Raw genomic sequence first — 142,098 nt, 5'->3', positions numbered from 1 at the left:
AATTGACTTTGATTTGAATGAGAGAGGGCTGTGAAAGGTCACCAGCCTCACTTTCTCCTCCAGAGCTATCTGGGTTCAGTGGCCAGACATTCATCAGGATGACTGGAGATGGAGTCTACCTGCCAAGACAAACCCAGGAACTATATGAATACATTTACAAAACACTTTTCACACAAATACAACTGTAAAAATATCAATTGCTCATGGGTAGGCTGAACCAATATAATAAAAATGACAATTCTACCTAAATTAACTTACTTGTTCAGTGCCATATCAAACTACCAAAAATTATTTTATAGAGCTAGAAAAAATAATAACAAAATTCATCTGGAAGAACAAAAGCTCAAGAATATCAAGGGAATTCATGAAAAAAATGTGAAGGAAGGTAGCCTAGCCATATCAGATCTCAAACTATATTATAAAGTAGCAATCATCAAAACTGTCTGGTATTGGCTAAGAAATAGAGTGGTGAGTCAGTGGAATAGGTTAAGTACACAAGACACAGTAGTAAATGACCACAGCAATCTAGTGTTTGATAAACTGAAAGACCCTAGCTATTTTTTAAAATGTTTTATTAATTTATTTTGATTTATCAACAATCACTTCTATAAGCTTTTGAGTTTTAGATTTTTCTTCCCCTACTTCCCCAAGACAGCACACAAAAAGAGCTGCCATAAATATTTTTGTATATATGGGTCCTTTTCCCATTTTTATGATCTCTTTGAAGACCCCAGCTTTTGGGAGAAAAACCACAAAAACCAAAAAACATTATGGCAAAAACTAGGTATAGACCAACATCTTACACTGTATACCAAGGCAAGGTCAAAATGGGTACATGATTTAGACATACAGGGTGAGACCATAAGGAAATCAGAAGAGCAAGGAACAGTTTACCTGTCAGATATATGGAGAAGGCAACATTATTAGATTTTAAAATGGATAATTTTGTTTATATTAAATTAAAAAGATTTTACATAAACAAAACCAATACAATCAAGATTAGAAAGAAAGCAGAAAGCTAGGAAACAATTTTTATAGTAAATGTCTCCAGTAAAGTCCTCATTTCTCAAACATATAGAGAACTGAGTTAAATTTATAAGAATATAAGTCATTCCCCAACTGATAAATGGTCAAGGGATATGAACAGGCAGTTTTCAGATAAAATCAAAGCTATTTATAGTCATAAAAAATGCACTAAATCACTATTGATTAGAGAAATGCAAATTAAAACAACTCTGAGGTACCACCTCATACCTATCAGATTGGTTGATATGACAGAAAAGGCAAATGATAAATGTTGGAGGGGATGTAGAAAAATTGGGAAACTAATACACTACTGGTGGAGCTGTGAACTATTTCAACCATGCTGGAGAGCAGTTTGAAACTATGCCAAAAGACAATCAAACTGTGCATACCCTTTGATCCAGCAATACTAGGTCTGCATCCCAAAGAGATTAAAAAAGGGGGGGGGGGATAGGACCCATTTATACAAAAGTATTTATAGCAGCTCCTTCTGTGGTGACACAGAATTGGAAATTGAGGGGATGCCCATCAGCTGGGGAATGGCTAAATATGTAATGGAATGTAATGGAATACTATTATGCTATAAAAAATGAAAAGCAGGATGCTTTCAGAAAAACCTGGAAAGACTTTCTTGAATTGATGCAAAATGGAGTGAGCAGAACAAGGAGAACAATGTACACAGTAACAGTTATACTGTAACGATGATCAACTGTGAATGATATAGCTGTTCTCAGCAATACAATGATCCAAAGCAATTCCAAGGGACTCGTGATGAAGAATGCAATCCACCTCCAAAGAAAGAACCAATGGACTCTGAATGCAGATTGAAGGATACTATTTTTCACTTTATATTTTTCATGGTTTTATTTCTTTTGGTCTCTGTCTTCTTTCACAACATGACTAATATGGAAATATGTTTTGCATGATTACACATGTATAACCTATATCAAATTGCTTACCATCTCAGGGACAGATGAGCTGAGGGAGGGAGGATCAAAATTTGGAACTTAAATTTTTATTTTAAAAATTTTTTTAACATGTGTTTTTAAAACTTTGGGTTATAAATTTTCTCCCTTCCTCCCTCCCCACCCACTCTCATTGAAAAGGCAAAAGCATCTCAATAGAGGTTATAGATGTAGATGTGTAGTCATGGAAAACACTTCCGTAGTCATGTTGTGAAAAACGAAGTATATTTCCCTTCATCCTATCCTACCCCCCCATTTATTCTACTCTCTCTTTTTACCCTGTCCCTGTCAGAAGTGTATGCTTCTGATTATCCCCTCCTCCAATCTCCCCTCCCCTCTATCAACCCCCTGCTCTCTTGTCCCCTTCTCCCCCTTATTTTCCTGTAGTGTAAGCTAGATTTCCATATCCCACTGTGTATGTTATTCCCTCCTTAAGCCAAATCCTATGAGAATAAGATTCACTCATTCTGTCTTACCTTCCCCCATTTCCCCTCCACTGTAAAAGCCTTTTCTTGTATGTTTCATGTGAGATAGTTTACCCCATTCTACTCCTTTTCTCCTTCTCCCAGTACAATCCTCTCTCACCCATTAATTTTAATTTTATTTTCCAGATATCACTCTTTCATCTTCAAGTGCCCTATATCGATCGATCTATCAATCTATCTATCCATACATACATACATACATACATACTTTTTTTTCCTCCAACTACCCTAATACTGACAAAAGTCTCATGAGTTACAAATATCATCTTTCCACGCAGGAATGTAAACAGTTCAACCTTGATAAGTCTCTTATGATTTCTCTTTCCTGTTTACCTCTTCCATGTTTCACTTGAGTTTTGTATTTGAAAGTCAAATTTTCTATTCAGTTCTGGTCTTTTCCTCAAGAATGCTTGAAAGTCCCCTATTTCACTGAATGACCATTTTTTACCCTGAAGGATTATCCTCAATTTTGCGGAATATCATACTCCCCCAGTCCCTTAATGTAGAAGCTGCTAAATCTTGTGTTATCCTGCTTGTGTTTCCACAATACTTGAATTATTTCTTTCTGGCTGCCTGAAATATTTTCTCCTTGACCTGGGAATTGTGGAATTTGGCTACAATATTCCTAGGAGTTTTCCTTTGGGGATCTCTTTCAGGAGGTGATTGGTAGATTTTTTTCAATTTCTATTTTGCCCTCTGGTTCTAAAATACCAGGGCAGTTTTCCTTGATAATTTCTTGAAAGATAATGTCTAGGCTCTTTTTTTGATCATGGCTTTCAGATAGTCCAATAATTTTTAAATTGTCTCTCCTGGATCTATTTTCCAGGTCAGTTGTTTTTCCAGTGAGATAGTTCACATTTTCTTCTATTTTTCCATTCTTTTGGATTAGTTTTACAGTGCCTTGATTTCTTGTAAAGTCTCTAGCTTCCAATTGCTCTATTCTAATTTTTAAGGAAGTATTTTCTTCAGTAAGCTTTTGGACTTGCTCTTCCATTTGGCCAATTTTGCTTTTTAGGGCATTCTTCTCATTGGCTTTTTGGACCTCTTTTGCCATTTGGGTTATGCTATTTTTTAAAGTGTTATTTTCTTCAGTATTTTTTGAGGTCTCCTTTAGCATCACTCTCAGTTTTTCCTCTACTTCTCTTACTTGCTTCTCAAAATCTTTTTTCAGCTCTTCCATGGCCTGGGACCAATTCATATTTTTCTTGGAGGCTTTGGATGTAGGAGCTTTGGCTTCGTTGTCTTCTGGTTGTATGTTTTGATCTTCTTTGTCACCAAAGTAAGATAATATAGTCTGACTCTTTTTGCGCTGCTTGCTTGTTCCCAGCCAATTACTTGACTTATAAACTCTTTGTTAAGGTAGGGTTTCTGTTTCCAGTGTGGAGAATGTACTGTCCCAAGCTTCAGGGGTTTTGTGCAGCTGTTTTCAGAGATACTTCTAGGGACCTGTAAATTTTCAGTTCTTCCAAGGTGGTATGATCAAGGGCAAGGTGTTTACTCCTTTCCTGGGCTGTGCTCTGGTCTGAGTGACCACAAGCACTCTTTTCTATCTTGGAACCGTGAGGAGGATTTCCTCTCTATAGCCAGTACAAGCTCCACCATGCCAGTGCTCCTCGTTGCCCCAGGACCACCACTCAGGACTGTGACCCAGATCCAAGCACGGGCAAAGCAATAAAATCCTGCACCAGCAGAGAGATCCCTGCAATCCCCTTCTAATCAGCCACCTGATTCCCCCTCAGTCTGTGGGCTGGAAACTCAGGAGGCAGCCACCGCTCTAGGGCCAACCTCAGGCACTGGAGCTGGCTTCTCTCTCTCACCGCAGAAACAGACTTTTCCCACTGACCTTCTAAGTTGTGTTTGGTGTTCATGGGATAAGAGTTCTGGAAACAGCCACAGCTGCCCACGATTCAGTCCTCTGAGGCCTGCTCCAGGCAGCCTGAGCACCCATGCTGAACTATGCTCCTCTACCAGCCCAGCGTGATAGACCTTTCTGATCAACCATCCAGGTTGTCTTGGGCTGGAAATTTGTTTCACTTTGTCTTTTTGTGGGTTTTGCTGTTTTAGAATTTGTTTAGAGCCATTTTTTATAGGGGTTTGGAGGAGAGCTCAAGCAAGTCACTGCTTTTATTCCACCATCTTGGCTCTACCGCCTTGGAACTTAAATTTTTAAAAAATTAATGCTAAAACTGTCTTTACGTGTAATTGGGAAAATATTTTTTAAAAGATCTGAAAAAAGACTCACGTGGTGCTGAGAAATAGATATACACGTAATAATAATAATAATAATATGTGTGTATTCTTTTGCTGTCTCATTTAGAAGACACTGTAAGTCTTTTAACTCTAGTTTCCCTAAAAATCTGTTAAGTTTCATACTTTCCCTTTTGTTTATCTTTGTTAGACTTACCCAAAACTAAGAGAGGGATAAGGAGGTCCCTGTCACTATTGTGTTACTGTTTCTGTCTTCTTGCAACTCAGATAATATGTCCTTTATAAATTTGAATGTGCAGGCATTTGGAGCATATGGGTTTGTTAATGATAGGTTCATTGTCTATTATTCCTTTTAGCATAATATAGTTTGCTTGTTTATCCCTTTTCATTTTTTAAATATTTGATTTTGCATGGATAGCATGATTGCAAAATTCCTGTTTTTGAGATTCACTTGATACAAAGTCAATTTTTTCCTATTCCCTCCATTTTGTTTTTCATGTCTTTGTTTTTTTAAATGTGTATCTTATAAGCAACAGCTTATATTTAAAAAAATCCAATCTGTCACACCTTTTCATTTTATTGGACTGTTTGATCCATTTGCATTTAAAGTTATGAATTAGGTTTTATATTTTCTTCCATCTCTAATTTTTTTTCAAGTTATTATTTCTCCTTCTTCTGCAAAAACAGTACATGTTCATCCAGTTACTTTACCTTAATCTTTTTTGAGGTAGCCCTGCTTCCACTGGCTCTCTTCCCCTTATCTCTAATCTTCTCTTATTTTTTGTTACCCCTTTCCCTTTGGGAGTTTGTTTATTAGTTCCTTTATATTTACTACTTTTATCTGTTGACATAATTCTTCTCCTTTTTTCCTCTGTTAGCCATGTAGATTTCTCCTTCCTCTCCTTCCTTTCAACTAGTTCTGTTCATTATAGACTATTATAGAATAGAATAGATCCATTACCCCTATCTGGCCTCTCTTTTCTCTGAATTCTTCATGTTTTGGATGAAAACCTCCAAGGTATCTATTCTAGATTCTTCCATTTAGGCAGTTTCTTCCATGATCTTGTGTTCCATGGATTCCCCTTTTCTGTTGTGCCTCACTCCCAGAACAATGCCAATTATTTCAGGTGTCAGAGAGGGCACTACTCCCTGGTACAGCTGCTCCCTCACCACACTACTGATCTATACCTTCCCCTGGTCACCTGTTTTCCCCATTTGCCTCAAAATCTCCTCCACCATTGTATGCCCTGATATCAGTTACCCTCCTTGCCCCAGTTCCAAACACCCTCCCTTCCAAAGCAGGGTGCTAGACTTTTCAAGCACAAAATCCCTCAGGCCACACTCAATGCAAGATCCCTATCTCCCTTCACAATCTCTCCTCATTCATAGGAGTACTTATTAATGCAACTCCCTCCCACCACCAAAGCAAAGCCTCCTTCTTTTCCTCCTTTTTTCAATCCTTTACCATTCCCCTGCTCACTCACTCCCAAGTATGTTTTTTTCTTTAAACACCACAGGGATCATCTTCCCCTCATTGCTAATCCTTGATTTGACCTTAGAACAACACACATTCTTCTCTCCCGAAGTACATAGCCTTTCATACTGTAATGTAGCCACACAAAAAAGCACAGATTCACCTGTATGCAGTCACCAGTTTCTGCCCATAAAGTCCCCGAGCCAGCTCTTTCTTCACTGTTACCCCCATCAAACTTCTGCCTTCTCCTGTCTTCTTGTGTACATTTATAAAGAAGTTTCTTATTCATCTCTTGCTGTCTCTCTCTTGTTGTGGCTATCCTGACCTAATGCATTTATTCATCCTCCCACATTTCTGTTGTTCGGGGTATTAAGAAGCAAATAATCTCTTTATTTCTGGTTTTTTTTTTTAAAGGCAACTGGGGTTAAGTGACTTGCCCAGGGCACACAGCTAGTAAGTGTCAAGTGTTTAGTCTGAGGCCGGATTTGAACTCAGGTCCTTGACTTCAGGGCCAGTGCTCTATCCACTGTGCCACCTAGCTGCCCCCTGGTTTTCTTTCTATGAACATTTCAAATACTTCTTTATCACTGAACATCCATCTTTTCTCATGTATGGTTAAGTTCACATTTGCCATTAGGTCACCCTGGGGTGCATCTTGAACTCCACGGCCATTTAGAATATACTATTATAATTCTTCCTAGGTTTTCTGGTGGGTGCGGAATGATCTTGCACTATATGAATTTCCTTTCCTATATACTAGAAAGTCTTTCTCCTGATCACTTGAAGAACTTCTTGTTTTCGAATTAAATTGATAAATTTGACCACTACTTAACCAATTCATGTCTTGAAGTTTGCAACCTTGGATTTTCTTCTGGAGGTGATCTGTGAATTCTTTCAAATAGTACTTCATTTACTACATTCAGATGCTCTGGGCAGTTCTCCTGTTATTTCTTGCATCATGGGGTTAGGCTTTTGATCCTGTTGTGTTCTTCTGGAAGACCTAACTATGATCCTTATGCTGTCTCTACACATCCTGTTTTTGAGATCAGTAGATTTTGCTTGCATGGTGGGCATATTTTCTTTAATGTTATCATCTTTTGCTTCTTTTCTAGATTGTCCTTCACTTTTGTAAATTTACTTTCCCAACCTACTGCTCTCTTCTGTTTCTTTGGTAAGATATGACATTATGGATTCTAGTTTTTCTATTCTGCCCATTGTTTTTGCTGTACTGGCCACAAATTCTGTTTTTATAATTTTTTTTTTTGCTTTTTAGGCAATTGGGGTTAAATGACTTGCCTAGTGTCACACAGCTAGTTAAGTGTCAAGTGTTTGGTCTGAGGCCGGATTTGAACTCAGGTCCTCCTGACTTCAGGGCCGGTGCTGTATCCACTGCACCAGCTAGCTGCCCGTTTTTATAATTCTCATATCTCTTTTGAACCACTCAGAAACAGTATGTTGTGGTCCTTTTCATCAAGAGTTGTATCATTTTCCTTTGTTTTGCAGTATCTATTCATAAATGCCTGAATTCATTTACTTTATCTAGAGGCCATATTTCCTTCTGCTGTTAACGTTTTACCTGATGATTTATTTATGTTCAAGATCTTTGAATTTTCTTCTTCCTGAGATCTTTGGTAATTTCTTTTATCCCCCCACTAGCTTCCCCTACACACTCTCTCTTCTCTAATTGTGGTTTCTGGGGGATGGGGGAGTGTAGATCTCAAAGATCTCAGCCTCCTCCTACACTGGAAAACTCATGGTTCACCAGCCTACATTTCTACTTCAAGTGACTTTTGAGTGATGAGAAGTGGCCCCACCTACATGCTGTGCTCTTTCCCTATGTCTTAGTGGAAAGCTGCAAAGACAACTCTTATATAAGGTGCTCTGTCTTGGTGTCCATTTCCACTCCCTCTGTTCCTTAGTTCTCAGGCCTAGCCACTGTGGAGCTACCAGCATTTTAGGTGTAGTCCAATAGCCCCAGCCATAGCTGAGAAGTTGCTAATCTGGGTCTTTTTTAATTTTTGTCAAAGGACCTCAGCCAGGTTGTAGAGGGTTTCCAACATACATCTGTGAGGAGAGTTCTAAAACTAATGGAAAAGATCTTGAAGTACTGAAAAAGATAAAGGAAAATCATGGGAATTGAATATTTGTATAGATTTTGCCAGGAGCTAGGAAATATTAATTTCTTACAATTAATGGAAGATTCTCTGGAGAGGCTATGCATACTTAAAGCTCCTCTCACCTTAGCATATACAAATGCTATTCTCTCTCCTCAAATTTTGTTATAGCACTATTAGGATTTTAATGTGGTTCAGTACTTGGCAGGGACATTGGAGTGGTTTGCTATTTCCTTCTCCAGCTTATTTTACAAATGAGGAAACAAGTTAAGTGACTTGCCCAGGGCCACCCTAGTGTGTGAGGCCAGATTTGAACTGAGGAAGATGAGTCTTCCTGACTCCAGGACCAGCAATCCATCTATTTCAGGACCTTATTAGGATCTCTACTTTTATTTAAAATCTCCCTCCCATCACACCTATGTAATATACATCTTAACTCACCTGTTAAGAGTTGTAAACACTTTGAACACAAGGATTGTGCCAATTTTTTTCAGATTTGAATCCATCAGGGCTGTTACAATGCCATGCACATAGCATTTAATCAACTCAGGAAAAGTTTAATTAAACTCAAGAGCTCTTCAACATTCCTGACAGGAAAAATAAACTTCTTCAACACTGCAGGGTGGTGACCAAATAAAATAATTTAGGAATTTCCTGAATTTGAGGGTCAGCTTTGTAATGGTTATCACTCTAGGGGGAAATCTCAGCCCTGACACTTACTAGCTGTATAACCTTCCTTTTTCCAAGTCTGTTTTCTCACCCATGAATAATATTTGCATTACGCTCTCTTAAGACTAGAGTGAGAAAAATAGTTTGTGAACCTAAAATGTTATCCAATCCAATAAACATTTACTGAGCACCGTGCTAAGCAGTGGGGAATACATCTAATAAAAAGAAAAATGAGTGAGGACAACTCACAGTAGATGCAAGTACCGAGCTGAGAGGCCAGTTTCTGCCCTCTATAAAGGAGGAGTTTGGTACTCCAACCTACGTTCGTCTAATCAGAGAACAGAGGCAGTGGAAGAAGGGGGTATCCATCTGGACTAGAGTTAGCAATGTGGTGGTGTTTAGAAGGAACGAGCTTATCCTGGGAGGGTCATCTTGTTTCCAGGTGCTGCAAACCAGGCATGGCAGCAGATGCAAGCCGAGCGAGCTGAAAGTCTAGTTTCCATCCTCTATAAAGGAAGGCACTGGGTGGAAATTAGCGCTCCATTTCTCGGCCCTTCAATCGGAATTGGTGTCCAAATGTAAGCTATGACAGTTATTTCCTTCTCTGGAATTACCTATTGCCGGTGCTAGTGGGCAAGGAAAGGTGAGTGAAAAATTTCCTGCTTACAGACTCTCCACCTCTCGATGCAGACTCACGCACAATAGCTCTTCTTTCCAGTTACTAAGCATTCCTTTGGTCCGACATTATTACTCTCGCGCCATTTATAGCTTTTGGGACGCGTCCAACCTTTGAGCCCAGGTTAGTTTCCCAAAGCCATTCCCTTTGGCCCCTCCCCCAGCACGTGACGCGCAGCAGCTAAGGGAGATGGGGAGGCGGGGGGAGGGGCAGATGGGGCGCCCCGGGCGGTGTCCGAGCTCCCGGTGGGCGTGGCCAACACAGGGAGGCGGGGGAAGGGGATTCCGGCGTGCGCGCCCACGAGAGCCCGCGCTGGAACCGCGGGTGGGCGTGGAGGGGGAGTCGTCGGGGAGGGAGTGGCGCCGCGGGAGCCGGCTGCCGCGAGGCCATGGAGAGGGGTCACGCGGGTCTGGGTCTGGGGTCGCGTGAGGGCTTGGCGCCGGAGGAGGAGCTCGAGCCCCCGGGAGCCGCCTGGAGCGGAGACAGCGGGAACGTGTCCCAGAGCCACAGCAGCGCGTCCGGGCTCTGGGAGGAGGAAGAGGAGGCGGCGGCGGCCGAGGAAGCTGGCGAGCGGGGCGGGCGGCGGCCCAGTCGGGACCGCGGAGTCTCTTGCGACGCCGTCGGCTCGGACCTGCCCCTGCTCCAGCGCGCGGCCGCCGGCTACGCCGCCTACCTGCTGCCGGCTGCCGGGGAGGGAGGCGGCCCCGAGGTGAGCGGGCCCGGGGAGAGAGTCTTTCTCTCTGGGCCTCCCCTCACATCCCGTCCCGGGCTGCCGCCGGACACTGCCCGCGGTCTGTGGGAAGGCCCTCAGCTAGGCTGCGGTCTGTGATCTACCGCGTTAGGGAGGGGCGGCGAGCCCGATTATCCGGCCCCGGATAACATAACCGAGCCTTCCACCTTCCAGCCCTCAGGACGAGTGCTTGCTCTGTGATTGGAAGCCGTACCTGTGGGGATCTGCATCCACAGGGTTTGGCACAGAATAGGCACTTCTGTTAATACCTTTTTGGTTGAGTCAAGTTCATTAATGTTCTTTCGGGGAGAGAGTTGTGTACATAAGTATATACAAGATCAATACAAGGTAGTCTGGGGTGGGTGACGAGATCTGTAAAGGCCTCATCGAGAAGTGGGTAGTTGAGCAGAGCTTTATAGACAAGTAGGCATTCCAAGAGGTGGGGTGAGGTGGAAAAAATAAACATTTTTAAGCGCCTATTATGTGCCAGGCACTGTGTCCCAAAAGTCCTGGTGCAGTTTCAAGCTGTTAAAAGCTTTAAATTGCTCGTATATTTCAGGCAAGGGGAGCAGCATGTGCAAAAGCTCAAAAATGCTAACAGGCAGGTCTGGTTCGTTGGACTTGAGTGCATGAAAGGAAATAACGTATGACAAGCCTGGCAATTTTGAACTACTTCCAATCTCACCTCCTCCGTTTATTCAAAGAGAGGAAGTACACTGTTAAGAGAGCCAATATGAAAAGCATTTCCATTTCTCAGTACTTCAGAGTGCCACCCATGACCCGGCAGAATTTTTAGAGCGACTAGGTCTCCTAATTAAATGTGGTGCTTTTTTTTTTTTTGACTAGGCAATGGGATTAAGTGAAATGTGCATTTCGAAACAGCACTTTAGTAAATAAGTAGGAGAGATGGAAGTGGGAAACTAAAATAAAAGAGGAAAGTGTCACAGGGACTACTAGTGCCTAGTTTTTAACAAGCTGTTTTTGAGTTTATGTACAATTTTATTTTATTGTATTGTTATGGGTAATAAGTTTATAATAAAATATTCCCCCAAAACAGACTTAATAACTAAAAGATGATTGTGCTATTCAGTTAAGCTGTTATGTTTTCCTTTAAATGTTAAGCTAGTCTTCCAATTAAGTACTTTGTAAAATGTTTATACCTTGAGACTGAGAACTGGGGAGGCAAATAGTGGGAGGAATACTGGATTTGGAGAGAGGGTAAGGCTTGAATCTGGACTCTTGTCACTTTATTACCTATGTGACTTTGAACAAGTTCCTTTCAGAGCTTCAGTTTACTATGAAAAATGAGGAAGACACAAGATGACACTTAAGTCGCTTGTCTCTATGATTCACTGAGCATTTTATGGATGTGTATGACTTTGGGACTTAATAGTTGTTGCTACAAAGTGAAGTTAACACTAAACTTTGAATTCTGCCCATTGATTTTTTTTACAAAATATATAAATGCTTGTCTTTGCCCAGATGATTCCCACGTATAGAGACTGAAGACTCAACATTCCTAAATTTACTTGATCCCTTATGAACAAATGCCGCTTGTCAAATCTAGTCAGCAGCTCAGTCAACATGTGTATAACAGAAATCATCACCCTTCCCCCCCCAAATCTCTGTCCTTCAGATTTTATGTCTGTTGAAATAAGATTTATACCATCAACCTCTCAATTTTGCAAAGTCTGTATATATATGTAAGGACACATTTTACATCTGTACCTTTCTCTCAGCTGGACTGTTGTCACAGTTTCCTAATCTTCCTGAGTTCTGAAGATCAAATGAGAACGAAAACCTACATAAAGCCAAAATGTTATATAGATATTAGCTCTCATTTCCAGACTCTCCCATCTCTAATCCATCTTCTATATAGCTGCCAGAATAATTTTTCCAAGGTCTGACCTCTTGCTACGTATGGAATGTATTGATCATAAAATTTGGAACTAGTAGGGAGTAGTTATGAAAGGCATATTGCTAGATTCAAGGGATAAAAAGGCAAATGTATAACAGTGTGTTGTTAGGCAATGTTAGGTAACAACAATATGTTGTTAGGTAACATATAACAATATGTTGTTAGGAAGGGGAAGGGAGGGAATAATAGAGTGGAAGAGACCCTGTAGATCATCTAGTCAACTCTTTCTTTTTGCAGATGAGGAAACCAGGGCCTAGGGAGATAGCAGTTTGCCCAGAATTATATAAGCAATGAATAGCCAGGATTTGAACTTCAAATCCATTCCTCTCTCTACTCAGTTGTTCTTAGTGAACCCAGTCTTTCTTAGAGTCATCTATTCCTAGATGCTCATAAATCAGCTCTTTAATAAAACTCTTGCTGAGGTTTAAGGTCATTTTTTTTGGTTCTGGATCCATAATTTCATCAGTGGAGGAAATTGCTTTCACCGTGGAGTATCAGCAATTCATCCATAACTTACGGTCTTAGAATTCCCATGAATACAAGGTCAAAATTACCTGCCTGTAATTTCTAGAATCTACTAGCTGTTTTTCCTCTCCTATTCATGATTTCTCAAAAGTTACTAACAGTGTTTTTGAGGCGATACCTTGATTCTTGGACTCCTCTAGTATGTAATTTCTTTGGGCCTGGATACTTAGCAAAGTTTGATCCGCTATCATCAGTCATAAGGATAATTTTCCCTTCCTACCATTTGCACTTAGGGTTCCCCCCCAACCCTTTACTAGAAACCCTGCAATAACTTCATTATTACCCATCTGTATCAGTTTCAGATCCTGAATTGTGGTTTTAAACTTGTCAGCTCACCTATCTCTGGTTAGTGCTATTTTGGGGCATCTTACATGTATTCTGCGATGGACTAGAATAGGCTGTGTAATACAGGTCCCCTTTCTTCATTACGCGTCATCACACCCTGCTTTCCACCTTTTGTGCCATGTTTTATTTGCTTTCAGTCTTTTTTAGGCCTTATCTTCTTTGTTGTTGAGTCATTTTTTCAGTTGTGTCCAAGTCTGTGTGACCCCATTTGGGGTTTTATTGGCAAATATGCTAAAGTGGTTTGCTATTTCCTTCTCCAGCCCATTTTACAGATGAGGAACTGAGGCAAACAGGGCTAAGTGACTTGCCCAGGGTCCCACAGCTAGAAAGTATCTGAGGCCAGATTTGAACTCAGAAAGATGAGTCTTCATGATTCCAAGCCCAGTGCTCCCTCTTACATGCATGCAATTTTCCCATGCTTAGAAAAAGACTCTTTTGTCCTCTGAAATATATCCTTTTTAAAGGCCACATCTTTTGTAAGTTTTCTCACTAAAGTAGAGTCCAGTTTGCCTAACAGCCAAGATAAATTTGTATCTACTTATAGCTGTATAGTGAATATCATCAACTAGGCATGCATCTTCTGACACCTCACCTAAGTATCCTTTCAGTTCTGTACAAGCTTGTGTTTTACTCCGTAGCCTCATTGTAGTATTGGTAATGGCCCAACATCAGTAGGCCAGTATGCTTGTAAGCAGAGAGAAAGAGTTTTTGGTCCTTAAAATTTTTGGAATCCTGAAAATCTACTCATTTACCATATCAGAAAGCAATACAATTTAATAAACTGAGAAACATATTAATCAAAAGTTTTGAAAATCAATAGAATGATTATTTTTGCTACTGCCTATATGAAATATAGAACTGGTTTTAATTTCATCAGCATAGTACCCATGATATACCTTAAGATCAGCGTGATGAATGTTCTTTTTTAATCACTTAAGGCACAGAGGGGTTGTGATCTGTCAATGAAAGGTGCTCCACATTAATGAAAGACATAAATTACTTGAAAGAGAGTAACATAGTATTAAAAAATCAGTGTAAATAAATTATGGAAAAATAAGTCATTTTCATTGTATATTCCATCCAGATAAAATCATTTGATGAGAAATTTGCTCCAAAAGTTTATTGATCCTTCAGTAAACTCATGTATGTCAATTGGAAACACATCACAGTTAAACATTCTATTTTTTTGTTACAGATAGAAGCTTTAGACAGGAGTCTTGAAGACCTACTAACTAGAGTTGATGAATTTGTTGGGATGCTAGATATGGTATGTTTTGGCAGAACTCATTTTGCTATTCTTTAAATGTTTAAAAATAAGCACTTGTAGTTAAACAATCATGATGCTCGCAATTTCATTCCATTTTTCAAGGCATTGCTTAGTTCTTTAAGTGCTCTGTTTTTAGTAAAGTTACCCTGTGTTTAATTGATATCTTTCCAGTGGAACATAAACTGCTATAGAGAGCAAGAATTGTCTCTGTTATCTTTGTATCACCAGGACCCAGTACAGTGCCTTACAAAGAGTGGGAAATTAAGCTTTTAAAATGGCATCAAGGAAATATATAAATGGAAAGGAACATGCAGGCCAACCATGTAATAAGAGCAAAGGATAGATAACAACCTGTGTGCTGGACTGGTACTTATATAACACGGAAGAGAAAAGTGTCAGTTCTCCATTTCCACCAGCACATTGGAAGTGTACTCCCTAAGAAGTGCTGCTGTGGTGTCACAGTACGAGGTGTATCGTTAGTGAGGAATGTCCGCACTAACAAAATCACAGATTAACTCAAATAATGGAAACTCAGCATACATATGCAGTCTAGTAATGGTGTTCATATTTTTCTCTAATTAGTATTCTTTATGGTAAAATAAAACCTATCATATATATTTTGTTTTAGATTCGAAGTGACTCCTCACAAGTAGTCAATGAAAGTGTACCTCATATTCACACCAAAGCCACTGAAATGAGCGAGATATATAGAAAGATTGACAAATTGGAGGTGGGTAGTGACTTTTAAAAGTACATATGATACATATTTGAAGGCGGCATCAACTTTCCAATGTTTTACTGATTTATAGGCTTGCATTTTATTGAAAGTTTATTTGTCTGTTTTGTTTTAAAAACTGCTTTTCGTTTATTTATCTTTATGTTGGTACAAACTTGGTCTCAGTTAAGACAACCAGTATATAGCATCAGTACACAACCAGTAATAATCAGTAAACATATTAAAACTTTGACCTATTGGTATAATGAATTATAATAAACTTGAAAGGGGCATTTCATTGTGCTTAGAAACATCACTATCCTAGGACTTATCAAAGATGTATGTTATTCCTACTCTAACAGCAGTTACTTTAAGACAATACTTATAACAAGCAGTATAGGCAGCATATTTATAATTTTAAAAAATGTGTATTGACTGAAAAGACCGGTGGGCAGTTTATAAAGAACAACATCCTAGAGATGTTTATGGTGGGAATAGCCAAATTTGGTGACTGCCTGAAAACAAATGGAAAATAAGATGGTTTTCTACTCTCAGAAAAAGTCATTGAGAAACAATGGGTTTAACTTTTACTAGGTTCTTTATGACATGGTGGCTAAGGGTTTAGAGATCCTAGAAAACAGTAAGATGGGGACAGAAAATAGTTTGGGGCTTAAAAAATATTGAAGATTGATTTTTCTTAATTGGTTAGGAGATAAAATCTCAAAAGCTATACAGTCAAAGTACAAACTCCGAAGTCATCAATACTAGTTTGATTTCACTTGTTTTATGGGTGACTGTTCTTTCTGGGATTTCATTAAAACTAATTTTTAGTAAGAGCCAGAGAAATGTATAGGTGAAATTAGGCGAGACAGGACCTCATTTTGTCATAAAAAAGGTTTTAGCTTTCAAAAATGTTTAACTTAAAATATGAATTAGATACCATAATAAATCAGTGCCACTTATTAAACTGTTCTACCTTTTCTTTTGTCATTCAACATAATATACGACATTTATGTAAATAAGATTGGCAGGCAGGAGAAATTTTGTATTCTTTCATGCAGGCTTATTACTTTCTAACATTTTTATCTTTTGCAGTCACCTGTAGGATTGGGCCACACATATATGATAATACTAAAAAGCCTTCTGGTTTTTTTTTCACATGTTTTTCCTTCCTACCTAGGCCTTTGTTAAAATGATTGGAAATTGTGTGACTAGAATGGAGGAGCAGGTGACAAAAGCAGAAGCAGAACTTGGGACATTCCCCAACACATTAAAGAAACTTTTGCACACAATTAATGTGCCATCCTTCCTTAATGTAAGTTATTAATTTGAGAAATTTGACTTTATTATATATAGTTTTTTTTACAGCCCACAGTAGATTAAATGTACTCAGGGAGCTTCCTTACCACTAGCTAGTTCCTTATGCCAATGAAATGCACTACTGTGAGTGGGAAGAAATTTTTAAAATTTAGAATTAAGTAACTGCGTTGCTTCTCTGGATGAAAAGAGAACATGTGAGAGATGTTTTAAGCTGTGGCAGATAATTTTTTTTAAAGCAAGACCAAAGATAAATCTGAAATTTGAAGAATAACAAACAATTGGAACAAAAGCTTTCTTTAAAAAAAGAGATCCTGTTAATTCTTTCTGTGATATGTATAATTTTTCTTTTTTACAATTGTTTCCAGAAGTCGTATTCTACAAAGCAACAACAAACAGTCTATGAACCTCCTATCCTTTTCAGGACAGAAGACTATTTTCCTTGTTGCAAAGAAGGACCTCAAGCATGATATCGCATAATACAACTACTTAGGAAAAGATTTATATCAAAGGAGAAGTTCTTATCTTGAAGAGATTATTATTATACATATCTACTATTTAGTGTATTTAAGGTTTTGTGTATATTCAACAAGCAGTATTTTAAAACAATATTTTTCATTTTGTGCAGAATGCATAGCTTCCCATGTGTTCCAATTCTAAACAAATCTCTTTAAATGGGGGTGTAAAATGAGTAAACATTTCCTTATAAGTATCAAAATTGCTACTTTCATATTTATACCATCCGTGTGTCAACAGTATTATCTTTTAAGACTTACCTTCACAGGGTCTTAAAGAAAAAACTACTGAAGCATTAAAAAGCATTATTTATTGACATTCTTAATGGCTGACACTCTTCCTATAGTTTATTTTTTTAATGAAATGTAAATTGACCTGAGTTAAGCTTTCTACATTTTGACTGTAAACTATGCAGGACAACTGACTTGTAATTAATTTTGAAAATTATATTGAAACAGCTATAATTTTTACTTTGTAAATGACTGTGTACACAGTTTCACTTATAATTTAAATTCAATTAAAACTGAAGACTTATCTACATAGATTTTCTCTTGAAGTGCTATTGAGCAAGAACATAGGAAACTGTTTTTATAGAAGTTTTATTTTATCTTGGATACAGATTTCCTTTTCCTCAATGGATAACAATAAAATTTAAGAACTTCCATAAAAGGTTGATGTGAAAAAAAATTACACAGTTTAACTCAGCTGATATTTTAGAAAAATCATATAATTCTTTCAAGTCAAAGGATCATAGAAACATTAGAAAATTAGAAAGGACCTTGGAAGTCTGGTCCCTCCAATGAAGAAACAATTGCACTGGGCTTCAAAGTGAAGTCACAAAACCAATTAGTGGAAGATTTTTATGAGTAGGAGAAAAAAACCTGTACTTTCCACCCTGAAGAATAGGCTTTGCATTCTTTTAAAAAAATTTTTTTTGGCTTTGCATTCTTAAAATAAGATTGAAGAGCTAGAAGAAACTAACTCCCTTATAGATAAGGAAACTGAAGCACAGCATTTTTGTGACTTGCTGAAGGCCTTACAAGTAGTAAGTAGCAGAATATTCTAACTCCAAAACCAGTGATATGCTATGTCATACCTTTTCAGTTTACTATCCTGTGATTACAAGATGGATCTCCTTTATAATAGCTAAGAGATGCAGTCCTTTCTGTATAATAGATGTCAGCTTCCATTTCAGAGCTTGTTCTACTTTTCAGTGAAGAGGACAAAGAGGTGAGTGGGTCGATTCTAGTAATTGCAAATGTAACTAGGATGTCTTTAGGACTTTATACTTTTCTAAGTAATTGTTACTGTTTGATACTTTGGCCACTATTCACTATGTCCTCATTTTGTCCTCAGTAAACTTTCTGGCAGTTTAATAAATAAATACATTAATTAATGAGAGCTTTCTATATTAACACAGCATGTTAAAGTTTGCAAAACATTTTGTACACATTGTCCCATTTGAGTCTTTACAAATGAACAGTTAAGTAACTTATCCAGGTTCAAGCAATTTACTCACAATGCTATTTTAGTACATATACGTATATGTCTGTGTGTGTGTGTGTATATGCAGGTTAGACCAGTTCTGGTCAGTGCAGAGTCCTATACCTGGGTTCAGAAAATCAGATGTTTAAGAACAGGTGGAGAAAAGATGGGGCTTACACAATATATCGCATGAAAGAGACCTGGAGGGTTTTAGTAAAAGCTTAGGGAATGAACACTGACCTAGAACCAGAAAAACAAATATATTAAGTTCCTCCACTAAAGTCTAACTTCAGTTTCTCACTGACAGTGCAGGTTTCAAGTAGTTCCTGTTGAGCTCTAAAGACTTCAAGTACACTCTAGAAATGAGTTGTTTTTTTCATCTGAAGACCAGCTAAGTTTGCAGAGGCTTGCCACCAAGTTGGCTAATCAGTAACAAAGGTCTATTAGCCAAAGCATCTCAAAAATTCTAACTCATACAAAGACATGTGAAGATGCCAGCTGCATCAGCAACCACTAGGAAACCAAGCCCACCCTACAATGCAGTTTTGACATGCGCCCTGCTATTGCCCAGCTCCTACCCTCTCCCCCAGCAAGAAAAACTATCCTCCAGGCCTAGACACCATGTTTCTCCCACATATCCTCCTACCACTCACCAAACTGGGGCTCAGCTTTGGCTTAAGCCGTTTCAGTTGTGTCAACTCTTCGTGACCCCTTTTGGGGTTTTCTTGGCAAAGAACTGGAGCAGTTTGCCACTTCCTTCAGTTCATTTTACAGGATGAGTAACTGAGGCAAACAGGGTTAAGTGACTTGCCCAGTGTCACACAGTAAGTGTCTGAGGCCAGATTTGAACTTGGGAAGATGTGTTCCTGACTTCAGGCCCAGCACTATCCACTGCAACTTTGCTTTGGCACTCCACCCTAAGGCTGAGCTATCACTAGTGAGTAAAATTTTACCTAACCCACTATATCTAGTCATGATTCACATGCCATTCAGCACAAGCATGCAGGATGGTATTGATTTGCTTTTTTTAAGGAAGGGGATGAGAGAGATTAAGAGGTTCATATATAATCCTCTTTGTATGGATAGATGTATTTGTCTATGGTGCTCAAAATTTAAAAAAAAAAACAAACAGAAACTCTTTAAAGGTAGGGACTACCTGACTCTTTTATTTGCTTCCTTAGGTCCCAGGGAGTATAGGCAATGTTTAAAGGCTGTCGATTCCCTCAGTGGGAATAATCATATCAATAAAAGCCATAAATACCTACAGTAAGATCATGAGTTGCACTGACAGAAACATGGTTTAGAACGAGATTGTACCCCCATTGTACTGTTCTGTCCAAAGCTAGACAAAATCTGGAGTATTTTGATATTTTGGACACTACATTTTAGGTAAGTCAGAGGCATATTTGGAATGGTAAGGGCACTAAAAAATGCCAGGCAAGAGATCATTTTATGTGTACAGAGTTCTTTCTACCTACCTACAAATCCTTCTTGATTACATCTAATATTCCTTCCACTATGCCATGTTGCCATAAGGATTGGTTGAAGGAACTTGGTTTAGGTGACAGAAGAGAACTTGTAGAGAATGTGACAACTATCTTTAAGTATTTAAATAAGGTTTCATGGGATAAGGGAGTTAAATGTATTCTTGCATTTTTGCCAGGGCCCCAAAGCACCAAGTTGTTTGAGAGGACTATTTGAGCTCAGAAGAAGGAAAACTTACCAGCTACTAAAAGCATAACAAGCTACCTTTCAGAAGTGCTGTGTCTCTATCAGGTCTTCAAGAGAAGGCTGGATGACTACTTGTTAGAGACTTTGTAGATAGGATTATTGGTCATGTATGAATGAGTTTAGGTGACAGATTTCTTTCCAATTCTTAAATTTTATTAGCCTTCCTTCATTATTTATTTGTAATTGTTTACTGGACACCACTAACCATTGTTTTGGGAGATATCTCATGATTTACTAGATGTAATACATTCAGAGAATAAACACTTCATGTGTCTGCAACTTTTTGTGGTGTCAGGAAACAATTTCTCATGGTCTTAGTGATTGGCATAGACTAGAATTAGTTCATCCAAGTCCAGTTGTTTTCATCTGATCAAACAGTGGATATCAAAGTGTTAAGTATTCCTTTCCTTCAAGTTTCTACAACTTTTATATTATCTGCCTCCCAAAAAAGAAAACAGAAAGTGCTTAGGTCATTTGAATTGAAGATTATTTTATGATTAAAATATCTGAAGTTCACTTGGTATAGTGGCTATTACAAGGGTTTAAGAAGTATTTTATTGTACAAAAATTGATCATAACTAGACCAGAACATATTTTTTGGACCATTCAAATAAAATAATGTCTGTAAAGTGCTTTACAAACCTTAAAGTACTATGCTTGCTATTCACTAATTTTTATCTTCTTTCAAGAAAATGTGCATTGCTAAACTCGAAACAATATTGCAAAAATGTTTAAGACTGAAACAGTAAATGTACCAGATAACTGAATTTATGAGGAAAAAAATATGTTCAAACCATCAATTAGTAATTAATGATAATTAAGAAACAGGTGAGTTGTACTTTTATACCAGCTGTGAAGAAAGGGATTAAGCGAATTATAATTTTCCAGCCCAAGAAAACTTAGAAGGTTGGCAGGAAAAGTCTGTTGCTGGGGTGAGAATGGAGCATAGTCCAGCAGGATGCTCTAGCACAGGCTGTGTCCCAGCAAGCCAGCAGCAGGCCGGGGCGGGGGAGGAGGGGGCGGGAGGAGAGGAGTGTGTGACTGAATCAGTAGCACTTTTCTTGAGCCCTCTGCCCACAGAGAGTAAGGGAGTCCGAAGATTACCACAGAGAATAAAGGAGTCAGAAGATTATAGAGGACCCTCTGCTGGCACTGGTGCAAGACGCTGCATTGCCTATATGCAGTTCTCAGTTGCAATCCCTAGTCCATTGTCCCAGGGCAAGAAAGAACAGCTACAGGGAACGGGGGTGGTTCTAGAGCAGAAAGAATGCTTATGGTTGCTCACAGACCACAGCACAGGCCAGAAGATAGTAAACACACCTCTCCTTAGATCATATCATCTTAAAAGAACTGAAAGCTTACAGATCCCCAGAACCATCTCTGAAAACAACAGCCAAAACAAAAACAAAAACAAACAAATCCAGACTAATTACGTGTGCCCTCTCCACCCAGGGAACAGAGACCAACTTTAACATCAAGTTAAAAGTCAAGAAATAGACTGGGGAAATGAGCCAAAAAACAAGAAGAACCTGACCATAGAAAATTACAATAGTGACAGAGTAATCACAGAGGTAGGAGAAAAATTGGGAAAAGAAAGGGTGATATAAGAAAGTCATGAAAAGAGTCAACAGCTTGGTAAAAAAGGCACAAAAAATACTAAAGAAAACAAGATCTTAAACAGAATAGGCTAAATGGCAAAAGGGCACAAAAACCTACCAAAGATAATTCCTTAAAAAAGCAGAATTAAAGATGGACAAAAATTCACTGAAGAAAAGAACTCCTTAAAAAGCAGAATTGGCCAAATGGAAAATGAGGTAAAAAATGTCACTAAAGAAAATCATTCTCAGGGCAGCTAGGTGGTGCAGTGGATACAGCACTGGCCCTGAAGTCAGGAGGACCTGAGTTCAAATCTGGCCTCAGACCAAACACTTGGCACTTACTAGCTGTGTGACCCTGGCAAGTCACTTAACCCCAATTGCCTAAAAAAAAAATCATTCTCTAAAAATTAGAATTGGGCAAATGGAAGCTAATGACTTCATGAGATATCAAGAAACAAACAAAATCAAAAGAATGAAAAAAAAATGTGGAATATCTCATTAGAAAAACAAACGACCTGGAAAATAGATCATGGAAAGAATTACTGGACTACCTGAAAGCCATGATTGATTGATTGATAAACAAACAAACAAACAAACAAATAAAGCCTACCTACCATGTTCCAAGAAATTATCAAGAAAAACTTCCCTGTTATTCTAGAAACAGGATAAAATAGAAACTGGAAGAATCACCAATCACCTCCTGAAAGAGACCTCCAAATGAAAAATCCCCAGGTTTTTTAGCCAAATTTCAGGGTTCCCAGGTCAATGAGAATATATTGCAAGCAGCCAAAAAGAAACAATTCAAACATCTTAGAGCCACAGTCAGGATTACACAAAATTTAGCTTAAGTTAAAGGAACAGAGGGCTTGGAATATAATATTTCAGAAGGCAAAGGAGTTAGGATAATAATCAAGGATCACCTACACAACAAAACTGAGTACAATCTTTCAAGGAAAAGAAAAGGATATTTAATAAAATAGAGGACTTTCAAGTATTCCTTAAGACAAGTGGAATAGAAAAATCTTTAAAATACAACTCTCAAGACAATCATAAAAAAGTAAACAGGAAAGAGAAATCATAAGGGATTCAAAAAGATTAAGTTGTTTATATTCCTACATGGGAAGATACTTGTAACTCTTAAGAACTCAGGGCAATCAGAAGCAGAATACATAGACAAAGAACACAGATGTGAGTTGACTATGATGGGATATTTTAAAAAAATGAAATTAAGGGGCAAGAAAGAGGGATGCACTGGGAGAAGGGGAGGGAGAGGCAGAATAGGGTAAATTATTTGACAAAGTGTAAAAGAGCTTTTACAGTAGAGGAGAAAATGGAGGGTTAGCAGATAATATTTGAACCTTATTCTCATTGAAATTAGCTCAAAAAGGGAATATATACTCATCTGGACATAAAAATGTATCTTATCCTACAGGGAAGTAAAAGAAAGGGGGGATAGAAGAAGTGGAGGGCTGATAGAAGGGATAGTGGATTGGGGAAAACAGAAGCAGAGGATAAATGGGGAAAAATAAGATGGAGGGAAATATCTAGTAATCACAACTGAAAAAGTTCTTACAGCAAGTTTCTCTTATAAAGGCCTCATTTCTCAAATATGTAGAGAACTGGGGGGAACACTGCATACAGTAACAGTAATGATAATCAACTGTGAATGACTTAGCTATTATCAACAATACAAAGAGACAATCCTAAAGGATTTGTGATGAAAAATGCTTCTCCTCCCTCATATATACTGTTTTCCTTTAAGTAAGCTAGTTCCTGGAGAGGAAACATTGTTTTTCATTTTATTTTAGGGTATTTGTATGCCCAGTGCTTAATACAATGCTTGGTATATATAAATGCTTAATAAATCCTTATTAGGTTTATTCTAATATTCTATCTTTACTCCAGTATTTATTCTAACCTGCCATTACCTTCTTGGATCCTGTCCTCCAAGATATTAACTAACCCTTATTTAGCTTTCTGTCACCTGCAAATTTGATAAGGCCATCTATACCATTCTTCAAGTACTTATGTCTTTTAGCATAAAACTAGAATCATAATACTAGAGCTGCATCTAGTCCAACCTCATTTTACAGGAAAATAAGCTGGGGTCCAAAGAAGTTGTAACATTTATTTATGGATAACTGCTTAGCAGGGCCTATACTTACTAATACTGAACCATTTTCACTGAATATAAGTTTTTAAAAAGTACAGTTCTTTCAAAGTACTTGAGTATTTTCTCCTAATTTTAGATAGTCCTTTCTGAATATGGTTTTGATGTAATCACAAAAAACAATGTTAGCTGACCATGCTTTTAAATATATGAAATCTAAAAATTGCTATCCTTGGTGCTAGACATATTGGTAACTCACTGCCCAAACACCAATGTTAATTCAGATTCATTGGGCAAACTATCTTTGAAATAAATTTGGGTTTTTCTTCTGGGCTAATTTTTACAAAACCTAATGAAAAATATAGTAATTCTGGCATAAAGTAAAAGCAATTTTATGAATGTAGCTTCCTACCTTCTTGCAGATGAAATTCACCAGCACTGTATACATTATAAAGTTAATTTTAAATCCAAGTATGTTAAATTTAAAGATGTGAATAAAAAATTAACTTATATTAGGGCTTTCTCTCCAGCAGCTGAACACTTTAAAAACTTCTATTCATTTCTATTTCTTCAACAATCTAAAGCTAAAATATTTTTAGAATTACTTTTGAAATGTAATATAACACAAATACTCTGATACATATCTTGTCTTATTTTGATATGTTCTCAAATACCTGATTTTGAGGAAATCTTTTTTTTAGATTCATTAATTTATTTTTAGTTTTCAACATTCACTTTCACAAGATTTTGAATTCCAAATTTTCTCCCCATCTCATCCCTCCCCCGGTCCCAAGAAAGCATGTGTTCTGAAGACCCTTTCCCCTAATCCGTCCTGTTCTATTCCCCCCCCATCCTCTTCCTCTTTCATTTCCCTGTAGAGCAGGATAGATTTCTATACCTCATAGCCTGTATATCTTATTCCCCAGTTGCATGTGAAAACAATTTTTAACACTTGTTTTTAAAACTTTGGGTTCCAAAGTTTCTCCCTCCCTCCCAACCCACCCTCATTGAGAAAGCAAGCAACTTGATACAGGTTATACTTGTGTAATCATGCAAAACACTTCCATAATAGTCATGTTGTGGAAAACTGTATTTCCCTTCATTCTATCCTATCATCCATTTATTCTATTCTCTCTTTTGACCCTGTCCCTCTTCAGAAATGTTTACTTCTGATTATCCCCTCCCCCAATCTGACTTCCCCTCTATCATCCCCCTGCTCTCTTATCCCCTTCCCCATTTTCCAGGAAATCTTTTGTAAGAGGTCCCAGATAATTATTTCACTGAGCAACTCTCGAGTCAAAATGTGTTATCTACTAACCAGCAACCAAAATTTCATGAGAGATTCACCATCACAGGTTATAACAGATAACATTATGCTTTAGCAAGACAAACTAGCTTGACCCTGAAATGAGAGATGTTGTCAAGGGCCCCCAGTTCTCTAAAGGGCTGACTATAACTTGTCCCACACTGATTCAAGAAGAGACCACTCTTGTTCCCAACCACAGGAATGACAAATCCATATCCTACTTGCTACTTGATGTTTTCTACATAATACCTAGTTTCTAGGTCATTGATACTGTCAGTAAACTATCCGTTAGTTTGTTCTATGGCTCTAATTAACTAATATGATGGATTATACAACTACCTTTAGATTGCTTACTTCCTTTTCACAATGGCTATTTAATACCACATAAAAACTTTATCAAATCATACATCAAGGTCATGACATTTTACAATTTGAAGAATGAAAAACATTTCTTTATTTTTAATAGGAAAATATGGAGCTTTAATTCAAAATAGACATTTTGAAAACAATTTATAAAAAAATTTTAAATGGGAAAAGTTCAGCAAGCTTTTTCTTTTAAGTTTACAACAGGAGAGTACATTAAGAATCACAATCCAATTACACAATTGCTTCAAAAGACGCAGTGTAAAGTTGCATGCAGTATTATCCCAAAAATATTATGTAGAAAGTTCCACTGAATAATAGGACCCAAGCTTTCCACAGAGCATTTTAACTCTTCCATCATATGTGTTTTAAGCTCTATTCCTTCAATATGGAGCAACAAGAAACAACATGTCTGTTTTCTTCCCCACCCCCCACCCCTGCCCAGATTTTGAACAATACAAGAGACTTAATGACTGGACTGGCTACTCTGTTACTAGATCCAGCTGATTTAAGTGATTTTAGATTTGTCAAAGATTCTAGCTGATAACCAAAGATCTTTTTATAACCAAAGTGTAACAGAATAAAGACCATATAATTAAACATCAGTACAATGAGATACTATAAACCAAACAGTTGTATCCTTCCATTTTTTCACTGTGAAGGAAATTCCATCACTCTGGTAAATTTTAATATACTAGCTGCTGATCGATAGCCATTAGGCCTAGTTTAATTCTACTAGATGCACTGAAAATCTCATGTAGTCAGCTTGTCACCACTACAGTGACCTGGATATTAATTAATAACCACCAAGTGGTAAAACATCTATATTCCTATTTCCTTATCTTGAAAAAACTTCCCTGTCCCTTTCTGGGCAGTTTCTGAGCAAATTAAGGGGGCAGGGAAAACTCTTCAGGTATTCCAAATTTCTCACTGATTAAAAGGCACTAAAAAGGTATTGCCTTATCTCTCTGCATGGAAAGTAATGTCAAAAAAGGAAAACCTGGATTGAAATGTATTTCTGCTATATAGAGAAGAGTACTGTTTTTAACATATCAACTATATACCACATACCAAATTTTGGATTTGGGCATATATTTCATAAACAAAACTTCTTGATTTCTGTAAAATATAAAAGAAAATAGCACATTCGAAAAATTGTAAATCAGCCACAGTACAAGCATCTATTTTACAAAGGAGAAATTAGCCGAAGTTAATGCAACACACCATCACGGTGCCACATGCATTACTGGATTTTTACTTACCACCACTTGTACTCCTGTCTCTTAAGAAAAAGTTTGCTGTACCATTCACCACTGAAAGAAAACTAGCTACTGGGATGAATGCAAAAATGGGAGAAAAAACAAAAGAAAACAAAAACAATGTGGTTTTGGTTTCTAAATATCTTAACACTACTGGGTAAACAAGCATGTATAAAACATAAGAGATTTAATTTACATGTAATTGGAAAAACAGAATGACCTCCACAAAACAAGAACTATTCATACCGTGTGCCCAGAAATAACTAGACCAGTGTAAGACCACTGTAATTCATGAGGTCATTACACTGTAACTGAAAATCTAAGTGCCCCCCTCCAAAAAAACCTCACTAAATTAAAAACTAGCCTTTTGATTGCTTCATATTTGTGATTTCTTAAACAGCTTTTTCTTTTATAAGGTTTGTGTTTCATACTCAAAGTGTAATCTGTGCTTAACATTTTTCAGTTCTGACATATCAAAGCCCAAAAGCACAGAAGGTTTGTAATTTTTTATTGCTCTTAGGCATGTATATCTTCTCTTCCCAAAAAATGATGCAACATCAATTTTCCACACCCAGAGAAGAGATGATAATAGTTCTATCTCTCTTTTGCTAGGATATGGTCTCTTATGGAAATAATCTTTAAGGAACTGCTTTTTCTCTTCATATGAACGGTCTTCATACTTCTGGGGATTTAGTGCTAGAACGTGAAGAGCATCATCATTTATTAGTGGACCTTCAGTCCTGCTTTCATTCTTTTGTTTTTTAGAAGGCACATTCACTGCTTTTTCAGAAACAGAAGTGATGTCATTATCTATGATAAGAGATTCTTCTTTATCCCTTTGGTCCTCTGCCCCAGAATAAAGATCAGGAAGTTTTCTTTTGACAGGAAAAACAGAATCATGTATATCCCCATTCACTAGTGGAAGTTCTTTTTCGCTAAGACCAGGCTGGATCTGAAGATCCGAACTACTAACTTTAGGAGCACTCCTGCATCTTAACAAATGCACAGTAATTGCAGTCATTGTCATTTTTCCAGTATATACCCCACAGCAATGGATGCACTTGAAAGCGGGAGACTTTAAAAATGTATGTACAGTTGGCATGACATGATGTCTTTCCTTTAAATGCATTTCATATGTTTCTGTGGTCACAAAGGTACCAAGGCAAAAGGGACAGGTACTGACTTGTTTTCCAGGATTGCTGTGGTCCTCAAGAGTCTGTGGCCTCACTTTAATATAGATTGGTACAAGTGTTTTGGAGTACATTCCAGCTAGTATTGCCAAATAGACTTCCCTTTCTCCAAGTTCTTCCTTTGGCAACATGGTAATGAAATCAATATGAGGAAATATTAAGTCACCATTGGCATCATTATCTAACTGGAAACCTCTGTTGCTATAATCCACAGATAATCTCTTCTTTCCAAGGTGAACAGTCCTATTATGATCTGAAAGACTTTTAATATTGTGGAAAGTGCATGGACAGAACAAGCACCCCAAACCATGCATTAATAAATGATGAATAAGTTCTTCCTCTGATATGAAACATTTACAAGAGAGACAGCGAAGAGTTTTCTCTTTCATCCATCTTAAAAATGGTGCACATGCTGCAAGTTTTTCAGGCTCAAGTTTTTCACTGGATCTTGATCCACCATGTTTATGAGCCACTTCCATGTGCACCTGGTAGACATTAGATGGAAAGAGTTCATTGCAAACTGGGCAGGTTTTCCACTGTTTAGCTTGTTTGAGATTGAGAGCCTGGCTTGTTTCTGGAGCAGATGAAGATGCCTGGACAATCATATTTTGAGAAGTGCTTACCACTACTGGAGGAGAGGGTGCACCAGCTGGGGAATGAGATACCTGTGTAGCTGCACTAGACTGCATAAGCTGAATCGGCATCTGTGGTGGTGTAACATTTGCCACACCACCAGGTGGTACAGGTAATGTAACTGAAACGGGTGCTAGCGTATATGTCGGTATCCCATTAACTTGTTTTCCTGTTGGTATTAGCTGTCTAAGGATAGAGCCTGCAGTTAGGAAAGTGGCATTTTGGGAGATACTTGGTCTGACTGGCTGATTTACAGGTAGAACACCTGGTGTAACTGGCTGATTAAGGTGGAGTACTCCAGGTCTCACTGCCTGGCCAACAGGAAGAACTCCTGACATAACAGACTGATTGAGCTGAAGAACCCCTGAAGGTACCGTCTGGCCCATGGGCAGAACACCTGATGGGACTGCTTGGCCCACAGGGAGTACCCCTGATGGGACTGTTTGGCCCATAGAGATCATCCCTGGTGGAACTGCTCGGATGACACCTGATGCAATGGGCTGATTAACAGGAAGCACATTAGGAGGAATGGGTCTATTTATAGGAAGAACTCCAGGTCCAACAGGTCTATTTATGGGTCCAACAGGTTGATTAAGGGGCAAAAGTCCTGGGTGAATATTTTGGTTTATAGGGAGAACCCCTGCTCCAACAGACTTATTGACAGATCCAACTGGTTGGTTTAAGGGAAGAACTGTAGGACTCACAGGCTGATTAAGTGGGAGGCCATGAGAAACAAAGACAGGCTGAGGAACAGATGCCTGAAGGGTAATATTATTCTGGCCCACTGGCAAAGGACTAGATACAAGAGTTACGTGTGACTGGGCAGGAGCAGGGGCATTATGGGTAAGGGTCCCAGAGGCACTTGAGGCCACAGTTACTGCCTGTGACTGTACCAGAGTTTGGTTTTGATTATTCTGTGGCAAGGCAAGCTGAATGCAAGTGGAAGCAGTAGCTGCTAGTGCTGGAGCACTGTTGCTAGTTAAAGGAGACATGGCCATATTTGCAGAAAGTTTAGGAGCAATGTGCATTTGCTTCAGAAGTCCTGTTTTCTTAATATGTTCTGAAATCACAGATCTGAGCCTATTTTCCAGATCTCTGTGTGTATCTGATGTCAAAATATGATACATTAAAGCATCCAGGCTGCTGGCACCTATGTTACATTTTTTACAATAGTACTTATCCAAGGATGGAATCGTACTGGCAGGTGAAGTGTTATCATTTTTCACTTGCTCAGTAATTTCATCAGTTCTCATACCAAAGTAGGAGGTAATCAAGTAATTAAAATGTGCTATTAGTACATGCTTCTTCATGCTGTAGTACAAAGTATTTGTAAAGTGACATTTTAAGCATGTGAAGTTTATCACATCACTCCTGGATGGTTTAGATTCAGCCAAAATATTCATGGTGTAATTCTGCATTTTTCGATGAGAAGAATGAAACATCCGAAAGTGTTTTTCCACGACTTTGGGCTGAGAGGCAAAAACACATTTTGAGCAAGGAACCACCAGCTCTTGGTCAATTTCATCTTCATGGTAACGATGCAAATGATTTTTCAATGAAGAAAGTAGCTTTGTTGAATACTTGCACAGGCTGCAACAGTATGGCTTTGTTCGATATCGCTATTAAAAAAAAAAGTAAAATGCTTTCAGTGAGGGTGAGAAACCTGTTAAAATGACCAGAGCTAACTGTTATAACCACAAATGCAAAGTCACTCAAAGAAGCTACTTCTCTAGTTAGAGCTTTAGAAGAAATTTTTAAAGTAAGGACCTCACTCCAATTTCACAAGACAAGTTTTTTCTTCTTTCCAAATAAACTGTATATATCCTGCATCTGATACCTACACTATATTAACTACTAATGAAGAAAAATAATTATAGCTTTTACATCCAGTTCTTTTAATTACAATGTTACTTCACAAAGTCCTACTCCAATGTCTCATCATGGCAGAGGTGACTCTGGGCTCTCAAAAGTCCATGTTGGCAGAACATAATCTCTGACAGGTTCTACCATGCTCAACAGTAAAATATGGTCGAGGACCACCCTAGCTAAGTACAGAGAAGCTTAACAGTAGCTTGAGTACTTAATGAATTTTGATCATTTCCATGGCAAGCCATGAAAAAATAAAAAATACAAAATGACCATCTAGCCTGTATGATGCATTTCTTTTTCTACTTGTGACTGTGAAAGAGTGGTGGAAAAGGGCAGAGGAAATGAACAATTACACTATCTAGAAGACCATATATAAATATCAACTTAAGGTTTTTTTGTACTGGAAATGTGAGATCCTTGTCCAATGATCAATGAGCAGATATATATAAATCGAATTATATCAATCATGACATCCTCTATCAATGAAACCAAAAGAAAAAATGTCAGAGAAATATGTAACCAGAAAAAATACCATTCATGTAGCAAGAGTAAACAGGCAACTGAGACAAATGATGTGTTCTGCTTATATATACAGTTCATGGACAGAACACAAGGAATGTCATTTTACTTCAAATTTAAACTGTTTCCATTATAATTTATTCAGTCTTTGATACAATAACAAAACCCCTCTGCAATTTTAAGCTGCATTAATAAAAGCATCATGACCAAAATGAAGATTATAATCCTGTTTGATTCTCCTTTGGCAAAAAGATTTTAAGAAGAACACACTGGAATCCTTCTAGAGAATGATGTCTAGGATGGTAAGGGGAATGGAAAAAAAAAAGTAGAGGTGAAACAAAAGCATTCCAGTATATGAAAAGCTGTTACATGGAGAGCTAAATGAAAGCAATGAAACCAAGGAAATAAGAGTGAAGACTTTCAGTTTTGTCCCAGAATCTCCACTAAGGGACCTGGAACATAACAGGCATTTAATAAAGATTTGTTGAATTGAATCAAGGAAGAGTTCTGCTAAAGAAGTTAAGTGACTTGCCCATGGTAACACAGCTAGTTAAGTGTCTGACACTATATCTGAATTCAGTTCTTCCTGACTTTGGACCCAGGGCTCTATCAACAGCACCACCTAGCTGCCTCAAAGAATGAAACAATTCCCACTCTAAAGGAACTTACAGTGTAATGGGGAGACAAGTACATATATGACTCTATATAAAATAAATATAAAGAGAATAAGAAATCAATACAAAGCAATTAGGGACAAGAAGGCATTAGGAACTGGGGGATTAGGAAAGGTTTTATGTAGAAGGTGTTACCTGATGTGTGTCTTGAAGGGAGAAAGGGATTCTGAGAAGAGAAAATGAGCAAAGAGTATATTCTGGCATAGCAAATAGCTTGTGAAAAGTGCCAAAGAAATGGGAGATGAAGTGTTGAGGAGCTGGTTTGGTTAGACTGTAGAATACAAGAAGGATGATAATAAACAACGAGGCAGGAAAAATGGATTGTGACCATATAAAACTAAAACTAAAAAAAAAAAAAAATTATAAAACTAAAGTTTAATATGCTAGGTAGTACAATGGAGAGCGTTGGATTTGGAATTCAGGAAGCCCTAAGTTCAAATCCTGCCTCAGACACTTATTAGGTCTGCTTTTGCTTGACCTTTGCTAAGTCACTTAAACCTCCTCTGATCCTCATTTGTAAACTGGGGATAGATATGGGTGTCATTTGCATTGAGATGATATTTAAACCTATGGGAGCTGAGAATACCATGAGAGTGTAAAGAGAAAATAGAAGAGGCCAGGACAAAGTTAAAGGATGTAATATGGATAACAAGACAGCAAAGGAGACTGAGTAGCTGTCAGAAAAGTAAGAAAAGGACCAAGAGAGATTGGTATCATGAAACATCAGAGGACAGTGTGGTCAACACTGTCAATGCAACAGAGAAATCAAATAGGATGAAGACTGAGAAAAGACCATTAGAATTGGCAAACAAGAGAATGTTGGTAGATCTGGAGAGAAGAGTTTCAATTGAGTGATATTTGAAAACCAGATTGCAACAGTTGAGAAATGAAAGCAAGGAAGTGGGGGCAATGAATATAGACAGCTTTTCTAGTACAGATGAGAAACAGAGCAGAGTACAGGATAACTTGAAGGTAATGTGCTCCTCAAAGAGCTGATGATGAGGAAGACTTAAGCTTACACGAACAAAGCAGGGAGTCAGTAATTGGGGAGAAGTTGAATATAACAACAGAAAGGTTAAATGATTGTGGGAGCAAGCTTTTGGAGAATAGAGAAAGGGATGATGGGATTGGCTTCAATAAAGAGTAGGACCCCAGCCCCCCACCCCCACCATTAGAGCTAAAGGGAAGGGAGGAAAGAATAAGAGATGATGGTGAGGATTTCTGAGATGAAGGGAGGAGGCAAAAAGGGGGCTCACAGGTAAGAGGCTAGGTCTTCAGGAAAAAGTTAAGGGAGGGCACAGGTCTGAAATATATTCTGAGGGAAGTAAAAAGGGGAATCAAAAGGATTACCTTCCTGCAATGATGGCCCAGCTGAAGTTGTTCAACATGAATTTATGGTGTACTTCCATGTGACTTCCTACAACAACACAGGAGCAGCAACAGAAGATAATGGTGGGACTAATTCAGGGCTGGGGTTTAGTATGGGTTAAGCATTGACAGCACAAGGGGGCAAGGGATTCAATAGTTAAGTTTTGGATTGCAGTTGGAAAGGGAAGAAAGTGAAGGAGAAAAGATAAATAGCTTGGACAAAGTGCTGAGCAGAAGGACTGAAGGTAACAATGAAAAGTGACAGGTTTAAAGGGGGTAAGACGAGAAATATGGAATGATAGCGCTTAAGGTAAAAGAGGGGAATGTCAGAATTTTTGATTAAGGAATCAATATATATGGGTAATGGTGAGATTGAGGGCATGACTATCCCTATGTAAAGAAGGTAATATGATTTAAGGAGATTAAGGAACTCAGAGATTAAGGAGTTGGAGGGAATATATCAACATGGATATTAAGTTCCCTACTGCAGGAAGAAGAGAAGACCATAATGAGCCAGTTATTGAACTACTTAAGATGGGAGGGAAAATGACCTGGGTAATATTAGAAATCAACTGATATGAGCTGAAAAGTAAATTTTGATACAGGAAATTTCAAGGGAGAAGAGGTTGTTGAAAAAAGGAAGCAAAAACTAATTCTGGAAACAAACAGCAGTGAGGAGACAGGTAGTATTCTAGGTCTACCTCTAGGAACAGTGAATGTGTGTTTGTGGGGTGGGATGAGGAATAGAGGGACAGACAAATTACATTTAGTTCTTCAGGTCTTAGTGAGCTCAAGTAAATGGAGCAAAATCAAGGTCCAGAATGAAGCAATGTTTGTTCACCATGAAATAAATTCCATAGGGTTCAGTGGTTAGAGGTGGGAAGAGTTCAAGCAGAACAAAGGAAGGGTAGGGTTGAGGAGAATGGGGGAGAAGAGTAAGTGATAGGGGCTTGGGATGGTCAGGAATTAAGTAATACAGAGACTGGCAAACAAAGCTGGTGACAATCTGTTAGCCATAAGGGCAGCAGCAACAGCAGATGAATAATAATACAATCTCCAAGGGATGTTGCCAGCAAGAGCCAAGAGCTAAGAGCCTTGGTTTTACCTCCTGCTCTTCCTTAGGACTGACTTGGGGAAGGAAGGAGGGAGAAAGGAATGAAGGCTGGGAAATGGAGGAATAACATCGCCAAGGTTATCTGATTAATGAAAAATACAGTGGAACTTACTACCCTTACTTATTCTAAAAATGACACTGCAAACCTAGCTTGCTTTAGCTTTGTTTTGCCTGCCCCAACACACTTGAGTTAGAAATAGACTTCTAGTGAAATTAAAATACCTATCTTTTCCAAGTGAAGTATTCCAGGGGTGGGGAACCTGTGGCCCCATGGTCCTCAAATGTGGCCCTTTGACTGAATCCAAACTTCACACAACAAATCCCCTTAATAAAAGAATTTGTTCTGTAAAACTTGGGACCCAGTCAAAAGGCCCACACCCGAGGATCTGGAAGGTCACAGGTTAAATCATTTATATCCCTCATTTTAAAAAATTTCAGAATGCACTCCTATTTTTCCAGTGACTTTCATAACAAAACTTGAGCTACATTCCCAAAGAACAAAACATCAACTGGAAAGTTTTAATACTGTTAAAGAATTATAGTCCTTATCTAGTCATTATAACATAATTTTGCATTGCACTACTTTCCTAAGGTCTCTAAGAGATTACTTGCTTTCAATGAGGCAAAAATTTTTCTCTTGTAATAAGATAATTTGAATGTTTATTATTTCCAAAATTGCTATCCTTATCCATTTGCCTACTAGGTATTTAAAACAAATCGTGTAAGACTATACCACATTTTGCCACTATAAAACAATGAAGTCCAGCCTGAAATTTCAGGTTAAAGAAGACTGACTTCCTTCACTTGATCAGTACTCAAAAATTTATACAGAACAACTATACAGTGCCTTTGGAGTTTCCAAAAGTCTTGGTGCAGTTCTAAGATTTAATAGCTTAATATCAGGGGAAGCCAGGTGGCACAGTGGATAAAGCTCCAGCCTTGGAGTCAGAAAGACCTGAGTTCAAATCCTGCCTCAGACACATGACACTTACTAGCTATGTGACCCTGAGCAAGTCACTTAACCCTGATTGCCTCACCAAAAGAAAAAAAAAGCTTAATATTAAAAACAAAAGCATTAAGAGCTTAGAACTGCATTAAGACTTTTGGAACTGTTTTGTGGGTATAGACTATATTTATTATCAAATGCCAAAAATATATAGTTTTTCTTTTTACTTTGGGAAAAACTTATTACCTCTTCATTCACCAACATTCATTCTGGATACATCTGGATACATCTTCAGAACTACAGATATATACTTATATCTAATTTTTGTTTTAAAAGAAAATTTTAAACTCAACTGTCTAATACATACCTTTCTTTTTCCTGAAGATTCCCAAGGGGAAACATCTCCCCATGACGTATTGTAAAAATATTTCTCTCCAGGGTCATAACCTTTAAGATCCTTTAAAATGGGAAAAGAAAAAAAGGTTAACTAAATTCAAAAACTGAGGAAATAAAATCATACAACTATCTCTGTTGTGATTATCCAAAAAATAGGCCTTAAACCTAGGTCTATAATATGAAGCACATGTAGTTTATTCATATAGAGGCTTTCAACTCAGCCTTATTCACACCTAAACATAATTTTTAAAAGCTTGAATATCTGCAACATTCAACCGCACTGAATTAGAAAGTTGGCAGTCGGGAGGAAGGGTATGAGAGTGTAGTAGATTCTAGAAACAGGTACAAAGACAACAAATAACTGTGAGTAGGGAAGAGGTAGAAAACTATTAAGAAGCAAGGAGAATAACTGAAAAAGCTCAACTGTCTAGGGCTACTTAGTGGAGAACAGTTCTACTTAACTCAAGAGCCCTTAAGAATGTGACACAAAGTTATATTAAAAATGACACTGAGTCATGAAAAAAAAGGATAAATATTCAGCATATTACTTAAAAACCGATAAAACACTGTAAAACCATTTCCAACAAAAATGACTGAAATGAGTATATTTTTAAAACTAAGAGGACAGCCATCAACTTGGGAATGGCTGAACTATGGTATATAAATGTAATGGAATACTATAGTACTGTAAGGAATGATGAAAGACACTGTGTTTCAGACAAACTTGGAAAGACCTATATGAAGTCATGCGGAGTGAAATGAATAGGAGCAGAGCAGGAAGACAATTTATATTATAAAATCAACATTGTATAAATGAAGAATTTTTAAAGACTTGAAAAACTGATCACCACATCAACCATAATTCCAGATGAACAATATGGGAATTTGTTTTGCCTTAACTATAATTCCTTATTACAATTACATGGGTGCCACATTCCTGAATAATACAATATAAATGAAGTGTTATATGTTGTATTGAAAATAAGGTGCAGCAGAAATAATGTTGGATCTGGAGTCAGATGACATGGGTTCAATTCAGGCTCTACCAAGAACATCAATAGTATAACCCCTGGGCACATCACTTCCTCTATCTGGGCTTAAGTTGTAAAATGAGACAACCATATCCCATTCTACATCTACTTATATTGTGTAGTCTGTGGTTGTGTTGTGGTTTGTCCTTTGTTTTCGAAGAGGACCATGACATCAGAAAGACAGGACGATGACGCTATAACTTGCAAGTGTATTGGATTTAAATGAGGGAGGGCTGTGCAAAGCACCAGCCTCACTTTCTCCTTCAGAGGCATCTGGGTCCAATGGCCAGATATAGATCAGGAAAACTGGAACTGGTCCAGCAGATCTACTTATGTGTTTAATGAAACAAAGCAGCACATCAAATGTTTTTTTAGACCAGAATTTCCTAACCTTTTTTGTCCAATGGATCTCTTTGGCAGCCTGCTGAAGCTAATGGATCCTTTTCAGAATGTTTTTCAACGTATAAGATAAAATGCATATGATTATAAAGAAAACCAATTATACTGAAATAGTTATCAAAAAAATATATTTTTTTTAAAAACCAAGTCCTCAGATCCCAAGTAAGAACCACTGTTCTAGACCCTTTAGGTTTGTTCCCCAAGGGGAACCCTCCAGAGTAACATTTTAATGATTAAAAAATTCTAGCTTTATTTTTGCCTAGGATGTATTAAATTAGATAGCTTCTGCCTTTATCATCATAAGAAATTAGATGTCCCATATTTAAAAAAAAATTTATCTTGTTTATTGATGTCTTTTGTTTTTATATCACATTCATTTCCAAATCTTCTGTCTATGTATGTATATATATATATATACACACATATATCTATATATACATCTTCCCCTACCTAGAAAGCCATACCTTTTAGTTAAAACAAAAGGGGGGGGGAGCATCAGTAAAACTAACCACATGTTGAGAGTGTCTGGGTGCCCGGTCTTTTCACACATTTTCCATGAAATTTCTAGGAATTATGATCTCATTTCAATTATGTCTATGTCTCAAAAATAATTGTTTTTATAGCCTATTAATAACAATTTCCATCGTAACCTCAAATAACATGTTAAAATATTTATATTCAAAACATAACAACTGTATACATAAAAGTATATGATTCATAAGAATAGCATCACAAGAAAAAGTTTTGATTTTGTAGCTGTACTTTAATTGACATATAAATAAAAGTCAAGATTCCCTCAAAATAATTAGTCTACTTTCCCTCAACCCACAACTTACAAGATTTTACTTTTTTCTATTTCTTATTTTAGGATTCTAATTTTTCACAAACTTTTTTACTGCTTTCATTACTTTTGGGTCAAGTCAACAGTAGATAAAAAATAATTCATTTCTAAACTACACCAGCTTTGTTATCGATAGCATTTGAACAACTACTAAGCACCAACATGAAAACTTAAACTGATCGCTATATTAATTTAGAGAAGAGTAAAGGTAGATATATGTGGACTATTAACATCATCACTCTCTCCTAGCATAACTCTAGCCATAGGATGGGAACTATGAAGGTCACAACCCAGATTTTAAAAATAGTTTCCAAACATACAAGAGCATAATAGGCTATTTTACCTTTATAATATATAGGTAGCTAAGTATTATTCACAGTATACTTTTTTAGTAACTTCCTAAAATACTGTGAAATTCAGGACTTCACAACTTGGAAATGATTCATGAGTGAAATCAAGATAACTGTTTACATAAGAAAGACAACAAAAACCAAAGACATTTACATTTTTATAAACTGTGGGTATTCAGACTTTATTTTGAGATAACCTGAGTAAACACCTTGAAATATACAATACAGCATAATACAACGTATTTAGAATATTTGTTCTGACTGTAAGATAAATAGACATGCTCTATAGATAAAACAGGTAGACAGAGTTCTCAATGCACAATAGGGATGAAGTGGATTTGAACTCCACCTCAGACACTTAGAAGTCTTCATCTATAAAATCCATATAAAATACCACCTGTAACATTCATGTACCACCCCAAAGGTGGTTCAAATGAGGTTAATGGAATGCTTCATATACCTTAAAAGTTCAATCTGCTCTGCCAACTTAAAATTTTGAGGGCCTAATATATATAAGCGACTATGTTAAGTGCTGGAGATTTAAAGAAAAACTCCTGTAAGAGGCTTATATTTTACTGGGGGTTGCAGGAAGAAGAGATATAAATCCACCCATACCCTGCTAAATATCTAGTTAGGAAGAACACTAACAACTTGAGAAGGTGGAGTTGGTAGAAATTCAGGAAAGGCTGCATAGATGAGGTGGCAACTGAGCTGAGCTCAGAAAAAAGCTAAGTATTTTAAGTGGGTTAGGTGAAAAGGTACATTCCAGGTGTTGGGGACAGCTTATGTAAAGGCAGGTGTGGGGGACAGTGCATTCCAGGTGTGGGGGATAGCTTATGTAAAGATGAGAAGACAGACTACCAACTATTTCTAGACATAATTCCTGCTGGAGAACTGAAAACAGACACCTTACTGATATCAATGACTACAACTGGCCACAACTCACCAAATAACTGTAGCGTACTGTACTGGTTATCCTGGGGCCTTCTCTTATATGGATAGGTTTGTTGTGCCAGTACAATATAATCCATGAAGACAGCACCAAAATAAACAGTCATGTGTTACTGTATGTCACCCACCTTCCCCACCCACTCCAGAAAGTCTGTGTATTGGACTATACTTGGTAGCCATCCCAGGAAGGTGTCACTCACCAGAAAGCTAAGTTTGTGATGACACATTCAATACTGCACATCCAACCAAGACAGAGGATTTTTCCAAGACTCCATCTCATTACTTTGGGGTATGTTTTAAAGCTACACACTTTACAACAGACATGAAAATAGATGCAATTAAGGACTTACGTTGTAAGCAACATGTTAGCCAGGAAAACAAGGATGAAAACCAAATGGTCCCTGCCCTCAAGAAACCAACATTCTTCTGGGTAGAATATAGGCTAACACATATGCAAACAAGAAAAGTTAAAATTTATGTAGCGCTTTGATGTTTGCAAAAGTACTTTACATATCCCATTTGACCCTCACAATAACCCTTTAAGATATGTGCTGTGGGCTCAGATTCTGTGGGCTCTAGATTTTTGATTATAAATCTAGCCAAATGCTCAGATTCTTAAAATCTAGCCAATTAATTAATTAATTAATGTTCAGACTCCTGAAGAGTCTGCCCAATACGACAGATGTTCTAATAAACCTTGTCTTTGGCTGAAAATATCTATATCTATCTATCTATCTATCTATCTATCTATCTATCTATCTATCTATATATGTGCTGTGATTAAGTCCATCCTACAGCTGAAAGCAAGGTACACAGAGGTTAAGTGACTTATCCAAAGTCCCATAGCTACCTGAAGCAGGGTTCAAATTCAGATACTCTTGACACCAAAGGAGTGCTCTATCCAGCTAAATGCTCATTTAACCTTTGTTTGAAGGCCTCTAATAAAGAACAATGCAAGATTCCTTGATAACTGAGGAAGTCTCAAAGCCACTGAAGAATATAAGAATCACTGATATAGGAATCAAATCCAGAATGCATAACCTACTAGAACTGTGAAAAAAGAAGTAGGTAATTGACACCAGCTTGCTTAATAACATAAGTGGAGTGCCAACAGCTTCCAACAAGTCAATCTTGTCAGCCATCCTTTGTTTACCAGCACCCACTGTGCCTCCCCGTAACAGTATCACTTCCTCAAGAAAAAGGCAAAGAACTGCTCACTGCTCAGTGCCTAGGCATATATGATAAGTAAGCCAAGGGAAAGGTAGTCACAGTAGTTAGAACACCCATATGGTTAGTTAACTTCTTAGAAAGGACTTAAAATTTTTTAAAATTTCCTAAACATTAATGAGAACTATAGCCTTCCTAATGCACTTACTAATAATTCTTACCTTCTGTAATCTAGGATTTGGCATAACTGGCACACCATACGTTTTAAATGTTAATAACTAGAAAAATAGGTCAACCTAAAAGTGGATTTCACTTCTGGCAAAAATGGCCTACAGAAATGGGGAATATAAAACTATCCTGCCCTACAGGAAAACTGAAGGGGAAGTGGATAAGAGAAGGGGGAGGAGAAATAGAAGGGAGGGCATACTAGGGGAAGGGGTGTTCAGAAAGCATGCCATCTTGGGGTGGGGGGAGGGACAAGATGGGGAGAAAATTTGGAACTCAAAGTCTTGTGGAAGTGAATGTTGAAAACCAAAAATAAAAATTAATAAGAAAAAATTTTTCTTTAAAAAAAAAAAAAGGCCTAGAATGGGCCTAACTCAGTCCAGTCCAGTCTTTCAAGCTGAGGAGGGAATGAATCGAAACATTTGTGTACCATATAACACAATAAAAAAAAATACACAATTACTAAAAGCAAATGCTGCTCTCCTCTACCCATAACATTTACTAAGGTAACAATGCTGGGTAAGAAAAGTGGGCCAGCAGTGGGAATTGCTTAATTCAAGAAATGTTAAGTCCCACAAAGGCTGGGTTTTATATTCCTAATCTTCCACTCCAAAACAATTCAGAGAATGGATTCCTTGTCTCCTTAAAAGGAACCATCACAGCTTACATATAAAAAAATGTTCCTACCACTAGTAATACAATATTGAAAGATTTCAGGCAAGCATAGCTTCCTGAGAAACCTCTACCAAGAATGAAGAATGCCATATGAAACAAAGATTCAACAAAATCAAAAGAAACAGCAATGAGCTTGTCCATTACACAAAGTGTACCACAAAATGGGTACTGAAGCCAGCATGATTTCCACTCAAGCCACTCCAGATATCTAGGACAAAAGTAGAGAACCTCCTCAAAGATATACACAGGAAACAAGGTCAAGGACAGAGCAGGCAGGTATGAGGGTACCTGAAGAAAAGGACTAAAGCAGAAGGATAAGGCAGTGTGAGGGGACTGGTCCCACCCTTTTCTTTTCAAGAGGAAGGAAAGCGAGGGGGAAAAAAAAGGAAAAAAAATTTTCAAAAGAATGGAAGGGAAAATGCTAATAATAACCACAAGCATGAATGTGATTGGGATGAACTCACCCATAAAACCAAAAAGGATAGGAGAATGGAATAGAAAGAAGAATCCAAAAACATCTCCCTACGTAGGTAGCTTGTCTAATGTAACCTCCCCAGTGAGAAAATGAAATGGATAAGAACTAAGACTGGAATCAAAAGGCCCTCCATAAATCAAAGAACCTCATGAATTCAGCCAACAGTATGTTGACAGAGGAATAAACAAATGTTTGAGTCCTAAAGGTTATTTATGGAAACAGGAGAGTTTATGATGTCAATCCAGGTCATTGCCACTACTGCCATAATCACAGATTATTCTTAAGGAGGCCTGGATACAGATGAATGCAGATATGCAATGAATTGATAGAAGCTGTATCACACACATTGCTGGTTACAAAAATTTAGCACTTTCCAAGTACCTATCAAAGTATAGCCTGGTCAGTTTTCTGAAGAAATCAAAGCTATCAATAATTATTTGGGGGAAAAAAAAAGCTCTACATCATTACAAGTTAGAGAACTGCAAATGTTAATTGAGGTACCACCTCCTGACCATTGGCTAACATAAAACAAAAGGAAAATTACAAATGCAGGAGGTGATGTGGAAAAACAGGTACACAAATGAATAGCTGCTAGAGTTGTGAACTGGTCCAACCATTCCAGAGAATAATTTGGAATTATGACCAAAGGGCTATAAAACTGTGCATATCCTTTGGCCCAGCAAAACCACTTCTGTACCCCTAAGAAATGAAATAAAAATATATAAATGAAAAAGACCCATGTGTACAAAAATACTTACTATAGCAGTCCTTTTTATGATGACAAAGAACCGGAAATTGAGGTGATTCCCATCAACTGGGGAATGATTGAACAAAGCAGTGGTATGTGACTGATGAAATACTATTGTGCTTTAAGAAATGAAGGGAATGAATAGCTAGGTGGCACAGTGGATAGAGCTCTGGTCTTTGAGTCAGGAGGACCTGAGTTTAAATCTGGTCTCAGACACTTGACACTTACTAGCTGTGTGACCCTGGGCAAGTCACTTAACCCTCACTGCTTCACCAAATAGCAAAAAAAAAAAGAACAATTAAAGAAAAATGAAATGAAGGGGATGGTTTTACAAAAACCTAGGAAGACTCATATGAACTGATGCAAAGTAAAGTGAGGAGAAGTAGGAAAACATCGTACACAATACAGTGATATTTAAAGAAAATGAATTATAAAAGACTTAGCTAGTCTTTGGAAAAAATTCCAAAGGTCTCATGAAGAAAAATGCTATCAACCTCCAGAGAGAGAGAAATGGACTCATATTTTTTTCCCCTTTATTTTTCATGTGTTTTTCTTCCCTCGTATCATGACTAACATGGAAATGTTTTGCATGACTTCTTATGTATAATGGGTGTTATATTTATTACCTTCTTAATGAGTGGAGGAAGAGAATTATAAAATGGCAAATAAAACCCAAAATACATGGCCTGATGTCCAGAATAATATAATCAATTCATCATCTTTCACAGACTGACACATAACAAATCCTTGTATTATAAATACAGACCCAAAATATCCTCAAGAAATCAACCAACAAACTATACTGGAATTAAACAACTGCCCACAATTGCCCAATAATAACACTGATACACATTTTTAAGATAAACATTTTTAAAACTCTTACCAAATCCTCAAGACTCCAAGTAGCATTTTTTCCCCCTCAAAAGATCAAGACCAGCAGGAGAAACCAAAATCATGGGGAAATAGGAAGAGGTATATATCATTCTTGTCATCCCGTCTGCTAATGAAGATGTACTAGGACATTAATTCAATTAGAACAAGCAATTATATTTTATCCATCTGTACAACAGTCTGCAAAACATTCAATATAAAAGAAAAGCAGGTGAACAATGTGTCTCAGGACCATTTCTATATAAACTTCACCGAATAAGATGAGAAAAATAACAAAATTAGAAAAGGTGAGAAAAAAGGTAAGTGTATGTAACTTGATCCTCACAACAAAGAGATCGGATGGGTGCTATTATTATATTTGTTTTATACAGAGAGAAGAAATAAATGCTTAGAGTCATGTTCCCATGGTCAAGCAATCAGTAAGTGTCAGAGGTAGTATCAACCCCCCTCCCCACCTCACCCCCACCTCCCCGCAGGCCCATACTCTTTCTCCATACACAGACCACATCAACAATAAAAACTTGTGCAAGAGAAAACAGTATAAAGGATGTCATCAGAGAAATGCTATGAATAGAAAAGAAACAGGATCCATCATGAATCAAAACCATGTTCTCAAATGGTATCCAGAATGTTAGGAGATCTAGAGAAAGGGCCCCACAAGATTTAAGGCAAAATACAGCAGTCTCACACAAGAAGATGACTGGGATGGGTTGTAATCTTCATGAGACGAAAGGTTTATCAAAGTGCATTTTTATGTACCTTTCCACACTATATATAAAAACAATATAATCCTCTACTAATGGATATTCTATTCCCTCCCACCCTCATTATCTTATTCTTGAAATTACCATGAGCTAAGAACTAACCCTTGTTGTTAATGGTGTCTTCCATCTCACTATCAATATATTTAAGGGGCAAGTCACTAAACTTCTTTGGGCCTCAATTACTCCATCTTTAAAATTAGGGTGTTGACCTCTGCAATATTTTCTATCAATAAGTTAACAAGCATTTACTAATCATTTACTATACTTAGCACTGTGCTAAGTATTAGAAAAAGCACAAACAGTCCTGCCCCTTTATGGGGGGACACAACATATACAAACCAGAACATACAACAAGTATGATTATACACACAATTGAGGAATTTTTTTTAGGAACTCAAAACTAGTTATCTTTATTCTGAGACCTTTATATAAGGTAAATTTAATTAATCTGTCAAGGATTATCAGATTTTTCAAACTATACTGAATTCTATCATAGATGTGTTTCAATAAAAGAAAAAAATCACATACTCTCCTACAACTTTGCTACGAGAAGTAGAACTACATAAAGTATAGCTGCATTCCAGGACAGAGCACAGAGAGGGGAGGTATCTTGGAGATTCTACTATCTTTTGGAAAGTTTAATGGTTCCAATCATTGGTGATCTTACCATAACTTTACACATTGTTTCCTCCCTTTAGTATAACGTAAACTTCTTGAAAATAGGGGATGTTTTGCTTTGTCTATGTACATTCAGTGCTTAGCAGTATATTACACATGGTAGGGGCTTCATAAAATGTTTGTTGGACTGGACAAAATAGATACAAGGAAAATATTTGTCACAATGCTTAAAAATCAGCCAGATTAACTATGTTAAAGTTCTATAGGGTTTACCAGAAAAAAATTAAATGTGATTAAGATATGCCTATAAATTGAAAATCTCAGTGGATATGTTTTAAATATTGAAATGTGGTTGTGGTATTGCAAAGCTCCTGTAGCATGACCAAATATTCAAAGTGTCTATATTATATACAAAATTATCTCATTCACTTAACAAAAGTTTATTCTATTACCTACTATAAGTAAATAAAACCCTATTAAAGATATATTAAGGTGAGGAAGACAAGATCATGCCCGGAAAAACCTTTCGGGGGGGGGAAGGGGATCTAGGCAATAGGGTTAAGTGACTTGCCCAGGGTCACACAGCTAGTAAGTGTCAAGTGTCTGAGGCCTCATTTGAAATCAGGTCCTCCTGAATCCAAGGCCAGTGCTCTCTATCCATCGTGCTACCTAGCTGCCCCACCTTACTATCTAATTTGAAAACAATATTTTCCACTCTGCTTCTGTCCCACTCCTCACTAGATTATATAATATCCATAAGTTCAGCTATATGAACAGCTGTGCATACTGTAACCTTTCTACCAACTTAATTATACATGTTAAGGACCTACTATATACGAGGTCCTGTGGAAGTACAGTTCTGGGAAATAAAAATATTAACTACAGTCCTTGCCTTCAAAGAGTATTTAATATGTCTAGGGAACACAAAACAGGGACACAAGTATCTATGAGAAATTAGAATTTGTAAAAAAGCACATTAGGTGTATAAAATTCTATATTATATTTAGGAGAGCTCACTTATGACTAGACCACAGATTTAGAATTGGAAGGGACTTAAAAGGTTATCTAATCCAACTTTCTCATTCTACATGACAAAGTTAAACGATTTACCCACTGCAACATAGGTAAATCACTTGAGCAGGGATTTCAACTCAAGGCCTTAAATTCCAAATCCAGTCATCTTTCCACTTTATCAAGATGCCTTCCACTTTTGGCATAAGAGACAGATTCATGGAAAAGATAACACTAAGCCAGATCTTAGAGGATAAAAAGATTTCAAAACAAGCAATTACAAATGCACATGAATACAGAAATATAAACACACATTCATTCATTCATTCATTACTATTCTGATAGAATGGAGACTGGGTTCTTGAAGAAGAAACAGAAAGACAATGAAAAGTCCAAGGGAAAGCTCTAGTTTCAATTTGGTTTTAGAGTGAAAAATTATGTAAAGGAATAGTGAAGAGATAAAGTTGGTAAAGGCACACTGAAGACAGAATCTAAGGAGGCTTTTGAAGTTAACAGTCATTAACAGAGGGCAATTATCATCACCCAGAAGACTGGCAGAGAAAAAAGGCAAGATAGAGATAAACAGATTCTGATGTGATCTGTGGTGAGAAAATAAGTAGTTTCTTCAGAAATAGTGACTACACTTATTGTCTGAATTGGAGCATTTGGCAGGAAGCTATTAATTACAGAAAACATACACCTGGGGCAAGTAGTGACCATTTAACACAGGAAAAGTCAGACAAGCCTCTCATTAGCTTCTGCTTAGAGGCAGGACATCTAACATTCTCCAAAAGAAAAACAGATGAGTCCTGATTTTTTGTTAACTCTAAGGTTGCCACAAGTCTATCAGCGATGATCAGAACATTTTGCGCGAGATTGAAACCACTTACCCAAATAAAAACTCAGAGGTTTCTCCAGGTAGAAAACAGAAGTTTTATTCTAGCAAATCTCATGTGAGAGTTGGGTATCACCTACTCAGGGAGGACTGGAGTAGGGAGGCAGGATCCAACCAGCAAACAAGCAGTTATATACCCTTAGACAAACAACTCTAAGAAACCCCCCCCCCCACACACACACACACTTGTTTACCTGAATCTCTTTATCCCCATTGGCTGAGGTAAGAGACAAACAACTTTACCCAGGAATTAAGAGATACATTTTACCAAAACAAGCTTGGAAGATAGCAGATTGCCTTATTTGGCAAAGATAAGGCTGGGGTAGTGGTTACAAAACAAGGGAGGGGGTGGGCAGCTGGTACAGGACTTTATTTCCCCCCAAACATAAGATTTACAGGAAAGTGAAACTTAGGCCCAGCTCATGCTAAAGCCTTACTATAGTTTTGGAGCATAGCTTCTATTTTATATGAGAAACTTTTAGTTGTCCTACACAATCTGTTATTTTCTTAGTTTGGATTCCACACATGCTAGAGCATTTCCAAGGCCTTGTTTAACATGATGATCACATGATGACCAATACAACAAGAAACCTAGAAAATATTTCTGGAGATTATGAAATTTTGAACAGGAAACTCAGAAGCTTGGTTAATGTTTTTCAGTCACTGCTAAGGCCTATAAATAAGTGCTTTCAAATTAAAGTGCAGGCATCCATAAAAGAACAATTAGTTAAGAAAAACTGCATAGGATTTGTATATACATAGAGCAGACCCGCACAACATGTGGCCCACGAAAGGAATTTGGGCAGCCTGTTAAAAATATGAAAGATGTAAAAGAAAGTTCATGATGCCGGATGAAATCTTTGAACCAATTATGGCCCATATTTGGATCCAAATGTCATTCATCGAGATAACATAGTACAGAAAAAAACAGAAGACTTGTTAAGCGCAATAGACACAATAACATTTCATAACTTCTCAGGTAAGCAGCCATTTTGACAACAGGCAAGCAGCTAATTCTCAGTAATATAAACAGAACCCAAGATTGTGCCAGTGACACATTTTGATAAGAGCCATAAGTGGGCTCTGCTTTAAAAATGTATTTTAAATGGTCTGGATAAGTCCCATGTAAAAAATATCAATGTTATACTGTGTGATTATACTATGGTTTCTCACTAAGCAGCATAAACTGGAAGCATGCTAAAAAAAAAAATGGGGACCACACTACCACAATTCCCTCTCAACCTGAGCCTGGTCCACAACCCTAAATGTTAAGTTGGATAAGTAGGATAAAAATAACCTCAAATGGTTTTATTAACTTCAACAGCAAGGTCATCTTGAACAGGGCGATCCACAAGCAAAAACTTACTATGTAACCTATCTATTAAGATGTGGGCATAAATGGAAGTGTCGGCCTGAAGTGATTCAAGAAATATAGTTGAGAAGCTTGGCTTAATTACAGAAATAATAGGTCTATACCTCTGAACACAAAGAAGCTACTTGAGTTTGTAATGTCAGAAATACCCAAGGAGCAAGGACAGCCAGGGTGGAATTTCACCTAGTAAATATCTGCGTTGTTACTAACTCACAGGGGCCAGGGCAAAAAACAAGATGTGCTGACAGATTTCAGAATTTCAACAATAGAAGTCAGAGCCAAAAAGGTAAGGAAAACACAACAGAGATGCAGGAAGAAATCTAACTAAGGGACATGTCCTGAAACTAAGGGTCTAGGGCCAGGTGGGAATATCTAGTAATGATTAAAACACTGTAGTAGATACAAAGTCCAAGTAATTTAATATACTGTAAAGGTATAAGCAGAAAAGGAAGAAATACTGCATAAGAAGTTAGGAAATCTGTATAACAAACCAGCAACAAGAAGTCAGAAACAGAACCGGTAGGCTAGAACCTAAACAAGGTGGTCACAACCTGGATCTGCGGTAAAAAATTAGGAAAGGGCAAAAATCTCAAAAGGGTCAGGTCAAACAGAAGGTCATAAAAGGGGTGAATTAAATAGAACAAGTAAATTTTTTATCAGAAAGTTCAGTTAAGTATATGGTCAAGAGACTAGGCAAATGGACAAGAACCAGGATATTCTACTCATTGAAGATCACAAAGTAAGGGTAACAAGACTTTCCTCTTAATTTAAAATGGTAATACCTAAAACAATAAGAAACAACACAATCTAAAAATAATGTGCATATACGTAAAAAAACAGCACTACCAAAGCATTGTCAATAGGACAACAAGCATTAAAGTACGAGGAACAATGAAAAAGCTCTGATACCATCCAGTGATGAGGTTAAATGATAACATTTTGGGCCTCAGTTTCCTCATCTATAAAATTAGGAAGTTGGATTAGATGAGGAAAAAAAGAGATTAAGTGTTTATTAAGTGCCTACTATGTGCCAGGCACTGTGGCAAATATCTCATTTCTTCTCCAATGTCCCTTCTAACTCTACTATGACTCAATAATCTAAAGAATCACAGATAATAAAGTAACACATGGTTAAATATTTTAAAGAAATAAGTTGATAAAATACAACACTCAATCCTATTAAAAACACTTGAAAGCACAGATATAAAGGGATTTTTCCTTAAAATGATAAGAAGCATCTCCCTAAAATCATCAACAAGCACTATGTAATGGGGATAAGCTAGAAACCTTCCCAAGAAGATCAAGAGTGAAACAAGAATGTCCACTGTCAACAATATTATTCAATGTTTTATTACAAATGCTAGTAAAAGAAAAATAAATAGAAGGAATCAGAATGGGCAATGAGGTGATAAAACTCTTTTTGTAGACGATATAGTGTAAGTAAGGTAGATTTTAGTGTGTGTAAGGATTTTGCTATTCCTTTTTAGATAATAGTTCCAGTATTCTAGATATTTTCCACGAATTATGGTTGAAAACAACTTCTACTGTGCAGTCACAGAAATAGGGGTGACATACTGTATACCTGCACTGTACTAGGTCATGACCATATTGCTAAAGTTAACCTGTGAGCTTAATGTTGGCAAGATGCCTTCTTTGGTGCCTTGTAAAGCAAGTGAGCACTGATTAGTAAATAGGAAATCCATTTTGGTGATTTGGGTAACGCATAAAGGAATGCATGTACCTGCCTTGATCGGCCCCCATCAAGGCTTGGGGGAAATCTGTGTTTGCCTCAACTGGCCCCCACTTCGGCTTAGGGGATGAAGAGTTGTTACCTGTGAAACACATATATAATGATATACTTGGAAAGTCCTAAAGATTCAACTAAAAAGTTTATGGGAACAATTTTAGCAAAGTAGCAGGATATAGAGGTGGAGCCAACATGGCACAGGAAAGGCAGCTGTGGTGGTTTCCAGACTTCTCAACCCACTAACGCCAAAGACAACTTAGAAGGTCAGTGGGAAAAGTCTGTTTCTGCAGTGAGAGAAAGAAGCAAGGAGGTTTCAGTTCCAGTCCTCAAGCTCACCATAGGGCGGCAGCTGCCTCCTTAGTTTCCAGCGCATGGACTGAGGGGGAATTGAGTGGCTGCTCAGAAGGAGATTGCAGGGATCTCTCTGCTGGTGCTGAGGCAAGAATCTCTTGCTTTTGCCTGTGCTTGGATCTGGGTCACAGTTCTGAGGGGTGGTCCTTGGCAAGAAGGAACACTGGCATTGGTAGAGCTTGTAGTGGCTGTGGAAAGCAAATCCTCCTCACAGTTCCAGGACAGAAAGGAGTGCTTGTGGTCACTAATAGACCAGAGCACAGGCCAGGAAAGGAGTAAACACCTCGCCCCTTATCATACCACCTTGGAAGAACTGAAAATTTACAGATCTCTAGAAGTATCTCTGAAAACAGCTGTACAAACCCCTGAAGCTTGAGAGAGTACATTCTCCACATTGGAAGCAGACCTCTACCTTAACAAAAAGTTTATAGCTCAAGTAATTGGCTGGGATCATGCCCAAACCCTGCAAAAAGAGTCAGACCATAGAATCTTTTTTTGGTAACAAAGAAGATCAAAACACACAACCAGAAGAAGACAACAAAGTCAAAGCTCCTACATCCAAAGCCTCCAAGAAAAATATGAATCAGTCCCAGGTGCTAGAAGAGCTCAAAAAGGATTTTGAGAAGCAAGTAAGAGAAACAGAGGAAAAACTGAGAAGAGAGATGAGAGTGATGCAACAAAATCATGAAAAACAAGCCAACAGCTTGCTAAAGGAAACCCAAAAAAATACTGAAGGAAATAACACCTTAAAAAATAGCCTAACCCAAATGGCAAAAGAAGTCCAAAAAGCCAATGAGGTGAAGAATTCTGTAAAAAGCAAAATTGGCCAAATGGAAAAGGAAGTCCAAAAGCTTACTGAAGAAAATACTTCCTTAAAAATTAGAATAGAGCAATTGGAAGACAGTGACTTTATGAGAAATCAAGACACTGTAAAACAAATCCAAAAGAATGAAAAATTAGAAAACAATGAGAAATATCTCATTGGAAAAACTGACCTGGAAAACAGGGTCCAGGAGAGACAATTTAAAAATTATTGGGCTATCTGAAAGCCATGATCAAAAAAAGAGCCTAGACATCATCTTTCAAGAAATTATCAAGGAAAACTGCCCTGACATTTTAGAACCAGAGGGCAAAATAGAAATTGAAAGAATCCCCCTATCTCCTCCTGAAAGAGATCCCCAAAAGAAAACTCCTAGGAATATTGTAGCCAAATTCCAGAGTTCCCAGGTCAAGGAGAAAATATTGCAAGCATCCAGAAAGAAACAATTCAAATATTGTGAAAACACAATCAGGATAACACAAGATTTACCAGTTTCTACATTAGGGGACTGCAGGGTATAGAATATAATATTCCGGAGGGCAAAGGAGACAGGATTACAACCAAGAATCACCTACCCTGCAAAACTGAGTATAATCCTTCAGGGGAAAAAATGGCTATTCAGTGAAATAAAGGACTTTCAAGCATTCTTGAGGAAAAGACCAGAACTGAATAGAAAATTTGACTTTCAAATACAAGACTCAAGTGAAACATGGAAGAGGTAAACAGGAAAGAGAAATCATAAGAGACTTACTAAGGTTGAACTGTTTACATTCCTACATGGAAAGAAGATATTTGTTAACTCATGAGACCTTTGTCAGTATTAGGTAGTTGGAGGAAAAAATTATATGTATATATATATATAAATATCAAGATAGAGGGCACAGGGTGAGTTGAAGATGAAGGGGGTGATATCTGGAGAATAAAATTAAGTGGTAGGAGGATTATACTGGGAGGAGAAAGGGGTAAATTATCTCACACAAAAAAAAGGCTCTTAGAGTGGAGGGGAAACAGATTTGGCTTAAGAAGGGAATAACATACACACTCAATTGGATATGGAAATCTATGTTACCCTACAGGAAAAGAGTAGGGGAAGGGGACAAGAGAGTAGGGAGATGATAGAGGAGAGGGCAGACTGGGAGAGGAGGTAATCAGAAATTAACACTTCTGAGGAGGGACAGAGTCAAAAGAAAGAATAGAATAAATGGGGGGGGCACGGCAGAATAGGATTAAGGGACATAGTTTTTCACACACAAAAAAACCAAATATTATTTGCAAAAAAAAAAAAATAAGGCATCATAGAAGAACTTTCATAGGGGATCAAATAAAAAACAATGATCCCTCATTCAAGCACACTGCTTTGTAGCTTTCACAGGATCATAGGATTTAGAGTCAGAAGGGAACACAGACTGATATTCACACTCAAGTCCTCTGCCCTTAAATCTAATGCTCTTTTTCATTATACTAAGATACCCCACCAGTAAGAGGTGTGGGTGTTTGCAACACATATATCCATCACAGGTTTGGGAGTCAGGAAACTATGGATCTAGACCAGGGTTCTTAACCTCTTTGGGTTGGAAACCCTTTGGCAGATGGTGAAACCTATGGACCCCTTCTCAGAATAATGCTGTTTGTTTTAGAATGATGTTTTTAAATTCACAAAGTAAAATTAATAAGATTACAAAGAAAATTAAAAAAACAAAAAACCCTGAAACTTGGGACAGTGTACCCTCCACCCTGGAAGCAAAGTCCAAATTTAACTAAAAGTTAAAAGTGACTAACAGGAATTCCACTTCTGGGAGCCAAAATGGCAGAGTAATAAGTAAGTCACTCTCACCTTCCCTTATTGACCTGAGAAAGTCCAGAAAATATCGACCCAGGAAAAACCCGGAGCCAGCAAAAAGATAGGATGCTACAGTCTTGTAGCCCAGGAAGCTTAGGGATTTATGAGAAAGGCTCCCTCTTGCTGTGGGGGAGGGGAAGCAGTACAAGACAGGAGGCATCCCAGCAAGCCAGTGGCAAGCCCCACCTCAGCATACTAGGGGGAGATCTTGAGACCCAGGTTGGTGGAGCAGGCAAGTGACAACACCAGGACTCCCAAAGCTCCAGGTTGACAGACATCTACCAGCAGTGAAAGAGCTCTGTGCAAGGCCCAGGTGAGCAGGAAAAGAAGCTTGGGCAAGTGTCCCCCCCCCCTTCCCTCCAGCAGGACAGCTGAATTTCCACATACACCCCCCCAAAAATCAAGAAACAGGCAAACACCATGCACAAAAAGCAGAAACAGGATAGTGACCATAGATTCTTATTACTGGGAAAGGGAATATCAAGGCACAAATTCAGGAGACAACATTGTCAATATACCTACATCTGAAACCTCAAAGGTTTTTAAAAGTCAAATAAGAGAGGTAGAAGAAAAATTGGGGAAAAAAATGAGAGGTATGCAAGATAGGATCAATAGTTTGGAAAAGAAAAGACAAAAATTAACTGTAGAAAATAAGTCCTTAAAAAAAGTAAAATGGGCCAAATGGAAGCTAATGACTCTACAAGACAGCAAGAATCAAGTCAAACAAAAACAAAAGAATGAAAAAATACAAGAAAACGTAAAATACCTCATTGGTAAAACAACTGACCTGGAAAACAGATCCAGGAGAGACAATTTAAAAATTATGGGCCAGCCTGAAAACCATAAAAAAAAAGAGCTTGGACAACATCCTTCAGGAAATCATCAAGGAAAACCACCCTGAGGACCTAGAACCAGAGGGTAAATTAGTCATTGAAAGAATCCACCAATCACCTCCTAAAAGAGATCCTAAACTGAAAAAGCCAAGGAATATTTTAGCCAAATTCCAAAATTACCAGATCAAAGACAAAACACTGCTAGCAGTCAGAAAGAAACAATTTAACTATCATGGAATCATAGTCAGGATTATGGAGGATCTTGAAGTTTCTACATTAAAAGATCTGAGGGCATGGAATACAATATTCCACAAGGCAAAGGAGCTTGGATTACAACCAAGGATCAACTACCCAGCGAAAAAGATTATAATCTTTCAGGGGAGCAGATCATTCAGTGAAATAGGGGACTTCCAAATCTTCCTGATGAGAAGACCAGAGCTCAACAGAAAATTTGATCTTTAAATTCAAGACTCCAGAGGCATACAAAGGTAAACAGGAAAGAAAAAAAACATTATTAATAAGGGCAAATTGTTTACATTCCTACAAGGGAAGATGACACACACTTGTAGCTCTTGAGAACTGTAATGTTATTTATGTGGGGTATACTTAGACAGAGGGCATGGGTATAAGTTGACCCTGATGTAATGGCAAAAAATCTAATTAAATGGTGAAAAGCGATTGTATTGGGAGAAGAGGAAAGCAGGAGGCAGACAAGGTAAATTACATCACACGAAAAGCCACAAAAACCTAATACAGTAAAGGGAAAAAATGGAGGGAGATGAGCATGGTTTGAACCTTACTTTCATCAGATTCGGTTTAAAGAGGGAATAACATAATCAGTTAGGTATAAACATCTAACTTACCCTATAGGAAGTAGAAGAGGAAAGGGAAAAGAAAAGGGAGGGAGTGAAGAGAAGGGAGAGAAGTAGAAAGGGAAAGAAAAGGGAGAGGGGGATAGAAGAGAAGGCAGACTGAAGGAGGCGATGGTGGAAAGTAAAACTCTACTGAGGAAGGAAAGGAAGAAAGGTGGGAAAAAAGCATAAACAGGATGGAGAGGAGGACAGATAGTAATCATAACTGTGAATGGGATGAAGAGTGGATTAAGAACCATAATCCTACAATATGCTGTTTACAAGAAACACATTTCAAACAGAAGGATATACACAGAGTAAAGGTAAAAGGCTGGAGCAGAATATATTATGCTTCAGCTGAAGTAAAAAAAAGCAGGGGTAGCAATCCTGATCTCAAACAAAGCAAAAGCAAAAATAGATCTAATTAAAAGAGATAAGGAAAAAAACTACATCCTGCTAAAAGGTACCATAGATAATGAAGTAATACCATTACTAAACATATATGCACCAATGGTATAGCAGCCAAATTCTTAAAGGAGAAGTTAAGGGAGATATAGGGAGAAATAAACTGCAAAATTGCACTGGAGGAGACCTCAACCTCTCCCTCTCAGAACTAGATAAATCTAACCACAAAATAAACAAGAAAGGAGTTAAGGAGATCAATAGAATTCTAGAGAAGTTAAATATGGTTGATTTCTGGAGAAAATTGAATATGGACAGAAAGGAATATACCTTTTTCTCAGCAGTGCATGGCAACTACACAAAAACTGACCATGTATTAGGGCATAAAAACTTCACAATCCAGTGCAAAAAGGCAGAAATATTAAATGTATCCTTTTCAGATCATGATGTAATAAAAATTATATGTAATAAAAGGCTATGGAAAGAAAGACTAGGGGCAACTAGGTGGCGCCAGTAGATACAGCACCAGCCCTGAAGTTAGGAGGACCTGAGTTCAAATCCGGCCTCAGACACATAACACTTAGTAGCTGTGTGACCCTGGGCAAGTCACTTAACCCTACTGCCTAGCCAAAAAAAAAAAAAGGGACTAAAAATTAATTGGAAACTAAATAATCTAATACTAAAGAATGAGTGAGTCAAACAATAAATCATAGGAACAATCAGTTAACTTCATCTAAGAGAACAACGATGAGACAACATACCAAAACTTAAGGGATGCAGCAAAAATGGTTCTTAGGGGAAGTTTTATAAGTCTAAATGCTTACATGAATAAAATAGAGAAAGAAGAGATCAATGAATTGCACATGCAACTAAAAAAGCTAGAAGAACAAATTGAAAATCTCCAATTAAACACCAAATTAACGAACCTTTGTTTATTTGATTAAAAAAGAAAGAAAACCAAATTACCAGCATCAAATGAAAAAAGGTGAATTCACCACCAATGAAAAGGAAATCAAAACAATAATTAAGAGCTATTATGCCCAACTGTATGCCAATAAATTTGACAATCTTAGTGAAATGGATGAATATTTACAAAAATATAAATTGCTCAGATTAAGAGAAAAGGAAATAAAATACTTAACCCCACTTCAGAAAAAGAAAATGAGCATGCCATCAATGAACTCTCTAAGAAAAAAATCTTCAGGGCCAGATGGAATTACAAGTGAATTCTATCAAACATGTAGAAGAACAACTAATTCCAATACTACATAAGCTATTTGGGAAATCAGGTGACTTCTTTTTATGATACAAATATGGTGCTGATACTCAAACTGGGAAGAGCCAAAGCAGAGAAAGAAAATTATAAACTAATCTCCCTAATGAATATAGATGCAAAAAATTTAAATAGAACATTAGCAAAGAGATTACAACTTATTTCAAGGATAACACTATGACCAGGTAGGATTTATACCAGGAATGCAGGGCTGGTTCAATATTAGGAAAACTATCAGCATAATTGACCATATCAACAACAAAACTAATAGAAATTATGATTATCTCAGTTGATGCAGAAAAAGCATTTGACAAAACACAATACCCATCCCTATTAAAAACACTAGAGAGTATAGGAATAAGTGGAGTCTTCCTTAAAATGATAGATAGTATCTACCAAAAACCTTCAGCAAACTTTATACACAATGGGGATAAGCCAGAAGTATGTCCAATAAGATCAGGGTATCACCACTGTTATTCAATATTATGCTCCAAATGTTAGCTGTAGCAATTAGAGAAGAAAAAGAAACTGACAGAATTAGAACAGGCAAAAAAGAATAAAGCTATCATTCTTTGCAGATGATCTGATGGTATACTTAGAGAATCCTAGAGAATCAAGTAAAAAAAATTACTCGAAATAAACAAAATCAGCAAACTTGCAGGATGTAAAATGAACCCACACAAATCATTGGAATTTCTATATATTACTAACACAGCCCAGCAGCAAGAGATAGACAAATTCCATTTAAAATTACTGCAGACATTATAAAATATTTGGGAGTCTACCTGCCAAAACAAACCCAGAAACTATATAAACAAAATTACAAAATGTTTTTCACACAAATAAAGTCAGAGCTAAATAACAGGAAAAATACCAGTTGCTCATGGGTAGGCTGAGCACTATAATCAATACCAAACTACCAAAAAATTATTTTACAGAGCTAAAAAAAACAATAACAAAATTCATCTGGAAGAACAAAAGGTCCAGAATATCAAGGTAACTAATGAAAAGCAATGTAAGGGAAGGTCACCTAGCTGTACCAGATTTTAAATTGTATTATAAAGCAACAATCATCAAAACTACTTCATACTGGCTAAGAAACAGAGTGGTGGATCAGTGGAACAGGTTAGGTATGCAAGCCACAACAGTCAATGACTACACTAATCTACTATTTGATAAATCCAAAGACTCCAGCTTCTGGAATAAGAAATCACCATTTAGCAAAAACTGCTGGGAAAACTGGAAAATAGTATGGCAGAAACTGAGCACAGACAACATCTGACATCCTATATACCAAGATAAAGTCAAAATGGGTACAAGATTTAGATATAAAGCCTGATACTACAAGCAAATTAGGAGAGCAAAGAATAGTTTACTACCTTTCAGATCTATGGAGAAGGGAAGAATTTATGATCAAACAAGAGACAGAGAACATTATGAAATGCAAAACAGATAATTTTGATTACAATAAATTGAAAAGGTTTTGCACAAAGCCAATGAATCCAAGATTAGGAGGGAAGCAGAAAACTGGGAAAGAATTTTTTACAGACAGTGTCTCTGATAAAGCCTTATTTCTAAAATTTATAGAAAACTGAGCCATATTTATAAGAATACAAGTCATTCTCCAATTGACAAATGGTCAAAGGATATGAACAGGTAGTTTTCAGAGGAAGAAATTAAAGCTATCTATAGTCACATGAAAAAATGTTCTAAATCACTATTGATTAGAGAAATGCAAATCAAAACAACTCTGAGGTACCACATCACATCTATCAGATTGGCTAACATGACAAAACAGAAAAATGATAAATGTTGAAGATATGAGAAAATTGGAACACTAATGTACTGTTGGTGGAATTGTGAACTGATCCAACTATTCTGGAGAGAAATTTGGAACTATGTCCAAAGGCCTATAAAATTGTGCATACCCTGTGAACCAGCAACACCACGTCTAGGTCTGTATCCCAAAGAGATCAGATCATAAAAATGTGAAAAGAACTCACATGTACAAAAATATTTATAGCAGCTCTTTCTATGGTAGCAAAGAATTAGAAATTAAGGGGATGCCCATTAATTGGGGTATGGCTAAACAAGCTGCAGTATATGAATGTAATGGAATACTATTATTCTAAGAAATAAGAAATGATGAGCTGGAAGACTTCAGAAAAACCTGGAAAGACTTATATGAACTGATGCTGAGTGAAACGAGCAGAACCAGGAGAACATTGTACACAATAACAGGCACATAGTCAGATAACTGCCTTTGATAGATTTGGCTCTTTTCAGCAATTCAAGGATCTAAGACAACTCCAAAAGACTCATGATGGAAAATGCTATCCACATTCAAAGAAAGAACTATGGAGTCTAAACGTAGATGGAAGCAAACTATTTATGCTCTTCTTTTCCTTTGTTATTTTGTTTTATTGCTTCATTCTCATGGCTCCTCCCATTAGTTCTAATTGTTCTTTACATCATGACTAATGGGAAAATATGCTGAATATAAATGTATAAGTAGAGCCTATATCAGATCGCACACTGTCTTAGGGGCAGGGGAGATTGGGAGGTAGAGAAAATTTAAAACTCAAAATCTTATGGAAGTGAATGTTGAAAACTAAAAATAAGTAATTTTTTTTAAGTGACCAATAAGCCTGGGAAAATGAGCATACAATGGAAAAAAATTCTGACTATTGACATAGTAACTACAGTTACTATGGTGACAAGAAGAGCAAAACACAGACTCAGAAGACAACAAAGCCAAGGGTCCTACATCCAAAGCCTCCACGAAAAATATGAATTGGCCCCAGGCCATGGAAGAGCTCAAAAACGATTTTGAAAATCAAGTAACACAGGTAGAGGAAAAATTGGGAAGAGGAATGAGAGTGACATGAGAAAATCATGAAAAATGAATTAACAGGGGCAGCTAGGTGGCACAGTGAACAGAGCTCTGGCCTTGAAGTCAGGAAGACCTGAGTTCAAATCCAGGTTTAGACACTTGACACTTACGAGCTGTGTGACTCACGGCAAGTCACTTAATCTCGATTGCCTCACCAAAAAAGCAAAAATGAGTTAACAGCTTGGTAAAGGAGACACAAAAAATACTAAAGATAATAACACCTTAAAAAATAGACTAGACCAAATGGCAAAAGAGGTCCAAAAAGCCAATGAGGAGAATGTGTTAAAAAGCAGAATTGGCCAAATGGAAGAGGAGGTCCAAAAGTTCATTGAAGAAAATAATTCCTTAAAAATTAGAATGGAGCAAATGGAAGCTAATGACTCTATGAGAAATCAAGAAATTAAAAAAAAAATAGACAATGTGAAATATCTCACTGGAAAAACAACTAACCTGGAAAATAGATCCAGAAGAGATCATTTAAAAATTACTGGACTATCAGAAAGCCATGATCAAAAAAACAAAAACAAACAAACCCCCCCACACACACACACAAACCAACAACAACACAAAAGCCTAGATATCACCCTTCAAGAAATTATCAAGGAAAATTGCTTTGATGTTCTGAAATCAGAGGGTAAAATAGAAATTGAAAGAATCCACTGATCATCTCCTGAAAAAGATCCCAAAATTAAAACTACCAGGAATACTATAGCCAAATTCCAGAGTTCCCAGGTCAAAGACAAAATACTACAAGCAGTCAGAAAGAAACAATTCAAGTATGGTAGATACCCAGTTACGATAACATAAGATTTATCAGCTTCTCCATTAAATGATCGGGGGACTTTGAATATGATATTCCAGTGGGCAAAGAAGCTAGAATTACAATCAAGGATCACCTACCCAGAAAAACTAAGTATAATCCTTCAGGGGGAAAATGGACATTCAATGAGGTAGAGGACTTTAAAGCATTCTTGATGAAAAGACCAGAGTTGAACAGAAAATTTAACTTTCAAATACAAGACTCAAGAGAAGCATAAAAAGGTAAACAGGAAAGGGAAATCATAAAGGACTTAATAAGGTTAAACTGTTTACATTCCGACATGGGAAGATGATATCTGTAACTTATAAGACCAAAGGACACAGGTGTGAGTTGAAAAATTAAGGGGTGAGAGAGAGGAATGTACTGGGAGGAAAAGAAAGGGAGATGGAAAATGGGATAAATTATCTCACATAAAAGAGGCAAAAAAAAAAGCTTCTACTGTGGAGGGAAAGAGGTGGAAGAAGTTAAGAGGGAATGAGTGAAATTTACTCTCTTCAGAATTGGCTCAAAAAAGGGAATAACATTCACATTCAATTGGGTGTAGAACTTTGTCTTAGAGATAGTTAAGAGATAACTCCATTTAAAATAACTGTATATTTTTATATCGCTGACAGTATAAAGGACCTCAGAATATACCTACCAAAACAAAATCAGGAACTATGTGAACATAATTATAAAATGTTATTTATACCAAATAAAGTTAAATTTAAATCATTGGAGAAATATTATTTGTGGGTAAGCAGAGCCAATAAAAATGACAATTTTACCTAATCTACTTTTACAATACCATCCCAATTACCCATTACCAAAATATTATTTTACTGAGTTAGAAAAAGTAGTAACAAAATTCATTTGGAAGAACATTTGCAAGAATAGCAAAGGAATTAATGGAAAACATTTAAAGGATAACATAGCTATAATATAGCCATATATAATATAGCTATAATATAGTTTTAATATAGCTATAATATAGACATATATAATATATAGCCATATATAACATAGCATAATATAGTTTTAATATAGCAAACTACAATATAAGGCACTAATTATCAAAACTCTCTGGTACTGGCTAAGAAATAGAAAGGTGGATCAGTGGAAGAGAATAGACACAAAATACACAGTAGCAAATAAGTATAGTAACCTTGAGTTAGACAAATGTAAAGATTCAAGCTTTTGGATTAAAAATTCATTTTCTGGTAAAATTGTCGGGAAAGCTGGAAAGCAGTTTGGCAGAAATTAGATATAGACCAATATTTTATATCATTTACTAAGATAAGGTCAAAATGGATATAGACATAAAGGGAGATATCATAAGAAAATGACAAGAACATGGAAGATATTACCTATCGCAATTACAGATAGGAGAATTTATCAATACACAAGAGATCAAGAAAACATCAGGAGAAGTAAAACGAATAATTCTGATTACATTAAATTAAAAAGGTTTGTACAAATATGGACAATGTAGCCAAGAGTAGAAGGAAAACGAGAAAATTTTTATAGTTTCTCAGATAAAGGTCTCATACTTTAACTATATAAAGATCTTTATCTAAGATTATGGGTCATTCCCCAATTGATAAATGGTCAAATGATATGAATAGGCAGTGTTTTGGTGAAGAAATCAAAACTGTAATCATATATTTCAAAATGTTCTAAATCACTACTGATTAGAGAAAAGCAAATTAAAACAACTTTAAGATATCATCTTATACTTATCAGGTTGGCTGACAGAAGGGGAAAATGACAAATGTTGGAGAAGATGTGGAAAATTTGGTATACTGAGTCACTGCTGGAACTGTGAACTGATCCAGTCACTCTGGATAGCAATCTGGAATTATTCCCAAAGATTATAAAACTGTGTATATATCCTTTGACCCAGCAATATCACCATATGTTCTAAAATAGCTAAAATACGTTCTAAAAGGAGCTCTCTTATGGTAGCAAAGAACTGGAAATTGAAAGGATACCTGTCAATGGAGGCATGACTAAACTAGTCATGATACATGACTGTAACGAAACACTACTCTTCTATAAGAAATGATGAGCTAGTTGACGTGAGAAAAAACATGTAAAGATTTCCATGAAATAATGAAGAGTGTAATGAACACAACCAAGAGAATATGGTACGCCCTAACAACAATACTGTTATAAGAACAACTTTGAATGATTAAGTAATTTTGAGTATTATAAATATTTATATCAACTACAAAGGACCAATGAAAGAAGATGCTATCCACCTCCAGACGAAGAACTGTTAAATAGAAGTATGTATGGTAGGGTTTTACATCTATCTATACACACACATACATATTTGTGTCTAATGGTAGTCTTCTCTAGCGTGGGGTGGGGAAGGAGGAAAAAAAGGGCACAGCAGAGAACAAAACTTAGAAGGAAGCACAGAAAAGCAGGGCAGCTTTGAAAATGATGCATAATATCTATTACATAGTTTTTCAAAAAAAGTAAACTGTGAAATGGAAATTTATGATTTTATATCAAATCTTATGTTGTGTATGTTATATTCATGTAAATAGTCTTTTTTTGGTCTTTTTATATTTAAGTTCAAAATTTTTAAAAAATTAAAAAAAATAAGTTAATGAAATAAAGTGCTGTATTACTGACAATGCTTACTAGAGAAAAACTAAAATCAGTGATTGAGGGGATAGTGTAAATAAGGTTATTATGGGCATAAGACACTATAAAAGCTAGCAATGTGGACACCATAATTGGCAAAGTAAATTATATTCTGCTAAAATAAAATTTTAAAATTTCAGCAAAGCTACTCAGTTAATAAAGATATCAAGAATTTAAGCTTGGATAAGGGGACAGGCCAGTCATGCAGTCAAAGGAAAGGAATAGACAACAGATGCAATCCAAGTGCTTCACTGGTTCCCATACAATGTCATGAGATTTGGAAGAAATTCTCCAATATTCTAATACTCTCTAGAAAATTCACAAGGACATTTGAACAAAAAATGGCACAGGATTAGAAGACTTGGATGACTTGGGACCTACACCACTGGAAGAAGCACCTACATCAATAAGATCACAGACCATTAAGTATTAAGGTATAGAATGCCAATTCAGGAACAATCTTCTAGAAACCTTAAAAGCCTACTTCAATTAGGCATTTCTTATTAATCTAGAAGAACTCAGGCAAAGGCAGGATTTCATAAGATAACAAAAAAAAGAAGAATATTTAAAGATAAGAATCAAAGAACTTCCTACTACCTCAGGCTTTGGAAAAGGAAAAAAATCTGTATAAAAACATCTTTGCAGACTATTTTAAAGTAGATGGCTATTTCAAGAGCTAGATGATCTGAAGGTGTACTTTACAACAAATTTCAACAGCTAAGAACTACATGAAAAGTAAAGGAGGAAAAAGTCCAAAGAGACTAGATTACTAGCAAAAAGACGGTATTAGTGATATAGATATAAAGACCAAATGGAAAATTAAATAGTATATTTTAGGTGCTGTTTAGACTACTAAACTATTTCAAACTATAAAGATACAAGGATTAAAGTATGGTAAAGAAGTTAATAAAGATGTTATCAAAGTTAATAAAGTTAATAAAGATCTTATCAAAAATTCTTATCTTTAGATATGGTAATTAACAAAGATATCTACTGCACTTCTAGTTCCTCTCTGTAACCTTTACTCACTCTTTCTTAATCTTTCTCCCATTAGTTTCGCCAATACAAGAATCACCAAAAAAACTCTGACAAAAGAACATCAATTGTGGACAGAATATGGATTTGGAGACAGAGAGACTGGAAGAAAATCCTAGGTATGCTCTAAATTTCTTCTAGCTAGTTCTAAATCCAATAAGCTTAATTCACAAAGTACCCAGAAAGTACTATTGCCATGCTGGGCAATAGTCTAAACAAGATAGTTGAAAAGGTACCAAGTCTCTTGATACCTTTATTCTAACTTCATTACACAGAAACCCGCATGATAAGGAATAAAACATTGTTCCCTTATGGGAGACTGTATACAGAGGAGCCAAGTTAAATCTTGTCCTCTGATTCTTATGACCTGTATGATCCTGAGCAACTCACCTAATCCCTTCCCTGTGCCTCCATTTCCACACCTGTTTTGTTTTTTAATTGAAGGGGCTGAACAACACTAAATGGATCTCTGAGGTCCCTTCTGGCTCTCAATCTTTAATCCTATCATCCTTTTCTATTAACATTCCTCAACAACATCTAGGAGTAAGACAGGGATTTTATTTTTAGGCTAGCCTGAACCTAAATGTCTCAAGGCCCCTTTCTTAAGTCCAAAGTGATTATATTTTCAGTCAGTAAGATACAAAAACACACAAGGACAGGGGGTGAAAGAATAGGGGTTTCCCAGAGGGTCATGGAGTGAGAAAGCTTAGGTATGCTAAGGAATAAGAGAAATTGAACAGGTGGATATTATGAGAGGAACAGGGTAATATAGACAGGGAATCTGGAAATCCAAAGCTAGATGACACACAGCCTCTAATACGCCCGATGCAAAGCAGCCTTTTTTTTTTTTAAATTAAATTCTGGAAACTAACTAAATGTAGGGTGAGTTAGATTGGGGATTTCAAGGTAACACAGACATTGTGAACCTGGGTAACTGGCAGGATGCTAGTATACTTGACAGAAATAGGGAAGTTAGAAAGAGGGAGTGGTGGAAGATGATGAGTTTTGTTTCAGGAATGTTAATTTGAGATGTCTACAGAGCATCTAGTTTGAATGTGGAACTCAAGAGAAACTAGGGCTGTATAAGTATGCCTAACAATTATCTGCACAAAGATAACAATTAAACCTATGGGATTTGACAAGTTCACTAAATGTGAGAGTAAATTCACCACAGGGGGTATCCTAAGGTGTTATAAGAGCCATTCTGGCAATTTTTCTTGATATCTCAAGGATATAAATGTGGCAAACAGAATATCCGTGCTTTTTCAATGCCAAATTTCTTTCATTACTTTCTTTACTCCAGTTGTTGGATTTTTTAAAAAAAACTGTGTTATCTGTCTGTCTACTTATAGCCATCATGAGTCTTCTCCATGTCCTCTGAATGACTTGGAAATGATAGTGTTCCATGATAAGTACTCAATACTACCACAACACAACCACTATCAACTCAAATCAAAAGATATAAGGAATCTAAATAACAATACCTCAGAAAAAAGAAACTAGACAAGCCACATAAAGTACCAAAGAGCTCTTGAACCATATACTTACATGTAAATTCTATCAAACATAGAAAAACAATTGCTATACCTAAATAATCACAAAATAATGCAATCAAGCCTTTCAATTTCCATTGATGAGGCAGATATGATTCTGATACCAAAACTACAGAAGGATAAAAAAAGAAAGAACTACAGATGAAGATGAAGATTATAAAGATTATTCATTATAAAAAGTTGGACTGATACTACAGATATAAGAAAGTTTCAACATCTTATAGAAAAACAATTGCCATGATCATAAAAATGATAAAAAAAAAACTACATTCACTTACATAAAAAATACTGAAGAGCATAGTAATGGAAGAACTTTTCCAGAATATGATTAGAAAGTATTTAACTGAAACCAAGAGTTGACATCTTCAATGGAGAAATGCTACACACTTTTCCATTAATTCAAATTTTACAGTCAGATGCTTCCACTATTATTTGATACCACAGTCAAAATTCTAGCTACAATAAGAAAAAGGAAATTAAGGGAATAAAGACTGGCACTAGGGAAGTCAATATTTTGCTGTTAGACAGCATAAAGGTTACTTAGAATACTGCATTAGAAAAATAACATGACAAGAATTAAAAATAAATATATTCAGTCAAGTAGCAGGATATAAAATAACTTCACAAAAATCACTAGCATTTCTGTATCTTTCTAACAAAAACCAGGAGGAAGATAAACCCTTGAGAAAACTTCCGGGCAATCTGACTCAAAAAGTTTTTAGCCAGGATAATTACCTAAATTTAAAAATATTCACAATGTAAAAATAACAATAGGACAAATCTTTCACATCTTTGAATAGGGAAGAAATTAATGCCTACATGGAAGATCAAGATTATAATTTAAATTATATGACATTTTAAATCTTCTGCATGAACAAAATCAATGCAGTTAGAACCAGAAGATTTGGATTAGGAAGGGATCTTCACAACAAATTCCTAATACAACTGTAACACAAAATCAATAAGGAACTGAAAATACATCAAGAACCATTCTCCAATAAATAAGTGATCAACAAATATCAACAATTTTCAAAGTAAATGCCAACGTGAAAAACTATTGAAAACTACAAATCAACATTAAAGAGCAGGCATCTCATTTACAATAAGAGATACTGTAACGGTAAAAATGAAAAAAAATTATTAAGTTATTCATACCCATTCAAAGACTGATCCTCACTACTGGGTTACACCCCAAGAAGGTTAATGACAAAAAAAAATCACAAAATATTCATAGTAGTACTTGTGAATATAATGGAATATTACTGAACTTGCAAGGAATTTCAAATAAGAAGAACCAGAGAACTATAGTAATAGTTTATGAGCTGATACACAGCCAAAGAACAATATGAACAATAACAATAATGTAAATGAAGATATCCCAAAAAGGCAAGTGAATTTAGGTCAAATATATTAGCCAATCTTCATTCCAGATGAACAAGGTTAAAGCACATTTCCTTTCTATTAAGAAATGCAAAATCTAAGAGTCAAATGTTACATGTACTGTAAATCATAATCATAAGTTAAAGGTTTATGCTTACCTGCTTTTTATGAGAAGGCACTATGGAGAGAGGAGTTGTTCATTGGGGAGTGATGTATCAAAACAAAATGTATTCCTGAAAGATGTGCAAACAAAATACATGCCCAATAATTGGAGAATAACTGAGTGAACTGTTGTATATGAACATATATTCCACATATATGAACATATATGGAATATTACTATGCATTAGAAAAAACAAATATGAACAATTCAAAGTAATATAGAAAGACTTGAGCAAAGTGATGCAGACGAGAAAACAGAGACCAAAGAACAACATACTCAATGATCGCAATAAGGTAAATCCAGTAAATACTAAACTACAACCAAACTGTGGTAGAATGTAATCAGTGCATGGGAGCAGTTCAACAAAGAGAAAAGACATTGAAGGATGGAAAGAAGGGAGTAAGAAAAGGCTTCATAGGAGAGATGGCACTAGAATTCAGTTTTGAAGGAATGGAACGATTTTATCAAGCAGAGGTGCATAATGTCCATTCCAGACATGGGTAATGATGCCCTACTTGAATAGGAGATAGGAGATGAAAGAATAGAAAAGTAGTCCACAAAGTTCCCATTAAAGGAAATAGTAGACTGGGGCAGGGGGGTGGGGTTGGGGGATGTAGGTGGTGGAGGGGAGAGATATGATGATTGTGTTCAAGTATTTAAAAAGCTGACACACAAAGGGTTTAGACTTGTTTGCCCCACCCCATATTTTCCATAAGATAGAACTAGGTAAAGGTTACAGAAGCAGATTTAGACTTGCTGTTAAAACTTCCAAATGTTTAGAGTTATTAATAATTGGAATTGTCTGCCTGCCTCAGGAGGTAGTGAGTTTTCACTTACTAGAAATCTTTAAGCAAAGGCTGAATGGTCACTTCTACATTTTTTTTGTAGATGGTATTTCTCAAGTTAAGTATGGGTTGGTCTAATTGATTTCTGGGGATTCCTTCCAACTTTGAAATTCTGATATCCTGAGCTAACTGCACCAAGAAGAATGGCAAATATGAAGAATATTTTTTAAAAAAGGGGAGATTTATTGTAAACTTATAAAGTAAAAAAAGCAGACCCCAAAGAAATATTAACATCATGACTACAACTAAGTCAATGCACAAAATACTAAAGGATAATCAAACTCAGATTAAATACAATTGACATTGGTTCCAAACTATATAGCACAAGTCCTTGTTTTCAGTTAAGAAAACTGTTTTAAAATATTTTTAAAAGAATATTTTCATAAACAAAGTAGAACAGAAAAAAGAGGCTTATTATATGAAGCCATATATTTCTATTATATCCTCCTTACTTTTTAAAACATATCTAATAAATTCACTATTACTTTCAAAGCTCTCCACTGCTTATTGATGGTTTCTTCCTAATTTCCTTCTCTTATTCTCTACACATTTAAAAAAATGCTTCAATAACTCTTCCTTCTCTTTTTTGGCAACACCACCACTAGTCTCCTATTTCCTCACAAATCTCACCCCCAATTGAAAAAAAGAAAAACAAAATCCTTGTACCCAACAACCAGTCAAGCAAAGCAATTTCACACACTGGAAATGTAAAAAAAAAAAAAAAGAAGAAGAAATTTTTCATTTCGCACTTCTGGCAGGAGATGGACAGCATGCTTTATCACTGGTCCTAGAATGAGTGTCTTGCTATACTGAAGACCAAGTTCATATCAGATGCTACACAAACCAATCAGCATCGTTTTATGATCTTCTCCAGCTCCATGCAAAAACAAATGAATAGGATTAAAGGAGGCTGTAAGTTGGGATTTAGAAAAGTGTGACTGGCTATAGATAGGACAGGGAGGCAAAAGATTCAAGAGGAGTGGACAGTGTAGAGTTGAACTGGTTCACCAAGTGGTCGAGAACCTTTCTACACCTTAGGAGAGAAACTCAAAAACAAAAAAATAAAGGGTTAAGGACAAACTTCTCATGATAACCCACTCCAAACTAGAGAATGATAGTGAAAGGAATACTGGATTGGGAGTTTTGAAAATATGACTTTAAATCACGGCTTTGCTACTTATTGCTTACAAGATCTTGGACAACTATAACCTCTAAGCCTCAGTCATCTGTAAAAATGAGAGGTTTAGACTAAATGAACCCTAAACTCCTTTCCAGCTTTAAATCTGTGATCATTGGATGATAAACATATATAATTTATCACTAGACCCACACTCAAAGCATTTCAAACTTGCTAGGACCTTTTGCATGGTCTTAGTAAAGCTTCCAAAAACCCAGAATTAATTCCAAACCACAATGAAAAACCAAGGCAATACCCTAGAAAACTAATTCAAATTTTCAAAATATAACTCTACTTTCAAAAAAAGCGTTTTTATCCATGCTACTGAATTTCTTTTCTTACTCTCCATATCAACCTGACAGTGGTGCTATTTCAGTACTAAAACAACCAAAAAATCAATAATATTAAAGATCAACTGATATTTCTCTAATACTTTAAGGTTTGTAAATTACTTTGCACTTATCTCATTTGATTCCCAAAACAATAGAAAAACCTGTGAGGTAAGTGTTATTAACATCTAATATCTAAGTAACTAATATCAAAATTATAGCTCAAAAGTTTAGTGATTTGCCCATAGTCACAACGACAGAATTCAAACCTAGGTCTCTCCCTTTTTTTGGTTTGGTTTTGTTGTTGTTGTTGTTGTTGTTTTTTACCAGGGGAGAGCTAGACCATGCAGTCTCCCACTATCACAAATTATGCAGTCAGAGTTTCCCGCATTTGGGGAAATCACAGAGGTTAGGCCACCCAGAGAGCAATGGATAAACCTCTCCCATGGAATCACCCCTGCCAGGTTAAATATCTAAGCTTCTCCTGACTCCAAGTCCTCTATTTTACTATACCATACCATCAATAAAAAATGAAGGAGAAATAGTATTAAGGCTAGCACCAAGAAATGCACAATTGGAAAACAAAGTTGGCCAGTCATGTAGCAAAAACAAAAGATAACTGATGGAAAGCTAGCCACTTGCTTTCACTGGAAGAAAAAAAAACTTCAATGTATTTGGAAGAAGGCTCCCTTTCACCACCAAATGGCAAAGAATGCATGGAAATTTGTGGAAAGATATGGAGGGAAAAATATGGTAAAAAAGAAAAAGTCTCAGAATAAAAAGCTGTGGATAGATTATAATCTGTGTTGATATAGATTGCAAATTCATCCAATTATTGGGAAAGATTAATTCATGTCTTTAGTTTACGACAATTCACTAGCTCCTGCAAACACTATACATGCATGTATGTAACAATCTTCTACTGTTAATGGTTACCTATCTATGGGCTACTTCTCTACCTACCTTACTTGCCAAGAAATATTCCATTCATCTCTATCTGAAGGTCAAATGGGCAACTGTTATGCTGTTCATGTATAAAACATGAACAATTTACAAGTGGGTTTTAAAAAAAGATTTAGAACATTAAATATCAATTCAATATTGACCCACTTCACTACTGCCTCTAAGCAACAGGAGTTATTAGACAGATGACACCTCTAATTTCTCTAATCTTGAACAAAGTCCTTTATCTTTACAAAGGTTTTCTCCTTGTTGGATAAATTCTAATTTATGAAACTACTATTTTAAGAAATTGACAATCATTATTTTAAAGCATCAAAATTCCCTGCCACCAACAGACCATCATTAACTCTCAAAGACGACAAAAAAAAAATATCAACACTTGCAATAGTTTCAATAAAGCCTATTTTAGATGTCAACATCCGTCTTAACACGAAAGTACATACCCCCAACTACAAGTCTTTAAAAATGTCTATGAACAGAAGTCTACATACATATATTTTTCTCTCTCATTAAGAGCCAGTATTTGAATTTTTCAAAGTAAAATTCTTTGGGATTAAAAAAAAACCCTTCTTTCTATTTAGAGGTTTTCTTTAGGATGCAGATAAATAAACTATTTCCTCACAGTCAATATTTCTAGAGCTTTGCTCAAAAATCAATTTTGGCCATTAATTGTCCTAATATTCTACTTCACACTATCTTCATAACATGGATAAAATTGACTCAAAACCTCTAAGTTAAAAAAACTTCTTAATCAAATGTAGTTTTAGTCATAAACCTAACTAGCTAGAACTTCTGGTACCTGAGGACATCAAATCCAACTTGCTTATTAAAAAGATGGCCTGAAGAGATTAAGTGTTGGCCCAAAGTCACTCAAGTAGCAAGTAGATGGGCTTAGAGTCAAACCGCAGTTGTCTGACTACACATACAGGGTCCTTTCTCCACTATACCATGTTGCTTTTGCATTTTCAAAATATCTAGAATGTACAGCACTATCCTACTTTGTTTGGGAGTCATTTATAAGGGAAAAATTCCCATATCCTCTACATCAGTAATCTATAAAGAGCTTTATCTAGTGTTCACAGAAGCCTAGAAACTGATTCTTCATTCACTAGGTTGGAGACATGAACTCAATGTGTAGGTACAGGGGAATTTAGTTAGCTTACAGTATCCAAAAGTATAATCAAATATTAACAACATTCAATAAGAAAGGCTGATGTCCTAAACACAAGTGACAGCAGGTCCCAGGAATGAAGATTTGGAAAAAGTCTGTCAAATACAAATATAAGCAGCCAAGACAGTTTAAAGACATTAGCTACTTACTGTTTTTATCAACTATGCCTGAAAATTTGATTAGAAGCAAATTAGTTATCAGACAAAAATTATATGTTATTTACATGGAATACTATTTCTACATCTGAAAATTCTGATTAGAAGGAAATTAGTTATAAGAGAAAAATTAAATGTGATTTATGTGGAGTAATCATACCCATGAAATCACAAATCTTTAAAACACTAATAACTTAAATTCAGTAATTTCTATTGGGCATGAACTACATGTAAGCCACTATAGCACTAAGAACAATATAGCCCCTGTTCAAAAAGTTTACAACTCAATTCTTAAAGTATTTATTAAGTATTAACTACATGCAGGTCTGTGATACTCTGGAAATATAAAGATAAAAACGACACCAACCCCATCCTCATAAAGTTAAGTTCATAACACTTGAAAAACCAATTTAAGTACCTATCTCTAATATCATTTATGGCTACAAATAAATACTCAAGGCTACTTCACAAAGAATTCACTGCTACAAGGAAGACAAGTAGCAGTCTAAGTTTAACTTTTCCTTAGTTGATGATATGTAAAGAAACAAAACCACACAGTAAGACTTTATACTAAGAAGCTAAGTTTAAGATGTCAGTTTATTCCACATCTTTTCAAACCCTAATATGAAGATATATAAGATATGTATCATAAATCATAAATTCCCCATAACATGCCTGAGTTATTTTGAATCTTGAAAAATAATTTGGCAGTTCTTTCTCTTAAGACATTATAAAATGAAATTTACTACATTTGAACCTTTAATTTAGTGTGACAAGATTTAAGTCAGTTTGACTCAAATTGAAGTTATTACTTGTTCTTTCTTACCTTTAATAATTCCTTGCAGCTATCAAGGCCAATATCCACAAGAATGCCCTTCACTTTTTTCCGAACCTTCCTAATATTGTCAAGATTTTCAACAGGAATTTGAAACATTGTGACTTTCCTAAAGCAAAAGCAAAAACAAAACAACAACAGGAATATAATAAGCACATATTACTAAGAAATTTTACTTCTCTGCAATTAAAAATTTAAAACATTGCTTATTGAGGTTTGCATCTCTTAAATGATAAAATAAACTTCCAATTGTGGCAATAATATTAAAAGTTATGAGTAGGAAAGATGAATTAAGTAGACATTAACAAAGCAAATAAAAGGTATATTAAAGAAACTACTACTTATAGTCTTTATAACCTATAAAATAATTACAAGATATTACACAAGAATGAAAGGTAATGCTTTTTACAATCAGTCTCCAATAGATGAACTCTGAATGAATAGGATCCAACCCTCACCAAAAGAAGTGTGGTATAGTTAATATTTTAGTATAATCTGTACTTTTGTCTATCGTGAAGTAGAAAAGCTATACATCTAAAAGTTTTAAAAATGACTTCTACTTTTATTTTTAAAATTATGTCATATTATAGGTATACTATTACAATGTTGATGGAACTGTGAAATGGTCCAACCATATTGGAAAGCAATTTGGAATTATGAGTTTTGAAATGTCTATACCCTTTGACTAAAGATCCCATTGCTACACATATAGCCCAAAGAGATGAAAGATAAAAAGATCCCTGATACACCAAAATATTCATAACAGCCCTTTCTGTAGTAGGAAAACACTGATAACAAATGCCCACTGAATACGGAATGAAAAAAAACCATGACATATGGTTTACAAATACATAAGAAACAGATAAGAATTCAAAGAAACCTAGGAAGACATATGAACAGATTCAGAATGAAGCAGAACCAAAAAAATATATACACAATAATAGTAACAATATAAGAACAAAAAACCAAAACTGAATGCTGTGATTTTAATGGCCAGACTTCATGAAGGAGAATTGTGAAACTACAACTCCCTTACTTCATTCACTGCAGAGGTGCGGGAACTACAGGTGTGGAAGACTGCACACAACAGAAGTTTTCAAAGTATAGTCTATGGATCCCTAGGCCCTCCTTCAAACCATTTCAGGGGAGTCTTAAGAGATCAAAATTGTTTTCATAACAATACTAAGACATTACATGCCTCTTAAATTATGCCTCTTTTTTTCAACTGCCTATTTGTGTGATGCTAGATTTTCCTCATAAACATAAGCCAAAACAATTTATCACAACTGAATGAAGAAGCAGACAAGGGAATCCAACTGTACCCTATTAAGCCGAACATTAGAAGATATTTGCAAAAATAATGTAACTCTTCTCACTAAATTTTTTGTAAAGTTATTTTTCATAAAAATATTTATGTTAACATAATTGATTTACTGTTATTTTAAATTAATATTTAAAAATTTTATAAGTTTCAATTCTAAATAAATGGTAACTATCAATAGATATACCTAGAGGTGTGTTGGAACCAGCCTGAACCAGGATTATTAAATTTTCAGTGTGAGAATTTATCTCAGAAATCAGTAAACATAACTAATTAAGGCTTGATCAATTGTTCTGTTGATTGTCTAAACAATCAGAAAATGTTAATGATTCAAATTAAACTTAAAAACTGTGTTGGCTGTGAGTTTTTCTCTCCTCAGGAGAACTAGATGTTAAAACATTTACCAAAACAACCTTGGATATAATTGATATAAATAGTTCTTTGGTGTCCTTAATAATTCTGTAGAGCATAAAAGAGTCCTGAGACTAAAAAGTTTGAGAACTGCTAGCAGATGCTATACTATCAAACTGTTGATACACTGGTCATTCTGCTGAACTTTTGTTTCCTCTCCCTTCAGTCTTTGTTTCTAGGAACGGTTCCTTGGGGAAGAAAGGAAAGAACATATAGGCTACATATATAATGTAAACAGACATCAATCAAAATTACAATTAAAAAAAATCCAGGTGAAATCCTCATTTAACACTACCATCACCCTCAAACTATAATCCTAATTCTCCTTCCTTTTATAGAAAAATTCCCAGAAAAAAAGGTGTCCTCACTTACTTTCACTTCCTTTCCTCTTACTAACTTTAGCTTCTTAACTCCTGTTAACTTGGCTTCTTATTTTACTCAACTGAAAAAGCTACACCTAAAGTTACCAATGAAATGATCACTAAGAACAAATTTCATCTTTCTTAACCTCTCTGCAGCACAATATTGATGATCACCCTTTTGAGCCTCCTGGAGACTATCCTCTCTAGGTATTGCTCTACCTTGGTTCTCACCGCTGCCTTCTCAGTCTCTAATCATCATTCATATTGAGCTTCTGTAGATCTTTGCCAAAACTCCTCTCCTCAGCACAATTCTCCCCTCTCTACACTCTCAGTGACCTCGTTAACATACATCTACATACATATATACACACATATATATAATGAAGTCACATATGTATGTGTATGTATGTATGTATATATATGCATATATCTATATACCTAGACACATATAAAAACACCAATTGTGTACTAGACTTGTTAAATCAGGATGTCCCACAGACATCTTATACTCAACATGTCCAAAACAGAGTATTATCTTTATTATTTCTGTCAAAGGCACCTCCATCTTTCTATTTACCCATGTTCCCAATCTCCAAGGCATCTTCAATTGTTTACTGTTCCCTTCATCCAATCTATTGCCTAGCCACATTTACTCTACCTACAAAACATTACCTGTCTCCCCTCCACTCACACCATTACCAATCTAGTTTTGGCTCTCATCATCTCTCATCTGCCAAGGTCTGTTGATTTTATATTTGTAATATTTCTCACATAAACCTCCTCTCTTCTGACACTGTCACCACTCTGGTGCAGGCCCTCATCATTTCAACCTGGACTATGCAATAGCCTGCTGGTTGGTGTCCCTGCCATAAGTCTCTTCCCCACTCCAGTCAATCCTCCATCCTCAGCTGTCAAAGTGATCTCCTTACACAGATCTGATCATGTTACCCCTCCCTCTACTCAATAATCTCCAGGGGCTACCCATCACCTCCAGGATCAAGCATAAAATCCTCTTTGTCACTGAAGTAATTCATGACTGGCCCGCCTCCTCATCCCTTTCCAGTCTCCTCACACCTTACGTTACTCTCCCCCCAACACACTCTGTAATACAATAGTTTCCACTCAGGTGTCAAAATGATATTTCTTTCTTTCTTTTTTTTCCTTTAGGTAATTGGGGTTAAGTGACCTGCCCAGGGTCACACAGCTAGTAAGCGTCAAGTGTTTGGTCTGAGGCAAATTCGAACTCAGGTCCTCCTGCCTTCAGGGCTGGTGCTCTATCCATTGCGCCACCTAGCTGCCCCTCAAAATATTTCTAAAGGATAGGTCTGACCATATTACTGTTATGCTCAATAAACTCCAGTGGCTCTCAATCACCTCTAAGATCAAATAGACTCCTCTGTTTGGAATATATGGCATTCACAATCTGGTTTCAATCTACCCTTTTGGCTTATCTTGTTACTCTTTGCTTCATGTTGTCTATACTCCATCCATAATGTCCTTCTTGTTGTTCTTCATCTCTAGTCTCTATGCCTTCAGTCTGTCTCCCATGCCTAGAATACACTACATAATCAGGTATCTACCTCTCAGGGAAGAGGGAAGTATGGAATAAGCATTTATATGGTGCCTATTATGTGCCAGGCACTATATGCTAAACACTTTAGAAATATCTTCTCATCTGATCTTTTCCTTAAAGCTCCGATCAAATATAACATCCTACATGAAGTTTTCTTGATTCCCGAAACTGCTAGTATGTTCCACAGTCCACACCAAATTACTTAGGATATATTTTGTACATATTTATATGTGTATATATATCGTCTCCACAGAAGAACAGAAACTCCTTGATAGCAAGAGCTATCATTTTCTCTCTATATCTCCAGCACCTGGAACACAGTAAGCACTTAATAAATGCTTGCTGACTGACTGAAATTAATTGAAAGCATAAAGATATGGTAGTGAAAAGACCTTGACTTTTAGGCTGTTTTACCACTTAGCTGGATGGCCTTCAGCAAATAATTTTTTGTTCTTTAGTTTCCTCATCAGACAAATCAGAACAACTGTCCTACCTACCTCCCTCACCAGTTTGTAGTAAGCCCAAAAGAGGTAATATACTTGAAAATTCTCTAAAGACTATATATAAATTTAAGGTTAAAACTATATACAAATTCATTAGTGTAAATTCAACTTTTCAGGAAACATCTATTCCACCAAATAGAACAGATCTGTGAACAAATTTTAGATGACATAGGTTTATATGTGGAACATACTAATATAATATGGTTTAAACTTTTACAAATAGAAGCTTTCTAGTCCTTAGAGGGTTTTCTTAATAGTTATATTCATATAGTGTTTTAAGGTTTGCAAAGTTTTACATCTATTTTGCAAAGAGTTTTATACATATTATGTATTCGATCCTCATACTAACCCTGAGAGGTAGGTGCATTTTACAGATGAGGAAACTGAGACAGACATAGGTTAAGTGACTTGTGCAGGGTCACACAAATACCAAAAGATGCTTATCTGGCTATATAAAAACTGCAAAGAATCTTTAAAAATAAACAGATAGAAAACTATATGTTTTAAGGGCTATTTAAGAATAACTTTTAAGTAGTTTGCTCAAAGGTTTTACTTAATTTTAATAAGCATTTCCCATGAACTTAGAGAATAATTAATAGTCTTTAAATATCAATTACTTTTATTTTCAAACCCCTGGGAAACTAAGAACAATGGATATAAATGACACCAGGAAAATCAAAAGTACATACAGGTCCTTTTGCAAAAAAAAAAAAAATACAAAAAAGTTTATAACTGGAAAGGAGGCGATATCTAGCATTTGCAAAGCATTTTAGAAATATTATCTCATTTTAAAAATATATACTCCAAACTTTTCATTTTACACATTCGATAAAGGTAAAGTGCTTTGATCAAGATTATAAATAAAAATATTTTACAGCTATAGAAAGTATGACTAAAAAGTCAGGAAATTAGCTTTCATGAGGCACTAACCATGAGTTTCCAACCATATCTTATGTTCATATATTCCATCTTAAATTGCTGTGCATTCTGTGGCTGCAGACGGGGGTTAAAATGGGGAAGAAATGCAGTTTTGCTGGTGCTGAAAAAGCCAATATCCTTTATATGTTCACTATCAACTCAGATTCTCTTCAAGCACTCATTAATATGACCTGGCAAATTTGTTACTAGAATGTTTATATCATTATGTTCTCACACCTGAAGTTCTTTTCTTGGGAGCTGGATCTGATAGACAGCTGATGTTCTTCCCATTTGACGTAGGACATCTGATGTTCTTCCCTACCTTTGCTTCCTGAGTTTAAGACATACAGTAACACCTCATTTATCTTATCAGAAAAAGAGCTATTCTATATAGAATAATTAAATTTTCTACATACTAATACTTATCTTTTTTAAAGCATCAAAACATCACTTTAGCCAATCTAGTGATCAAATCTTTCAAAAATATATTTCATAAATCTTTCTTAAAAAGCATGTATAAAGAACATAATGTAATCTTTACTTGATGACTTGGGTCCATAAACATTAATAGACAGTCCTATAATATGGTCCTTTGAGTCAGGATATGGAAATGAACAAGGTTGCCTACTAACAGTCCCAAACATGCTCCAAATTTTTGTTTCTTCTCTTCTGTCAACTGTCATATTTTGCCCATGGTCATTGCCTTAGTAAACTCTAAGACTATAATTTATAAGGCAGTTGCTGATCTGCATTGATAGTTTCTTCCCTGGGCATTCCTTAAACCTATGAAATAATCACAGGTACTTTTTATATATAGGCAGATTGTGTGAATGCACGTGTGTGCGCTGCACTACTACTTTTGGTTCATCTGACAGATAATTCATACAGTATCTGGGTTCTGAACCTAACACACAAATATTGACATTTAAAAATATAAAACCAAATAGGAACAAGATTAAAAAAAAACCCAACAGTTAAACCAATAAAGGCCTAGCAAATCACTTATGTACTGAATGAAAATATTTCCTCTACCCATCAACAAAGAAAGTACGTTTTTGAAGCAATTTTCAGTATATGCCATCCCAGCAAATTAACAATTTACCCTACCCTCCCTTCACCAATTTCAAAGATTCTTAACCTGGGTTACACAAACTGACTTTTATAATAACTACATAATTGGTTTGTAACCCTCTATTTTATTTTTATGCACTTTAGAAACATTTGTCTGAGAAAGGCTTCACTAAACTGCCAAAGTGATGATCCGTGACACAAAAAACATTAAGAATTGCTGATCTAGTGTATATCATCTACAAACTGCCATGATAATTGATTGAATAAATTACAATCATGATATAAATCGGTCAGGAGATGAATGGAAACTAAGAGAGAAAGAGACCCATTCTTAGCAGACTCTAAGGGATGCTTAAGATCTAATTCTAGTCTCCACCATCTCCCAATGTGAAAGAATAGGACACATTTTTTAAAAAATAGGATCATAATGATTTCAATGATTAAAGTGGTGAATTATTAAATAAATGCTGTGCTGAAATGGAAAAATAAGTACTGGGCTGGGGAGTCAGAAGACTCATTCAATCCTCACTGTTATTTACTAGTTCTTGGTTAAGCCTAAGTATTAGTACTAAGTATTTCTAGACCTCAGCATCCTAATCTGTTTTTAGAAAAATGAGAGGGGAAATTATAGCAGAAGTCAAATTAGGATTGTTATCCCAGTCTAGTAAAAGTTCACAACATCAAGGAATCCCTAACCATCAACTTTTATTGTTCTCATGTACTAATCACACAAGATAGTATTAAGACAGAGGTTTTCTACACAATGTCACCTATAAGCACTCAAATATATTCACTGTACATTCAAATGATTCAATATTCTCTGGACGGTTCCCTAATATTATAGGTATTCAGTCAAAATTAAAACCAGTATTTCCGCAATGAGTTGACAAGAACAAATCATCAATCTGGTAACCACGCTATATAAATTTATCATTAGTTCTCATGTAAATGACAACCAAACCTGTAATTTCAGGTAAAAACACTAACAATAACCAGCAAAAATCAAACACCTTTTCCTCACAAGTATTTACAAGCTGAGCTTTAACTCTACTCTAAAACTTTCTAGCATGTATGAGGCCTTCAAAATCCACTTTAGAAGAAAATCCATTCATAAACCAATCTAAATGATTCACATAATTATAAGTATCAAGAATTTTGAATACCCATGAAATTGAAGAACTGCAAAGTAACCTGAGAAGCCATCTAGTTCAACACGAGACTAAGAATTTGCCTTACAATAAGGCCCTCCAAGGAAACCCAGTCCAGTCCCCGCAAGGTAAACAAAACTGAATCTCAGCTGTTTATTGTGTGTGACTTTGGCAAGTTTCTTCATCTGTAATATAAGGGGATTTTCTTAAAAAGAAAGCTCCCTATTCAGCTTATGAACTCACTCAAAAACACAAAAAATCTTATGAACTCCCAGCTGTCAGGTCATTAACCTATCAGAACTTGAATTTTACATAGGAAAAAAATAATTTGCACTACATAGGGTACAAGGAAAGTACCTTGTAAAATTAAAGTGCAAAACTGTCCAAGCAGAAAAAGTCTTAAGTGTGAGAACAGTGCTAAAAACCATCTCAGTTCCATCGACGCACTTTAAAGATTTTAAGAGTGAACTGCCTTCAAATTAAAGTCAGTTTCACACATTTATAGTGAAAATTCCAAATAACTGGGAAAGGCCTTTGTCAATTTTTTTTATATATAACATTCTAGAAGAACTACTAACAAAGGAAATATTTCAAATATCTTCTGAAAATGCTTACTCGAAGTATATTAAATCACAGAACTTGACTTCTGCAAATAAGGCATTGAGAAGTAGCATTATTTTCTTAATTCAGAACTACCTATATACTGCATTATTTTTTCCTTTCAAGAAAGCTTTCATTCTATTTTTCCTAGAATACCAACAGTAGCGGCAAAGTTAAAAAAAATTAACATTCGCTTATGAAGTAAAAAGCACCAATAACAAGTGATATTAAATTCAAATAACTGACTTTTACATTCAAATGCATTCCAAACCAAAAGTGTCTCCACTAAAACATGTTTAATATTTGGATACTTCAGATTACTAATTTCATGCTAATGAAATTATATTTCTTGGGCTTGTTGTATCTGAAAATTTGGGTTTTCTTAAGGTTTCGAAGCATGCTTTAAAATACAGTAACAAAGATATGTAAACAAAGTAAAGCATTTTAATTCAGTGCAGCCCCAGTAGAAGTGGGAAGTGAGATTTTAAAAGTCACTTAATATTTACATAACAAGTACGCTTCAGCATTCACCTCAGAAAACAAAGTGAACCTAGAATTTCATAATAAATCGTCCTCCCAAGTTTCAGTTAACTTTTCTCTTTGGGGGAAGAAAAAAAAATAAAAAGCAAGCAAATTTAATTAGTAAAAAGCAGGAAAGGAGTCTTTAGAACCTCGAATCATCTGAGTCTTCTCAGAGATCGTTTGGAGAGCCAGGACCAAATTCTCTACACCTTGCTAGCGCCCATGGCTCCAAGGAGAATTGTTATTATCTGGGTTCTTGCTGGCCGCGTCCGCAACTCCAGCGCCTCGAGGGCAGTGAAACCAAGATGACCGTGGAATGAGGTTTGCCAACTGCAACCCTCTCGAAGCAAAACCCAGGTGACCCTGGGCATCATTTTTTCCCTCTCCCCTTTCCCCTGTTACAACGCCTCCCTGGCCCACGTGACTTCCCCCGAGCGGGACACGGGGGTTAAGAGCATCAAGGCGAGCAGAACGTTCTTGGGCTCCGGGGCCCCAAAGCTGTACGCTGTCCGGCGGCCACTCTCGAGAACGTCCCCCGGATTCCCTGGTCGTCAGGTCACAATGCGGACGCCTCCAGCCAGAGACACAAGTGAAGCGAAGTGGGAGAGGCCGCGGGAAAATGCAGCGAACATCAACTTCCCCCTGACTAGAAGGCAATTTACGGGCCGAGGAGGTCCCGCCGTGGGGCAGGCAGCTCGCGCCCACCACCGCCCGTCGGACGGTCCCCGGTCCCTCCCCAGGCTGGGATGCGCCCGCCCGGTCCGTCTCCCCGCCCCCTCCGTCGGGGAGGTCGGGAAGGCGGCGCGCGGGCGGGCCTCGATCCCACAGTGGCGCGCGCGCGAGCGGGCGGCGCATCTGACTGAGCGTGCGGAGCGCGGCTTTTCTTTCCTCTCAGTTCAGCCTGGTCAGCGGGCGCTACTGCGGGATGCTGCTGGCGACCACACTGTACCTACCGCTCAGCGCTGAAGAGGGAGCTCTTTTCCTCCTCCTCCCGCCGCCGTAGCCGCCGCCTCCTCCTCCGCCCCTCACAATACCATCCAGCCGCCTCCCCTCCTCTTCTCCCTGTCCTCCCCTCCTCTCCCCTCCCCTCCCGCAGATGGGCTGCCCTCCTTCCACCCGACCTAATGCCGGGGGGCTGTGCAGGAACGCCAGCGCGGGCGGGACCCTTGGCGTCAACGCCCCACGCCTCCCCTGTGCAGGCAGGGACCCCCTTGGCGCCTCACCACAAACCCATCCCTAACAGCAATACTGTGTCCCCTCCTCCCTCCACAGCCTGAAAGAGAAAATGGCGCTCGATTTACCTCAGGAAATGACGTAGGGCCTCATTTGCATGCCAGTTGAGTTAGCCAATAGGAAGAAAGATTGTATTGGGACACCTTGGTTCTTCCATACAGATCACCTTGGGCCCCTGAACTAAAGCTGAATGAGAGGTCCAAAAGTGAGAGTGAGAAGAAACCACCTGTTTCCTACCCAATTCTCAAGAAAAAATAATAATAATACCCCCTACTCTTCCTACTACACTTAGCTTCACTTGTCAGTCACTTAAAGTAGCATTTGTATAAACTCTCGTGAGAGTTTAAGGGAGTTGGTGATGACATCATGAGCAGGGGGGTGGGGAGATGATGTCATCAACCATGTGATCAATCACATGTTACCACCAGAACATTGCCTCATTTGCATGGAATGGGGGTGGAGCCACAGGACAAGCTGAAGAAATTAGTAGCTCCACCCATAACTGAGAGCCAATAGGAAACAACCTGTGAACAGAACCCTGTCTTACCATTGGAGAATGCAATTTTTGATGACAGAACTCTGAAAAATATTTTTCAGATGACATATGTTGGTAGTAAAGTGATTAGGGGTCTCAAGCACTAACTTCTTAATTCATATTCTAAGGGAAATCCATTTCAGACTCTTACATGAAAAATGTTGATGTATTTTTAAGTCAATACTTTGTGGTGAGGGGCTTAATTTCAAAAGTTTATAATTTTCCAAAGTTCCATTATGCCAGTAAGAAAAAGGATTCTTGCTTTTCTTAGAAGACCAATCCAAGCAATATTTTGTTGTCTTATGAGGAGTGGTAGTGGTAGCTAACCAATCTTGATTATCCGTCCATCCATCCATCCATCCAACCAATCATCCATCCACCCATCCATCCAACCATCCATCCATTCAACAAATATGGAACTCCAACTTTGTTAGACATTGGGGCTAGTCAAGGTGAAGACTTGGAGACCTCAAAAATTGTAAAATAACATAGGTACCCAAATAGGTAATATTGAATGTACATAATGTGTATATAGGTTTAGGGATTAGACTTGTAATTTCATTGTATAGGGAACAAGAAATGGAATGAGAAAATTTCCTTTGCCAATGCTGGTCAGCGCCTTCTGTACAACTTAGAAGTCTAGAGCACTAAGAGGTTAGGTGAGTTGTCCAAGTTCATCAGTATATGTCACAACTTGAACCTAGGTCTTCCTGGAGCTAACAGTCCTCTATCCACTATACCACACTACCTCTCCATTAATACATATATACATACATATATATATATATATACATATAATATATGTGTATATGTATGCATATATATATATACTGAACTATATATCTGAGATATAAAAAAATTTTAAGATCAAAGGACATTCTAGACACAAAGCAGAGAGAATATTCAGATGAACTAAAAGAGATGGTCAGAATTATTGTCAAAGATTCAAAGTCAGAGACATATGCTGTTCTTCCAAAAGAAAAACAAAAAACTGATACCAGTCAAAAAATCATAAAAACAGAATTTCAAATAATCCAATATACTTTCATACAATTTGTATATACATATATAATGTATATTTGTGTATATATGTGTGTGTGTGTGTGTGTGTGTATATATATATATATATATATATATATATATATATATATATATAGTCACATACAATATAAAGATGATGCTACCAACTGCAAAGCCATAGCCATTGAGCTATTCTTCTAGAGGTGGTCCAAGGTTTTCAATGAGCTCATCTTTCTTCCCTTGAGATCATCACACTACTGTAAAATTGTGATACACCACTGAAGATGAAACCCATGCCATTTTTGAATAGAAATATAGACATGTACATATGCACACCTACAAATTAGATGTTTATTTTAAAAAATAACCAGAGAAATTCTAAGAAAAAGGTTATCTCTTTGCAATGGCTTGAATGTAATCCTGCTTAGAGAACAAGGGATACTGTACCCTAAAGAATACCTCTTAAAGGCATTCTCAAGGCAATAAAGTATGAAAGGATCCCCAAAAATATTTGTTCAAAGATGTTTCTGTTAAAATATGTGTTTCTCTGAGTTAAGTACTACTAAAACATTCAAGTATTTCTCACAAATCTACTGTGTAGTAGCATTGTGCTAGGGAAGATACCAAGTTTAGCCCTCTGACTGGATAGCACCTCGAACATCCTCCATTTAAGAAGGGTGCCCAAGCTAGCCACATCTTGCTCTACGGGTCCACTCCAAAGGACTTCCTCTACCCCCACCCCCACCTCAGCCTCCTTTTGTTTCTCCTGCTTTCTTCCCCCATTTTCAACTTCCTTTTATGTGTAGTCTTCCCCATTTGAATGGAAACTCCTTCAGGGCAAGGGATGCCTTCCTTTCTACTTAAAATTTGTATTCCTAGCCCTTAGCCTAGTGACTGAGATAATACAAGGTTCCTGCCTTAAGTTTACAATCTTCTAGGAATATTTGATAAAAATGCAAATAAAACAATACATAGGCAAATAATAAAACAATACATAGGCAATTATGATAAACAGTTGAGAGGTTTAAGCAAAGTACCATATTAGGAAGAATGGTATAATAAGAAGACTAAAATCAAAGAGTTAGATGTGGATTTGAAACCCATCTCCAACACTTACTAGCTATGTTCAGTTTCCTCAACTGTAAAAATGTATTTAACACCCAAAGAGGTCCTATCTCTCACAGGGTTGTTGTAGATGAAATTATAGAATTAAATCTAGAAAGGAACTTGGAGGCCTTCAAAAATATCTCTTTCATTTTAGAGATGAGGAAACTGAGGCATATTGAAGTTAAGTGACTTGCCCAAGGTCACACAGCTATTCAATGTCCAAGTTAATATCTGAATCTAGGACTTCTGTCTCTAAATGTAGTATCCCAACCATTATGCCCTTTCAAGTAATGCATCATGAGCTAAGTATGTTAAGTGTTTTGTAAACCCCAATGCTTTTCCAAATGTTAAATGTAATTATTAGGTCAAAGGTGGGAAACAGTCATTACTAATTATTGGGATTAGGGAAGTCTTCATAGAAGAGGTAGTATTTAAGTCAGACTTTAAAGTATGGATAAAAATTTAAAAGCCAGGAGAACAGAAAAAGAAAAAGAATGTAAAAGACATAGTGTGAGCAAAGGAGTAATAGAAAAAAGCTAAATCTTAAAGAAAAAATCTTAAGGAAATTATTCAAATACAATCAAAATATTAATTTGTTTTTAATTTGATTTGTAAGAGTATCAGTTGCATGCAAAATATAATGGAAAAATAAATAATTCAAGGATAATCATAACAGCAGGAAAAAAAATCTTTGAGGGTATAGTCTTGCTTGTTCATATAGTTCATATTAACTTATATGTTTAGATGCTATGTTCTCACACACACCCACATAGAAAGTAGAATGTAAGCTCCTTAAAGACATGGACTTTTCCTTTTTTCCTTTGAAATATTCTGTTACAATATAATTAGCTCATTTTAAACATAGAAACTATGTAATATTTCCTAATTTCCACATAGTTCCCCTCCCTCCGTTTTTGGAAATTTATTTTAGATGAAAAGTTGAGTTCAATCACAATTGCTCTGAGCCCCCAATTAGGAAAATTCCTAATATTACGGAGAGATTTAATTCTCTGCCAAATTTTCTATGCCTATATTTTCATTATCTATCTTTACTCAATGCTTAGCCACTTTGTGTTTGAGGCAAAATTAAGCTTCCTGTAGACTTTGGGATAACAGAAAATTATATATAGTGTCAGTAAATAGGCAGGCAACAGAAGAAGTTAGGGAAAGAACAGAACTTTTCTCAAGATTTCCTTCAGACCTGGAATATGTGAGTATACAGGTGGAGCTAACGGTCTCTTTGGCTCTAAGATACTTGTAGAGGCAATGGCAGTCTTTTTTCCTTTGTCCCAACTCAGTCCTCTCTTCTAATCCTCTTTTCACTGGTTGCCCTGGGCTACCAACTGGTTCAGCTCTATTTGACCCCTCACCTGCTTCCAGTCTGCTTCCAGACACTCTCAATTTCAATCTGGTTCTGAGGTAGCTCCACTCTGGTATACAAAATTCTTTAGAATTTAACCTAGTCTCTTATGAAATGGTTTCTGATTAATTCAAGAGATGTACAGGTCCGGTTCAAAATCAGTTCTGATTGACAGATTTATTCAATCCAGAAATGTTCTTAACTAAAAAAGATAATTACTTTAAGTGGGTGGGATAATTAATAAAATTCCATTCTTACACTTTATATTCTTCATTATATTCTTAGTATAGCACCTAAATTAAATCATTATCTCTAGCATGAAAATCTTTTTTCTTCATTTTCAAAATTTTAAACACAAATATGAGAAATGTTTTAAAATAAGTTTTCCCCCCAAAAATGTAGCAAATGATGTATAAGTTGTGTGTTTTGATTGATACATCAAAATATAGCTAAACTTTTTAAATCTATTTCCTTTTCCTCATCTTCCCTTTCTGCTTTTCTTTAACTTCCAATGATTGAATTGTAACCAATTCTTCATTATCCACTTTATGAACAATCCTAGTCTCTTCAATTTAAAAATTGTGCTATTTGCCTTTCAATTATTTTACTACTTGTTAATAGCTCTACAGTGAAACAGAAAAAGGAAGAAATATTTTAAATAATTTTAAAAAAAACTTTTAAAAAGTAACTTCTCTAAAATGCTTCCATGTTGTAGGAAATTGGAAATAATAACTAAAATGAGAGTTTGAGATTTCCTGTCACCCCAAGCCTCTACCCAATTGAAAAATCATGAATTGGCATGATTGTTGGCTAAGAGGCAAGTGAATGTCAATTAATTATTATTCATTGATTAATAGAGGAATTATGACTACTGAGAATGAAAGCCTTTATTAAGTACCTAGTGTGGTAGGAGTAATATTCTACCCCCTTCACTCATGACAGTAAGGCTAGTTTTTCCTTAAAAAGTATTGAGATCATCCTGGAGACTTTACCTCAGAGGATTAAAGATTCAGGCTACTGACATCACTTCCAGGTCACTTAATTACAAAACAGCCTTTAGAGGCTTAAAGAGCTTTCTCTGATGTTTGCCTGGTGGGAGATGATGGTCAACTGGGCAAGGGAGCTTCCTCAGCCAAATCAACTTGAGGATTTCCAATTTAGTGATTAATTGGGGATTTTTACTTTATTCTTTTTCTAGTTTTTTAAAAATTGCATACCCAATTCATTAGTCTGCTCTTTCTCTATTTTATTGATTTAGAGATGTAAATTTTCCTCTACTCACTGCTTTTGCTGTATCCCATAGGTTTTGATATGTTTTCTCAATATTGTCATTCTCTTTAATGAAATTATTGTTTCTATGATTTGCTCCTTAACCCATTCATTCTTTAAGATTAGGTTGTTTAACCTTAGTTTTAAGATGTTTCCTTGGTCCCTTATTAAATATAATTTTATTGTATTATGATCTGAAAAAAATAACTTTAATATTTCTACTTTTCTGCTTTTAACTGTAAAATTTTTATGTACTAATATATGAACAGTCTTTGTAAAGGTACCATAAACCTCTGAGAAAAAGGTATATTCCTTTCTATTTCCATTCAACATGACCTAGATAGAAAGAGAAATTTTACAAGAAAATTAGAAGAACATGGAACATATTACTTATCAGACTTATGGATAGGTGAACAATTTATGAGAAAACAAGAGATAGAGGGCAAAAAAATGGATAATTTTGATTACATAAAATTAAAAGGTTTTTGTTTTTATTTTTCACAAATAAGACAAATATAGCCAAGATTAGGAGGAAAGCAGAAAATTGGGGGGAAATTTTTATATACAGTTTATCAGATAAAAGTCTCATCTCTAAAATATATAAAGAACTTGGTCAATTCCATAAGAATACAAGTCATTCCCCAATTGAGAAATGGTCAAAGGATATAAACAGGCAGTTTTCTAATGAATAAATCAAAACAATTTATAATCAAATAAAAATAAATAAATAAAAATAATAAAAAAATCATTATTGATTAGAGAAATGTAGATTAAAACAATATTGAGATATCATATTATACCTACCAGATTGGCTAAAATGATAGAAGGGAAAATGATAAATGTTGGAGAGGAAGTAGAAAAATTGGGACATTAATTCATCATTGGTAGAATTGTAAAATGATCCAACCACTTTGGAGATCTTGAATTATGCTCAAAGATTTAGTAATCTGTCTATACCCTTTGACCCAGCAATACCACTACTTGGTTTAGTTCCAAAGATGATTAGGGAAAAAGGAAAAGGACCTATATGTTCTAAAATATTTATAGCATCTTTCTTTGTGGTGGCAAAGAACTGGAAATTGCAGGGATGCCATTGGGGAAAGGCTGAACAAGTTGTGGTATGTGATTCTGATGGAATGCTACTCTGCTATAAGAAATGATGAGCTCAATGATTTTAGAAAAACATGGAGAAATAATGAAGAGTGAAATGAGCAGAACTAAGAAAACATTGTATACAGTAACAGCAATATTGTTTTAAGAAAGCCTTTGAATGAATAAGCTGTTTTGAATATTATAAATACCCAAATTTACTATGAAGGACATATGAAGAAAGATACTATCTGCATCCAGAGAAGAAACTGATAAATAGAAGTATGTGTAGAATAATTTTGCACACGCTCACATGCACGTGCACGCGCACACACACACACACACACACACACACATACATATACCTGTTTGTGTCTAATGGCAGCCATGTGGTGGGGGGAAGGAAGAAAAAAAAGAAATTTACATGATAATGTTGTATGTATTTGAAAGGAATGGCAAATTGTGCATAGTAGATTTGCAGTTTCATGTACAAAAATCTTTTTTATTGTGTTAGGTTATAGAAATGCTTGTTTTATTCCACAAATTAAAAATAAATTTTAAAAAAGTAAAGAAATAAACTTGAGGTATTCTATATATATCTATATCCTATATTTATAGGATGCCCGTCTACATTGAATATTCTTCTCTTGCTGTAGCTAAGTAAATTTCCTTTCATTAACTTTGTAATAATCATTATGTGTGATATTTTGTTCTAATATTAAATCTAAAATGCCAGGAAATCTACCTGAGACATACTCAGCCCAGAATGCCTGCTATATGCTAGTCACATCTCTGAGCGCTGAGGCATAAAAAGACCAAAATAAAATAGTTTCTGCTCTTAAAGAGCTTACATTAAATCAGAGGAGAAAACATATACACATATAAGTATATACAAAATAATTACAAAGTAATTTCAGGAAGAGACAGTATCAGCTGTGGGATCAGTAAATCCCTTATGTAGGAGTTAGTATTTGAACTGAGTTTTGAAGAAAACTTCGAATTCTAAGAAAGGAGAGATAATTTGCATTCTATAAAATTCTCTCCTAACTTTCCCACCTCTATTGAGTAAACTTCTCACCCTGAAAATGCCCCTGCCTCTATGGCCCCATCTTCCAGTTGGTGAGTTACTGAACCACCGTTTAAGGAAGTGCCTAAGACATTCATGTTCACTTATCTTCTGGCACTGCTCCTGAATCTCCAGACTTTTTCCATCTTGCCCCTATTGCACCCTCCCCCACATCATTTTCTACATCCCTTTTATATTTTGTCTTTCCATATGAGAATGTAAGTTCCTTGAGGGTAGGGACTGCCTTTTCCCCCCTTATATTTGCATTCCTAGCATTTAGCAACAGTGCCTAGCATATAGTAAATGCTTAATAAAATATATCATCTTTCTATCCATGTTGGACAGCCTGGACAAAGGAGGTGGAAAGTTGTGTATAAGGAAGAGCAAGACGGTCAGTTCGGCTGAAATGCAGAGTGTGTGGAGGGTAATGTGTAATAAAGCTAGAAAGATAGGTTATCCCACTGTTGTGAAGAACTTTAATTGCCAAACAGAGGAATTTGTATTTGATCAAAGTAACAGGCAACCAAAAGAGTTTATTTAGTAGGTACATGAAATGGCCAGACCTGTGCTTTAAGAAAAATCACTGTTTCTATATGTGGCAAAAAGATGGGAGTGGGGAGGGACTTGAAACAGGGATGAATTAAGAGGCAATTACAGTGGTACAGATGAAAGAGGTGATGGAAGAGTGGAAGTGGGGCAGTGGCAGAATGAGTGGAAAGAAGGCAAGGAAGATGTGAAAGATGTTAGGTAATATTAATAAGACTTGGTAACTGATTAAATATATAGGATGAAGGAGAGTTACCAGTCAACTGTAATAGAAAGGTTATACATTTTTATAATTGGAAGGAACTTCATAAGACTAAATGTAATTCAATTTAATTCAAAAGAAATATATTGATCATGGGCAGCTAGGTAGCACAGTGGATAGAGCACTGGGTTGGGAACCAGAAAGACTCATCTTCCTGAGTTAAAATATGACATTTAGGGGGCAACTAGGTGGCACAGTGGATACAGCACTGGATTTAGGAAGACCTAAATTCAAATCCAGCCTCAGACACATAACACTTACTAGCTGTGTGACCCTGGGCAAGTCACTTAACCCCATTGCTTAGCCAAAAAACAAACAAAAAAAACTAAACTAAACTAAAATAAAATAAAATATGACATTTAGTAGCTATGTGACCCTGGCAAGCCACTTAACCCTGTTGCCTCAGTTCTTCAACTATAAAATGGAGAAGAAAATGGCAAACCACCCTAGTATCTTTGCCAAAACAACAATAACAACAAACAAACAAAACTCTCCAATAGGGTCACAGAAGATCAGACAACTGAGCAACAATAGCAAAAATATTAAGCATATCTATTGAATAGGATTGCAAAATCCTGTACTTAAGAAGCTTCCATCTAATGGGGAGATTAATACATGCACAAAAATAACTGTAAAACAATATAATATATACAACATAATAAATATAAGTTAGATTATAATAAGTACATAGAAATTCACTTCTCTTTGCTTCAAACATGTACTATAAACAAAATGGAAAAAAAGATTCCAAAATTGAAAATCACCTGTGGCTGGGTAGATTAAGGATAGCTTAAATGGATATAGTTGCACTTGAACTGAAAGAAAACGAAGAATTTCAATAAGCAGAGACAGAGAAGACTCATTGGCATCGGAAATGGTATAGAATAAAAGGATCTAAGGCAGGAAAAGATAAACTTAAATTAGGCAAAGTAGTTATTGTTATGAAGTAATACTAGAATGGTAGATTGAAGCTGAATGAGATAGGACTTTGATTGACAGGCTAATGAGCTTGTAACATATATTTCAGGTGTTAGGTGCAGGATTGATTGAGTAAAATAATCAAATCAATAACTGACAAGATGATACATCCTGATGCCTTTGTCAGGTGAGAATACCTCTAATGATCATCAATGCATTAATTAGAGGTATATCTTGGTGTAAAAAAAGACCTAGACAAATCTCTATTGCATCAAATCAAAGGCATGATGGGGTAGCTAGGTGGTGCAGCGGATAGAGCACTGGCCCTGAAGTCAGGAGGACCTGAATTCAAATCTGGCCTCAGAGACCAAACACTTGACATTTATTAGCTGTGCGACCCTGGGCAAGTCATTTAACCCCAATTGCCTAAAAAAAAAAGAAAGAAAAAAAGCAAAGGCTTGAGTCTATGTATTAGAAGTCCTTGAAATCTATTGGATAAAATGGAATGATATTGAACAAGAAGCATATTTGGACCGGCTGAGGAGATTCAGTCATGGTTGCTTGTTTTTTGTGCAAAATGAAAAGTAAATTTGGGACTCAAGAATTTGAATGCCTGAAAGTAGAGGGAAGAGAGAATGATTCTGACAAAATCCTTGAAAAGGAATAATTGTAGAGAGAGAGAGAGAACATAAGCCTTTGTCTCAATCTCCCTTCTCCTACCCCTTGGCCAGAGTAGGATCTTATGAATTTTGGAGGTTCATAGGATGTTGGACTTTCCATCAGTATCGTAAGTCCTGGCAGAGTCCCCAGAACAACAGATGCAATGTTTCTAGCGGAAGCCAATGACAAATTAGACACTGGAAAGTCAGCTTCAAGACTCTACAAAGAGAACAACAACTACAAAAAAGCTACACGGCAGACACCTAAAGGGAATTTCATGAGTATTCTCAAGAAGTGGAGAAAAGAACTTCCAGCAACCAAGAGCTGTGAATTGCCCCTTTGCCACAGGTGCTCACACATAGCACAACACACACAACAACAACTGAATCTCAAAGGTGAAGCCTACTTTCTCTTGGATTTTGAATGTACTAGTGGAATAACGTGTCCCAGACCATTGGAGGAAAGGATGTTTTGTACCAGCTAGTTTTGCTACACCACTGTAGTATATATTCCTTGTGGCTGACTACTTGTGAGACAAATGAAAAGTCCGAGGGACAGTTTCAGGGTCGCTAATAATTAATTTACTAATTAGGCTAGCAAATAATAAATTGATGGTCAGTGGTCTCTCTTGTTAACCAAAGAAAAAATCATGGAGCTCATCTAATGCTTAAATACCTTCAGAAAAGTCAGTATCCCTGACAAGTGGAGATCAATCCTGATTGGTGATCAATCAATGACGGGGTGAACATATTAATGAGGAGGTGGACTAAGAGTCTTCAGCTCCTCCTGCCGAGAATTTGACTAGGTCTAGAGATTTAGCCACTTCCTGCACTCCAGCCAAAAGAATCCATCTCCATCCAGGTCACTCCCCTCTGGCAATCTTAGACAAAGGAATCCATCTCCACTCAAGTTGAACAAAGGAGTGGTTCAAGGTCATGAGCCTAATGCTTTTGGGACTGGAATTCACCTAAGTTAGATTCTATTTATATTTTAATAGGAAGTAAACTCTCCTAGTTGGGTGGGGGTCTGGCCCTAGATTGAGGAGAATGTTCCCAAAGGATTAGGCCAATCTCATCATCAGCCCTGTCCTTCATAGACTGATGACCTACAAGAACTGGTCCCTAAATAAGGAAATATAAAGGAAAAAAAGTTAATCCAAATTAATAAAGTTTATGATAGAAAATAATAATTTCTCTCACTTGCTATCAACCAGTAATCATGGACGGAAGTACATTGGTGGGAGTTCATGGAGTTAAAGTATCAGAAAACTACCCTTCAGTCTCTATGGGTCCCTAGAACCTTGAGGAGGAAAAGTAACAATCATCCTTCAGGAACCAAACTTTTTAGTGCACATGGGAGTTTGGGAGAGTGAATATTCAATATATAGGTAAAGAGAAGCAACTAAAAGTTTTTAGGTGGAAAGTGATATAGTCAGATGTTCAGTAATAAAATTTGCTCTGGTGAGGGGATGAAGGTATTAGAAGTGTTAGAGAGGAAAGAAGCCAATCAGGATGCTATTAGTCCAGATGAGAAATAACGAGAGACTGAGCTAGATTGTGGTAATCACTCATTCAGCAAGCAGGTAGCAAAGGTCTGCTATGTCTTGAAGTGTATATAAAGAACAATTGGGAATGGAAAGGAGAGGTCAGATGTGACAAATATCAATAAGGTCTGACAAATGATTGTATGTGAAGGATGAGGAAGAGAAGAGTAAAAAAATGTGTTAAAGTTTTAAATATGGGTGACTAGAGAATGGTCATAGTATCAACAGAGATGGAGAAGAACAGAGAAAGAGTTAGTTATGTGGGAGAAGATATTGATTAGATACATGAATAAATATATACATATAATATAATAAAGATATAGATTAGACACTTTAATTGGGTGACAAAGACATCCAAGAAGAGATATCCAACAGAGATAAATGCAGAATTGGAGCCCTGGGGAAAGGGTGGGACTAAAGATATCCATAAGAGATAATTGAATCTATGGGCATAGATAAGATGGCCAAGGGGAGATGTATAAAGAAAGAAAAGAAAAGGGACCTGACAGGGCCTGGGGAATGCTGACACTTTTGGGTTAGAGGACAGAGAAGGAAGAGGAACTATTGAGGTAACTAAGAAGTGATTATAGATGTAGGAAGAGAACCAAGAGAAAGCAACATCACTGTAGATAAGAGCAGAGAAAGTAGCATGGTGAGTGGTGTCAAATGATACAAAGTTGGTGCAGTGTGCCTTCTGGGAAAACAAGGAGAAAGCAATATCACCATGGTCAAAGGCAAAGGTATAAAATGCTACACAGAAGTTACTAAGTAGAAAAACTGATAAAAGTCATTGGGTTTGGAAATTAGAAGGTCACTGGTGACTTCAGAGAATAATTTCAGAAGAATGATATGAGATGTAAAGTAGATTTCAGGTGGTTGAGACAGGAATAGGTAGTAAAGAAGTAGAAACACTAAATGTAGACTTTTGGTTATTCAGTCATTTTAGTCATGTCTGACTCTTTGTGACTCCGTTTGGGGTTTTCATTACAAAGATATTGGAGTGGTTTGCCATTTCCCCTCCAACTCATTTTACAGATGAGGAAACTGAGGCAAACAAGTTTAAGTGACTTGCCCAGGGTCACACAGTTACTAAGTGTCTGAGGTCCAATTCCAACTCAGAAAAATGAATCTTCCTGCCCAGTCCTTTATCCACTGTGCCACCTACTTTTTCTTAACTTTTCTGACCCTGTTTCTTCATCTGTAAAATAGGGACAATAAATACTTGTAATAACTACCTGAAGATGTTAAAGTACTATATCAATGTCCACTATTATTTTTATTGCATGTGATGAGGAGAAAGATTTGATGAGAACTTGAAGCAGGTTCAAAGAATTTTTTTTTTTCCGAAGAGACCTGAGTGGAGGCAAAGGGGGAAGAACTAAGGAGTTTGTATTAGATTTGGTAGGTAAGGGGGAGCCACTGACAATTTTTAAGGCAGAAATAATAGAGGGGGAGAAATTGAAGATAAGAGAAAAAGGAAATGAGCAATGGAGCAAGGTTCTGGTAGAAAAAGGAGAAGGAAAGGAATCCAGGGTATCTAAGGAAGACTGGCAGTTAAGTGGCATAGTAGATAGAGTCCTGGGCCTTAATTGAGTCAGGAAGACCTGAGATCATCATATCCAATGTCAGGCACTTACTCGCTGTGTGACCCTGTGAAAGTCAATTAACCTCTGTGTGCCTCAGTTTTCTCAACTGTAATATGGAGATAATAATAGCATCAGCTTTTTAGGTCTGTTATGAGGATCAAATGAGATAATATTTTGGGGGTTTTTGTTTGTTTTTGTTTTTTGGTTGGGCAATGAGGGTTAAGTGACTTGCCCAGGGTCACACAGCTAGTAAGTGTTATATGTCTGAGGCAAGATTTGAACTCAGGTCCTCCTGAATCCAGGGCCAAGGTTCTATCCTCTGTGCCACTAGCCTCCATCCTAAATGAGAAAATATTTGTAAAGTGCTCGGCATAGTACCTGGCATGTGCTTAATACATGCTTATTCCCTTTTCTTCCTCTTTTCTCTGAAAAGGATGGGGTAAAAGAGAGAATGGAGGAAAGGTTATGGTTTTATGGTGTGTTGGGGGTCATCTCAAAGAATTCAGACTCAGATCACCTTCAATCCAAATGAAGGCATTTATTGAGAGTGACACTCTCTAGCCAGCTGAGTCCCAAGAGGAACCAGCAACTTAGTATGGCAAATTTATAGAGCAATGATGCTGATTACACAACAGAAATTATGAGTATTAAAAAGGCAAGAGGAGTTTGTCCAGGGATTAAGTAATGGGGGAGGGGTCCCAGTCTCAGTGGAATTGCAAATGTGATTATTCATAATGCATACAGAAAAACTCGTTTGCTGGGGCATTTATGTATGATAATGATATTGTAACAAGCCTCTCTATGTCATAATGTTGGGGTGTGAGAGGTTGAGAGGTTGTGACCCCTCAAAGACTGAAGTACATGGGTCATCTGGAATGAATTCACAGACTCAAGCATTCTTTAAGCCAAGGTGGCAAAGCTTATTGTTACACTTTTCAGCGGGCAAGGATTCTTAAGAAACCTGCAACCTTAGAGAGGTAGAGTTAAAGTTTATATAGGATAAAATACAATAAAACATATGCCAAATATGCTAACTAGGGGACTCAGAGTGGGATTAGGAAGTGGTTAAGGAATGGTCAGTTCTTAAAGAAACATGTACTTCTTGTACCTACTGTGCAGGCATTTTACCCAGAGTTCACTAGGAAAAGCCCACAAAGGGGGGGGGGCACATGGAGGAATGGTTTTAGGTCTGCTACGTCACTAAGTCAATTAGAGTTCAGGGTAACTGAGAGTTGTCCAGTCTGCCACCAATCAATGTCTTGTTAGACAAGATAGATGTAGGGAGTATACATGTGTCCTAAGTCTAGAATACAGTTAATGAGGAGCCCAGGACGTAGATAATAAGGTAGGGCGGTAGGATAGTATAGTAGTGGGTAAGAATGTCTTTATGACCCAGTGCAAAGCCAGTTTAAACTAATAAATCCTTCAGGTGCTGTTTGGAACTGCACCAGGGAGAGAGATAAGGGTCTTGCTGGGGCCCACTCATGAGTAATTGCTAGGCACAGGGTCCTTGGGCTAGGGAGAAACTGTCAGGGACAGTGTTTCTGAGGCTAGGGAGAAATTGGGGTCCAAGTACAAGCACCCAAGCACCCTATCAATAAGTTCACGTAAATGACAGCTTTTGCTATTACTGATCTGGTGCCTATTTAGGGAAAGCCCCTTCTATTGTTTTGGGGTCCACATTATGCTCAGGCATCCTGGTAGTGCTGCTTTCTGATTGGCTAGCTGCTGTGGTCCTGTCTGACATTAGATGGATGTGGTTGTGGTTGAGTGTGTGGACACACCTGCTGTTTCTGTGGGAAATATGAGGAATGGGTCTGGGGGCAGTGGCTACCCAGAGGCAGTGGCTGGGATCCCATCACATGGACACATCTGCTGTTCTAGTGGGGCGGTGAAGCATATATGAGGAAGTTAGGATATTGAGTAGGAGAGGCAGTGTCTAGGTAAGGGCAGTGGGCCTGCTGTTCAGGGAGGGCTGTGATTGAGTCTGAGGGCCTGTGGTGTCGTTATAGCCAGACTGTGTGGTTAAATCGGGACATGTCTGCTGTTCAGTGAGGCCCATAAGGAAGTTAGAATATTGCAGCTGGGGGCAGCTTTATTAAGATCCCAATAGAAATTCTCTCAATTCTAGGAGACAGAAGCTTCTAATATTTTTTCTTTGCCACCATGACAACTCATCTGCCCCGTCTTCTTTGGTGCCACCTAGCTCTAGCTTCAAATCACTTGTCATTGGCTATTTTTCCTGCTGCTGCTACTGTTTGCTGCTCTTACCTAAAAATAGTCTGAGCTCAGGATAAAATCAAGAATGTTTGGCCCTCAGCCCTTTCTGGGTAAAGATAATCAGAAGCTACAACATAATTGTTAAAGACATAACTGGGACATTCTCTCCATTTAGCTTGAAGAATGGAAAGAGTATTCAAAAAGGAAGAAGAGCTGTGAAGACAAAAGTGGGCAGCTATTAAAAGCATTTTGTAACAGGAACAAATATTGGATTTTCTATACTGGGCAAACTCCAAAATCTTCTTCTGTTTCCAACTCCATCTCCTTCCCTCTCCATGTGAATAACTGGTTAGAGAATCCTGCATTTTTTCTCCTATCCTATTCTATATTTTATTCCTCTTCCTCTCCCTATTGCCCTACATTTGTCCAATATAAGTATAGAATTTTCAGTTAAAATCTGAAATCAGATCCAATCTTTTTACTTTATCTTCCATTCTTACTTTTCTTTATTGAGATTAGTTCCTTCCTTGCTGACTACAGACATAGATCTTCTCATACTTAAAAAATATTCACTTGGCCTTACCACGTCCTCAGATTGTCTTCCTAGAGCATTCTTTACTTTCTGTATAATTCTACATTTCATAGTAACACTCCTTGAAAATACTGTTTTCTCCATTTCTTTCTATTTAATTTTCTTCTTGACACTTGTAATCTGGTGCCGAACTCTGCTAGTGAATTAAATGTCTCTATGTGATGTCACCAGTGAGCTTTAATTGCTCAATACCAGAAGCAGCTGGTTAGTATAGTGGATAGAGCCTGATAAATAGAGAGGATTGGGCCTGGAATCAGAAAGATTTGAATTCAAATTCAACCTCAGATAGCTATGTGACCCTGGGCTAGTCACCTAATCTCTGACTCAGTTTTCTCAACTGTAAAATGGGGATAATAATAGCATCTACCTTGCAGGGTTTCCAAATACTATTTGGAAACAAAACAAAACAAAACAAAACACTTAGCATTGTACCTGGGACATGGTAGGTGCTTAATAAATGTTTATTCCATTCCCTTCAATACAATGAATTTTTCTCCATCATCATCCTATTTGTCTTCTCTGTAGCTTTATCAGCCCTCCTGGATATTCTCTATTCCCTGGGCTTACACTACACTGCTCTTTCCTAGTTCTCCTACCTGTCTGACGATTCCTTCTCTTTCTCCTTTGCAGGATCATCAGTCATGTTGAACCTACATATATGGATGTTCACTACTGCCCTGTCCTGGGCTTCCCATCTTTTCTCTCTGCATTCTCTCAGTGCTCTCATTTGTTCCCATGGATTGCTTTCTCTGTACACAATCCCAAATCTATATATCTTTCCCTCCTCACTTCCAGTCCCATATTACCAACTACCTTCTGGACATTTCCATCTAGATTTTTATGGTCAATTCAAACTCAGTGTGTCCCAAATAGAATTCATTATCTTTCTATCTAAACCCAATCCCTTTCTTGACTTTCCTATTTTTGTCAAGGGCAACATCATTCTCCCATTCATCCAGATTCATAACTTCAGAATCATCCTTGACTGCTCACTATCCCTACCCTGCCCCCCCATCCAATTAATTGTCAAGTTTTGTCAATTTTACTTCCATAGCATCTCTCATATCCATCCTCTTCCTGCAATCAAACACTCACCAATATAGTTCAGGCCTTCAGCACCTCTTGCCTGTACTATTGAAACCATCTACTATTTGACCTTCAGGCACACAGCCTCTTTTTCTTTCCTACCTACATAATTGGAAAATTAATATTCCTAAAGCATGAGATTAAGTCACTCCCCTGCTCAAGAAATATAAATGGCTCCCTCTTGTCCCTAGGATCAAACCCAAACTCCTACATTTGACATTTAAAGTCTTTCAAAATGGAGGGCTCAACCTACTTTCCCAGGCTTATAACACATTACTTCCTTTCGAGCACCCTACAGACCAGCCAAACTAGCCTGCTTGCTCTTCTTGATTATACAGTATGTCATCTCCTGCCTCCTGCCTTTGCATAGGCTGTAGCCCATGACCAGATTTCTCTATGTCTTGGAATTCCAAGCTTCCTTCAATGTTTAGCTCAAGTGCCACCTGCTAAAAGAAACCTGTCTTCTTTATGCTCTGCTTTCCCACCCCACCTTGAAAGCATTTTGTATTTACTTATGTGTACATTTTGTTTACCCCAGTAGAGTATTATTTGAGATTTGGTTACCATAGGATCATTTGCATTTGATGGGATCAGGGAAGATTTCACAGGAAGGGTTTCATTTGAGCAATGATATGTTAGGAACTCAAAAGGTAGAATAGGAGGATGGCATTTGATACATAGGGAATGGCATTAACAAAAACATGGAGATGAGAAAGTGCTGGATTTAAAGAAGTGGCAGCAAGGGTTGGTCTTCCAGGAAAGGCCTCCTAAAGAAGATGGGATTTGAGCTGAATCTTGACAGAAGGGAAGTAAAGGTGAGGAGAAAGAACATTCTAGGGAACATGCTACTGAAAAGCAGAAGGCTGGTAGATAAAGTGTGCATGTGGAACATCAAGAAGGCCAGTGTTGCAGGATCACAGAATACATAGAGGGGAGTAAAGTATAAGATTAGAAAGCTAGGAAGCTGCAAGGTTATGAAGGACTTTGAAAGTCAATGAGAGGATTTCATATTGGATTCTAAAGACAATAGGCAGCCTCTGGTGTTTATTGATGAGGGAGAGGGAACATTGTCAAATCTCTGCTTTAGGAACATCACTTTGGCAGCAGAATTGAGGATGGATTGGAATGGGGAGAGACTGGAAGCAAGGAGACCAGCGAGAAGGGTATTGCAAAGGTCCATATCTGAGGTAATGAAGATCTATACCAGGATGGCAACCGTGTAAACAGAGAAAAGGGGATATTATAAACTAGAAATATTGTGAAGGTAGAAACTAGATTTGTAAATGAATTGGATTGAGTAACTGGGAAGGTGTTGATGGTCTCAGCAGTAATAAAGAGCTCTGAAGAGGGGAAGATTTGGGGAAGAAGATAATGAGTTACATTTTGGACACATTGTCTTTCAGATGTCTACAAGAGATTCAATTTGAAAGGCAGTTGATGATTAAGATTCAAGAAGGAGGTTAAGGATGGCTATATATATCTACAAATCATCTGCATAGAGGTGATAATTGGATTGGATCCGAGGGTGGTGATAAGAATACCAAGAAAGATAACATAGAGCTGGAATTCTTATTCTTTTTGTGTTATGGGCACCCTTGACAATTTACAAAGGGCCTGTGAATTCCTTTTTGGAATGTTTTAAAATGCATGAAATATGTAGCGTTACAAAAGAAACCACTTATATTAAATACAATTATCAAAATACTAGAAACACAAGTTCATAGACTTCAGTTGTTTGTTTTTATTTTTAAGGCAATTGGGGTTAAGTGACTTGCCCAGGGTCAGCTAGGGAATGTCAAGTGTTTTGGTCTGAGGCCAGATTTGGACTCAGGTCCTCCTGATTTCAGGGCCAGTGCTCTATCCTCTGCACCACCTAGCTGCCCCACTCATAGACTTCAGGTTAAGACTCTGGTATAGAAGAAGAAGAGAAGTAAACTCAGGACAGACTCTTTGGGGATGAAGATTTACTAAATAAGACTGAAAAGAAGACGTCAGACAGATAGAAGAATGTCATGAAAACCTAAAAAGGAGAGACTGTCCAGGAGATGGGGATGATTAACAGTGTCAAAGAATTCAGAGAGGTTAGACAACATGATTATTGAGAAAAGGCCATTAGATTTAGCAATTAAGAGATAATTGAAATAATACATAGAAAAGAGCATAAGGAAATTGAGAAGCTATATAAATGCTAGCTGTTATTATTTTATTGTTAATAAATATAAAATAATTTTTTATAAAATAGAACATTAATAACCTTTGAAAGGGCAATTTCAGTTGAATGATGAATTTGGAAGCCTGATTGCAGAGGATTTAGAAGTGAATAAGAAGAGAGGAAATAGATTTACTAATTATAGAAGGCTTTCTCAAGGACTTTAGTCATGAAGGAGAGGAGAAAAATAGGATGATTGTTAGCAGGATTGGTCAGATCAAGTGAAGATGTTTTAAGGATAGAGAAGGATAGGGAGTTTTTGTACCAGCAAATAGAGAGAGATTGGATTAGTTAATAGTGATAAGGTGGCAGGGGAGGAGAGAGAGGAGGCCTGTAAGAGGACTCTGCTGGAGAAGTCAAGATGGAATTGGGTCAAATGCCTCAGGAACACTAGAAAAAGCCCAGAGGACTTAACCTTTTCATCTCTGGAATTTCCAATCTAAAGCTCTGTGGTCTTTCTTGTTTTGGTTTGGTTTTTGCTTTTTTGTGAAACAGCCCGATCCCCTATTCTTTTTTTTTTTCTTTAAGGCAACTGGGGTTGAGTGACTTGCCCAGGTCACACAGCTAGTGTCAAGAATCTGGTCTGAGGCCGGATTTGAACTCAAGTCCTACTGACTTCAGAGTTGGTGCTCTATCCACTGTGCCACCTGGCTGCCCCCTGTTGTCTTGATTAGTGACTATGTCGTATGGCTCACTGTATCAGAACAGCTCCAGCCATGCTTCATTTCACTCTCCAATCATTTCCTCCATAGCTATCTTGTTAAGTATATATCTTCTCTTAACTTCTCCTCACTGTTTTCCAGTTTTGGAATCATAATCAAATCAATACTATCTTTGCTACTGGAAAAGTTATGTTAACCTACTTCCCTGTGGTTTTATTCATCACCCCTATAACTTTTTTTTAAAAAAATTAACTAATTTATTTTTAATTTTCAACATTCGCTTCCACAAGATTTTGAGTTCCAAATTTTCTCCCTGTCTCTCCCCTTCTCCACCCCAAGATGGTGTGCATTCTGCATACCCCTTCCCCCAGTCTGCCCTCCCTTCTATCACCCCCTCCCCTGTCTTTATTTCCTTCCCCTTTTATTTTCCTGTAGGGCAGGATAGATTTCTATACTCTATTGCCTGTATATCTTATTTCCCAGTTGCATGTAAAAACAACTTTTAACATTCATTTTTAAAACTTTGAGTTCCAAATTCTCTCCCTTCCTCCCCACCCACCCTCATTGAGAGGGCAAGCAATTTGATATAGGTTATACATGTGTAGTCATGCAAAACACTTCCATAATAGTTTTGTTGTGAAAGACCAAGTATATTTCCCTCCATCCTATTCTGTCCCGTTTATTCTGTTCTCTCCTTTGACCCTGTCCCTCCTCAAAAGTGTTTGCTTCTGATTACCTCCTCCCCCAATCTGCCTTCCCTCCTCCCTTCTATTATCTTCCCCTCTCTTATCCCCTTCCCCTCTATTTTCCAGTAGGGTAAGATAGATTTCCATACCCAATTGAATGTGTATGTTATTCCCTCCATAAGCCAAATATGATGAGAGTAAGATTCACTCATTCCCTCTCACCTCCTCCTTCTCCCCCTCTACTGCAAAACCTTTTTCTTGCCTCTTTTATGTAAGATAATTTACCCCATTCTACCTCTCCTTTTCTCCTTCTCCCAGTACAATCCTCCTTCACCCCTTAACTTTATTTTTTAGCTATCATCCCTTCATATTCAGCTCACCCTGTGCTCTCTGTCTACATATATTCCTTCCAACTACCCTAATACTGAGAAAGGTCTCACAAGTTACAAATATCATCTTTCCATGCACAAATATAAACAGTTCAACTTTAATAAGTCCCTTATGACTTACGATTTCTCTTTCCTGTTTACCTTTTCATGCTTCTCTTGAGTCTTGTATTTGAAAGTCAAATTTTCTATTCAGCTCTGGTCTTTTCATCAAGAATGCTTGAAAGTCCTCTATTTCATTGAATATCCATTTTTCCCTTGAAGGATTATACTCAGTTTTGCTAGGCCTTATAACTTTTAAAAACCAAAACACTACTGCCTAGCAATCATTTATTTATATGTACCATCTTTCTCTGCTAAAATATAAGCTCCTTGAGGGCAGGCTTTTGTATTTGTATTCTCAGGACTGAGTATAGTGCTAATTTAGGGTTAGGATTTCATCAACTATCTCATACACTTAAAATTATGTTGTGGTCTAGGGGTGCTGGAAACCCCAAAATTCAAGGGCAGAACACATGGGTCCTGTCTTAAATGAATTCGACTCAAGCCTTCTTTCAGTCAGAGACAAAGTTTATTAAAATACCAACTGAGGTAGGCAAGATTTTAAGAATCAGAGCTATTTGGTGATGCTTTTATTGGCAACCAGGCCAGACTCTTAAGGAGTTTGAGCCCTTTAATGGAGGCAAGATGGACCTTTTATACAGAAAGACTCTGGGAAGATCTGGATATGATCTAGGACTGGCCAAGTAGTCTGGGGTGACTGAGAGGTAATAGAGAAGGACCAGGAAAGGCCAGGTGCTCCAGGCAAATGTCAAGGACCTAGGCCATGTGGAAGGGGTCTAGATGGAATTGAGGAATAGTGGTTTAGAGTGAGGCCAGGTGCAGACAATGAGGACTGGGCTGGGTTAGAGGTAACAGAGAATTGGATATACTGGGAATTTAGTGGGCTATAAACTCAATATGAGTTAGCAATGGAATGTGCTATGAAACAAGTTATTGATATCTTGAGCTTTATTAAAAAGGACATAATTTTCAGGAATAAGGAATTACAGGGTTGTAGAGTATACTGCCATTGTATTCTGCTCTTGTCAGATCTCTTCTGGAGTCTGTGTCTATTCTAGGCACCACAGTTTAAGAAGATAAGTTGGTAAGTTGGAGAACATCCAAAGGAGGCCAACCAAGATGGTGAAGGGCCTTAAGTCCCCATCATTTGAAGATCATCTGAAGGAATTGGTCATATTTAGGCTGCAGAAAAAAAAATTTAGGAAGGACATGATAGCTGTATTCAAGTGTTGCTCTGTTTGGCTTCACAGGGCAAAACCGGTAGTAATGAGTAGAAGCTGCAAAGGGGCAATTTTAATCACAGTGTTATTGAAAAAAAAAACTTCCCAAGAATTGGATCTCTTTGAAAGTGGAATGGGCTGGAAGTGGAAAGGTGATAGGTTCCAGTTTTATTGATGTCTTTTGTTTTCAATATTATCATTAGAGAAAAGGTAACTAGAAATAAGCCTAGACAACCTGATCAGATTAAAAGATGAGACATTTGGGACTTAGATTACATTTCTCATTTAGAGGTAAGCCAGCATCATGGTGGTTACAGTGCTGAACCTGGAGTTGGGGGAACTTGAAATCATCTATGGTAGCAAGGTCATTGTTGTTGTCATTGTTGTTCAGTCATTTCAATCATGTCTGACTCTTTTGGGTTTTTCTTGGTAAAGATGCTGGAGTAGTTTGCCATTTCCTTCTCCAGCTCATTTTATAGATGAGGAAACTGAGGCAAACAGTGTTAAGTGCCCAGAGTATCACAGCTAGTAAATAAGGCTAGATTTGAACTCAGAAAGATGAGTCTTTCTGACTTCAGGCCACATGCTTTATCATCTAGCTGCCCCTCAGATATGGGGTATATATGGTATAACTCCCTATTGGTCATTTTAAGGATCATTTCCGGAATAATGGCCATTCTCCTTTGCTGAGAAAATTTAAACAAAATATTACATTAACAGTATTGCTTTCTCTCCTCTGTACTTCTCTTTTTCCTCATGTAGCTTTAAAAAAATAGTTGTTATTGTTCTTAATTTCCCTTAGCAGTCTCAGGCTATTTTTAGTTGAATCACTTCTGATGCTATTTTTACTTGCTCACATCACCTACCATATCATGCTACCATCCTTTGTCCTCATTGGTCTCTTTGGACAAATTTCATTTCCCCTCCTCTTTGGGATTATTTCCTTGCAGGGTGTGTGTGTGTGTGTGTGTGTGTGTGTGTGTGTCTGTATGCATGCACTCACGCTGTGTTGTGTTTTGCTCTTGTAGGTTATGTGTGTCCACAAAGGTCTGTCTCCATGGATCAAGGGAGGCAAAAATAGATCTCTAGAATCTTTTCCCCAACCCATCTCCAAGGGAGACTTAGTCTTGCCAGGAGAGAAAGTAGGATATTTGGGGCCAGAGGTCAGCCATTCTGCGCTCTTCAGGAGAATAGGTATTGGGCTAGAATTATAGTTATCTGTTTCCTTAAATATTGTTAGCCTGTGGAAACACTTTTTGGATTCAAGCTGCACTCTTGGTCATTATCTTTCTCTCTTTCTCTCTCTCTCTCTCTCTTTGCTTTTTGGTGAAGCAATCAGAGTTAAGTGACTTGCCCAGGGTCACACAGTTAGTGTTGTGCACAACTAGTTCACTCGGCTACAGAGCCTACCTAGGACCTAGGATTTCCCAATCACCTGAAGAATCAAGACCAGCTTGATCTTTCACTCCGAGCATGCATTGATGAGGCGGGAGAAAAGATGGCAGCAACTCCGTTTATTTTTAGCAAAGCACTTACTTATACAGTAAAATAACAGGAACTCTTTCTCAAGTTACAATGGCGTATAACCCATGCTAGGCTCAAGGACAGTGCATGCACAGTCTGTGCACTTACCTACCACCGATCACAAATACACTGTTAATGACTAATGAGTAACCAGGGAAGTTAGAGATGCATAGAATGGAGCACCGAACCAGGCAACTTGCCCATAGATCAGTCACCTGAGAGGGGCCTCCGCCCATCAGTGAGACCTCATGAACAGCCTGTGGTCCTCTACATCCTTACAGATCCCCAACAAGTTAGTAAATGTCAAGTGTCTAAAGCTGCATTTGAACTTAGGTCCTCCTGACTTCAGAGCCAGTACTTTATCCACTGTGTCACCTAGCTGTTCCCAGGAATATCATTTTGGTAACTGTGTGAAGGATGGATTGGAGATGAGAGACTTGAATAGAAAGTTCAATGAGCTGGTTATAGCAATAGTACAGGTGAAAAGTGATGGGAACTGAATCAAGATTGTTGCATAGATAGAGAGAAGGGATAGATGTGATTAGTGCTGGGAAGACAGAATGAACAAGACCTGGCAAGGGACTGGATGTAGGGGGTGAGATTAAGAGAGATTGGTGAAGAGCAGCTAAGTGGTGCAGTCAGGAGGATCTGAGTTCAAATTTGGTCTCAGACACATGATACTTACTTGCTGTGTGACCCTGGGCAAGTCACTTAACCCTGATTGCCTCACCAAAGAGAGAGAGAGAGAGAGAGAGAGAGAGAGAGAGAGAGAGAGATTGGTGAATGAAGAATGACTCCAATATTACTAATCTGGATAATCTGAAAGATGGTATTAAATTTGATAGAAATAGAAGCTTAGAAGAGGTGTAGATTTGGGAGGAGAGGTCATAAAATTCTTGACAGTTAGAAGAGACCTCAGAAGCCATCTGATTTAATCCTTTCATTTTACAGATGATGAAACTGAGGTTCAGAGAGGTTCTGGTGTGGACATATTAAAATTGAGATGCCTTTGGGCCATAGTTCAAAATGTAACCAAATATTAACTATTAATTCACATTTATATATCACTTTGGATTTTCTGGAATAGGAGATTTGAAGAAGGGAGGCTGTTGCAATAATCTAGGCTAGAGGTGATGAGGGCCTGAACTAAGGTGGTAGCTCTATGAATGGAAAGGAGGGGTCAGATGTGAGAGATGCTGCAGTTTTATTGTGCCTATCTTATAAATAGGAATATAGATAAGTCCCAGAGAGATTAAGTAAGTTGACCTTGACTCACATCATAAGTGTCAGAGGTGAATTCTGAGCCGAGGCCTCTCCTGATTCCAAGCCTAGTGATCTTTCCACTTTTAGATGCTATGGGGTTTTTATTTATTTATTTGTTTGTTTTGTTTAGCACTGCAGCTTTGTTGTTAAAATGTAGTTGAGTACTTGAAGGAATAATCAGAAATATTACATGTTGTAATCATAGAGTAATATTCTCTTGTAACTTGCCACTACTGTCCCTATTTTAAGTGATTCCCAATTCTAAGTGATTTTCCAATTCTAAGTTGCTCTACAACTCAAAACTTTTCTGATTGGTAACTATTCTCTATAACCACAGAACTCACTCCAGTGACATACATTCTACAAGGTCTTCATTGAGCAGTAAAAAGTAGAAAAAACTATATGCAAAGTAATAATACATTCCAAGGCTTCCCAACTCTTCACCTTCTTTTAGGGAGAATATTACTCCTATAGGAGTGAAAAATCAGCAAAATGTAACCACAGCGAGTCATATACTGGACTAACAATTTTATTATGAAATTAAGCACTGTAATTGAATGGAGGATAAATGATTTTTAACATCTATCATACAAATGTTCTCTTCTACAAGAACTAACTTCAGTTTTGAGATGATTATCTTTATACTGAGGATGTTTTCCAGGAAAGTAGGTCACAGTAGGAAAGCAGATTTAAAAAAAAAAAGGTTTTCTTATTCCCTTTATTTCTTTCCTCTACTTTTTTTCTTTATCTCTTCAATTGTTCCTCACTAGACCCCATCTCACTTCTATTTTATACCTACTTCTTTTGATCATGAGCTATCATCTGAAGAGTTATGCCAATATTGTGGAGTGGATAGCTTTTGGCGTATAATACAGATTATATTGGGTGTCTCATTACCCACAGATGCCATCTGTCCTCAGCCCTTTCCCACTCCTGCTTTCATTTATATACACAGTTCCATACTGCTTGTTATTCCTAAAACCCATCATTTTATGGCCAACGTTATCTTGGTAATTCCATCTAACTACAAATAATACAACATCACAATCTCATAGAGTCACAGAATCATTGAATTTTAGAGTTGGAAGGGACCACCACAGCCATCTAATCCAAACTATAGCCAAAAGAAGGGCCTCTGCTTGAGAAAATCTTTTACTTGAAGACTTCCAGTATATGAATGAAGAAATGAAAAAAAAACCACTTATTAAATACTTACTATATGCAAAATGCTATGCTAACTGTTGAGAATACAAATAGGAATAAATGCAAGGCAGTTTCTTTTTACAAAGAACTAACATTGAAATAGGGGGAGACAACACATACAGGAGGTTTTAGCCTCAAGTCAAATGTAAATATCCAGTGGTTTTAAGGGTATAATGGCAAAGTAATGGTAATGCATCTTCTTTAATATAATTTCCATTAATAAGAACATATCTATTTCTGAGAAAAAGGTATATTCCTTTCTATTTCCATTCAATTCTTTCTATATATATCTAGCTTATCTAAAATTCTATTCACTTACTTAACTTCTTTTTTATTTATTCTTTGGTTAGATTTATCTAGTCCTGAGAGGGGAAAATTAAAGTCCTTCAGTATTATGTACTACTATCTATCTCTACCAGTAATTCATTTAACTTTTCTTTTAAAAATTTAGATGCTATATTGCTTGGTGCATATAGGTTTAGTATTGATAATGCTTCATTGTCTATTGTACCTTTTCTCAAAATGTAGTTGCTCTGTTTGTCTCTTTTAATTAAATCTATTTTAGCCGTAACTTTGTCTGAGATCATAATCGCCACCCCTGCATTTTTTGTGTCAGCCAAAGCATAATAAATTCTATTCCAAGCCTCCATTTTAATTCTGTGTGTATCCCTCATTCTTTTTGTTTGTTTATTTGTTTTTGTTTTTTTGCTTTTTGGTGAGGCAATCAGGGTTAAGTGACTTGCCCAGGGTCACACAGCTAGTAACTGTCAAGGGTCTGAGGCCAGATTAGAATCTCTCATTCTTAAATGTGTGTTTCTTTTTTTTTCTTTTTTTTTAGGCAATTGGGGTTAAGTGACTTGTCCAAGGTCACATAGTTGTAAGTGTCAAGTGTTTGATCTGAGGTCAGATTTGAACTCAGGTCCTCCTGACTTCAAGGCCGGTGCTCTATCCACTGTGCCACCTAGCTGCCCCTTAAATGTGTGTTTCTTGTAAATAGCATATTGCTAGATTCTGATTTTTAACCTATTTTGCTATCTGTTTCTGTTTTATGGGTGAGTTCATCCTATTCCCATTCAATTATAATTATTATTTGTGAATTTCCTTCTACCTTATTTTTACTCACTGTTTTCCTTCTCAGCCTCTCTTTTTACCCTATCCCACTTGCCTTATCTTCTCCCCTTACCCTCCTATTCCTTATTTTATCTACCCCTTTAAAAGTCCCTTATCTTCTCCACCATCTTCCTAAGTCTTAATCTCTACAACCTTCTAAAAGTTCCTCACTCAGTTTTTCCCCCAGTTCTCTCACCTCTCTTCAAGTCCAGAAGGCTTCTACACCCCTCCAATATTTCTGATATTGAACCACTTGAAAATGTCAGACTGTCATGACAAGAACCTTCACTTACAGGTTTTTCAATAACTGTGGCTGATAAGAAGGCAGGGGTTGCAGTACCTGCAAAGATATTTGATTGATTGCTTCTTCACAGAGATTATTTCCTTGGATGATATCTGCAGAATCTAGGTTGGTAGCAAGTATGATGTTCTGGGGTAGGACACTGTCATTCCTGGGGTTCTTGGGTTTGCTTGACTATAGTTGGTGGTTTTGGGGTTTTTTTTTGAAAAGTGAAGCCATGTTTATTCAGTGGGGTTGAAGTCCTTTTCCTCCATTGCCTTCAGACTCGGGGCATGTGGGCTCCAGCTAGCTGGCAAGGCTATCTTGATGGTGTGGGTTGGCTGGCTGTGTTTTCCAGGCCCTTCTGAAGCCTCCCAGAGGGGTGTGTGTGGGACAGTCCAGGAATTCAGTCCTCACTCTATAGAGATGATGATGTTTCCTCCTATAGCCTGACTATACTGATCGGGAATTAAGCTGAAGAATAGTCAGGAGGCTTGGGCTTTTCTCACCAGAGCCCAATGGGCTCGAGGAGAAATAGGACAGAGTAGAGTGATGTATTGTCTATCATCAGATACTTTTGGGGGGAAGGAAGACTGCAGCTTAGCTCAGCATCCACAGAAAACCTCTTCCCTGGAGGGCAAAATTCTGAACCTGAAGGGTTGGTATTGGTTATTATTATTAATGATAATAAATATTAATAATAATAGGGATACATCTTTATAGTGCTTTAATGTTTGCAATGTGCTTTGCAAATATTATCTTATTTGATCCATAGAACAACCCTGGAAGGTAGGTATTATTAATTACAGATGAAGAAACTGAGGCAGATAGTGACTTGCTAAGGGTCACACTGCTTGTAAGTGTGTGAGGCCAGATTTGAATTCAGGTCTTCCTCATTCTGGGTCAAGCCTACTATCTACTGTGCCACCTAGCTGCCTGGTTGTGGGAGAATGGTAGGTCCCTTCTCCACTAGGGTAATGCCTCTTGATTATGGCCAAAAGGGCCAGGCTGGACTGATAGTCTAGGAGGCACTATCATTGCCAGGACTTTTGGGCTTTGGGTCCTGGGCTGTCTCCCCTGAGATCTGGGGGGTGATAGTGGTAAAAGTGGTAGTTTGACTTTCTTATGACATGTCACCTACAGTCTCTCTTTTTCTATCAATCAATGAATGAACAAATATTTAGTAAGTACTTATGTTCTAGTCACTGTACTGGATGCTAGGGATACAATTTTATTTACTTATTTATTTATTCATTCATTCATTTATCTACCTATCTATCTATCTATCTATTTATTTATTTATAATTCTAATCATGAGGACAACTTTTCTGACTTTAATACTAAATTTGCTTCTTTGCAACTTCTCTCCTTCCTCTTGGTTCTGCCCTCTGGAACAGCAAAACAAAAGCAAAAAACCCTCAAGTTCAATCCCTCTTAAACAAGACAGTTTTCTGACAACCAAAAACGGCTTCCAGGTAACCTTTAGGGTTTATTCAAGGTGTAGCTAAGGAACAATACAGACCAGCCCAGTCAGCTTTCCAGAGAGCAGCAGAATTTTGTTTTCTCCAATCAGCTCCCAGCAACTACTGAGCTCTTCTCCAATGAGCTCTCAGCAGCATCTGTAGAGCCTGTTTGGTTTCAGTCGCTCAGCTGGAAGCAGCTTTTTGTCTTCAGAATCTCCTACACTTTGTTTCTTTCAAGCAGCAGGGGGTGGCCGCCTCATTGCTTCTTTGTCTATCCTCAGCTTCTCCTATCAGCTGCTGCATGTTCTCATTCTTCATATCTCTTCTCTAGTTTGATCTGGCTTCTAACGCCTCCAACTAAGGCCTCCTTAGGAGTAGTAACACATCTCTAACTTAGGTTAAGAAAACCCAAATCCACATTTCTATGAGATATATCAAAATAGATATTTTATAATATTCTCAAAATAGTTCTTTGATTTATAGTTTCTCAGGTATAACCTGCAAATCATGGAAAACTCTTACAAAATTGAGCTGATGGACAACAATGCAGATTAGAGTGCTTCTCTGAGTGGGAACTTATTCCACTTTCAGTCAGTGCTTTTGCATTGAAGGATGTACTTTCACTCGGGTCCTCTAAAATAGTCTGTGACTCTCTTCAAACAGTTTTATCTGATGTTTTCCCTCAAGCTACTTTTATCTGTGTTCCTCACACTTATGTCCTTTTATGTTTTTAAATAAATTGTCCCCGCATGAAAGGAGAAATATCTTACATTTGTGTATGTAGAGAGATCAGAATTTCTGTGCTGGATGGAAAAAAGAACAAAAGGTGGTGATTTGTTATTGTTGGGAAGGGGGAAATGGAACAAATCCCCCTTTACCTCTTCTCTACCTAGCCCAGGCCCTATGATTTACATGAAAGATGGTCGAAAGGAAACCCTCCACCACAGCTTCATCTAGCTTCTTTGCAATTTCTTTCTTCCTTCCTTCCTTCCTTCCTTCCTTCCTTCCTTCCTTCCTTCCTTCCTTCCTTCCTTCCTTCCTTCCTTCCTTCTTCCTTCCTTCCTTCTTCCTTTCTTTCTTTCTTTCTTTTCTTTCTTTCTTTTCTTTCTTTCTTTCTTTCTTTTCTTTCTTTCTTTCTTTCTTGATGGCAATCTGGGTTAAGTGACTTGCCCAGGGTCACACAGCTAGTAAGTATCAAGTATCTGAGGCTGGATTTGAACTTAGGTCCTCCTGATTCCAAAGCCAGAGCTCTATCCACTGCACCACCTACCTGCTTCCTGGATTCATCTTACTTAAAAAATGAGCTAGATATTCACTAAGGCTATAATCTATAGTGCTACCAGACCCTTCCTCTAATGGGAGAAAAACTAGACAATAGGTGAAGGCTGGTAGAAAGTAGTAGAAAGCAATAGCAACAACAAAATCAGGAGCACTGGAGACACTCAACAGAGAATAGCAGTAGTAGAGATGCTCAGCAGAAAGCTTTTATGGGGGCAGCTAGTGGATAGAGTACTGGCCCTGAAGTCAGGAGGACCTGAGTTCAAATCTAGCCTCAGACCAAACACTTGACACTTACTAGCTGTGTGACCCTGGGCAAGTCACTTAACCCCAACTGCCTAAAAAAAAAAGTGTAGTCTCAGAAAGCATGTACTAATGTGACAGAGAAACAAAACATGTGAGGACCTCCAAATCAGTGATGAAAGAAGTCAGTCAGTTAGTCAATAGACACTTATTAAGTGCCTCCTATGTGCTAGGCACTGTACTGAGCTCTGAAGATATAAAAAGGAGGCAAAAAACAATCCCTGCCTTCAAGGACCTCACAGGTTTTTTTTATTTGTTTGTTTTTTTGGCAAGGCAATGGGGTAAAGTGACTTGCCCAGGGTCACACAGCTAGAAAGTGTCAGGTACCAAATTTGAACTGAGGTCTTCCTGAATCCAGGTCTGGTGCTCTATCCACTGTGCCATCTAGCTGCCCCCAAGGAACTCACCATTTAATGGGGGAGACAACAAGCAAATATGTATACGAGCTATAGAAAGGGTAAGATGAAAATAATTATGAGAGAAGGCACTAGAAATAAGAAGAGTCAGGAAAGGCTTACTATATAAGATGGGATTTGAGTCAGGACTTAAAGAAAACCGGAGATGCCAGTAGAAGAAGATAAGGAGGGTGAGGTGTGGGGACAGCCAGAGAAAATGCCTGGAGCTGAGATTAGAGTGTCTTATTTAGGAAACAGTCTGGAGGACAGTGTCACTGGATTGAAAGGTATAATACATAAGACATAGTTGAACCTGTAACTTAGGAAAATCAGTCTGATAGCTGAATGGGGGCTATATTGGAGTGGGGAGAAACTTGAAGCAGGTGGTCTTACTAGCAGACTACTGCAATAATTTAGTCACAAGGTGATAAGGGCCTGCACTGGAGTGGTGGCAGTATCAGAGGAAAAAAGGGGATATGTTCAAGAAAGGTTGTAAGAGTGAAATTAATAGGTCTTGGCAACAAATTGGCCAGTTTACTGAAATCTGAGCTGGATACATGTTTTTCTGGAATGGTCACAGTGATGGGGAGGGCGATAATGCTGATGTAGGTTTTGCAATCAAAATTAATCTAAAGTAAACAAGCTTGTATGCCTGCCAAAAGCAGTGAATGACAGGCTCATTGTCACTTGCAGGAAAACACCACACTACCATCATCAGTGCCTATGCTCCCACCATAATGAATCCTGATGAGGTCAAAGAAAAATTCTATGAAGGCCTGGAGACCATTACCATCAATGTGCCAAAAGAAGACAAGCTTATAATTCTGGGTGACTTTAATGCTAGAGTAGACTCAGACTACCAGGCATGGCAGGGAGGAATATAGTTGGAAACAACTACAGCAATGGTCACTTACTACTGAAGACTTGTGCATCTCATGACCTTCTCATCACCAACACTGTCTTCCATTTACCTAAATGCAATAAAACTTCATGGATGAATCCTCCCAACAAACACAGACTATTTCATTGTAAGGAGAAGAGACAGGTTGTTGAGAGTGATAAAGGTAGTGTGTGGAGAAGAGTGCTGGACTGATCATAAACTTATCCTCTCAAAGTTAAATATTCACATTCAACAAAAGCAGCATTCCCAAGGCAAAATGACTACCGGAAGACTTAATATCAACAGATTAGAGCTCTTCTCTGAGTGGGAACAGTTTGTTGCTAACTTGTAAAGAAAGTTGTGCCAACACACAGTTGGCAACAGTGGAGCAGAAAAGGAGTGGGCAGCTTTCAGGGATTTGGTGTACTCTACTGCATTTCTCATCTGGGTCAGAACACTCACAAACATCAAGATAGGGAAATTCAGAATCTGCTAAATGAAAAATGAGAACTCCACAGGGTTTATCAGCAGGATAGTTCATCTATCTCTAAGAAGGCAGCATTTAATTTCATCAAAGTAAAGTACAAGTAAAGCTTAGAGAGATGCAGGATTCTTGACTCAGTAAAAAGGCAGAAGAAATTCAATTCTATGCTGATAGTAACAATCCAAAGCACTTTTATGATGCCCTGAAGGCTATTTATGGGCCAAAGGCCTATGGTGCATCTCAACTACTCAGTGCTGATGGAACCACATTGATTAGTAATAAGGACATGATCCTGGAGAGATGAGCTGAATACTTCCATCGTATTCTCAACAGACCATCATCAATCAATGCTGAAGCTATTGACTGTTTATCTCAGGTTGAAGTCAATCCCTTACTAGACAAATTTTGAACTGAAGAAGAGGTTTTGAATGTCATTAGGCTCCTCTCTTGAGGCAACCTGGTGCTGATTCTGTTCCAGCTGAGATTTACAAGGTGAAGAGTCTATTGCTCTTAAAAAAACTGACTGAAATTTTCCAGGTTATATGGCAAGAGGAAGTTATCTCCCAGGATTTCAAGGATGTCTCCATTGTTCATCTCCATAAAGGTAAAGGAAATAGCCTGTCCTGTGACAATCACCAGAGGTGGGGGGGATGGGGGATGGGGGGATGGTCTCTCTTTTAGTCATTACTGGAAAGATTTTGCCAGAGTCCTCCTTAATAGGTTAATCCCTCACCTAAAAGATCTCACCTACCTGAGAGCCAGTGTGGCTTCAGAAAGGGCCAAGGAATAGTCTTGGTGTTTGCTGCCCAACAACTCCAGGAGAAATTCCAAGAGCAGAACAGAGGTCTGTACACAATGTTTGTCAATCTGACCAAGGCCTTTGATACTCTCAGTCATGAGAGCTTATGGGAAATTACAGTGAAATTTGGTTGCCTGGAGTTTATCATTATTGTACATCAGTTTCATGATGGCATGCTTGCATTGCAGTAATCATCCTTTCTGCTTGACACGAGTTCAACACTCAACCACCAGTTTATTCCTATCTTTCCTGTCCAAATCATCAATAGCTATTAACCATGGAAGCTGACTCCTTTTAGCGTCACAGTTGGGGCTATTTTTCCTTAGCTGAGAGAACATTTAGACTAACTAGCCTTTCACTACCTCTTTAAGTTTCTCAGAAGCCTAACACAACAAAACAACACTGTATGGTTTGAAATGAGTTGCTGACTATTAGGATCTTCTATTCATAGAAATATTATTTAGAAGGGTGATCCAAGGGTGATTTCCAGTACAGTGATCTAAGTTAAAGCTGAATATAGTGGTGCCTATTCTTGTCCATACTTTAGTTTTAGAGGAATCACAGGACTCAGTTGCTGGCAGAAAATGCAGAATGATAGATGAAAGAATTGCATAGATTAACTTCCAGAAATTTCCATGAAATTTGTGTTTCAGGGAATAATCTGACCAGCTGGAAACTGGACTTCTGAACTAAGTCTTAGTATTCCCAGGAAAGCACTGAGTAACTGTCTGAATCTTGGTTAAGGCTGGCTAAAACCTGAGGTATCATGACTATTCTATAAACTATGGCCATAGGAAATGCAGAACCCAGAACATTTCCCAGTTACTCCATCTTGGTCAGAACTTATCACCCTTATTTAAGAACATAAACAAGAAGATCCCGTCACTCAGACCTAGGTTCATATTTCTTCTTTTTTTTAAAAATATTTTATTTTATTTTTTAGGCAATTGGGGTTAAGTGACTTGCCCGGGGTCACACAGCTAGTAACTGTCAAGTGTCTGTTCTGAGACTGGATTTGAACTCAGGTCTTCCTGCCTGCAGGGCTGGTGCTATATCCACTTGAACTCTAAATCTTAATCCTATGATTTAGGCTTTCCTCTCTATTTTCTAAGCCCACAGTCTTATTAATTTATCACTGCAGCTGATTCAGGAGGGAAATAGCAATCAGTAACGATGCCAACACATCATTGTTAGAGTAAGGTTAGGAAATGCAACTATCATAAAAGGCCAAAGTTTTGGGAAGACAGATCGAGTCATATTTTGTTGTTGTTATTCAGTTGTTTTAGCTATGTCTGTGTCTTCATGACTCCATTTGGGGTTTTCTTGGCAAAGATATTGGATTGGTTTGCCATTTCCTTCTCCAACTCATTTTACAGATGAGGAAACTGAGGCAAACAGGGTTAAGTGACTTGCCTAGGGTCACACAACTAGGAAGTGTCTGAGGCTGCACTGAACTCAGGAAGATGAGTCTACCTGACTGTAGGCCTGGCACCTGAGAAGTCCAAAGACTTCTACTGCCACTATCTATCCTCCAATGTCCACACTAGGCCACAATGTGATTTTACTAGATTTTGTCACTAACCTCCCTATTTCTCTCATTGTTGGGATTCCCTTTGGTCTCACTGTTCTTCAGGGTATCTTCAGCTTTACACACTCATCTCTAACCAAAGTTTCCAGTTCATCGAGAACTTCTGGGATGTCTATCAAGTAAAGCTTAACCTCTGCTCAAGCAATTCCTGTGCTTACTATTCTCAGATCAATGGACAGATCAAGTGTACAGACTGAATGTTAGAGTAATATGTGTGTCTACACCTTCTACCAACAAGCAATTAGGCCTCTCTTTTCCCTATTGCAAATTCTCTTACAACAAAATGATCTATTTTTCTACCCAGAATTCCATGTTTACTTGATAGATCTTTTGCCTCCCACCTCCTATATCTCAGTTGCCATCATGGACAACTATCTGCGGTGGGAGTGTATTTAAAGAACAGTCAGACATATGTATAATCTCTCTTTTTTGCCATCTAGAATACTAAGGGGGTCAAATACACATTCCTCACACCATTTTGAAAGAGCCAGAATCCAAACAGAGTAGGTAATTACTTAAAGTTAGAATGTTTTCTTCATAGCAGGCGTATCCACAAAGATCTTGACAGCCTAAAAAAATGGATTGAATTTAATAAGAGGAAATGTAATGAGGAAAAATGTAAAATTCTACACTTATGATAAAAATAATCAAATTCACAAGTACAGGATGGGGGAGGAATGGACAGAGAACACTTTGTATTAAAAAAAGATAAGAGACTTTTAATGACTTGCAAACTTAAAATGAATGTGCCACACCATCCAAAAGAGACAATACTATATGAGGCATGGTGTCCAAAGTAGGAGAATTTCCCCCTTGGTTTATTATTTGGCTCCATTCTTTACAGTGTTTCAACCCATGACCATCTGAAAGTGATTGTTCTTGGACTTTATAAGGGCCCCAGCAATTTTTCTTTCCAAAGATAGAGCTTCCTAAGCACTACCACTGACTATAGGTATCTTCTTCCCTTCATCATTAAACCTAGCCATTCATCATATCAACACTGTCTTGTTATATGCTTCTAGGTTCCTTTTAGCTATCCTAATTCATTCAGGCATTCCACTCTGGATCAGTTCATTATTTTTTATCTTTATCTTCCCTGCATCCATAATTTCATTAAAAAGCATTCTTAAGTCTTTTTCCTCTGGTAACTCCATGCTTTGGCATCATCAGTTTTCTTGACTCAGCCTGGACATTTCCTCAGTATTATAAGTGTCACCATATCTCTTTCTTGGGAAATTACAGTACTCACGAATGTACTGAAAGTACTAAAGACAATTAACACCCAAATCTGGGAAACGCTGTTATGAAGAAAACATTCTAACTTTAAGTAATTACCTACTCTGTTTGGACTCTGGCCCTTTCAAAATGGTGTGAGAAATATGTATTTGACCCCCTTAGTATTCTAGATGTCAAAATAAAAGATTATACATATACAAAAGAATTCCTGGGTGAATTGCCCCCTCATGGGGGGCAGATGTAGTTACATAATATTCATCCCCTTTAAAGGGTATATAAGAATAAGGATGAAAGGGAAGACACAGAAACTTGGAGATCTGGAAGCTGGCTTAAGTAGAAGTTCATAGCCAGTTCAGACATTTTGTGCTGAGAGTGAATAATAGAAAAACAATATACTCCAACTGTAATATTTTGCATTTAATGATTATACACTGGATTTACATAGTAGGTCAGACAACAGACATTTATTAAATATACTGACTATGTATGAAGTATTGATTAAGCACTGGATATACAAAGTAGGCCAAAAAGGGCCCTGCCAGACTTAAGAAAAACCTGGAAAGAATTGAATGAACTGATGCTGAATGAAGTGAGCAGAACCAGGAGAACATTGTACACAATAACAGCCACAATGTGCGATGACTAAGTTTGATAGACATCTCTTCCTAGCAATGCAAGAATCCAAGACAACTCCAAAGGACTCATAATGGAAAATGCTGTCCACATCCAGAAAAAGAACTATGGAGTCTGAATGCAGATTGAAGCATACTATTTGCTCTCTCTCTTTTTTCTTCTCTTTTTTTGTTTGTTTTTTATTTCTCATGGTTTCTCTCATTGGTTCTAATTCTTCTTTACAACATGACTAATGTGAAAATAGGTTCAATATGAATGTATATGTAGAGCCTATATCAAATTGCACATCCATCTTGGGGTGGTGGGAGGGAAGAAATGGGGAAAAATTTAGAAATTCAAAATCTTGTGGAAGTGAATGTTGAAAACTAAAAAATAAATAATTTTTTAAAAAGGCTCTGCCCTCAAGGAACATTCATTCCAGTGAGGGAGATAGTATATAAATAATGAGGTACATAGAAGATAGTAAATAACTAGGCACATACCTACAGCTAGGTATATACAGAATAGATAGAAGGTTAGTAGTTGAGGGGAGTGGGAAAGGCCTCCTGCAGAAGATTGGTTTTGTTTGGAGTCTTGAAAGTCAGGGGAACTGAAAGGCATAGGTAAGAGGACAGAGTATTCCAGATGCCAGGGACTGCCAGTACAAAGGTGTGGAGATCATTGATGGAGTATAATGTTTGAGAAACTGCTAATAGACCAATATAGCTGGATTTATGTATGGGGAAGGGATAGTGGCTCTGTGAGTGTAGAGAAAGTGATGCATGCAAGAGCTGTTGTGAAGATGGACATGACAAAATTTGGCAATAGATTAGATTTCTTAGTTAATTCAGAGTGAATAGCTGAACATGATACTGAAGTTACAGGTCTGGAATTGTGGTGTTCTTGGTAGAAATATAGAAGTTGGAAGGAGGGGAGGGTTTGAAGAGAAGATAATGGTTACTGGATTTTCAGCCTAGTTGATTGACTGATGGAAGTAGGTTTCTCTCCTTCCCCACAATTACTCTATTAAAAACCTGAAATTTGAACCAAACCAAACAATGATCAAGAAATCCAATGAGAAACTATAGTTAACAGAACTGGACAAAAATTCAGCCAGCAGTCCACAGGTAATAGGGAGGGGAGCCTGCTTGAAAATATTTAGCGACTGTGCCTATTACCTTAATCAGGTATCACCATTTTCCTTGTGGCAGCCATAATGGCTGGAAAGGACTAAGATGCAAACTTGTGTAGGACTCTCTCTCTGAAACTTCAAGTTTTATTGAGGTGGAAATTTTGCGCCTATCTAAGAATAGTATCCCATACTCCTACCTCAATAATTGCAGGGAGCCCAGACTCCTTGGTTAAATCAGTCAATGAGGTATGAACTAGGAGCGAACAATGCTTACATATCTATTGAAACAATCAATCGATCAAAGTTTTTATAATGGGGGAGAAGAGACATTGCTTAGGTCTGGCTTAGGAGATGAAGGAATAAGGACATTAAAAACAGCAGATATAAAGAATCAGTAGCATAGTGCCAACAGATGAAAGGAGCAAGAAAAAGTAGGACTGAACTATGTCAGGAAAGGGAGAAATGCAAGGAGGAACATTGGCCCTATAGGATAAAGCCATCAGTTGTGCCATCCTGCTTGAGGACTGAAGGAAGTTCCAGGAAAAATTCTGTTCTTTCCCAAACTTTCCTTCCTAGTCCCTGTCTATTAACAGACACTGAAATAAATTCTTTCTTAACCGAAATGTTTCTGGTAACTTGAATTTTGCCTGAACTGCAAAGAGGCCAAAGGTAATCTAGAGAGAAACATAAATTTAAACTAAGGCGGAAATCCAAACCTCTTCCTAAATATTAGGAATTTTCCTAACTTGGGCTCTGAACAATTGGGATTATACTTCTAACTTTCTATTGATATAAACTCCTTAAAGAAGCAAAGAACCACCTGGACTCAGGGCCATAATATTTCCTCCATGCTTAAAATAAGCTGATTATTATAATAGATTATGACTGGTTATATCTCCACAGACAAAGGTGGCTATAGAGGAAAGGACTGGATACCTGCATCCTCTACAGTTACATATTTACATTCATTGGTGTTCCATCTGCTTTAACCTCTCATGAATTTTTAAATTCTTAAGACCTAACATTTATATCCTTCCCTTTCACTGCTAAACTTCTAGAAAAACTTGTTTACACTTGCTTCAAATTATGTTCCAACACCACTACTGGACTAAGGCTGCTTTCTCAATGATTCTTGATGATCTTTTAACTGTTAAAGCTAATAATCCTTTTCAGTTTTAACCTTCCTTGACTTCTCTACAGCTTTTACTATTGTTAACTACCCTCTTCTTGGGTACTCTTTCTTTCTTAGATTTCTATGACACTGTTTTCTGCTGGTTCCCTTTTTACTTGTTTGGCCATTACTTCTGCATTATTTATTTATTTATTTATTTATTTATTCATTCATTCATTCATTCATTTACTTATCCATTTATTTATTTATTCACTCATTTATTTATTCATCCATTTATTTATTTGTTTGTTTGTTCATTATCTATTATTTATTTATTTATTTATTGGTTAGGCAATGGGGGTAAGTGACTTACCCAGGGTCACACAGCTAGTAAGTGTTATGTATCTGAGGCCGGATTTGAACTCAGGTCCTCCTAACTTCAGGGCTGGTGCTCTATCTACTGGCGCCACCTAGCTGTCCCAAATTAAAATACAAGTCATTTTTTTTTAAGGCAATTGGGGTTAAGTGACTTGCCCAGGGTCACTGTCCAGCGTTTGGTCTGAGGCCAGACTTGGACTCAGGTCCTCCTGACTTTAGGGCCAGTGGTCTATCCACTGTGCCACCTAACTTCCCCTCCTTCTCCATTTATTCTGATGGTTTCTTACAAATTTGCTACCTGAATGGGAGCTCTGCCACCATAAATGTTCTACTTCCTAAGCTCTGTCCTGGACCCTCCTCTTTTCTCTTTATGTTTTCTCTCAGTGATCACATCCATTCTAATGAGTTCAATGATCATTTTTTATGCAGATGATTTCCAAATCTGTATCTATAGCCTATATCTCTCCAGAATGTTAGTTCAGGAATATACTGCTAATGTCACAAAATCAGCATGCCTAAAAGGGAACTTCACCCCTAGTCTTACCTCCTCCAACCTTTCCTAATTTGGCTAAAGGCATACCCAACCTCCTAGTGCCTAGGACCTAGTCAATGATTCAGGCTGATAACTTCAGTTATTTTTGGCTCCTTCACCCTCATATCCATTCATTAAGTATTCCATCTCTTTCATCCGCATACCCAATCAGTTAATTCTAGGTCCACAATAATTCACTTCTTTGTTCCCTTCTCCACACTCACAGACCACAAACATAGTTAAAATTTCATCATCATTCATCTGTTAAACCTCCTAATTGGTATCCTTGTTTGCAGTATTTCCCCTCTCTTATTTCATCCTCCACACAGCCATCAAAATTATCTTCCTAAGACACAGGTCTTACCATGTCATTCCCTACCACATCTATAAAATTCCTTTAGCCTGTCATTCAAAACCCTTCACAATCAATCTCATTACCTACCTTTCCAGTCTCCCTTCATGCATCCAACTTTAAAAAAACAAAAACCAAAAACCACTAAACTGTTCCTATCTCTTCCCCAAACTCAATAATCCATTTCCTTCCTCTGAGAATTAACGCATTGCTAGAATGCGTACTGTATCTCATTTCTGACACCTTTGTCTGTATTTCTTGTTGCTCATGTTCTCTTTTCAAATTATCTTGTATTATAGTTACATGAGCTGTAATTGTTGGTTTAAAATATCAATCAAATCATCCTACTTCAGTTAAAGTAAGTGATCAGATAACCTAAGACTTTAAATAGATGAAACATTCAATTAATCAATCCTAACCATAGACTTAAGTTTTTATTAGTCAATCAATCAAAGGCTTTACGTTATTTGTGGGGGGGGGGAAAGTCTTTGGAACTGGAGGGACTTTGACAGGAATTGTATTTTTATAGGATGAGAACACTTGTCTGATGACTAGAGGTCCTCTATAAAATATCAAGAGAATTGAAAACTAGAGTAACTCCCTGTAACCTATGTCCAAGGGTTTGCTCAAGCCAGCTCAAAGTGGCTCACCAAGAGCAGAGCTGATGGTTAAAATTTTAGTGTGAGCATTTATAGTTGGTGAATGCTATAAATCAAGGCTTTATTTATAGTTTTGTTGATTGTCCAGACTTAAAAAGTGATGGAGAAAGTTTTAACACTGATTAAATTTAAAAGTGTGTTATACATACACTTTTGCTCCCTTGCCCAGGGCTGATTGTTAAACATTTACCAGCATAGCCCTGCCCATGTAGATTCATGGCTCCATAAGGAATACAGCAAAAAACTACTACATACCTCTGGGGAACTTCATGAGCAACCCATGTAGGGGAGAAAAGGACTTACAGAAGGCAGGAGCTATAAGTCACTCCTTTTCCACATGTGCTCTTTAAGTTTGGGCCCATTTTTTTTACTTTAATTTTAAAATTTTTATTTTTTGAGTCCATTTTCCCTTGGACTCTGTAGGTACAGGTGAGAGAGTATGTCATAGACTTTTGGGGAGAACGATTGTATACCAACTGTTCTTACCTTAGTAAATACCCTTAGTAAACATGAACTAGCTGATTGGCTGAGTCTGGCTAACTAAATGATTGTCAAATGATAATTATGTTAGGAAGCACACTGGAATGGAGACTTGAACAGACAGTACTAGAAAGATACCCTTCAACCCTTTGAGGTTACCTCTAGAACTCTGAGGGCATGTAGTGGTCAAACTCTGGGAATCCAACTCATCGCTAAGCCTGGCAGTTGAAACAAGCACTTTAGAGCCTGTGTTACTCTTATTTATGTAAACATACTATCTCTCTGTTAGTGTGTAAGCTTCTTGAGGATAGGACCCATTTTATTTTTTGACCTAGCATACAGCTATCTTGCCCTTAGTAGGAATGTAATAAACACCTGTGAAATTGAACTGAATATGTCTTGACTGTGTTTTCTCCTTTTTTAAAATTTTTATTAATTTATTTTGATTTATCAACAATCACTTCCATATTTTCTTGAGTTTTAAATTTTTCCCTCCTTTCCCTCCCTCCAAGACAGTATGCAATCTGATATGCCTACATATACATTCCTATTAAACATATTTTCACATTAGTGATGTTGTAAGGAAGAATTAGAACCACTAGGAGGAACCATCAGAAAGAGGAAACAAAACAAAACAGAAGGAAAAAAAATAGCAAATATTATGCTTCGATCTGCATTCGGTATTTTCTCCTTCTTGAAGAAGGTTTGTTTTTGTTTTTTTGGCAAATAACAGGAGCAAAAAAAAAACCCTACCCCTATCTTGTCAATTTGTTTTTGCCTATTAATTCTTCTAGTCCTTCACATCAGTCATGCTGCAGAGTTGTGAAGAGTACGTGGAGGGCAAAGAGGCTGTTTGCAGATGCCACTGTTGTCTTATTAAATCTTATCCATCCCTCCTCTCCCCTAAGAATATGAAACATTTTGTGGAGACAGATGGTCCACTTAATTTGTTACATTTACTGGATCTATGAACTCATTATAGAATAAATGAAATAGGTCTGGCCCTGTGACTAGCATTACAATCTAAATAATATTAAAACAAATCATACACAAGTACATGTCTAGTTTAAGGCATAGTGTCTAATATTAGGGAGACAATTGTACCACTGTATTCTGCTGTGGTCAGAACACATATCAAGTACTGTGTTTAGTTCTAGAAGTCACAATTTCGGAAGGATGTCAATAAGTTGGTGTGTAGACATTGTCTTCTGGACAGAAGAGGGTGATTAGGGCTATGAAGGGCATTCAGTTCATACCATCTGAGGATCAGTTAAAAGAACTGAGGATTTTTATTTTAGAGAAGACTTACCAAGAGTGGAAAGAACATGACAAATGTCTTCAAGTATTTGAAGAGCTGTCATATATAAGCAGGAATAGACATATTCTGTTTGTCCCTAGTAGGAGTAATATATAGAAGTTGCAAAGAAGAAATTTAAGCTCAATATCAGGGAAAAAGCTGCCTAACAATTAGAGCTATCCAAATATTAAATGGGCTGCCTCTGGAGGTAGTGGATTTTCCCTCACTAGAAGTTTTCAAGTAAAACCTGGATGATCACTTATTGGATGTAGAGGGGATTCCTGTTTGGATATAAGTTGTAGTGGAAGTCTGTGAGTTACCTTCCAGCGCTGAGGTTCTGTGAATAATTTGTCCTCCCAACATCCTAAAAGTTAATATAAATTGAATAATTCAGAATCTCTTTATCCTCATCAATTATATAAGAAATACTATTTGCCACTATTAATAAAATATGTGTAACTCTAGTCTCAAAGCCCATTGGTATGGAACTCTCTCCTCATTGGTGGAGCTCAATCTCCTACTCCAGAGTTAGGATTAGGGTAGAGTTGGAAAGAGCAGGAAAACTAAAATCTCTTCAGTCTCTTTGAGCTTTGAGACCGGGGTTATATATACAATGCACTAATTTGATTTGTTCAGAATTACACCTAGTTATGTGTCAAAGCCAGACTGTAAGAGAATGATGAGCTAATCTACTTGCATGCCGACTTCCCCACATAGATGAGAACACTTCCAAAAAATAACAACAAAAATAAAAGGCTACCTAAAAGTGGAAACCTTGTAAATAAGAATATCTATACAATTATAGATAACATAAACATAATAGTAAACACAATTTTAAGAACTAGTCAATTTCATTTGAATCCTGCTATCGGGAATGAGCAGTTTTTTAGTTCTTATTTCAAAGGAATGGTACTTTACCTTTAGTTGACATCAACAATTTTTTTTCACTAAACCACATGTATCATGCCACGTTGATGACCATGACATATTGATGTGCACATTGCTATAGATGTACTAAGCTACAGTCAGTCAATAAGCATTTATTAAATACCTATTATGTGCCAGGCACTGTTCTAAGTTCCAGGGATACAAAGATAGGTAAAATACAGCTCCTGCTTTCAAGAAGCTTTCTAATGGAAGAGACAACATGCAAACAATTATATACAAACAAGATCTATGTAGAATAAATCGGAAATAAATCAATAGAGGGAAGGCCTTAGAATTAAGAAGGATTGGGAAAGGCTTCCTCTATCAAAGGGGATGGGAAAAGTTGTACTCAACAAATATCATAGCAATTTCAAAGAGATTAAATTTTTGTTCCTTTGTAACAACTTTGTTAATATCAAAAGTTCATCATGCAAAATTGTTGTTTTGAAGAAATTCTTTTCAAGTATTTTGAATAGTTTATGGACTTTTGTTCAAGAAATGTAGTCAAAGGGGCAGCTAGGTGGTGCAGTGGATAGAGCACCAGCCTTGATTCAGGAGGACCTGAGTTCAAATCTGACCTCAGACACATAACACTTACTAGCTGTGTGACCCTGGGCAAGTCACTTAATCCCATTGCCTAGCCAAAAATAAATTAAAAATAAGAAATGTAGTAAAATACCATGTCTGTTTCTTAAAAACTCAATTCAAAAACCTTAGACAATTAGCTTAATTTTACTAACCTTTGGACATAGGAGAACAAATAACCTTTTATAAGTTGATTACATTGCGTTTGTTGATAGCACTAAGATACTAGACTTCAAATATAGAATTCTGTGATTTCATGTGTTCTTTTAGCCTGTTGAGATCCAAAGATATCTAATTTATTATATACTTTTTTTGCTGAATCACTCATTTATTTTTAACATTCATTTAAAAAAGTTTTTTAGTTCTAAATTCTTTCTCTCCTTCATGCTTCTCCCTTATCCATAGAGAAGGCAAGCAATGTTAAGAAGCAAGAAAAATAAAATAGTTGATTTTTAAAAAATGATTTTCCTAAGGTGAGTCAGTGGCAATTTTGGGGTGAGATTTTAAACTATTCTTTTGTCTTAATTCTATTCTGCTCTTATTTGCTTCAGTGATCTATAACAATTTGATTGAATGATATGTAAGGTACATTGAAGTTAGTTACTATTCTTGTTTTACTATAAATGAAAAAAAAATACAGTATTTTTGGTTATCCTGTTGGAGTAAAAAGTAGGCCACTGATAATGTGCTCTTGATTTAGACAAATGATTCACTATCTGAAAAATAAATATATGAAACCTGAAAATAATACACTTCAGTGATGAGATACTAAAAATCCTATGTTTCAATATATCATTTGAATCAACTGAATAGCAGCAAGCCCAGGAGAAAATACTTTTTCCCTTCTTGACCCATTTTCCTGGAGTTCCTAAGGAAATTTTGATATGCAAGAATAGTTATGAATGTCTCCAGCCTAAATTATTTCTTTAAATTCTGAACAGATGTTTTGCGTGTGAACATGTTTTATTCATAAACATATCTGTCGTTTTGCTGTCTATAAGATACAACTGCTGTATGAAGACTGTCTTTGCCTAAACAGCATTAAGTGGAGATTCACTTGGCAGCTAGCCAGTTGTCTGGATGAGTATAGACAGCTAACCCAAATAATCCAGGCCCAAAATAAGACATTTGGGAGCAATCCAACAAAAACTTTGCAGAGCTACTCTAAAATCAAGGGAGAAGTTTTAAAATTCTGTATCTTCTTTTTGAACCTGAGCAAAAGAATACTTGAAATTTCATGTACTAAAGATAAAGCTAAAAAATTTTAGGGAAAAAAATTGACTGTTCTGGCTCACTTCAAATATACACAGATTCAAAGTGACTGAAAAAAAACCCCTATGATTTCAAGAGGACCCCTTAATATCAAATTCAAATCCAGATTCTCTGGATTACATCCTACATTTTGACCCTAAACAAATCTTAAGTGATATTTCCTGGATTCTAGGATGAGGGGGAAAGAGGGCAGTGCAAAGAGCCAGAGAGTAGGAGAAGAAACCTGATTGTCCCCCATGGAGCTAGCTTTAACCAGGAATAAACCCAGTCTCTATATGAATCCAGAGCCCCTCAGGTGAAGAGGAGAAGCTCCCCAATCCCTCTCCTCCAGCAATTCTGGGATATTGTTATACTTCAGAAGTGGCTCAGTGTCCTGGATGGGAGAGAGGTCTCCTATTTCCCCCTATTACAAAGTTGTTTAAATAGGTAAGATTGGAGCTATCCTAGTTAATTGCATGCTATATCTCCTCATTTTTATTTTTTTCTTCTAATATGGTATTGATTTTTATCCTTGTCCTAGCAAGTTGATCTGACTATATATGGATAACTGTTGTAAATGACTCCCACATTGGTCTGCAGACATTTACTGTTTGAAAAGATGGAGTCCATTTCAATTTTTATCGTGTTTTTCAGGGCTTGCTAGATCCAGCACCTCCTACCTCTCTTTTTTTTTCTTTTAGCCAAAGACAAGGTTTATTAGAACATCCATCATATTGGGCAGACTCTTTAGGAGTCTGAACATTGGTAAGCTATTGGCTAGATTTTAGGAATCTGAGCAGTGGCTAGATTATAAGAATCTCAGCATCTTAATGGAGACAAGATGGACCTTATATACAGAAAGCCTGTGGGAGTGATCTAGGAGTGGCCAAGTAGTTTGGGGTGATGGGAGAAGGGGCCTAAGGAGATCTGGATGGGAGGGGAAATGGCCAGGGGCATGGCGGGGACAATGGAGGGGAGATTGGGTGTAACCACAATGAAAGGCCAGTTAATAAGATTATAGCCTCAGGTGAACGCCAGGGTTTTTCCTTTCTGGGGCCCAGATCCCAACCCCATCATTCCCCCTCAAACAAATGGGACCCAAATTCTTTTGGGGTAAGGGGCAAAAGTCTCAGCTTCTGAAACTGCTTCCTGTTGGCAAGGAGCATAGAGCTGTCCCTGTCTCAAGGGGGTCCCAAAGAGGAGGTTGACTGGAACAGAGCACAGGCTGCATCCAGGGAACAATGTGGGGACATTGGTACTTGCTGTTTGCTACCAACTGTAGGTGAATGGTCCATAGTCCAAGTTTGGAGACTAGCTTCATTACCTTGAGCAGGATGTGCTGAACCTGGGCGATGCTTCCAGGCAAAGGTTGTCTAGGGCCCAAGGCCATTGCCAGGGAAGCCCACACTGTAGCTGCTGCCCCTTCCCCCTCCTTCCCTTTCCACTCAAAGGTGAGGGGTAAAGGTGTGAAACCCTCTTCTCCTATGAGAGGGGTTAACATATATCCTCTTGACTCAAGGGAAGGGAGTGATTAGGTTGTATAGGTGTTTCAAAACTCCTTAATGATGGATCACAAAACCTCCAGAATCTGCCAAGATATTTTTAGCTGTTCTAACTTTCCCTGTAACCTCCATGAAGGAGGATTCAGAGGTGCAGAGGGAAAGGAGTAAGTAAGCTTCAGGGAACCAAAAAGCAACTGCAGTTTTCCCCAATTTCCTAGCAGCAAGGGAATTAACAGAATTAAGCATACACTTCCAGATAGGGCATCCATCCTTGTCTTCTATGCTGCAGAAGGTGTGCCAAGGTCCATGGCCTCAAACTGAACCAGTAGACAGAGAGCCTGAGAGAGTCAGGCAGAGTGCAAGACAGCCCTGTAACTGTCTGCCAGAAAAGCACCTCCAAGCCTTGGTGCTTAGAGAGTGACCCAAATTGCAGAGCAAGAAATTAGGGGAGGGGGAAGGCTTACATACCTTCCACTCTTGGCTGGAGACAAACTTGGGGTTAGGTAGTTTCCCTGTACGGGCCACCAAAATGATGCAGTTTGGAGGTTCAGGGGTGTTGGGACCCCAAAATCACAACATGCGGATCCTGTCCGAAAGAATGCAACCCAATCCTTCTTTCAGCCAAAGACAAGGTTTATTAGAACATACATCATATTGGGCAGACTCTTAAGGAGTCTGAACATTAGTAAGCTATTGGCTAGACTTTAAGAATCTAAGCAGTGGCTAGATTATAAGAATCTAAGCAGTGGCTAGATTTTAGGAATCTGAGCAGTGGTTAGATTATAAGAATCTCAGCCTACCTCTCTTTTTGAAGACTGTATTCATAATATATAGGCAGGAGATTTCTATGTAGTTTTCAAGTCTTTACTGTCTTTCATTTCCTGATCCTGAACCATATTGTCCCACATATTTCCACCATTTTCTTTTATACTCACCTTTGCAACTCATCAAGTATTAAAATATAATTTCTTCTAATTTGGTGAATTATCCAGATCATCATAGGATTTCTCTATCTCCTTATATTTTACAACAGATATTGTCATATGTGAAACAATTTCCTTCCTGGTGGTCTTGTTGCAAATGCTCATCATGAGTATTAACTAATATGAATTAACTAAGTAGCCAATGAAATGATGTTTCTTGTTTCATTTAGACACATGCAAAAACATACTGCTTGCTCCCTTCTTTGCCTCTCCAAGGAGAATCTGTGAGCCATCCATTTTATTTAAATGTAGCTTCCTATATTCTCCTGATGTTATTTATTGCAATAATGCCAATTTTTGTATGATTCAGTTTCTCCAGTAGTGTGCTGATTTGTTGTTCAGTGCACAAAGATATCCCATTTGGAGCACAAACGGATAAATTAATTTTTGTTTACTTGGCTACAGCAGTGTTTTCACTGGTTTGGGAGCTTCTAATGGGGACATTCCTTTATAAATTTGCAATCTCTGCAATTTATAACCATAGACAGTGCCTTGAGAGCAGTGAGAGGTAAGTAACTTGCTCAGAATCACACATCTAGTATGCGTCAGATGTGAGATTTGAACCCGAACTTCTGGCCCTGGAGTTGGTTTTCTATCCACTATGGCATGTTCCTGCTAATCCTTCTATTAATTTGTTCTTTTCAGTGATTGGCAACCCTTTACAAAGGGCTCAAGCTAGTGAGAGAAATAATTATCAATAATCAATGATTTGGGGAGATTCAGAGTCCCCACACCCCCACCATTTTTCTAAAGTTCTGATTTTTAAAGTTCAGTATCTTGAAGAACATTACTGATAATGAGATTGGTCTAGGACCCCACCCTGGTTGGCCAGACATTGTTTTCTCCTCAGGCTTGAGTGGGGCATACATTCTTTGAATAGACGGCCCAAGACTGGGGGTAGTCTGGGTATAGAGATAGTTTCTTTTTCCAAGGATGACATGATGTCACTCTCAGTCTCTCATTTTAATAGAGCCCACCTCCCATTGGGTTAACCAGTCTAAGCTGATTTCTACTTCTCTTCCAAAAGAACAAATAAGTCGTGAGCCTACTGCCACGATTGTCTTTAGTCTAAGAGAGATGATCAAATGACCACCTTTTTATTAATAATGTGCTGGCCTTATTAATAAAATGATTAAATTACCCAGAAATTATGCCTCTCAAGCCTTTTTAATCACCACATTAGAAATTCATTCCACTACTACAAGTCCTCCTCAGATGGTATGAAAGTGTCTCTGGGTTCTCAAGGTCTTTCCAAATAGACCCCAAGTTCTGGCAGTTTCTACCAAGCTGGAAAGTCTTTTGAGTACAGAAAGCCTTAGATATGGGCCTACAGATAGGTCATCAGGAGACCAGTCTCACTGCAAGGGAACATCAGGTGAGCAAGATTTGCAGCCATGGCAATTCTCAACCCCCTTTTTTGCTTCTGATAAATTTCAGAGTGTTTAAGATCTCTTTTGTGGGAGGCAGTCCCTCCAACAGTGAAATTGAGGCCGTTTTGGAGATAAGGCTTTGTTTAATTATTTGGACTCTATTTGCCATACAAGTTGAAATTTTGTTTTTTTAGTCATTTTAACTAGGGGCTAGGCCTTCTAATTTTTGCAATAAGTAGTAAGATATCTGGTCCTTGCTACATTCATTTCCCTCTCTTTTTCCACCTTTGTATCATTATTTCTGCAAACAATTCTTTCTGTTCTTTTTTTCTTCTTAGTAGTTCTGCACATTAAAGTTTCTTGAGGGGTTTGAGTCAGGTTAATTATACTGTATAAAGAGGGCAGGGTGTTAAACATTTGGAAACACCATCCTTCTGAGACTGAGTCACTCATATTAATTCTTTTTTTTTTAAATTTTTTTTTAGGCAGTTAGGGTTAAGTGACTTGCCCAAGGTCACACAGCTAGTTAAGGGTCAAGTGTTTGGTCTAAGGCCAGATTTGAACTCAGGTCCTCCTGACTCTAGGGCTGGTGTTCTATCCACTGCGCCACCTAGCTGCCTCCACCCATATTAATTCTTAACGTAATTAGTTTTTATGCCGTTAGATACATAAAATCTAGCCATTTGAATTCCCTATCAACATCAGCAAGTGATTCTGGGGGTACAACAGCAAACACGCAATGCAAGACTTCTCAGAGTCTACATGCAGAGGAATTCAACACACATTTATTAAGCACCTACTACATTCAAGGAAGTATTCTGGGAACTAGGGAAACAAAAAAAACATTTACTAAGTTCAGCAGCAAACTAGAAAGTGTCAGAAAGGAAATGAGCACAGCTCTGAACTAATTTTGACAATTGACTATGAATTTCAACTAGGGAAGTTGTTTTGAGGCAGGAATTAAGTAACTGAAACTCAGAATTCAGTAAGATGTTCAACTCCTCTAACTCCCTTCTCTGGCCTACTTCTTCCTTCTCTAATTGATCAACATTTTTCAGCCTTTACTAATATAGTGACATTGACACATCATCCTGCAATATTCCTTCTTCTTAGTCCATCTCTTTTCACATGCTCTCTTCTTCCTTCTGCCATTTTTTGGGCTTTGTGCCATTTCCTAAATTACCCTCTGAGATTAAAATAGCTTTTAACTTCCAGGGCTCTCCCTGTCTCCTCTTTCTCTTTCTCACTATCCTCTCCTTTTTTTTTTCAGAAAGTACTGACTCAGAAAAATAGATAAAGCACTTACAATTTTAGTTAACTTTGTACAAGACTCTTAATCAGTTCAGACTCAACCTGGGCTTTTCTAAAACCTCTAGCAGAATATCTGGTTCTGAGCCCAGAGATGCTGAAGCAATTTTAGATCACCTGGTTTCATATGAATATATATAGTATGCATAACTTCAAAAAAACCTGATAGATGGAAGATAAAAATAGATTAATTGCACAAAAGAATCATTTGATTTTGAAAGTGTGCTTAAAATAGTTAGATAACAGCTCCCCTAGTAAATTTATGTTCATTTAACATATCATTAACTACTTCAAAAAGAGGAATAAAGTTGGAAAAATGGAAAAATGAAAGAAGCCATTGTCAAGTGAAGATAAGTCTGACATCAAAATAGTTACTCTGAAATTATTAATGCAAACAAATAAGAGCAGCTTGGGGTAGGGCTATACTGTGAGACAAATGACCTGGTTTTTACTCACTGATATGCCATCAGTTTGCTGCGTGAACTTGGCCAAATAGCTCACCTCTCCACATCTTACCTAACTCAGCTGTTAAATGTGGCAGCTGGATGAGAAGATTGCAAAAGACCTTTCCATTCCATGATTGGATTTATATAATTCTGAACTACATGCTTTCCAGTAAGAGCAAGGTAAATTATGCTCTAATAGCTAATTTTCAAAATGCAAAACTCATTATGGATCTTTAATACCCGTCATGCTTTTATAAAACTTTTCTTTAAAATTTTTATTAATATAATTTTTTTACATCACCTACATTTTCCAATATATCTTGCACCTGAGAGAGCCATCTCTTATTACAAAGAATTTTTTAAAAGCAAAAGGGATAAACAGTTTAGCAAAACTAATTAACAAATCAAAAGTATAATAAATGGGTGAGAAAAAAGAGTTGTTCAGAAATACTAATGAGTACATTAACTCATTCTGACAGTATATGAAATTTACTGTCTGCAGTAGTCCTCCACCTATATAAAGAAATTCTTCTCCATAGCTAATCTGTTCATTATACTTTGGCAACATTTAGTGTCTTTTGTTTTTTGGTTTTCATTGTTGCAATCATTCTGTATTTTGTTTTCCTGGTTACGCTTTTCCTGATTTGCATCAGTCATATAGTCTTCCCATGTTTTTCTGAAGTCTTCACATGCACTGTTTCTTATACTAGTAATATTCCATTATATTCATGTTCCATAATTGGTTTAGTCATTCTGCAGTTGATTGGGCAATTACTTTGTTACCAGTTATTTCACTAGTACTACAAAAAAAGTGCTGTTATAAATATTTTTTATATGGGGCCTTTCTTTTTATCATTGACCTCCTCAGGGGGTCTGCTTATCAGAGGGATCGCTAGACCACTTAGCCAGCCAAAAAACATTTATTAAATGCTTACTATGTGTCAGTTGGGCAGGTAGGTGGCACAGCAGATAGAGTGCTGGGCCTAAAGTGAGGAAGACTCATCTTCTTGAATTCAAATCCAGTCTCAGACATTTACTAGCTGTTTGACTCTGGGCAAGCCATTTAACCGTGATTGCCCCATTTTCTCATCTATAAAATGAAATGGAAAACCGCTGTAGTATCTCTGCCAAGAAAACCCCAAATGGGCTCATGGAGAATCTGATATGATTGAAAAAAGAAATAGCAGCAAAAATAGTTTGTCAGTCACTGTGATAAATGATAGTGATAAAAAAACAAAGGCAAAAAACAAACAAACCCCCAAACCCAGTCTTTGTCTTCAAGTAGTTTATATTCTAATGGAGAGAGACAACAAAAGGATATAGACATTTTAGCCACTTTTTTTTTTCCTTTTTAGGCAATTGGGGTTAAGTGACTTGCCCAGGATCACACAGCTAGTAAGTGTCAAGTGTTTGGTCTGAGGCCAGATTCAAACTCAGGTTCTCCTGACTTACAAGGCCAGTGCTCTACCCACTGAGCAACCTAGCTGCCCCAACATTTTTTCTTAACTTAGAAATGCCTTTCAGAATAGTTGGGACCAATTTACAGCCCCACTAACAGCGCATTAATGTCCCTTTCTTTCCTCTGTGCCTTCAACATTGAAAATTTTCATCTTTTGGTATCAATTGCATATGAAGTGAAACCTCAAAGATGTTTTTATTTGCATTTCTCTTTTTGGTGATTTGGAGCTACCTTTCATATAATTCTTTTGCCTTTTCTAACAGAACAATTCCTCCACCTATCTCTCCAGGATCTCTGGATGGTTTGCTTGGGTTTTTTTGCACTTATAGACTTGTTGGTACACTGTAATAGACCAATTAAGCTCATAAATCCATTTCTTGTTCTTTCTTCCTCCCCTATGTAATTATAAGAATTTGTTTTACTCTTATCTTTCAATTGAAACTGCTTAGTCAATCTGCTAATTTTGATGATAGATGAAAGTTCTGTCTGTAGAAACACTGATAAATACCAATAACCATTTTTCTATTATAGTTTGGGTTGGGTCTCTCCTGATAGTATAAACATAAGCTTTTTGAGAATAGGGGTTATTTATTTTTTATCCCCAATGTCCAGCACACAGTAGATATTTAATAAATTCTTGTTGATTGATTTTATTGCTTGTTGTTACATGATTAAATTACAGAAGACTATAATCATACAAAGGCCTGGTTGTAACTGCACTTCCTTGTTATAGAATGTTCCTGTGTAAAGTAGTGAGAAGTGAGCAAAATACTCCATTGTTGTTGAGAACCAATTATTAAATCCTACTGTACTATAATGAATGCAGAAGTGCCTATGATTTTGTCAGATTGGGGAGCTCCACCATGGCAGATCATAATCTGTCTATGACTTGGCAGGGAAGTCCTAGGGAGTTATCTGAGGTGCATAGGAACCTTTTGTTGTTGTTGTTTGTCCTTAGATTTCAAAGAAGATCAATGACATCACAGGATGATGTCTTGACTTGTAGGTGAATTGGATTAATGTGAGGCAGAGTTGCATAAAGTCATCAGCCTCACTGTCTCTTCCAGTATCATCTAAGTCTAGTGACAAGACAAAAGTCAGGATGACTGCAGATGACCTAGGATGCAGTGGATGACCTTGGTATCTTCAATGTCTAACCAAGCTCTGAGCATTCTACAGGTACTTTCATGTCTGTTGGAACAAATTGTTCTCATCTGCCCATTCCACCAGGGGAGGTCCTCACGTGTTTCGGTAGACATCCCCCCTAACTCATATATGGGGTTGTAGCACATCAGTTACCCTCAACCTGGCTTAGCCCATCTGCCAAAATGGTTTACCAGGGTGTGACTGCTGCACATGCTGTAGATTTTTGGAGCCATAGGTGAAAATTGCATGCCAGGTGGACACCAATCTGCCAAGGCAGATGAGCAGCCATGAAAAATGTTCAACAAGCCCTCACAAAGGAAGTGCTAGTCTTCCTTGAACACCCATGCACGATACCCAGGAATAGAAACTACAAGACTTGTCAAATGTCAAACAGCTAATAGAAACAAAATTTGAACTAGGTCGTCTATCCACTAGGATCTAGGAATCTATCCATTATGTCATGCCAGTATTATACAATACTGTATTAGATTGAGATTCATAGTGGTATTGTAAAATGAATGCTGGACCTGAAGTTAGGAAGACCGAGGTTCAAATCCTATCTTTGACACTAGCTATGTGACTACAGACAAAGTCAATTCTCTGAGCCTAGGTTTTCTCTTCTGTAAAATGTGGCTAATAATAGCTGATATACCTTCATCACAGGATTGTTGTAAGACTCAAGGAAGTAATTTATGTAAAATGCCTTACAAACTTTAAAATCCCATATAAAACTTAGTTATTATTGTATTATATTATATAATTTTACATTTCCCCATAAAGTGGATGGTGTACAATGCATTGCTAATATGTTTCAATGGAAATACACAAACCAATATCATGGAATTATTAGAAAGAACTTAGGGTTTTTCTTTTTCTGAAATAAATGTCAATAGTATTTTATCTTGTTGTCATTCAGTCATTTCAGTCATGTCTGACTCTCTGTGACCCCATTTGGGGTTTTCTTGGCAAAGATACTAAAGTGGTTTGCCATTTCCTTCTCCAACTCATTTCACAGATGAGGAAACTGAGGCAAACAGGGTTAAGTGACTTGCCCAGGGTCACATAGCTAGCAAGTGTCTGAAGCCAGATTTGAATTCAGCAAGATGAGTCTTCCAAGTCCAGTTCTCATCCTCTATCCACTGTGCCACTTAGCTGCCCCATGGGGGAAATGACGAAGATTGATACTGCTTATTGTCTTTAAAATAATAATCAGATTTGTTTGATAACTTAAACATACCAGGTTATTGGGAAAAGATCTCACTATTTGACAAAAATTGCTGAATAAATCATTTCTGGAAAATAGTTGGTCAGAAACTAGACACTGACCAACATCTCAAACTGTATACCAAGATAAGCTCAAAATGGACAGGTGATTTAGACATAAAGGGTAATATCATAAGCAGATTAGGGGAGCATGGAAGAAATTTCCTTTAAGATTTATGGATAGGGGAAGAGTTTGTTACCAAACAAGAGATAGAGAAGTTCAAAGGGATAGTTTTGAATACATAAAATTAAAACATTTTTGTACAAACAAAACCAATGCAGCCAAAATTAGAAGAAGAGCAGGAAACTGGGGTAGAGGGGAATCTCTGCAGCAAGTTTCTTGGAAAAAGTCTCATTTCTCAACTATATAGGGAAATGAGCCAAATTTGTAAGAATAAGTCATTTTGAAATTGAAAATGATTAAAGGATATAGACAGATTTCAGAAGAATAAATCAAAGCTATCTACAGTCAGATGAAAAAATACTCCAAAGCACAATAATTAGAGAAAAGCAAATTAAAATAACTCTGAGGTACCTCCCTGCACCAATCAGATTGGCTAAGATGACAGAAGGAAAATGACAAATGCTGGATGGGATATGGAAAATAGGTACACTAATATACATGAATACACTAAGACTGTTGGTGGAATTGTGAACTATCTGGAGAGCAATTTAGATGTAAAACCATGCTTACTCTTTGATCCAGCAATACCACTATTAGATCTATAATCCAAAGAGATCAAACATATAGGAAGATGACCCATATGTACAGAATATTTATAGTAGCTCTTTTTGTGGTCCAAGGAATTAGAAATTGAGGGGATGCTCAATAATTGGGGAATGGCTGAACAAGTTATGATATATGAATGTGATGGAATAAGAGATGTGCTATAAGAGATGACGAAGAAGATGGTTTCAGAAAAACTTGGAAAGATGTATGAACTTATGCAAAGTGAAGTGAGAAGAACCAGGAAAACAATTTACACAGTAACAATATTATAAAGATAATCAACCATGAGAGACTCAGTAACTCTGATCAATACAATGATTCATCACAGTTCCAGGAATTTGTGATGAAAAAATTGATGGCTTCAGAGTACAGATTGAAACATTTTTTTCCTGTTTCTGTTTCCCTTTCTTTTCTTTTCTTTATCAAAACACAGCTAATGCAGAAATGTTTTACATGATTTCATATGTATAATAACTATGGTATTACCTTCTCAATGACTGGGGGAGGAATGGAGAGAGGGAGAGAATTTGGAATTAAAAATAAAAATTTTAAAAAGGAATTAAAAAAACTGGAAAACAGTGTGGCAGAAATGAGATATACACCAAAATTTCACCCCATATACCAAGATAAATTCTAAAGGGCCATAAGATTTAAACATAAACATAAGCAAATTAGAGAAGCAAGGAAAAAATCATCCTATGGACAGGGGAAGAGTTCATGGTAGAGATTATTACAGAAGATAAAATGAATAATTTTGATCACCTAAAATTTAAAGTGTACGCACAAACAAAACAAAAGTAGTTAAAATTAGAAAGAAGATAGGTTATTGGGGAAATTTTTGTTGCAACAAATTTCTCTGATAAAGTTCTCATTTCCAAGATACATAAGGAATGGATTCAAATTTATAAGAATGAGTCATTCTCCAATAGATAAGTGGTCAAAGGATTTGAATAGGCAATTTTCAAAGGAAGAAATCTCAGCTATCAATAGTCATATGAAAAATGCTCCAAATCACTAGTAATTAGAGAAATGCAAATTCAAGCAATTCTGAGATTCTACTTAACACCTCCTCAGATTGGCAAAGATGAAAAAAGGAGAAAATGGCAAATGTTGAAGACACTATGCAAAACATCCACCATTGATAGAACTGTGAATTGGGTCTAGCCATTCTGGAATACAATTTGGAATCATACCCCAAAAGTCATTATGTTATTCATATTCTTTAACCCAGTGATGCCATTCCTGGGCCTATATATCCAGAGGATCAAAGAAAGAGGGAAAAGACCTATATGTACAAAAATATTTATAGCAGCTATTGTAGTAATAAGAAGTTGGAAATTAAAGGGTTATCCATTTATTAGGAAATGGCTAAACATATTATGGTATGTCAATCAAATGGAATATTGTTGTGTCATAATAAACAATGATATAGAAAGTTTCAGAGGGAACTAGAGGGAAGAACTCTATGCAGAGTGAAGTGAGCAGAAAAAGAACAATTTATACGATGACAACATTCAAAGTAAACCAACTTTGAAAGACCAGAACTCTTATCAATGCAATGACAAACCATGATTCCATAGGACCAAAGACAAATCAAAATGCATACTTCATGAGAGAATGGAGATGGGCTTAAAATTCAAAATGTGATAAATATTTCTGGACATGGCTAATAGGAGAATGTGCTTCACTTGGCCATGCATATTTGTTATGAAAATTTTCATTTTATTTTTTGTTATTGTTATTTAAATGGGAAAGGATAGAAAATGAATTCTCATTAATTTTTTTAAAAAATCACATTTTAACCACTTCATTTTAAAGCCCCAGGATGCATAACACTTTGGATGTAAGTCTGCAAAAGGGTTATTCAAGGCTACTTCCTCACCAACCTTCTTCCTCTTGGCCAGAAGGAAAGAGAGAAGATATCAAAGTTAGGATAGATGAGAAACCCAATGAAGACTTGAGTGACAAAAACAGGTTAGAAATAAGGTTGAGTTAGCTGATATCTAGTTTAAAAGCAGGTTTGATTTAAAACAATTTGAAAATTTGATTTGAAAAAGCATGATTGTAAATTCCAAATTCTCTCCCTCTTTCCACTCCTCCCCCACTCATTTAAAGTGGCTAAAGCCGTATTAAATAGGGCAATGGAACCAAGAGACATGGTTTTGTTTCTGGCTTCTGTTCTATTTAGCTGTAGCCCCCAAATTTGTTCAAAGACACCTTGATGAGGAAAAGAAAATTATCTTTTTCTTCTTACATTTTCATTTTCCCCTTTTTATTCCTTTTATCCACATATCCACTGCAATCCACTTGCTCTTTGCTTCTTCCGACCCTGAGGCTTGCCTTATTACCACTAAGACATCAACTTCTCGGGGCTAGCCTGAAACTTTCCTGAAGTCTAAAAGGAAGGTTATTACTTTGCACTCAATCTCATCCTAGTCCATCATCAGGCAGCTCTTTCCTCCTTATGTAAAGAAATGGTCCCAGGATGCATAATACTTTGGATGTAAGTCTGCAAAAGGGTTATTCAAGGCTACTTCCTCACCAACCTTCTTCCTCTTGGCAAGAAGGAAGGAGAGAAGATATCAAAGTTAGGATAAATGAGAAACCCAGTGAAGTGACAAAAACAGGTTGAGTTAGTCGATTAAAAAAAAGCATATTTGATTTAAAACAATTTGAAATTTTGATTTGAAAAAGCACGATTGAAAAGTCACTGGGCTTGTAGGACTAAAATTCATTCTCAAGAACAATAAACTGAGAAAGATTTAAATGGAAGAGGCATAAGTTCACATAATACCAAATATAAAGATGCAAGAATTGTTGCATAATACATGAAACAAGAAGTGTAATGTTTTACTATTTTTTGAAGGGCTATGATGATATTCCAAAAATATTGTGCTATGTCTAAATCAGTTCTGAAGACAATAAAACACAGATGGTCAGATATATTCAGGATGTGTGAACCGTCCTTGGAGTACTTAAAAGAAAAAAATCCTATTCTTATAAACTGGCTTTAAAGCCAGGGAGAAATAGGTGCAAATTCTGCCTCTGACAAATACTGACTAACCCTGGCCAAGTCACTTAATTCCTCAGTGTGCCGGCAATTCAATAATATTTCAATTTGAGTGAAAGTGCCAACTTGGTTGGTAAAGAGATTTTACTCAACTGGAAGTTCAATATACCAATGAAATCACAATTATAATACCTTTGTGGTATTGCCTCTATACAAGAACTAGAACTGAAGCTTACTTTGCAGTGGTTGAATTCAAATTAAAATTGAATGGCGTAACAAAGTTCTACTTGGTGTCTATATCTCTCTCATGAAGATCTAATATACATGAAGGATGTATAAATGCATTATGTTGTATATTTTGTCAAAAGGATTTATTTGGTGCATACTATGTACCAGGAACTGTGCTAGGCATTGGAGATATAAATATAATGAATGACCCAATCCTTACTCACAAGCAGCTTATATTCTAATGGAGGAGACAATGAGGACATTTAGAAGTATATACAGATTAAAGAGAAAGAGAATAAATACAAGGTAATTTTTGAGAAAGAAGGCACTAGCAGTTGAGGGGACCAAGAAATGTTTCATATGGAAAGTGGTACATGAAATCTGATAGTGGGAGCTAGAAGCTATACACATGAAAACATAAGTCAGAAAAAAAAGCAAATGAAAAATTGCGGTCCCATTCCAGCTATTTAAATACGCATTACAACACTTTCACTGTGTCTAGAATCATAGATGTGAAATGCTTCATCTTATTTCTTTGAGTTGAGGAATAACTAAAAGGAAACAGAGTAATTCACGTAAAGAAGGGCAAGACGTGCTATTCTGATAACACAGGTAATTATTAGAAGGTTAATATTCCTGGGTCTAATATTAAGGGGAAGAATGTTGACTAAGGCATATGTACACTCTACAAAGCCAAACTTACTTAACATATGACTTATGTATAACTTATTAAATCTTAATACATGGAACTTAAAATATTTATTATAAAATTAATAATCATAAATAAATCAAATAAACATGTAAAATAATGAATAAAATGTTATCTGAAACCACCAGCCCTTAAAAAGGTAGAACCAAAGGACACAAAAAATGAGCAAAAAGAAAAGTTTCTGCTCCAAGTCCCCAATCATTTTGCCTAAATTTCCACTATCTCTTGCTTTTCTTTTTTTTAAATGTAATTGTAGAATACACACAAACGTATGGGCGCACGCACACAAACACACACACATACATAATTCTAGTGATGATTTTACTTTGTATTTAATTTTATATAGGCCTTTCCACATCCTACATAGGTTTCGTATTTATGATTTCTATGGTACCATTCTATTCATTACATTAATATTCTATAATTTATTCAGCCATTCCCCAGTTGTTGAATATAGCTTGCTTTCATTTTTTTGCTATTGTAAATCAAGTATATATGAATACTTTTTGTATAAAAAGACTTCTATTTCCTTTGGACATATGTACTATAATCTCTTAGCCATGTAAGCACTGGATTTAAGTGTATTAGCTTTGTGATTCTTATTATATACTGCAGTCATACCCTCCAAAATGCCTATACCATTCTATAGTTCCAACATTAATATAAAATAGTTCTTGACTTCCTGAAGTCCTGCAATATTGAATTTCATCATCTGGGTAGTATTTTTGCTATTCTAAGGATATCTGGTAATATTCCAATGTTGGATATATATTAGGGAATCTCAGTATCTTGAGAGGCAGCGGGATATAGTAGTTAGAGAGCCAGCTTTGGGGTCAGGAAGACCAAAGGTCAAGTCCAGTCTCTAAGCCATAGTAAATGTGGCCCTGGGCAGATCATTTAACCTCTCAAGCAACAAAGACTGTGTTACAGAACAGTTTGTTGATCTGTGTTTGTAGTGGGCATTTTATCACCTACAGTTTCCTAAACTAATAAAACTACAGGTCTAGCCCCAAAGCATCTTGTCATGTGATTATTAAGAGTTTTTATTTTCTCTTTCAAAAACTGTCTGTTCATCAGAACTGAA

At 37.0% G+C, this 142,098-nt stretch overlaps 2 protein-coding genes and 1 pseudogene across 3 annotated transcripts; 1 reads left to right on the top strand and 2 right to left on the bottom strand.

Moving 5' to 3' along the window:
* The first annotated feature begins 9,939 nt into the window (after nucleotides 1–9,939).
* BLOC1S4 (biogenesis of lysosomal organelles complex 1 subunit 4) lies at nucleotides 9,940–18,343 on the top strand. Its single transcript, XM_020986874.2, has 5 exons — nucleotides 9,940–10,323; nucleotides 14,328–14,399; nucleotides 15,028–15,129; nucleotides 16,295–16,429; nucleotides 16,800–18,343. The coding sequence occupies exons 1-5, from the start codon at nucleotides 10,003–10,005 to the stop codon at nucleotides 16,899–16,901; spliced, it is 732 nt and encodes a 243-aa protein (XP_020842533.1). The 5' UTR covers nucleotides 9,940–10,002; the 3' UTR covers nucleotides 16,902–18,343.
* Nucleotides 18,344–25,607: 7,264 nt separating this feature from the next.
* On the bottom strand, nucleotides 25,608–81,943 carry ADNP2 (ADNP homeobox 2). Of its 2 annotated transcripts, none has more exons than XM_020986878.2 (4): nucleotides 81,722–81,943; nucleotides 71,983–72,100; nucleotides 35,480–35,569; nucleotides 25,608–30,241 (listed from the first exon to the last, which is right to left on the bottom strand). In XM_020986878.2, the coding sequence occupies exons 2-4, from the start codon at nucleotides 72,088–72,090 to the stop codon at nucleotides 27,209–27,211; spliced, it is 3,231 nt and encodes a 1,076-aa protein (XP_020842537.1). In that variant the 5' UTR covers nucleotides 72,091–72,100; nucleotides 81,722–81,943; the 3' UTR covers nucleotides 25,608–27,208. The 2 variants fall into 2 exon arrangements, with proteins under 2 accessions (XP_020842537.1, XP_020842535.1); XM_020986876.2 differs by lacking the exon at nucleotides 81,722–81,943 and adding an exon at nucleotides 81,374–81,455.
* On the bottom strand, nucleotides 69,195–69,340 carry LOC144457358 (U1 spliceosomal RNA; annotated as a pseudogene).
* Nucleotides 81,944–142,098: the final 60,155 nt, after the last annotated feature.

This window comes from Phascolarctos cinereus, unplaced genomic scaffold (assembly GCF_003287225.1).
Source record: "Phascolarctos cinereus isolate Bilbo 61053 unplaced genomic scaffold, phaCin_HiC Scaffold_4;HRSCAF=312, whole genome shotgun sequence".
NCBI classification, from domain to species: domain Eukaryota; kingdom Metazoa; phylum Chordata; class Mammalia; order Diprotodontia; family Phascolarctidae; genus Phascolarctos; species Phascolarctos cinereus.
This window is presented reverse-complemented; position numbering and strand designations above follow the sequence as displayed.

What these genes read in the sequence shown, in the direction of transcription:
- ADNP2 (XM_020986878.2), bottom strand. Translation starts at nt 72,090, where the DNA reads ATGTTTCAAATTCCTGTTGAAAATCTTGACAATATTAGGAAGGTTCGG. An exon ending in GCTGCAAGGAATTATTAAAG is followed by an intron (nt 35,570 to 71,982) that starts GTAAGAAAGAAC and finishes CCCATTTTAAAG; the next exon opens with GATCTTAAAGGTTATGACCC. An exon ending in AATCTTCAGGAAAAAGAAAG is followed by an intron (nt 30,242 to 35,479) that starts GTATGTATTAGA and finishes TTTTTTTAATAG; the next exon opens with CGATATCGAACAAAGCCATA.
- BLOC1S4 (XM_020986874.2), top strand. Translation starts at nt 10,003, where the DNA reads ATGGAGAGGGGTCACGCGGGTCTGGGTCTGGGGTCGCGTGAGGGCTTG. An exon ending in GGGAGGGAGGCGGCCCCGAG is followed by an intron (nt 10,324 to 14,327) that starts GTGAGCGGGCCC and finishes TTTTTGTTACAG; the next exon opens with ATAGAAGCTTTAGACAGGAG. An exon ending in GAAAGATTGACAAATTGGAG is followed by an intron (nt 15,130 to 16,294) that starts GTGGGTAGTGAC and finishes CTTCCTACCTAG; the next exon opens with GCCTTTGTTAAAATGATTGG.